Source organism: Mchenga conophoros, linkage group LG23 (assembly GCF_057382185.1).
Source record: "Mchenga conophoros isolate Kocher_MC1m ecotype Shallow Benthic linkage group LG23, M_conophoros_male_GT1.1, whole genome shotgun sequence".
In the NCBI taxonomy this organism is placed as follows: Eukaryota; Metazoa; Chordata; class Actinopteri; order Cichliformes; family Cichlidae; genus Mchenga; species Mchenga conophoros.
Window position 1 is genome coordinate 51,747,735 of NC_140547.1, and position 139,987 is coordinate 51,887,721.

The 139,987-nt window shown below is 40.9% G+C and overlaps 10 protein-coding genes, 1 long non-coding RNA gene, 14 other non-coding genes and 1 pseudogene across 29 annotated transcripts in view; 14 read left to right on the plus strand and 12 right to left on the minus strand.

Annotated features, from left to right (window-relative positions):
- Positions 1-532: 532 nt before the first annotated feature.
- On the plus strand, positions 533-8,302 carry aamp (angio-associated, migratory cell protein). Its single transcript, XM_085265455.1, has 11 exons — positions 533-851; positions 955-1,098; positions 1,201-1,320; positions 2,101-2,240; positions 2,311-2,455; positions 2,684-2,767; positions 4,984-5,099; positions 5,188-5,282; positions 5,371-5,461; positions 5,804-5,958; positions 7,720-8,302. The coding sequence occupies exons 1-11, from the start codon at positions 761-763 to the stop codon at positions 7,793-7,795; spliced, it is 1,257 nt and encodes a 418-aa protein (XP_085121581.1). The 5' UTR covers positions 533-760; the 3' UTR covers positions 7,796-8,302.
- Positions 8,303-15,952: 7,650 nt separating this feature from the next.
- LOC146548301 (G protein-coupled bile acid receptor 1-like) lies at positions 15,953-19,280 on the plus strand. The gene is made up of 2 exons (XM_085265264.1): positions 15,953-16,200; positions 17,840-19,280. Exon 2 carries the CDS (start codon positions 18,170-18,172, stop codon positions 19,193-19,195), a length of 1,026 nt encoding a protein of 341 aa, XP_085121390.1. The 5' UTR covers positions 15,953-16,200; positions 17,840-18,169; the 3' UTR covers positions 19,196-19,280.
- Positions 19,281-24,881: 5,601 nt separating this feature from the next.
- LOC146548302 (intermediate filament protein ON3-like) lies at positions 24,882-29,268 on the minus strand. 2 transcript variants are annotated; one of them, XM_085265380.1, is made up of 9 exons: positions 28,862-29,268; positions 27,928-28,136; positions 27,763-27,823; positions 27,586-27,681; positions 27,276-27,440; positions 27,069-27,194; positions 26,747-26,967; positions 26,611-26,636; positions 24,882-25,918 (listed from the first exon to the last, which is right to left on the minus strand). In XM_085265380.1, the coding sequence occupies exons 1-9, from the start codon at positions 29,018-29,020 to the stop codon at positions 25,707-25,709; spliced, it is 1,275 nt and encodes a 424-aa protein (XP_085121506.1). In that variant the 5' UTR covers positions 29,021-29,268; the 3' UTR covers positions 24,882-25,706. The 2 variants fall into 2 exon arrangements, with proteins under 2 accessions (XP_085121506.1, XP_085121505.1); XM_085265379.1 differs by having other exon boundaries at positions 25,822-25,964.
- A 37-nt stretch (positions 29,269-29,305) lies between these two features.
- Positions 29,306-33,602, plus strand: LOC146548303 (keratin, type I cytoskeletal 18-like). Its single transcript, XM_085265378.1, has 8 exons — positions 29,306-29,763; positions 29,884-29,966; positions 30,083-30,239; positions 30,322-30,483; positions 30,566-30,691; positions 30,861-31,090; positions 31,644-31,678; positions 33,067-33,602. The coding sequence occupies exons 1-8, from the start codon at positions 29,380-29,382 to the stop codon at positions 33,435-33,437; spliced, it is 1,548 nt and encodes a 515-aa protein (XP_085121504.1). The 5' UTR covers positions 29,306-29,379; the 3' UTR covers positions 33,438-33,602.
- Positions 33,603-37,176: 3,574 nt separating this feature from the next.
- Positions 37,177-48,114, minus strand: arpc2 (actin related protein 2/3 complex, subunit 2). The gene is made up of 10 exons (XM_085265065.1): positions 47,891-48,114; positions 46,119-46,153; positions 45,250-45,362; positions 40,879-40,924; positions 40,578-40,764; positions 40,326-40,419; positions 39,615-39,741; positions 39,420-39,520; positions 38,531-38,631; positions 37,177-37,488 (listed from the first exon to the last, which is right to left on the minus strand). Exons 1-10 carry the CDS (start codon positions 47,962-47,964, stop codon positions 37,467-37,469), a joined length of 900 nt encoding a protein of 299 aa, XP_085121191.1. The 5' UTR covers positions 47,965-48,114; the 3' UTR covers positions 37,177-37,466.
- A 10,323-nt stretch (positions 48,115-58,437) lies between these two features.
- On the plus strand, positions 58,438-61,155 carry LOC146548305 (C-X-C chemokine receptor type 2-like). Its single transcript, XM_085264355.1, has 2 exons — positions 58,438-58,454; positions 59,130-61,155. Exon 2 carries the CDS (start codon positions 59,132-59,134, stop codon positions 60,203-60,205), a length of 1,074 nt encoding a protein of 357 aa, XP_085120481.1. The 5' UTR covers positions 58,438-58,454; positions 59,130-59,131; the 3' UTR covers positions 60,206-61,155.
- Positions 61,156-65,288: 4,133 nt separating this feature from the next.
- Positions 65,289-80,184, plus strand: slc19a1 (solute carrier family 19 member 1). 4 transcript variants are annotated; one of them, XM_085264852.1, is made up of 7 exons: positions 65,289-65,431; positions 66,248-66,369; positions 67,578-68,165; positions 72,180-72,960; positions 75,870-76,062; positions 76,679-76,820; positions 78,499-80,184. In XM_085264852.1, exons 3-7 carry the CDS (start codon positions 67,881-67,883, stop codon positions 78,688-78,690), a joined length of 1,593 nt encoding a protein of 530 aa, XP_085120978.1. In that variant the 5' UTR covers positions 65,289-65,431; positions 66,248-66,369; positions 67,578-67,880; the 3' UTR covers positions 78,691-80,184. The 4 variants fall into 4 exon arrangements, with proteins under 4 accessions (XP_085120978.1, XP_085120979.1, XP_085120976.1 ...); XM_085264853.1 differs by lacking the exon at positions 66,248-66,369; XM_085264850.1 differs by lacking the exon at positions 65,289-65,431 and having other exon boundaries at positions 65,456-66,369.
- A 5,195-nt stretch (positions 80,185-85,379) lies between these two features.
- LOC146548307 (lymphocyte function-associated antigen 3-like) lies at positions 85,380-93,593 on the minus strand. The gene is made up of 11 exons (XM_085265432.1): positions 93,139-93,593; positions 92,436-92,597; positions 92,228-92,353; positions 91,943-92,103; positions 91,753-91,861; positions 91,558-91,656; positions 89,204-89,224; positions 88,601-88,621; positions 88,413-88,439; positions 88,259-88,315; positions 85,380-87,859 (listed from the first exon to the last, which is right to left on the minus strand). Exons 1-11 carry the CDS (start codon positions 93,215-93,217, stop codon positions 87,834-87,836), a joined length of 888 nt encoding a protein of 295 aa, XP_085121558.1. The 5' UTR covers positions 93,218-93,593; the 3' UTR covers positions 85,380-87,833.
- A 1,288-nt stretch (positions 93,594-94,881) lies between these two features.
- On the plus strand, positions 94,882-98,197 carry LOC146548308 (uncharacterized). The gene is made up of 4 exons (XM_085265958.1): positions 94,882-95,241; positions 95,345-95,410; positions 95,543-95,623; positions 96,048-98,197. Exons 1-4 carry the CDS (start codon positions 94,912-94,914, stop codon positions 96,408-96,410), a joined length of 840 nt encoding a protein of 279 aa, XP_085122084.1. The 5' UTR covers positions 94,882-94,911; the 3' UTR covers positions 96,411-98,197.
- Positions 98,198-98,207: 10 nt separating this feature from the next.
- On the minus strand, positions 98,208-98,326 carry LOC146548309 (5S ribosomal RNA). Its single transcript, XR_014890995.1, has one exon. It is a non-coding gene; the product is annotated as a 5S ribosomal RNA (ribosomal RNA).
- A 360-nt stretch (positions 98,327-98,686) lies between these two features.
- Positions 98,687-98,805, plus strand: LOC146548310 (5S ribosomal RNA). Its single transcript, XR_014890952.1, has one exon. It is a non-coding gene; the product is annotated as a 5S ribosomal RNA (ribosomal RNA).
- Positions 98,806-99,655: 850 nt separating this feature from the next.
- LOC146548311 (5S ribosomal RNA) lies at positions 99,656-99,774 on the minus strand. Its single transcript, XR_014890996.1, has one exon. It is a non-coding gene; the product is annotated as a 5S ribosomal RNA (ribosomal RNA).
- A 360-nt stretch (positions 99,775-100,134) lies between these two features.
- LOC146548312 (5S ribosomal RNA) lies at positions 100,135-100,253 on the plus strand. The gene has a single exon (XR_014890953.1). It is a non-coding gene; the product is annotated as a 5S ribosomal RNA (ribosomal RNA).
- Positions 100,254-101,100: 847 nt separating this feature from the next.
- On the minus strand, positions 101,101-101,219 carry LOC146548313 (5S ribosomal RNA). Its single transcript, XR_014890997.1, has one exon. It is a non-coding gene; the product is annotated as a 5S ribosomal RNA (ribosomal RNA).
- A 349-nt stretch (positions 101,220-101,568) lies between these two features.
- On the plus strand, positions 101,569-101,687 carry LOC146548314 (5S ribosomal RNA). Its single transcript, XR_014890957.1, has one exon. It is a non-coding gene; the product is annotated as a 5S ribosomal RNA (ribosomal RNA).
- Positions 101,688-102,537: 850 nt separating this feature from the next.
- On the minus strand, positions 102,538-102,656 carry LOC146548315 (5S ribosomal RNA). Its single transcript, XR_014890998.1, has one exon. It is a non-coding gene; the product is annotated as a 5S ribosomal RNA (ribosomal RNA).
- Positions 102,657-103,005: 349 nt separating this feature from the next.
- On the plus strand, positions 103,006-103,124 carry LOC146548316 (5S ribosomal RNA). Its single transcript, XR_014890954.1, has one exon. It is a non-coding gene; the product is annotated as a 5S ribosomal RNA (ribosomal RNA).
- An 846-nt stretch (positions 103,125-103,970) lies between these two features.
- On the minus strand, positions 103,971-104,089 carry LOC146548317 (5S ribosomal RNA). The gene has a single exon (XR_014890999.1). It is a non-coding gene; the product is annotated as a 5S ribosomal RNA (ribosomal RNA).
- A 360-nt stretch (positions 104,090-104,449) lies between these two features.
- Positions 104,450-104,568, plus strand: LOC146548318 (5S ribosomal RNA). The gene has a single exon (XR_014890955.1). It is a non-coding gene; the product is annotated as a 5S ribosomal RNA (ribosomal RNA).
- Positions 104,569-105,394: 826 nt separating this feature from the next.
- On the minus strand, positions 105,395-105,513 carry LOC146548319 (5S ribosomal RNA). The gene has a single exon (XR_014891000.1). It is a non-coding gene; the product is annotated as a 5S ribosomal RNA (ribosomal RNA).
- Positions 105,514-105,873: 360 nt separating this feature from the next.
- LOC146548320 (5S ribosomal RNA) lies at positions 105,874-105,992 on the plus strand (annotated as a pseudogene).
- An 826-nt stretch (positions 105,993-106,818) lies between these two features.
- On the minus strand, positions 106,819-106,937 carry LOC146548321 (5S ribosomal RNA). Its single transcript, XR_014890958.1, has one exon. It is a non-coding gene; the product is annotated as a 5S ribosomal RNA (ribosomal RNA).
- Positions 106,938-119,756: 12,819 nt separating this feature from the next.
- LOC146548322 (5S ribosomal RNA) lies at positions 119,757-119,875 on the plus strand. The gene has a single exon (XR_014890959.1). It is a non-coding gene; the product is annotated as a 5S ribosomal RNA (ribosomal RNA).
- A 2,532-nt stretch (positions 119,876-122,407) lies between these two features.
- LOC146548323 (uncharacterized) lies at positions 122,408-125,258 on the minus strand. Its single transcript, XM_085265312.1, has one exon. It carries the CDS (start codon positions 125,163-125,165, stop codon positions 122,829-122,831), a length of 2,337 nt encoding a protein of 778 aa, XP_085121438.1. The 5' UTR covers positions 125,166-125,258; the 3' UTR covers positions 122,408-122,828.
- A 2,650-nt stretch (positions 125,259-127,908) lies between these two features.
- LOC146548324 (uncharacterized) lies at positions 127,909-130,206 on the plus strand. Its single transcript, XR_014890598.1, has 2 exons — positions 127,909-127,984; positions 130,147-130,206. It is a non-coding gene; the product is annotated as an uncharacterized LOC146548324 (long non-coding RNA).
- A 9,741-nt stretch (positions 130,207-139,947) lies between these two features.
- The window catches only part of LOC146548325 (5S ribosomal RNA), a 119-nt gene continuing 79 nt past the window's right edge, over positions 139,948-139,987 (minus strand). Inside the window, exon 1 of the ribosomal RNA XR_014891001.1 lies at positions 139,948-139,987. This exon is cut by the window's right edge and continues 79 nt beyond it. This is a non-coding gene — a ribosomal RNA (5S ribosomal RNA).

Below are 139,987 nucleotides of genomic sequence, written 5' to 3' on the forward strand. Positions count from 1 at the left end.
TTTTTTCTTTGAAACTGACGAATCATGAGTAGTCCTTCAAATGTGGTTCAAATTATTATAAGACCTAAGAATGATTGCGTTGTATTACAGCTACTACTTACACTGATGCGACTACCACTAGAGATATTTTAAATAAAATCCTTCTGAGAATTTTAAAACAGTAAACTAGGTAGAGATACGAAATTAACTGACCTAATTTTGGATCTACAGACGTTTTAATCATTTATTTTCCAAAAAACTTCTATTAATACAGTGTGTTGTGTCCCCATGACCATTAAAATGATTTTATTTTATCATTTCATCCATAGAAAATTAAGTAAAAACTAAACTTAACTTAATATAACTGTACAAATAAGTGTTCTCAGACAAGATGCCCACGGGGACTTTACTATACAATTACTTGTATTAAATTATTAATTTTAATTTTGCTAATCCTGCCGGTCAGCCAATATTTTCCCGCCACGTTGTGTAACTTTGCCAATGGCGCCATCTTGCGGATTACATCGTGAATGACGCTTTATGCGAGCGACTCCCCTACGTCATAAGTATGCGCCAGTCTCTCTAATCTCGACAACGTGAAGAAAACATGGGAGTCAGTTTTCCTTCTGACAGGTAGTTTCTTCTTTCTGAGGTCCTCGCGTCACTTAAACCGACGTTAGAGAGTCAGAGTGTCATTTTGAAGCTTACTGGGAGCCGCAGAGCGCGAGGCCGTTCAAAAGTCACGTGAACCGAGCTTTTTTGCGGCTGTTTTGCTAGCAGCATGGACAACTCCGAGGAAAGTGCCATTGAGCTCCACGGAGATGAGGAAATTATTGAAGTCATCGACCTGAACGACACGGAGCCTGGCCCAGGTGGGTCTCGGCAGCACCTGTCCCGTCTCCTCTCCCGTGACAGGCGGGACAAGAGCAGATATAGATCAGGTGACCGTCGTGTGCTGTGCTTTTTCTCTCGTAGATGATTTGGCTGATGACTTGGAGGACGTCGACTTCGATGACGCTGGAAACGCAGGTGATGACAATGACGGCTGGGAGACTGAGGACGAGATGGAGGCTGAGGCAGAGCAGGACGACAGCGATCTCACCTTCAACAAACACACCGGTGAAAACCTCCCTCGTGTCTCTGCTGCTGCTCTCTGATTGCTCCTGGCTGCTTAAGGTTTAAAAAGGTCTGACCCTTTTTCTTTCTTTCTTTTCTGTCCAGGCTCGGTGTTCTGTGTGAGTTTGGACCCAGCGACCAACAGCTTGGCTGTGAGCGGAGGGGAGGATGATAAGGCCTATGTTTGGAGGGTGAGCGATGGGGAAGTTCTGCTGGAGTGCACAGGTGAGTGTAGAGCTCAGAGGGTTGGATGATTTAGGGAAATCACTGTAGTGAGCTGGAACTAAAGACAAAGGCGTTTGTTTATGCAGGGGGTAGATTGGGGGTGATCACATAAAGCTTTCTACCATGGCAATTAAAACATAAGCACCAGCACAGCATGGTTAAAATCACAAAATGTTTAGTTACAGTGTGGTTTGGCTTCATTTGTGGACGCAGGTGAGGAGCAAACATGGGAGTCTTTACAAAAACTCTTCCTGCTTTTCCAGACTTAAACACAATCCTGGTATTCTCAGATAAAGCAAAAACAAAAGAAAATGACAAAAAACAGGGTAATTAGCATTTCCAATTACTCTGGGAAATAGGCATCTGCAGATGCCAACAAGGGTTGCATCAATTTGGGGCTGGCTGTGGCTCAGAAGGGTGAACAGGTTCTGGTCCAAGCTGCCTTGGTCAAGATACTGAACCCAAAGCTGCTGCTGGTGCATCCATCAGAGTGTGAGTGAAAGAAAATCCTCAAAGGCACAGACTGAAGCTCTGTATGAATGTGTGAGAATGGCTCAATGTGGCTTTGTGTGCTCTTCTAAAGTAGAAACGCACTAGTGCATTTATTTGCATAGCGTGAGCGCTGTGTTGACATCAACCATGTGTGAAATGTGTCCACGCAAGCATTTTCAGATTGTTTACATAAAGATGTGGACACACTGTGATGTCCCAGATGGGCAGGACAATGGCCAAAACAGGAAAAAAAAATCATCATGCTCTTTGCCCTCTGTGCCTACACAGGTCACAAGGACTCAGTGACGTGTGCCATGTTCAGCCATGACTCCTCCCTGGTGGCATCCGGAGACATGAGCGGCTTGATTAAAGTCTGGAAAGTAGAAACTAAAGAGGAGATCTGGTCCTTTGAAGTGGGAGATCTGGAGGTAAGAGTGTGTGTGCGTGTGTGTGTCTGTGTGTGCGTGTGTGTGTAATAGCTGTTGCTTTCTATCTCAGTGGCTGGAGTGGCATCCCTGTGCTCCAGTGCTGCTAGCGGGAACGAATGATGGCAACGTGTGGATGTGGAAGATCCCCGCAGGAGACTGTAAAACCTTCCAGAGTTCGGCCTGTCAGGCCACCAGCGGCAAAGTCCTCCCCGATGGTGAGAGATGGGATACAAAAAGTCACCCCACACAGTACCCCCAAAAACCTGCCCACTTTTAACCACAGTTAGAAAACTCTGTGTGAAAGCAGCTCTTGCCGTTATTTTGTATGCTATAATTTTATGGATGTGGTTTTAAATGGATGAAACTGTCATTTTGTGCACTGTTTTACCTTTAATGCCCCTCAGTCCTCAAAAGTCTTGTAATTTATATATTTTCTCCTCCAGGTAAACGAGCTGTGGTGGGTTATGAGGATGGAACAGTACGCGTGTGGGACTTGAAGCAGGGAAATGCTATCCACGTCATTAAAGGTGGGTCTCACACATGCTTTCTTTTTATTATTAAGGTGATTTGTGAGTTTAATAAATCAGAAAACATATTAAGTTATATCTTGATTATAGGAAATTGATGGCCAGATGACGGAGGTGTGTTTATGAAAGAAGGTGTGTTATTGTTAGGGATGGGTATCGTTTAGGTTTTATCTGATACAGTACCAAACCGGTGCTTAAAGAATGGAGAACACAAACTTTGTCCAAAAACCTCTCATGTTCAGCTGTTTTCCACTTTTTCTTTGGTCATTTTAGCCTTTTTGGCCAGGGTGAAGGGAGTATCTGCCATCAAACAAGAAGACAGCCACATGTAGCTATGATGATGTTTGCTAGTTCACCTTACATGCATTAATGTAATAACGTGGTTAGCCTACTCAACGTAAATTACACACGAACAACATTAAACTACTCACGCAGAGAAGAACGGCTGCTGCTGCATCATCATCCTCATCATTTCTGCTACACTGGCAGGGCTAGGGGCCAGGACTCTCCTCTTCGGGTTCTTGGGGGATGTTGCTAACTCCGGGTCCAATAACAGGCAACCCGCAGTAGATGTGCTCGGTGTGAGGTCTCGCAGCAAGCTGTCAAATACGGCGCATTTCTCGGCTTTTAAAACAACGCTATGCGTCGCCAGGTGTTTCATCGGATTCGAGGAGTTACCTCCTTTGACAGTATCACAGTATCAGCTTAAAGCACTTGTTGCTGCTGAGTTTGCATCTTTTGCTGTGAAGTACAGCCAGACTTTGACCGCTTTTTTAATCTGTAGCTCTGCTCTAACAGAACGTACGTACCTGGGCCCACCTACTACGCTCGCAAAGGTAAAACGATTGGCTAGAATCCAAAGTGTATGACATCTCAGGAAAAAAAAGCACCGAAATGTGCGCTGCTTTTCGGTCTGGTTACTATCGTTTATGTCAGAATCGGTACCCATCCCTAGTTATTGTGCATGTCATGTGCTGTTATGACTCCAGGGGGAGATGCAGCTGGCTTTAGTTTAATAGTGTAGATTCTGGATGAAAGGAGTCTCGGTGCTCTTTCCCACATTAAAGTTACATATAAACAGATGAAAAGCAATAAAAGTAGCAGAGCATATTACAGATTTGTTGAGTTATGGCTCAATAAAAAGAAACAGAAAAACTAAGGTCTTCTGTAAATAAATTTGTAGCTCGTATTTGGAGAAAGTTGTTTAACATGTGTAAACAGTTGTAAACAACGAGGATGAGCAGCAGCAGTAAATGTTGATCATAATTCTTGGTTTAAAACAACAGTACTGTGTGAAAGTCTTTTGTCTTCTTTCAAGCAGCCACACTTTCTTGTCATTTGTCTTGAGCAATAGTTTTTCTTTGGACATTTTTTTCCTCACTCATTTTCAGTCCAGTCTTTGTCCCTGTCAAGAAGAATTTTTCCAAGCCCCTCATCACCGAATGATTCAAACATTAAAAAAAAACACAGCTCACGCAAGGGATGAACCAGTTCTACACGTCCTTTATCTTTAGTCACTTTGTTACTAGCAGTGTCTCACAGAAAGGCATCAGTTGTTTTATATCTGTGCCAAAGATGATAAAGCTGGAGACAAACATAAAATAGTAGTTTTTGCGCCAACAAGGCAATTCCCAAAGAGCTATTAGGCGACTGTTTGGTACATCTCAGCATGGTGTGCAGTGTGTCCTATAAATTTAAGAAAACTTGCCAAGTGGAGGATGGAAGTGGCAGGCCAAAACAATCCTCTACAGCAGACAAGCAGCATGTGGAAGTCAAGAAAGTGAACGTGAGAGAAGTGGCAGGTCTTACAGAGTGAGGCATCCAAAAGGACATCAGGCCAAAGATGCAACAGTGAGTGTCTGCAGCCGTCTGTAAGACACGGTAGAGGCCGTCTCATGGTTTGGGCTGCATTTGCTTTTCTATCTTGAAAGCCTCTTTTTGCCAAGAACTTCATTTTCCAGCACGGCAGTGATCCAAACATGGCAGTGCAGTAAAACCATACCTGTGTAGAAAAACATAGTGGAATACTATCAGTCATGGATTGGCCTCCCCAGAGCCTGGACATCAACAGTATTGAAGCAGAGCGGCATCATGTTGACACAGAACAGATTGTTTTTACCGGTTTCGTTTTTCTTCTAGCAGAATATACAGAAGTGAGCGGTGCTTCAAGACGTTTACTGAGATGCATGTAGTTTATGCTGTTTGTCTCCTAACAGGTCAGGATGGACACCAGGGGGCGCTAACCTGCCTGGCTTGCAATAAGGACGGCTCTCTGATGCTGACAGGTTCAGTGGACGGCTGTGCAAAGCTCATCAACATCACCACGGGAAAGGTGGGTGCCACAGCCAACCAATACCAAGCAGGCAGGAAGTGTAGTGAAGCAGGTGCTTCCTGTGTCTGACCTACGTGTCTGTGTGAAGGTGGTCGGCGCGTTCTCTGTGGAGGGAGGCAAAGGAAAAGGCTCCAAAGATGAAGAGGAATCGAACTCTGTGGAATCTGTGGGATTCTGCAACATGTGAGTGGGCTGCACACTCGCAGTAATACAGAAGCATATCAGAGCCTCAGCTCCTCCTCAACAGTTTCACCTTTGTCGCCCTTTCCAGCCTGCCGCTCATCGCTGTCGCGTACTTGGACGGGACTCTGGCCATATATGATCTCTCCACGCAAGCCCTGAGGCACAGATGCCGTCACGAGGTGAGAAGCGGCAGACAGCGGCACAGTTTGTGCACGTTTAGTCTGGTCCCGCCTGTGTTCATACTGGTCTATGCTCTGTGTATTGTGGGGAGGCTTTGCAGTCATATCAGAAACCCTCCCAGGGTTAGGGAGGTTTGTTTGAAGGGATGTTGCTTGTGTGCAGATAATGTGACAGAGAACATTCAGTAAGGAAGTCGTTCTTTGACAGTTTACCGAAAAAGGAGCTAAAAACATCAACTCTCTTTCCTCCAGCCTGTAATAAGCATTTACTCTTTATGTTGCTTTAAAACTGGTGTTGGTGTCGCCTTTGCCTGTTTTTCATCGCGCTTTGTGTTCCTCCAGGCTGGCATCGTTCACCTGCAGTGGGAACAGTCTTCTTCTGTGGTGTCCACCTGCAGTTTAGACGGCGCGCTGCGCTTATGGGACGCTCGTTCAGGCAACATGGTGGCTGAGTACAAGGGCCACACCGCAGAGATCCTGGACTTCACCATGAACAGGTATGATTCCACAGCACACTGCCAGGACTGTGTGCCCTGCTCAAGGGCACTTAAGTGCATTAGAAATTAGGGATGTGCAGAAGTAGTCTTTCACTGGGAGGCACCAGCAAAGCTAGTTATTCTAATTTTGTGAATGCAGAACACAATTTCTGGCTGTGAGAAAGTCTTTCTCCTTCCTGATTTAGTTTTATTCTTTTCTCTTTTTTGCATATTTGTCACACTTGCATGTTTCAGATCATTAAAAATGTTGTTTATGAGTCAAAAATAACTCTGACAAAGTGCAGTAGGCTAAAATATCTCAAAGAAAAGCTACAATCCAGAGAAACAGCTGAGAAACAAAGTAATTTACCTCTCAGTCTGGAAAGGGTCTTACATTTCTAAGGCTTTGAGGCTCCACTGAAACACAACAAATGGAGAAAGCCTGGAACAGCAGTGAACCTTCCCAGGAAAGGCCGACCTGCCAAAGCTACTCCAAGAGCACATCAACGACTCAACCACGAGGTCACAGAAGAGCCCAGAACAACATCTAAAGAACTGCAGGCCTCACTTGTCACGATTGAGGTCAGTTCATGATTAAACAACAAGAAGAAGACTGGATAAAAATGGCTGCTTCACTGGTTTAGGACGACTTGCCGTAATTGATGCAACCATGAATTCTGCTCTCTACCAGAAAATCCTGAAGGATGAACTGGGCCAGTAGGTCATGCTCTGAAGCTCAAGTTTACTGAAGGATCGTTGTTGCACTCATGTTACGCAGCAGAACAATGTGAAGCACAGCAGCTCGTCTGCATCTGAATGGCTCAACGAAAAAGCCAGAATGAAGGTTTTGGAGTGGAATCGAAGTCTGGACTTAAATCAGATGCTTTGGCATGACCTTAACCGTTCGTGCTCGTAAACCCTGTAACTCAGCAACTCGGCAAAGACCTGGATGTCCAACAGTAATGGGTGATCACAGAATCATTTCCATGGTGGAAAGAAACCTCTTCACAACAGCCCACCAAGTGAACAACTCTCCAGGAGGCAGGCGTATCCAAGTCTACTGTAAAGAGAGAAGACTGCATGAAAGTAAATACACTGCAAGGTGCAACAGCTCATGATGCAAGAATAGAAGGCCTAGATTTGACTCCCCTATAAAGGCCAGCACAGTTTGGGAAAACCAAGAAAAGCTCTACCAGAATGATGGCAGTATGGAGAAGGTGTGGAACAGCTCATGATCCAAAGCACACCACATCATCTGTAAAACACAGCGCTGGGAATTTCCCACCCTCCCACTGCATGCTGATGTTTTTGATGCTGCTCTCCACTCTGGCTCTCCCTGTGGAAATCCAGAGGTGAAAAGAGCAGCAGTAAGACCCCACAGCGCACAGCTGACGTCATTGATGGCAGATTGTACTCAGCAGGAGGAGCAGATGAGGTGGTTTGTAAAGCTACTTGAAGATGCATATCAAATTACATCACAAGTCTCCCCCAGTATGAGGTTTTGCAGTTAAAAGCACTGAGATCAGCTCCAGGATTACACATGAGTGTGAGTTTGAGCTGCTTGAACGACTGCTGTCCAGGGACAGCAGTCGTTCCCGTGGTGACGAATAACTCGATGAACAAATGGCTGACGTTGCAACACAAAACTTTGTTAAATCACTGAACTATTTATAATAAAAATCCATGTGAACTCAGCCAACTGTGCGCAGGGTTCAAGTAAATATTTACTCTTTGTTTCCACTGTCTCTTAATCACATCCTGGCTGTCCTCGTGTCTCCGCAGGGAAGCCACTCTTGCTGTAACCGCTTCAGGAGACAACCAGGTGAAAGTCTTCTGCCTCCAAAGACCCGATCGGTAAAAGCCGAGACAAAAGACAAATCAAAGAGAAGAGAGAATATTTTAGGAGATGAGACTTTGTTCCCGTTCACTTTTATCCTCAGGATGTTAAAATGCTCTCGTGTGCTCCTGAATGATTCTAATCTGGTTTTTGTTGTAGGACCGTAGCAACCAAAAGATTATTGTTACTTTTTTGTTCTTTTGTCCTCATAGCACTTGATGTTTGCTTCATGGGCAGATGTTTAAGCCTCTTCAAGTAACTCTGAGATTCTTTAAAACACAATGTTTCTCACTATTTTTGTCCCAGAACACTTGTCAGTGATAAGAAAGTCAAAGCGTTGATGCATCATAGTGTCCTGCCTCTGACATCCGCTGTTATGTTCTGTCCTCCAAATGAATTTAGAGATCAAACGATACAGAAAAGAGGATGATGTGTGTGGTCTCAGCTCTCAAACACAGATTTTTTTTTTCTTTAATGTAAACTGAACTGTAAATACAAAAAATAAATAATATACTTTCTTCTTGGTAACACTTAGAACTTGTTTCTTGTGTTTGCTCCAAACTTAGTTCAAGTTTCTTACATTTATCAGTGATGACGAGCTGCATGATGAAGCATGAGGTCATTTTGATGGGAAAGCCTGCAACTTACTGGAACTTCTTTTAGTTCAAGTGGTCTCTAGTTGGTTCAGTTTCATCTTACATCTGTTTTATCTCGAAATCAGATTTTAAAAAGAGGAGGATGTGAGTCAGTCTGAACAAGTCACAGCGCCCAGTGAAAGCAGATTTCCCCAAAATGCAGCTTAGATTTAAAATAAAAGCAGGAAACTTGACTTTGAAAAGCCAAAATAATTAATTTGTTTGAGGTTTAAAAACAGATTGGATAAAGAAGTTTAATGTCACCTAGGAGCCTTAAAGCCTTCTGTCTGCAATGTCCGCAATTCATTTTGTAAATAAACGCAACTTTAACATTAACCATGTCTATTGAACACTAATCTACTACTGTGCAAAAGTCTCGATGAACAGCGCTGTATCTGAAAGTCATGACCTCAAGAAATGGGAAAAGAATCCAGCAAAGACCTGAAAGATGCATGAGGACCTTCAGCTCATGCATCTGCTGTTCACCAAAGCCTCATCAGCAATGGTCTCAGTGGAAGGGTGGCTGTCAAGAAGCCATCCTTAATGAAGGGAAACGGGAAGAAAAGACTGAGGTGTCCGTGGTGGAGTCGTGAATCCAAAGTTTACAGTTTTGGTTCAAATGGTGAACAAAGGTCAGGAGAGCAGGACAACAGTGAGTGTCTATAGCTGTGTGTAGGACACGGTGGAGGCTCCGTCATGGCTTGGGGCTGCACTTCAGCCAGTGGTGTTGGAGATCTTGTGAAAACTGATGAAATTATGAAGAAAAGTAATGTCAGATATTGATCAATCATACGATACCATCTGGAAGGTATCTTTTTTTTATGGTGAGTATGGATACATGCTCCTCTAAGATCCATAAAATGACATGTGGTGTGCCTCAAGGGTCGGTTCTAGGCCCTGTACTTTTTAATTTGTATATGTTGCCTCTCGGCAGTGTCATCAGTAGGCATGGAGTGAACTTCCACAGTTACGCTGATGACACGCAGCTGTACATCTCCGTGTCTCCTGATGACACCAGACCAATGGATGCCCTTTTTAACTGTATCTTGGATATAAGATCTTGGATGGCAGAAAACTTTTTACAGCTTAACCAGGACAAGACTGAAGTTTTAATTGTTGGTCCTGAGGCTCAGAGAGAGAAACTCTTGTCTAAATTAGAGGCATTTTCACTATGTCCTTCGCTACAAGTGAAAAACCTGGGTGTTATTTTTGACTCTGAGCTTGGTTTTATCCCACATGTTAAACATGTAACCAAAATTGGATTTTATCATCTAAAAAATATAGCCAGAGTCCGCCCTATTCTCTCTCGGGCCAACACGGAGATGCTGATGCATGCTTTTATTACCAGTCGCATTGATTACTGTAATGCCCTGCTCTCTGGTCTTCCTAAGAAGAATATTTCAACTTTACAACTCTTGCAAAACTCGGCAGCTCGTGTGCTGACGAAGACCGGTTTTAGAATCGCTGCACTGGCTCCCCGTGTGTTTCAGGATCGATTTTAAAGTTCTTTTATTGGTTTTTAAATGTCTTAATGGTCTTGGGCCTTCTTATCTCTCAGATCTGCTTTTACCATACGAACCCTCGCGGACGCTGAGGTCCTCTGGTACTGGCCTTTTGATTGTCCCTAAAGTCAGGACACATACTCACGGAGAGGCAGCGTTTCAGTGGTATGGTCCTCGTCTGTGGAACAGCCTGCCGGAGGAGCTCAGGGCCGCAGAGAACGTACATGTTTTTAAGAACAGGCTCAAGACCCACCTTTTTAATTTAGCTTTTACTTAGCGTTTATTTCTTTTTTATGCTTATTTATTCTATCCTGTTATTCTATTATTAATTTAGGCTTTACCTAATATTTTTTGATTTTATTCTTATTCATTTTTTAATCTTCTTACTCTATTTATATTTATATTTATATTGTATCCTGTTCTTATTTATTTTATCATTTTACCCTGTATATATCGTATTGCGTCATATCTCCAGTGTTTCCTCGGAGGGCGCTCTCTGCACCGGGGCTGTTATTGACCGTGGCTGCTGGGTCTCTGGGGTCCTCTCAGCCTGGTTGGGGGGCTCCTTTGCCTCCCTCCTGCTGTGTGCCCAGCCTGGAGGCTGCGGTCTGTGACCGGCTCCCGGTGCAGACGGCTCTCTGTTATAATGTTTCCTCACTTGGCTCATGCGAGCCCAGCCCAATTTTTACTCTTTAAGTGTGTGTGTATGTGTGTGTGGGTGGGGGTGGGGGGATATATGTGTATTGAGAGTGTGGGGAGTGAGTTGGAGGGTGGGGTGGGCTGCTTTTAACTATGTAAAGCACTTTGTGCTACATTTTTTCTGTATGAAAAGTGCTTTATAAATAAAGATTGATTGATTGATTTTGTTTTGGTACTGCAACGATCCCAAACACACTGCCAGTACATTAAAAGCATATCTGAATAGATAAAAACACAGTAAGTCAAGGATGGTCCTCCGCAGAGCTTGGACCTCAGTATTATGAGACAGTTTGGGATCATCTTGGCAGCTATTTGCGGTGGAAGACACAGCTGGATGACAACAACTGGCTAAGGTCCAGTGGGACTTTAAGCTGCAGTCAAGACAGACAAGCAGCTGCTGGCCACCATAAAGACATAATGGTGGTTACATTATGTAACACCAGGGGCTGAAGGAAAAACTTGAACAGATGTCGAAGGTCCAAAGGGGTTGCAGTGGTAAGAGAAGTCTCAGCAGTGTTGCATGAAAAAACAAAGAAAAGCTCAGTTTAGTTTATGTGAAAGTTCCTGTAATAATTAAATTTCACAGTGAAACAAGTGGCTGGTTTTCAGGCACTTTAGTAGCCTGAACCATATTTTTCACAATCAGGAAACACATTATTAGCTGACCGGCCTCTCTGTTGCTTCTGAAAATAGAAAGCCAGTTTGACCTTATGTGTTTACATTAGTGTGTGACAGAGGTCTGTTACACACAAAGGTCGTGAGGTTGTACTGCATTGTTGCAGTTAGAAAGTAGGGCTAAAGGACTCTGTGCAATCACGTATTCATGAGAAAAAGATTCAGGAGTGAGCACTGAGAAGACCGACTGGTTACCCAGACGTTAATATCTTACTGAATCACACTGGTTTTCTTCAGTTCTTCACATTCAGTTGTTCTGTTGTTCCTGCCCTCTGCTCCTCCTCTCCTCTCTCAGCCTTTCTTTAGGATGACGAAAACAAGCGTCAGCCAGTATCCTGTGCACAAGTGGTTCTTCCTTGTACCTCAGTCCTGCAGTGTTGTCTGTATCTGTGGTTGTACATGAATAACTCACCCTGACAGGCAGTCAAACAGTTGCACGCATGAACGTTTGTGCATTGTGGTACATTGTTTTGGCAGATATGATATTGGGATTTAAACCAATGGAAAAGTGCTTTCATTCTCTTTTATATTCAGGTTATAAAGTATGCAGTACAAACTGACCAGCAGATCATTTGTCACAACAGTGTATTTGGCCTTACAGGTGCAGGAGGCCAAATACAAAGGCTGGATGGATTTCCACCTTTAGACCTTGATGGGGCCACAGTTTGATATATTAAATTGCAGCTGGTATTCTGTGAGAAGTGCTGTGCTGACAACAGATGCCGAACAAATCGGCCGAGCAGAGAAAGGCAGGTGCTAATGCCAAGGTAAACATAAGTGGAGGAACAGGAGGCAAGTGACAAATCCATTAACAATACCACCTCACAAAGGCAGAGAGCAGTAACCACAGAAACAATCAGGGCCAGAAGAAGCTTCAGGAATCAGTTTATACAGGAGCTACATAACCTCAATGATTGTTTCTTCTTTTTACTAAGAAAGGTTAAAAGTTGGCATATAAAACTTTGTAGTTCTCAATTATGAGGGTAAGGGATGTGAAAGAAATCTAAAGCTACATCGTTTTTTTAGATCTACATGTAGCATTAAAATAAAAGTTATTAGAGCTCCACCCAATGTTTTTGTTACAGCTCCCCTAAATTAACAATATTGGTAATGCGTGCTGCACAATATCGTTTATTATTTAGTATCTACTGATATCTACTGCTAGCTAGTTTATTGTGATGGTGCTGTTTTTATTATGTTGTTTGCTTTCTCTTCTGTTTTTTTTCTCCATACAGGTGATCCAGGTGTTTTTTTTTTTTTGTTTGTTTTTCTTTCTTCCCCCCTTCTCACCGTCTCTTCTCCCCTTTGGTTTTCTTTCTCTCCCTCTCTTTCTTTCATTCTTTCCCCCTGTCCTATCCCACAGTCATGTCTGTCCCGTTTGTAGCAACTGAAAATAAAATAAATTCATAATTATAATAAAGGTCAATCAAATGGACCAATATGGCAAGGCCCTGATGATCCACTTGGTAAAATAAATCCGCTTGGCATCTTTCTTGGCCTTAAGACAACAATTCTGATGCTAAAGATCCAAACGGGACACAAAAAAGAGAAAAAAAAAAAGAAAAGAAAAAAAAACCCCAATATTGGTAATGAACAAAATCATTTTATCTTTTTGTAATTCACCAGTATACGCAAGCATTTTAATTTAAATGTTACAAGATATCATTCTTGTTGCTATCCATGAATTTTCAAATTTACCGTTTCATAAAAAAGAGGAAAAAATTATAAAGAAAATTATTATCTTTGATTAAGATGCCAAATTACAGTTATTTATTAGATTGGTGAACAGGAAGAATAATTTTAGTTGTGAACGTTATGCATGATTAAACCTGCTCAAATTTGGGTATTAAAATAAATATTCACGTTGTTATTTGACTTATAAGTAACGATGCATGTTTTAGTTTTAAGGTTTTAACAGATTTCTAAAGTATTTATGTAAATTATATACGTATAGGTCATTGATAAATTACGCATATTAAAATATGCAAATTCTTGGTATTCTATGACAGTTCACATACTTACCAAGCAAGGCTAGCTTTTAGCTAAGGTAGAGTAGTTAGCTTTGTTACTTTTATTTTAACAGTATCATTAATATGTAGGTGTTTCATGGTGTAACAAAGTGAGTTTCTATAGTGAAGAATTAAAATTGAGTTAAAAGTATTTTAAACATGAAAGTATTGAATGGTTTAGCCTGACCGTCACTCAGCTAGCTAAAGTGTCGCTGCACATTGTTATTATATCACGATTTACAATTTTGTTTGTTTGTTTGTGTGGTTCAGAGAATTAGACATATTTATGTAATATAATTTATGGTAATCCAAAAATGTATAGTAATTGCATTTTGGGTTTGTAATAGAACTCTTACAAAAAACTGACTCCATAAGAAGCAGAGCTTTTAAAATGTCAATAACATCCCTTTTTTGTATGTTGTTAAAAGAATTCTAAATAAATGTTAAGTGAAAAAAAATGATAGAAAGTGGAAGATGTGAAAAAAAAGTGACAAAACAAACAGAGAAGTTCCACAGAAGCCAGCTGGGCACTATTATCCCGACCACATTACATTCCTCCATTGTATATAATAATAAACCAGTAGATCATTGATTTAATGTTGAGTAGGATCTGGTTTTCCGAGAAATCCAGGATGCACCATCTTCTCATTTGTTATGTGAAGATGTTGTGCTGTCTTGTCCTCTCTGTGTAGTGTCTCTCCAGATGTCCCAGCCTCAGGAACGTTTATGTTTAAAACCCATTATCTGATTGGAGCTCGTCCATCAATACAACCGTAGGTCTGCACAAAAGTAGAAGGGAAGGAGGACTCTGTGTTTGGCTAATAAAGCAGGTCACTTCTGGCCTTCCATCCACCACTGTGTTTAAATATTGTACATGTGTGACAGCTGTTATGAATTCTGCTGTATACACTATTGTACATATAGGTCACATCATCTTATTTTACCTTTGACCTGCTTACAAGAACTGACGGCACTGCTAGGTACCATGACAGAAACGTGACAAAATGATCTGTTTATGTCGCTTTACAAAAGAAAGGAAACAGAAATGTAAAGAACACTTGTCTCTTGTTTTTGAGCAGCAATAAAAAAAACTTATATCAAATAAAAATAACTTCAACGTATGGTTCGTTATACTGAAAACAGTAGGAATATAGCTATTTCATACCATTAAAGTTAACACAATTCTCCTGTTGGTCAGTGCATCTGGCTGTTAGGACTGGCTGAAACTATATGTTTTTATTTACAAGGTGAATATGATTTTCACCACTGGCCACTTTGTTAGGTACATTAGTTCTGCTGCTCCTTAATACACATCCTTAATCAGCCAATCACATGGCAGCAAATCGATACATTTAAACATGTAGACATAATCAAGACCACCTGCAAAAGTTTAAACTTAGTGTCAGGAAGAAAGGTGATTTAGATAGCTTAAATGTGACATGGGTTGTTGGTGCCACATGGGCTGTTCTGAATATTTTACAAACTGCTGATATACTGGGATTTCAACACACAATCATCTCTAGCCTGAAAAGAGAAACTATAGAATAGCAACAGTTCTCGTGGGGAAAATGTGTTGCAGACGTCAGAAGTCAAAGGATAATGGTGTGACTGCTTTGAGCCGAAAAGAAGGTAACTCTAACCACTTGCTACAAGCAACGTTTGTAGAAGAGCATCTTTGAATGGACCACATTTCAAATCTTGAAACAGATGGGCTACAACAGCAAACAGTGGACCACACTACTTACCACTCCTGTCAGGTAAATGCAAGAATCTGATGATACAATTATACAATTATACAATTATACGCAGGCTCGTCAAAATTGGTCGACAGAGGACCAAAAAAACGATCCATGGGCTGATGAGGTTTTGCTGTGACATTCAGATTTGGTAAAAACATCTTCTAAGTATGACTCCATCCAGATAACTGCAGATGTAATGGTGCAGTGATATATTCCCTGCATGCTTGTGACCCATTAGTATCAACTGTGCCACAGCCCACCTGAGTAATACTGATGACCACAGTCTTAATGACTTCCACTGGATAACGTGCCATGTCTCAAAGCTCAGATGATCCCAAACTGGTTTCTTCAACATGAAAAAGATTTCAGTATAATCAAATGACCTCCACGATTACCAGATCTCAATCATATAGATAGAGCGTCTTTTTAAAGCACATAAATATTAAATAATAATAATATTAAAAAACAGATTTCTGTTATTCTGCTAACTGCAGGTTATTTAATTAAAGAGTATCACAAAGCACGAAGAGATAATCCAGGTGTATGTCAAAAAATAAAAGTGAGATGTATAAAGTTATACATTGATATATAAAAGAAACTGATTTAATTTCCTTATTTGCTTTAGCTGAAATGGAAAAATGGAGGTGGTTCACATGCCATGCCGGCTGATAGTAACCTGGAATGTTCTTATCTTTTTAAGGTTGCAGTGATAACAGTGTTATCCTCTTTCATTCATGAACAGTGGAGCAAAATATCTGGGCTGATTAATGTAAGGGCCAACAAAAAATTGAATTAGTTGGTCAACGGTTAGTGGGCTCTGGGGCCTCATCCTCAGCAGCTCCGCCTCAGGAAAAGACACTTTTAGCATAACTGCCGCCTCCTCCTTTTAGAGGGCACTTCCCCTTTAAAGTATCAGAGAGGAAGCCACACACTTGGCTGCTCACTCTGCCTCTTTTTTAGTTTGTGGTTAGGTTTTGCAAAGGCTGCTGGGGTCAGGTTCACTGAAGAGATCTTAAAGGGTAAAGAAAGTAGTTTATGGTGGATCTCGTTAGTGTTTATAGCTGCTGGGGATGATACGAAGGAGAAATAATAAGTTACCAGAAGAAGAGAGTGGACTTTTAAATTCTCCTCACAAACATACGTGACTGGACTATTCATCACAAAAAGGTAAAGGCTTTATTGATGCTTTTGTTTTTGTTGTTTCAGAAACATATTTTATGCACTGACATGTTATTTGCTGACAGTGCTGCTGTGATGTGATCTAATATTTTTCTCCATTAAAAATCTACAGTTTAAAACAACACAGTTTTATTTTGTGCATGACTGGCTTTGCTCCCGAGCACTTTTTAAAGCTCTGGAAAATGACTTGAAAAATAATTTCAAGAAGCCCTCAAAGCTTCTCAGAAAGCAACACATTAAGGCGATGTTGTTAAAAAAAATCAATGTGTTTTTGTGTATTCGCCTTTTAAGAGCTTTTAAAGACTGTTTGCTAAGACTGTAACAGGACTTTGATACCATTAAAGTCCCATCACCGAGTTTTTTACATGTATGTGAATGCTGGAAACATCCACGTGTCAGACATAAAGTGCACCACAGTGTAAAAAGTGTTGGACGGTTATAGAAAATGCTCCTGTTTTGAACGGCTATAAAACTTTTATTTTCAAAGGATTTAAACCAGGTGATATAAAACATGCGTGCAGCACATAGGCGTGGTTTATTGTAGGTCACTGTGAGAATCTGCACATTTCCCCCTGACTATAAACTAACTGTGACAGGATATGCATCACTCTGTGAATTATAATACACACAAAAGCTGTTGTAACTGCAGAGTCCCAGCTGATGAATTATTAAATGACATGTGCCTCGTATCCAGCGTTGCAGGCTACAGCTGTCGCCGTTTTTCTTGCTCATTTAACTTGCTGTGAGTGAGGTTTTTTTTGTCGGACTGCCCGTCTAACTCAGCTGCTCACTCATACGAGAGAAAAATGCGATCTCTAGATCTGAATATAAATAGCAAGCGCGCTGAATGTGCACAGCGTGTACTCACGCTAATTTCCTTTTCCACTTTGTCACTTTCTTGTCAACTTCATCTGATTGAAATGTGCTTAGATTTTCATTCAGTCTGTTTTAGCTCTGGAGGCGTTCCGACTTTTCCTTGGTCCTTAAGACCAAATTCCTCATCGGCCCTCCATAGAGGGAATAAATCAATTTCAATTTTACCTCATTATTTGCAGTAGGCCCGAGTTGCCTCTGGAGGTTTGTGGTGACCACGTAGGCTCAAATGACCTGGTTAAAAGCTTGAAATAACTTTTAGGTCTTACTTCAAAAGTTTAAGACACATAGTCTTGCTTTAAGGCACTAAAATTGTGTCCCTGTAAAACAAATGGGAAACTTTTAAATCATTTTTCTTACAATACACTGTTGTGCAAGACTAACAAGGCATGGCTGTTGTTTATTGTTATCATAGGTCAAATTCTGGTTAGTTTTGCTTTTGAACTTATTTTATGTTGTTTCTAGTAGGTCTTACACTTTTTTACAGTTAATCCTTATCTACTCAGTGCTCAGGCATCATTCTCTTCCTGTTCTGAAACCAGAAAAGGAACCAAATTGTTAATAATTGATCTTTATTCACCTGCATTTCTTTCCCTTTTCAAGCCTCCTTATGCTTCTCCACAAATAACAGACGCATGTACTCCAGACATCAGACTTAACTTACATCAGACATGTAACTCTCACGTCTAACCTTTTTTTTTCAGTTTTTGTGGTCTCCTCTGCTTATACTATCATTGTTTCTCATTCCTTATAGGGTACCTTGACAGGGTGGCTGCAGATGAGAGGAAGTTGAAGGAAGTCACCTACAATCGGTCAATCTGGGAACCGTTAGCTAGTTTGAGTAAACCTCATGGGGCAAACTCTCAGTGTGAATTAAGCTTAAAATGCTAACTTGCTGATATATGATAAGAGGTGGTTTTGACATTGGTCTCCTAGTGGACTGTTTAATTGAAAGCAATCCAGTCCTGCTTACACAAGACTGGTCAGTGATATTCAAACTACGAGCAGCTTATACCGAAAATCTTTTCCCCTGCTGACAGAGTCTGCATATTCATATGCAGATATCTGTTTATAAAGACTAACGATGGACTCTGACGACTCCTATGTTCTGCTCTCTGAAGAGCAACTCATCTACATCATCACCATTCCCCTGTCGACCTCCATCATCCTGGCCAACCTCGTCATCATCTTGGGCATCTCCTGGAACCGCCAACTCCACAACACGCCCAACTACTTCTTCCTCAGCCTGTTAGTAGCCGACTTGTGTACGGGCGTGGCACTGCCGTTCATACCGCTGATGGGTCTAAACAGGCATTTAAGTTTTAGCTCCTGTCTGGTGGCTCACGTGTTCCCAAATTTCCTCTTCTTGGCGTTCCTCTTCAACCTGGTAATGGTTCACTATGAGCGCTACATATGCATTATTGACCCCTTGCATTACAGTAACCTGTGGATGCATCGCAGTTTTCCCTTAACGCTGCTTGTGGTGTGGACTCCGGCACTTTTGTATGCATCTCTACCTGCCTTTGGCTGGAATAACTGGACAGGGTCAGATTTTAACAGTTGCTGCGAAAGTACCCAAAATTTAACGGCATTTTCAAACTGCTTAGCAAATACAACCAGCTGTTGCTCGTACAGGAGGGTGTTCCCCAATGCATTTATCTTCCTGGAGGTGTATGGACTTGTTTTACCTGCTATTCTGGCCATCGCCGCCATGACCGGCCATGTTTTGTGGATCACCCGAGGCCAGCTGAAGGACATATGCCGCCTCCATCGTTCGGTGGAGCGAGGAAGTCAGGCCTCTGACCAGGAGCAGAAGCTGAACCTGCGGTACACGCGCTGCGTGGTAGCAGTGTCGCTGACTTTTCTCGCCTGCTGGGTTCCCTACCTCATTTACATGCATGTCTCCATAGCACTGGTGGTCAGCGACCCCAAGCGGAGTTCTACCACTCACATTGTGCTGTCCTGCACTGGTATCGGAAGCATGGCTGTAGTGCCGATTGTGCTGGGCTTGGCCAACAGGCAATACACAGAACCTGCGTTAAAACTTCTCCAGAAACTCAGAGACAGGTGGAGGCCAAGGACACAGGCATCAGAGGAAGCCACAGTCTGAAATGATACTGGTTTATCTAAATATTTATCAATATATTCTACAGAAAGCTGAAAGAGAAATAAGAAATATGGCTCTACAGCAGAAAACCCCCCCACATCTACTAGAGGGCGATCGTGGCTCAAGAGTTGGGAGTTTGCCTTGCAATTGGAAGGTTGCCGGTTCGAGCTCCGGCTTGGACAGTCCTCAGGCAAGACACTTCACCCGTTGCCTACTGGTGGTGGTCAGAGGGCCAGGTGGCGCCAGTGTCCGGCAGCCTCGCCTCTGTCAGTGCGCCCCAGGGTGGCTGTGGCTACAATGTAGCTGCCATCACCAGTGTGTGAATGTGTGGATGACTGGATGTGTAAAGTGCTTTGGGGTCCTTAGGGACGAGTAAAGCGCTATATAAATACAGGCCGTTTACCATTTCACGTGGACACTTATTTATCAGTGTTTTATAAAATAAAAGTCCCCTAATGTTCTACCACTATTACTTCGAGGTTTTGAAGTGTCAGTTTCTTAAAGGTTACCATTGTTAGGCATATCCATATTAGCAAAGGTAACTAGAAAGATGAAGACTGGAACCAAATAAGAATAAAGAAGTATAAAAGTGAATAAAGTGCTCAGTTTTGCTATTCTGCAGATTAAGTTCTGGAAGGAATTTTAACCATCTTGAAAACAAAGGACCTAGTCTGTAATAGACATTTTGCAGGACTTTTTTTCTTTTTTTTAAAAGAGAAAACTGTCCTCATTTGATAACTTTTCACAGATTTTTCCACTGGTATTTAAATTGACTTATGTTAAATATTACAAATTGAGCTCACAAAGATGAAGAAGGTAACTTTTCACCCAGAAATACATCCGCTTTTTAGTATTTTATGCAGTTTAGAATGACACAGAAGTAAGGCACTACTAATATAAAGACAATGACTCTGTGTTTTTTATAGAAATCTTAGTTTTTGTGCATGTACAAATATGTTCTGCTTATGTAAATGAAACTATAGGTGAACCTCTTACGTTACCTCTTAGAACTTTAGAATAAACATTTCCTCTGAAAGCCTTTTACGTGCATTTTGGACAAACAGTTTTTGGTGTTCTGCTTGGACTTTCTAAATTGGTACAATTCCATTATATTCTTAAAGTATTCTGAATTTTCCTAACCTTAAGCGACTGGTGTCTTTCAGCATTAATAATAAAAAATCGCTAAAAGATGCACATTTTTCCATACAGAAGAAAACATTTTTGAGCGAGATTGTGGTTTGCTAGGTTATCAACTAAGGCTAGCAAATTTGGTAAGTAAGGTGAATCGTAGACTTTACAGGTCCAACACACAGATACATATATTCACTAAAATAAGTGCAACAAATTCACTCACCAAAACTCAAGAACAAACTTCTTGGATGGGGTGTTAGTACAGCAAATTATTTCTCAGATAGTTCCTTTTAAAAATGTTCCAACAGCATTGTGGTTCAGTTTTGTTATTCAAATTAGCTGTAGCCTAGCACACAGCTAGCATGTAGCTGCATGTAGCTGTTTGTCAAAATTGTCTCAACCTTGTAGTTGTCTCTCATGACATAATGAACTTATTGATCAGTCATCTGTCAAGTCGTCAGAAACATAGAATTTTCTAACTGGTTGCCAAGTGGTTCTTCAAGATTGCTAGCAATCACTAGGTAAAACTGGTAACAGAGGTAGAGCCATTGAGTAAGCTGTGTCAGAGAGGTTATGGTTAGAATTGTCATGTGATACAAGGAGACTTCAAATAGTTCCAGCTGTGCTTCGCAGCAAATTTAAATCAAGTGACAGGTCGTCGATTTTTACAGCATCTAAATCTCCTAATGTTTTGGTAGACCTACCAATATATTAGGCATGCATTGTATGGCACAAGTTAATTTTATCAGAGTGTACTGACAGCATGGAATTTTACTTTTAAACATCTTACCTTTAAAAAGTATATCCCAATCTTCTGTGCAGCTATATTTTGACGGTACGGCCAGCGTATGTTGCTAACCTCTGGCACTATTGTGAGGCTCCACGGTCCACTGTTGTTGTAAAAAATGGTCCATTGGAGTGAATGGAGATGACGCGACTCTTCCATTCAGGGTGCTGCACCACAAACCTTGTTACTTGTATGCAAAGCCTCACTAACTACTAGCCGAACAGTAGTGAAACTCAAAAAGGTTTAATGAAAACTGGAAACAGTAATCATTTGCTTTCAAAATAAATATTCTGCCTCAGTGCTGGAGCCCACATGAGGTGTAACTTTTAGTTGAATGCAAATAGTCTCCATTTCCCATTTGTCTTACTTTTTGCAATTCTACTAGTGCTCGGAGAGTACCTGGCAGGTGCTTTGCAGACAATTCGAATTTCTGGCGACCTATTAGTGACCAAAGTAATTGCAAGAAGGCTTTTGGTGCAGTACTGTATACTTCTTTGTGGCCAATTTCACACAGCAACAGCAAACAACATCTCACACATTTTTTGCATAGTGGCTTTAGCACTTGTCTTCAGATTTATTGCCAACAACCTCCAGACACCACTTGTCAACTGGCCATAAAATATAAATTCTCCCCTAGCAACCGGTGATTGCTTGATGGTCAGGACTAGCCCTAGACACACAGATGGTCAGGATTGTGTGTCTAGGCATATTCACTTGGCCTGACAGTGTCACGTGTCCATAATGCCTGCAAAATCTGATTTATTTATTTTTTTTCTGCTGGAGCTCTGGAAATTTTAACATGGGAGTCTATGGGGACTGACAGGTTTTTGCCATTGCAATTATTAGTTCTTCCTTATTGGCTCTATTTGTTAGCCCTGGAAAAAAATATAAATGGCTAACTTAAATCCCGTTGGCATGACTCAGAGGAGGATTTAAAATAGAGAATTATCACCATGTTGCAAGTCAAAGACCACCATCTCTTGTTGGTCTCAAGAAATTGCTGGCAACCTTAAAGCTAATTAGACACGACCACTTTGGTACAACTGCTAATGTCAGCTTACTAACACACTGATGTTTATCGAGTACGCTGTTTATTTGAATTGTATTACTGCAAACAGTGAGTGCCTGCAGAATATCACAGCTGGGTGTAAATCTTCTCTAACACAATCTAATTGCAGGTTTGTTGAAATGTCCTTGTGTCAGATGTACATTTCATAGCTCATTGTAATGCTCGCTCTGGACATCAAATTGTAGTTTTTTCCATCTGGCACCCCTCCCCCGTAATATTTGCTACTTCCCTCACCAGTATTTATCTATGTACTGGTATGCAAGCTCAAGAGGGGAGATGGGTCCGTAATACAGAAACACACAGGGGAGAGACACGTGGTGAAAATAATAAGAAAAAAATCATTATTACATAAAAATCCACAAAACTACAACATTCTGGTTTCTGTTTTATGAGACAAATCATTGCAAGTAGTGAATCCTTTTAAAAAGGTGGCACGAGAAACATCTGCTGCCTCTAGATCCATCCAGGGGAAACGAGCTTTGTATTTGAGGCTTGATTAAACAGAACACGCGGTGCTTGATTCCCCAGTCAATCAGAATGGGGTTTTAAATGTCTGCAAACAGTATGCGGGTGGAAAAGAGACTCAAATCAAATTAAGTGGAAGGTTGAACTGAACTGACATTTGTAAAGCCAGAGTCGAGGGAAGGTGCCTTGCTAAGCCATGTTCCAATGGATATTCCAGTGGTTATGTAGACTGGAATATCATGTACATATGAATCAGAAAGACAGAGGAGAACCGGGAGGGGAAGGAGGGAACAGGGACTGCTGGGCTCCAGCTAATCTGCTAAAGACTCACTTTTATCTTAATCAGCTGGAGACCTGCTGATATATTCGTCTAACATATGCACCGGGCTTTAAATGTGTCTAAATCAAGGGTGTCAAACATAAGGCCCGAGGGCCAGAATCAGAATTATCCTGGCAAAGACTTAAATCCAGCCCACTGGTCATCTTTGGAAAATGTAAACAAGGGCACACATTTTGGACTTTTACCTGTATGTTCAGTGTTTTTACAGCTTCTCCTGCTGATAAAGATCTCCTCCATAACCATTCATACTATACCAACGTTACAGAAAAACAATAAAACCGAGGTTTCTATAATAGTAATATTTTTTATTCTGATTTATTAAACATGAATTACTCTTCTGTAATTGTAATTGCAGGAGCGCCTGGTTAGTACGCTACCAGAACCTTTTCTGTAAGTTTACACATCTATTTATGTGTACTGATAGATTGTTTTCATTAACTACAGCAGCATTTCTTTATCATGTAGAAAAACCAAGACCTCCTGTTAAAATTGCAATTCTTTTTCTGATATTAAATTAGATTAAATGTGTAGTTAAACATCTTTACACTGCAGGAAAGGGAGTTTTGCTGGTCTGGCCCACTAAAGTGGAAAGTAGGCTGTGTATGATGTAAGATGAGTTTGACATCTCTGGTCTGGAGATTTTATAAATATAATGTCAAACTATTAATAAGTAGTTTGATATTATAGTAAACAACACATTTGCTGAGACCCTTATAAATTTTCTGTCATTGAAGAATGAGAGGACCCAGGTGCAGACTGAGCCCAGCGATATGCAGTGGTGTGAAAAAGTGTTTGCTGCTTTTCTGATCTCCTATTTTTGTATATTTGTTAAACCTAAATGTTTCACATGATCAGACAAACTTACATATTAGACGAAGGTAACACGAGTAAAGGTAAAATGTACTTGACGGCAGAGCAGATGATCCCACAGCAGGGAAACAAAAACCAGGAAGCAAAACCGAAACACGAGACGAGAAACCCGCAGTGTGAAACAGGAAGAAATGAAAAGATAATTGAAAAGTGAGGACTGAAGGCACTCTGATGCAGAAACTATAACAAGGACAGAAACGCAGAACAGAGAAGAGACACGAAATCACGAAATAAGGAAACTAGAAACCTGGAGTAGCAGAACAAAGACAACACAATGCCAGGGATGTGACATTATGTCTCATTAATGTGGCTCTGTGGGTCTGCTAATGCTCCAACGTGAATGTAGAGACCCTGTCGCAGCTTTCAAAAGATGTTTGTTCATAAGTTGGACATGATTCATTTTAAATAGCTCAGGCTGATGAATATCCACAGGAGTCAGAGGGCAAGGTGCCCCCCAAAAAAGGTAGTTGCCCCAGTGCCCCTACAGGATTGCCTGGTAGGCGTTACTGGTCACTTTTCTTCTGAACCGACTCATCAGGCAACAACTTTTTTCCACTGCTCCCAACGCCAATATTTATGTTCCCTAAACTGAAACCTTCTCATTGGCTTCACTGATAAGTGTTTTCTTAAGGCCGTACATTGCATGAAAATGTTCTTACATTCACTATTAAACCAAACTTTGAATTCTACTGTTGATTTCTTACAATTTGATTTAATCAAATCTCTGTCTCACAGATGATTCTTCACCATTATCCTTCCAGGTTTTATTACTGTGTTGAATAGCTGTTAGGCCAAACCGCAGATCAATTCATGTTTAAGCCACTCGCCTTTATCTACTACAAAACGCTGTCAAACCTAAAATGAGGACGTGGGCCCAGCTAGTAAACCACCTGTTGTCAGCTGAAACATATGAATCACTGCACTGATAATAGATCATTCCTTGGTTAATTCCAGAATTTGGGTTGGATATATGTTTATATAATTTTGTGCCTTAGTAAGTATGAAATTAAGACAGCAGACACATTAATCATTTTTGCTTCATGAATTATTTTATTGCTATTGCGCTGCACACATTCACCCAAATGATAGATGTCACTTTGGCATAAGCTGAGGTAAGAAGTCCCACACACATAAGAAAAAACATCCCTTTGCAGCATTGTGTAAAGATGCACAGCTTACAGCACCACTGAAATATTCTGATTTGTTTTTGCATGAAAAGCCATTCCAAGCCCTGTTGTCACTCTATGAAGAAACGTATGCATATATCTCCTCTCCACTCCTTTAATTGCACCTTTAAACCTCCAAGTTCCTTATTTTGCTGCTGATGTCGCTGAGAAACCTTTGCAGTGTTTTTACAGAGAGCTGCCCGATTCCTATTTCGCTCACAAATGTTTAAGAGAAATAGAAAAAACAAAAACTACAATGGAGCACCACAAGCCTTTACGAATGCGAACAAAGAAAAGAAAACATTTCCAGAAACACTGCTTGACACGAACACATTCACGCACAATTTTTAGGCAAACGTTCAACCTGCCGGGAAGCTGCTGTTACTGCTCACTCTTCCAGAAAGCACACAAACTAAAAAAGATTATTATATATAAAAAACAAATTTAAAAAAATCTGGATATTTAATTTAAATAAATTTAACTTCGTTTGAATTAGTTTCACATTTTTATTCACATTGATTCACAGTTTGCGGATATCGGCCTGTGATGGATTGGACCAGCTCAGGCACACTTCTTCTGGCACCATGTCAGCTGGGACAGGCTTAAAGCCCCATCGGTGACTCTGACTGATTGAGCTGACATACTCTAACGCTGTAGACAGAGGCATGACAGACAGTCCCAGTCAATCAGTCAGTGTACTGGTAACTTTCAGACACAAGTTTGCCTTCTTCCACTTCCAACCGGATCAACAGGCGCTTCTTGGTGGCAGGGGACACTGGTGGGACAATAGTGGTGTCCGGGGCAATGGTGGGCGTGGTGACGGCGATATCCCGGACAGGGGTGGGTTCGGTGGCTTTCGGTTTGGCTGGCACGTATCGCGTCGGCGGCAGGTGAACGTCTGCGTGCAAGTAAGGACTTGGATTGGTTGGTTTGTTTTTAGAAATCTGAGCAAAAAAGAGGTTTGATTTTAGTAGGATGAAAAAAATTAATCAAGCATGAGAATGCTGATATGTGTGAAATGGATGTTACTGGTTTGGCTCGCTTTTGATTGATTTTTCAATTTAGATTGATCTTTTTTTATGTGTTAACGTTTTGCTTTATTTAACTCTCTCTGTTGGTTTCTACTGACATCACTGGTTTACTGGATGACCAAAATTGAGGCCTTTTTGGACACGTGAAATAGTCACATTGATCAGCAGTAATGCATTATTGGATGACAAAGCTTTGTTAGTGGTTTATTAGAAAGAAATGAATCACTTTATATTCAGTGGTTTTGAAGCTAGAGCTCAGATCCCACACTGGGGCTTGGAGGACAATATTCTGCAAGTGTCAGAACTCCGTTTTTGCAATTTTAGCACCAACAATATTCACACTAAAAAAAAAGGACGAATAAAATCATCACTCATATTTTCACTCAACTATTCCTGAGTAAAGAACACGATAAGGGATCCTGAGCCACAACTATTGGGAACCACTGTCTTTAGAAGATATAGACTTTTGATTTTATTAAAGGGAAATTTGTACAGAATTAGTAAAATAAAGAATAAAAATGTATACACTTATGTGTCAGTAGACAACAAAGGTTCTCACCTGATTGGCGCATTAGGTAGCTCATTCTGGAGATAGAGCAGACACAGATATTAGTACAAGCACTACATTTAGATAATACGGTATTTTATTATTATTTTTTCTCTTTGGTTTTTCGATGCTCCCTCTGCTTACATACCTCTGCTCCTCGCCCTCCAGCAGCTTGCGGTAGGTGTTGATCTCGATGTCCATGGCCAGCTTGATGTTCAGCAGCTCTTGGTGATCACGGATCAGTGAAGCCAAGTCCTGCCTGGCCCGCTTCAAACAATCTTCCAGCAGAGCGATATTTTCCCGGGCCTTGTTGAGATTTTCCTCACCCTCTTTTCTAGCATCATCCAGGTCATTCATGAGGGCCTCTTCCTGATGGGAAAACAGAGATAAGATAACATCAGCAGTGAATAGATGGACAACGTGCGTGCTGACTAAATACTGTCCAAATAATGTATCTAAGGGGAACCAACCTTCCTTCTGAGACTCTCCAGGTCTGCTGTAAGCCTCTGGATGAGACGCAGCAAGTCTGAAATCTCCCTCTTTATGTCACGCACTTCTTGCTCGCGCTCTCCTACAGTTTGGACCAGAGATTCCATCTAAAGTGGGAACAGGGAGGTCAAATACTCAAAACATCTGCGGTAAGACTGAATGTCATATAAGCAATCATAGAAAAATACTTTTCTCTGGTTCCACTGCTCAGCCTCTTCCCTGGTGCGGGTAGCCATGGTAGCATATTGATTCTCAACGGCCTTGATGAACTGGTCCATGTCCAGAGAACGTCTGGTGTTGTCCTGTAGGACCACTGTTTTGTTCTGGATGCGTGACTCCAGCTCCTTGATCTCCTGCAGGGGCAGACATGGAGACAGTGAGTTATTGTGGAGACAAAGAAAAAGACCCACACACCAAATTTATTAGACCACCTGTCATTTGTAATTACCAATACTGTTAATTCAGTGTCACTAAGTGGATTTTCATCACTTTCATTACCTCATCAAATGCGAGCCTGAGGAAGGCCATTGTTCTCATCAGGTCCTCAAGATCCACAGCCAGAGCTACTGCCTCCAAGTGGCCTTCGTCTACTTCCTGTAACACACACATTAAATATACATACATGTGCCTCCAGTGACGACACAGTGATGAATAAAACTTTAAAGCTCACAGTACCTTTTTAGACACAATAAAGTCGTTCTCAAGGTCACCTCTCTGGCGCAACTGGTCTTCATACCTGAAACCAATTCCAAATAAAAAGGTGAAAAACTGATGAAGTTACAAGTTTTATTGCAACAATCAACATGTTCAGTAAAATCAGCCGCCCTGTGATTTGCTGACCTTTCCTTGGTATTGTCCACCTCGTCCTGGATCTCCTGCAGCTCAGGCTGCAGTTTGTTCTGGTCGGATTTCAAGCTTTCAATCTGCTGCTCCAGCTCGTTCTCCAGCTGCTTCACAAGATACTCAACCTTCCCGTTGTAGTCCTCCTGCTCCCTGAGGATCTTCAGCTTTGTCTCAAGTCTTCTCTTCTCATTCTCCAGGTTTTTCACCTACAAGACACAGACAGACAACATGGGTATGAATGCATCACAACAATGTGTCTCTGTGGAATCCTTAATCTCCATACTGCACGTGATAATGGCGACTCACTGCTGACCTTAGACGTTGACGTTTTCTCATTTTTCCACAAGGTGGCATCCTACGTGCAGGCCTATCTCTGATTATGTGCATATGAAGAAAATGAACTGCAGATAGACTTGTTTTTTGTGGCCTCCGGTAACATAATTGGTTTGAGCCGACAGGAAACACTATTCATGGGCCATTTGCACTTTTTCAAATCGCAGTAAAAGCACTTAAAAAGAAAAATAATTATAAGTGAAAAATCCAAAAATTAATGATAATTAAAATGTAAAAAACAAAGCGCGCAGACGCAGACTTGTAACATTTAAATATAACAAAAAACATAATCCTCGAAGACGGAGACGGAAGGACAAATAAACAGGATGTTTTTGTGTGTGCGCGTAATTTATTTATTCTGTCTCTGCTTATTCATCAGATTTGGATTTATTTACTTATTATTCAACTGTTGTTACCCAGTTAAGCATTTTTGGCATGTCATTATAAACCAAAAGGTTGCACTATGACAAATAAGAACAACAAGAAAGACAAAAACAACAACCCAATAACAACAACAACAACAACAATAATAACAACAATAATAATAATAATAATAATAATAATAATAATAATAATAATAATAATAATAATAATAAACCTTTTCAATGAGCGCGACGAACTTGTCATTGAGTCCAACCAATTCGTTCTTCTCCTTGGATTTTCCCGATGAATCGACTCTGTCGGTCGGGACGCTTCTGAGCGGCTTCTTGCTGCTGGGGGAGTAGGACTGGCTGCTGTAGTCTCTTGGTTTGGACATACTGAAGCTTGAAGCGAAGAGCTGGAGTGTGGCTGAACAGGTGAGGGGAGAAGGCGCCTGCAGCCCTGCAGATCACCTTCTTTATAGGTGGACAGGTACAACCCCTCACCTGCCCCAAACTCTGCGTGCGTCCAATCACGAGAGGACAAGTGCGATATTAAATGGAAGGGTCAACGTGAAATACTTGAATTTCGACTCTAAACCAGTCTGTCCAGGAGCACCGGGGCCAATGGCGTCTCTGGGGGGCGGATTCGTGCGAAAAAACAAGTATAAGAACTACCTGCATCCTCCATCAGGCGCCTTAGACGCTCGGTGTCAGTGTCTGCTCTCTCTCACTCTTTCATCCAGCAACGATCATCATGCCTTCAAACAGCGCTGCCAGCATGTTTGGTGGAGCCGGGGGAAGGGGTGCCAAGGCGTCCGTGTCGACCCTGGATGGGCTGCGCAAAGTGCTGGGCAACCAGACAGAAAAAGATTCGGCTCCCATCCAGAAAGCTGCTGCCAAGCCCGTAGCCTCCCAGGCTCCGAGCGCCCCGGAAACTCTCGTCGCTCCCGGTGACGACAAGCAGACACTGCGGACCCTGAACAATCGGCTGTCCGGCTACCTGAACAGAGTGAAGCAGCTTCAGGAGGAGAACAACGATCTGCAGAAAGAGATCGACGACATCCTGGCCAAGAGGAAAGTACCCGAGGGGCGTGATTGGGATGGAATCCTGAAACCCCTGGATAACCTCAAAAGGGAGGTGGGTCAGATTTCTTTCTTTCTTTCATTCTTGGAATTAACATGCAAATAAATTTCTGACTATACTTTCTTTAATGTAATCTTAAATTCTAACTATTAATGCATATCCTTATTTGATCAGCTCAAAGACATCACAGATGACAATGCAAAGCTGCTGCTGCAGATTGATAACAGCAGACTGGCAAATGAAGACTTCAAGAACAAGTGAGTGTGAATGCCGTCCAGGCAAGGGCTCAGAAAATAAACGACAAATTTGTAACAGCAACATAGCATTTGTAGCGTTTGTGAAGTTTGAAGCCAGGCTCCTTCTGTTGATGCAGGCTGGATGATGAGAATAAGGCATGCAAAGAATTAGAAAAGGACCTGGAGGATCTGAAGAGGGCCAAAGATGATACCAAACTGAGCTGCGACCAGACGAGGGAAGAGATCAAAATGGTTAATGATGAGCTTGAGCGTCTCAAGAGGGAACACAAGAAAGTAAGGAGGAAAACCAGCATGTTAAAAGTCACACGCTCAGTGCTATATTGTGTGAAACTTGTAACTTGTGTTTGTCTTGCAGGAGGTTGATTCTCTGCTTGAGAAGATCAAGGACTCAGATGTGACAGTGGAGATTAAGTCCCAGGACAACAACCTGAGTGACGTTGTCCAGAATGTCCGCAGACATTATGAGAAAGTGGCTGAGAAGAACCTGAAGGAGGCAGATGAATGGTACAAAGACAAGGTATGGAAGATTAAAGCTGGGAATGATGTGCTTCCTTGTCTCAGTTTCTCTCACTGTTTTCATCATATTATTTCTCCCCCAGTTTGAAACCATCAAGGTGGAAGAGGCCCAGAATACTGAGGCCTTGGAGTCTGGAAAGAATGAGCTCAAAGATCTCCAGAAACAGAAGCAAACTTTGGAAATTCAGATTCAGACCAAGAACAACAAGGTAAGCGCACAAGAGTGAATACAAGACTGTACAAATGCAGTACATTACAAAAGAAACACAATCTCAATATCAGGACAAGATTGACGTTTGTCTTTGGTTGACACAGAAACAGAAAACATGAACAAAATATCAATATCGAGTATTCTTAAGGTTTGTTTTTCATTGGTAGCTGCGCACTGTGGAGCAAACCCTGAAAAACATCAAAATGGAGTATGGTCATCGCCTGGAGCCATCCAACAAGATCATTCATAAGCTGCAGCAGGACCTCGGAGACGTGAGGGAACAGGTGGAGCTGCAGCTAGACGCCAACAAAAACCTGCTGTCTGTCAAGATGAAGCTGGAGAAGGAACTCGAACAGTACCAAGAACTTCTTTCTCGCTTATTTGATGATGTTGAAAAGTAAGGATGATGGCAGGTGCATCCTGTTTACTTTTAAACCTGTTGTGGGTATAAAACAGGTTTGCCTGCTGGCAGAACAGAGTGTCTGTTTAGTCATGTGGTGCTTTACCTCCATACATAATAAGTAAAACACAGCACTTTTACCCAAAGGACTGACATCTTATATGAAACCAGATCTTTAGATCTGCTGTCATTTGTTTAATTTAATTCAGTTAGTTATAGAAAATGAAAATAAATCTTTAATAAATTTGATTATTTGTTAAAAGCATTTCTGGCGAGGGCAGTTGGTAACAAAATAGCTATAAAATAAGTAGTTCAGAATGAAAACAGAGGCACTATTCTCTTTATATTTCCTGTATTGTTGCTTTAAGGTGAAACCACGTTGTGTTTTAATGTCTGTAATTTCCTGGTAAGGGCTTTTTTTTAGCCTGCAAATCTTTACCTAATGTAGTTTTACGGTTCAACATTAAGGGAAAACACCATGTGAATGTTGGCACTGTGTGCTTATTTCCCACTTGGTGTGTTAGCTCTTTATGCTTTTCTTCCCTGACAGCGCAGAGTTTGCTTTAACGGATGCAATACCGCAAGGTAAGTTTGGGATCTGCCAAGAAAAAAAAAAGTTAAATCACAATGAACGTGTCTGTCACGCATCCACGTGCCGAGACCTGATCAGCAAGATTCATATCGCTAAACAAGACTTGGGTCAGTTACTGCCTATGATGCGTTCAGTTTGGTATGACTCCACTCCAACAGGAAACAAAGTAAAGATACCAGAATCTGACCCTTGTCTTCCCTTTAGGACTCTAAATGTGAACAAAAATAGGAAATTACAGAAAAATAGTAAATCAAAAATAAAAATCTAAATGCTACCTTCGCATCACTGCGGGCTGAGTTAACAGTTTTGGGAAGTATGCTTACTGACTTTCTTGCCAAGAATTAGATGAGAAGGTAGTTACAAGTCTTACTTTAGTCCCTTAAGTATAACTAGCAGACAGTTAGCTTAACTTAGCTTAGCAAAAAGAAAATAATGAATCACCTACTTAGATACATTCATACATATACATACATATATATATACATATATGTGTGTGTGTATATATGTGTGTGTGTGTGTGTGTGTACAAATAGCTGTGTACTATGGAAGCTGATTTCTGCTACTATAAAAAAGTCCTCCACAAAATTTGGATTAATGTCCAGTTGGCCAATTCAAAATTTCAAGTTATTAATTTGAAATTTCAAGATACATAACTTCAAATTTTGAGGCATTATCTCAAAAATGTTGAGATAGCTAACTTGAAATTTTGAGTCATCAAAATTTCAAAATGTGAATATTAAGTCAGATTTTTTTGAGATATTAACCAAAATTCTGAGTTGAATTGATTTTGTACCTGAAAATTTGAAATTTTAGTTATTTACTTGAAATTTCAACATACCTAATTTAAAATTTCAAGTTTAGTCAAAGTTTTGGGATGCATAACTCAAAGTTTGAGTAAAGTTGAAATTTGAAATTTTGAGTTATTTATTTTAAAAAAAATTGAGACTCTAATCTGAAAATTTGAATGGTCAAAATTTCAAAATACTGAGTCATTAAGTAAAACTTTGGAGATATTAACCAAAAGTCTTCACCTTTTTTCTTTTTTAGTAGCATAAAAAAGCTTTCATAGTGTCACCCACTGATACTTTTGGTGCCAACACTAACTAGCATTAGGCATCAGCAAGGAAGAAAATAAGCACATTTCCCAACATTTCTAAACTACCTCTTTAAAGCTAGCCGCATCACTAAAATGCACTAGACCATTGCAATAACACCATATTTTAACTCTACATCTTAATCCAATTAATAATTATTTTCAAAAGCTAATCAATCACCATTAAACCAAATATTTTTGATTCTCAGCAAACTCATAAACAGGTAACAGGAACTAACAGACTAAAGGCATATTTGTAACCTCTAAAATATGTCTTTTTGTTTACAGGGCAACAAACTAAAGAAGATGACGTTCTGGAACAGGGTGAAATAATAAAACAAGAAGTAGTTGCAAAACAAGAAAGCGCTCCCTCTAATCAATCAGCCCCCCCAGAAGCTCCTGAAGTGGAGGAGGAACCCCCCATCCAGGCTGACTCAAATGCTAGTAGCAGGGAAGAGGCTGCAGTCAGCAGCTCTGCTAAAAAGAAGAAATCTAAAAAGTCCAAGAAGTCCAAAACTAAGAAGGATTCCTCCTCCTCCTCTTCTTCCTCCTCCTCCTCTTCTTCTTCCTCCTCCTCCTCCTCCTCCTCTTCTTCCTCCTCTGATTCCGAAAAGGAAGAAGAAAAGCCCGTAACTGAGGGTGAAGTGGTGACAGCTTGATCTTAAATGCTTTCTTTTTTTTCAGTTTGGTTATTTTCTTTTTCTGCTGTTCAGCAAATTAAAACTGCCTTCTGTACTGGTGCTGTCAAACCTGTAAAGTTACTCTGAGGTGCTGTTGTGGTTTATGTTCTCAGCTGTGCATGAAATAAAAAGATGTGGTTTTGAAAGACAAATGCTCAGCAGCGTCTTATTGATTTATTCTTTCATACATGAATTACTTGGCAGTTACTGCAGTGATAGTGCAGTCACTCAGAAAAAGAGGATCACAAATTGGAATAAGTTTGATCTTCACAGACTAAAGTTCATTTTTGGTGCCTTAAAACTCTTAATGTTCAGATATGCCCAGTCACTATAGCTTTAGCAACAAGAAACATCCTCAAATGTCTTTTAGAAAGTCCACCAATGCTTCAACCCAAAGCTTATACAGTTTGCCATAAGGTAGGACAGAAAAAGAGCAAAATATTCACATTTAAGAGCCATTTGCCATCAAATGTTTGCTTAACAAGTATCCCTCTATCTCATCTGTGAAATTAGATGAACAAATAGTAAAAACAGATGTGACAAAAATAGATGGTTGAAAGAAATTCATCAAAAACAGTGTTATGAATACAAATTCAAACAAACTCACTTATATGTGCGTCTGTATCCGTTTTCATTTATTTACTATCATGTAAACTGATATTGTAAAAGAGCAGTCATTTAGTCTTTTTATTACCAAGAGCTTTGATACAATTTATGTTTAAGTTTGCATTTAAACATCATAATAAACCAAAAGTTTCATGAAAGGCAGAGATTTCTATGCTTTATTAGGTACACCTTGCAAGTACTGGGTTGGACCCCTTTCGTGTCTTCAGAACATCCTCAGTTATTCGTGGCACAGATTGAACAAGGTGCTGGAAAAAATCGTCAGACATTCTGGTCCAGCATCTTACGGTTTGTCTGCTGCACGTCCATGATGTGAATTTCCTGTTCCACCGCATCCCAAAGATGTTTTCTTGGCTTTGAAGTGAAGTCATTATGTTGAAGAAAGCAGTTTGAGTTGACTGATGGAAGCAGTGATCAGGAGATGGGTGCACTGTGGTCATAAAGAATGGACAATATTTCTCAGGTAGGTCGTGGTGTTTAAAGGATGTTCAGTTGGAGCTAAGAGCTCAGAAGTGCAAAGGTACCAAGCACCATTATCCATCCCCAGCAGCTTGAATGGACCCAAGCTTTAATGTTGTTTACACCAACCTACTATTTGAAGGTTTGAAACTAAATCTAGACTTATCAGACCAGACATACTCCAGTTTTGGGGAGCCTGTGTAACTCATGTTTTTAGCTAACAGGAGTGGAACCCAGTGTGGTCTTCTGCTGCAGCCCACCCATTAGTTGTGATTTTCTCCACATCCAGAGATGCTTTTCTGCATACCTTGGTTGTAACAAGTGGTTATTTGAATTACTGCTGCCTTCATTTCAGCTCAAAGCAGTCTGGCTGTTCTCCTCTGGCAGCAACATTTTGCAGCTCACTGTGTTTATTTTCTGTTGTTCAGACCATCCTCTGTAAACTCCAGAGTTGGTTGTCTGGGAAAAATGTCAGTAGATTAGCAATTTCTAAAATACTCACCAACAAGTGGTTTGTATCATATCTATCTAATAGACTCCAGTTTGTGCATGTAAATGGAGAGTCCTCTTCACACACTGAGGTTAATTATGGAGTTCCACAGGGTTCAGTGCTAGGACCAATTCTGTTTACACTATACATGCTTCCCTTAGGCAGCATCATTAGAAGACATAGCATACATTTACACTGCTATGCAGATGACACCCAGCTCTATCTGTCCATGAAGCCAGATAACACACACCAATGAGTTAAACTGCAGGAATGTCTTAAAGACATAAAGACCTGGATGGCCGCTAACTTTCTGCTTCTTCATTCAGATAAAACTGAGGTTATTGTACTCGGCCCTGAAAAGCTTAGAAATATGGTATCTAACCAGATTCTTACTCTGGATGGCATTACCTTGGCCTCCAGTAACGCTGTGAGGAACCTTGGAGTCATTTTTGACCAGGACATGTCCTTCAACGCTCATATTAAACTAATATGTAAGACTGCTTTCTTCCATTTGTGCAACATCTCTAAAGTTAGAAATATCCTGTCTCAGAGTGACGCTGAAAAACTAGTTCATGCATTTATTACTTCCAGGCTGGACGACTGTAATTCATTATTATCAGGATGTCCAAAACACTCGCTGAAAAGCCTTCAGCTGATCCAAAATGCTGCAGCAAGAGTCCTGACAGGGACTAGAAAGAGAGAGCAGATTTCTCCTGTTTTGGCTTCCCTACATTGGCTTCCCGTTAAATCCAGAAGTGAATTCAAAATCCTGCTCCTCACATACAAGGTCTTAAATAATCAGGCCCCATCTTATCTTAATGACCTTGTAGTACCATATCACCCTATTAGAGCACTTCGCTCTCGCTCTGCAGGCCTACTTGTTGTTCCTAGAGTATTTAAAAGTAGAATGGGAGGCAGAGCCTTCAGTTTTCAGGCCCCTCTTCTGTGGAACCAGCTTCCAGTTTGGATTCAGGAGACAGACACTATCTCTACTTTCAAGATTAGGCTTCAAACTTTCCTTTTTGCTAAAGCATATAGTTAGGGCTGGACCAGGTGACCCTGAATCCTCCCTTAGTTATGCTACAATAGGTGTGGACTGCTGGGGATTCCCATGATGCATTGAGTTTTTCCTTTCCAGTCACCTTTCTCACTCACTATGTATTAACAGACCTCTCTCTGTTATTAACCTCTGTCTCTCTTCCACAGCATGTCTTTATCCTGTCTTCCTTCTCTCACCCCAACCGGTCGCAGCAGATGGCCCCGCCCCTCCCTGAGCCTGGTTCTGCCGGAGGTTTCTTCCTGTTAAAAGGGAGTTTTTCCTTCCCACTGTCACCAAAGTGCTGCTCATAGGGGGTCATATGATTGTTGGGTTTTTCTCTGTATCTATGAAGCGCCTTGAGGCGACTTTTGTTGTGATTTGGCGCTATATAAATAAAATTGAATTGAACAACAATCCCACATTCAAAGTCACCTTAGTCGCCTTTGTTCCCTATTTCTCCAGGACCAGGTAATCCTTGAAAACTGAAGAACCTCAACTAAATAAACACACAACAAACCCATCCATCAATCTCCTTCTGCTTATCTGGGGCTGGGTTGCAGGGTAGCAGCCTAAGCAGAGAAGCCCAGACCTCCCTCTCCCTGGCCACCTCCTCCAGCTTATCCAGGGGAACACCAAGGAGTTCCCAGGCCAACCGAGCGATACAATCTCTCCGGCGTGTCCTGAGTCTTCCCTGGGACATGCCTGGAACACCTCACCCAGGAGGCGCCCAAGAGGCATCCTCGTCAGATGCCTGAACCACCTCAACTGGCTCCACACAACAAACTTCCTTTTAGTTGTGTGTCCCCAAACACACTGCAAAAGAGTTCAGTTTTTTCACTCTTGGCTATCCTCTATCAGGACAGTAAGCAAACAGTTCACTTGATAAAATTTTATCAAGTGAAAAAAAGTGAACAAAAAGATGCTTTTTTTAAAGCGTGATTTATTTCTCTTTTTTTCATGACAACGGTACAGAAGACATGAAAGTACAGAGGGGACTGAAATCATCCATCATGACTGTGAGGGCAAGCAAGAGTACCAAATGGAGTAAAAGATATCGTATCAAAAATTTCAGTTTTATCATATATATATTTATATAGGACTAATAATTCTTCTTTTCTTTTTAACTATGCAAAGCAAGGAATGCCCTTTTTCCATTTATTGTGAGGGTTTCCTCAGGTACGGACAGCATTATTATTCAACCAAATAAGAATAAAAAAAAACAAACAAAAACAAAACAAAAGTCTGGACATGAGAGGCTGGGAGGGCGGGCGGGGAATTAGAGGCTTCCTGAAGTCCGGTCCGATGTGGCGTTAAGTCTCATTGTGGCGCGTCTGGGCATGCCCACAGGAGGTGGGGGGGCGGGGGTGGATTGTACTTTTTCAGGTTAGGGTCGGCCTCAGCGGGAGAAGGTCTTTCCACTGAAAACGTAAAGACAAAACAGTTTTTTGTCAGATGAGAACATGAACATCGGTCACATGTTATGATAAAAATGAAGACAGAACCAGTGAACAGTGAGCGAGCCCGACTCTCTCCTGCCCTGGTAGGTACCTTAAAAAACAAGCTAAACACAACATTTCCCCTTATTTGTGTCACACATGCTGACTGCTGCCTCCAGCTTTGGATGTAAACAAGTTTCCAAGAAACGGAGTCAAGTAAAAAAAAAACAGTTCAACAAAAAGGACTGCACGTTGTAATCCTCAGCAATTTAAAAAAAGGACATATTTACAGGTTGTTGTTGGTGCATTTCCTGTTTGTATCGTGTTTTGGCAGGCCCTCTGAGAGCTACTGAAAGATTCCATTCATCTTTGTGCATACCTGAACATCAAAAACGATAGTGCTACACAAGTAACCCTATCATCACATCTAATCAGCCAATCATAGAAGGGAATCTGTCGCATGCTTTCGTGTCATTGCGTGACATTAAAGGTGACTGACACTTGGATTTCAGTTTTGTGTTCACATCAACATTTTTTCCCCGTCAGTCGTCAACCTGAGATTCAACAGAAATGTTTATCAACTAACTGCCGAAGCAGCGAGTGGCACTCGTCCAGTCTTCCAATCGAATCGTTCCTATTTCGGTTACACATTAGCCTCGGTGCAAAGCCTCTCTGAGCTCACGCTGTATGTATGCGCACCTTTCAAACAGCAGAAAACTATGCAGGCAAACATGCTGCACACCTCAAAAACACACAGACTGAAAGATGAAAAAGGCGCTTTTATCTGGTAAAAACAGGAGTGCCGAGATAGTATCCCCAGCCTGAATCCGCCGCTTGTTTTGCCTTTTTTATAAGTTATCACGAACAAAGATGCTTCTGATTCCCGAACACATCCTTGTGCAAGATCTGAAATGCGCTAAAGCTGAAGATGAAGCCTTAAAGTGCAGGTGAGGTTGTGTTAAGTCAAATATAATCAGTTGAACTCCATTTGACAGAAACAGGGAGGAGAGCAGAGGCTACTTACGAGATGGTCTTCATCTCCTTCTTCTCTGCGTCGGGTCGAGCGCGGTTCAGCACCTTGAGGAAGTCTGACGTCTTGGCTCTCATACGTGTGTGAATGTAGGCCTGCGGAAGAGACGGGACATGTGATTCAATGCCAATCGCAACCTTATGATGTTAAGTGTTTAGTCTCCAGGGTTGGCACATTTCCCCTGGTCGCAAGGCTGCAGGGCAGAGGAGGGGGATGCATGCTTTGCTCTGTGCTAATCGCTCGAGCCAAACTGCTCATGCTCGGAAAAAACAGCGGTTGTTTGTTTTCTAAGTTTACATCATCGCATTTCTAACATTTAAGCCTATAAATACATCTGCCTCGTCAGCTCACTGTCTGAGACAAAGACAACCAACGTCCACATCTCTGAAATGTCAGTCATACAAAACATGCACCGATTAGGGGTTACAGGAAGCACGTTCGAGCAATCGTGCTTAAGCAAGTCTTGTTTCGTGGGTCGTCGCATCTACACAAACGCCCTCTTGGGGGTAGTCAGACGAGATCTCACCGACAGCGGGACTTTGTATTGTAGAGAAAGAAAAAGAGAGAAAAACCGCACTATCGCGGTGGAGGATTGTTTGTGGTTTTTAGCTTTCAGCTTTGGCAGGTGTGTTTACTGACTTGAGTTCACCTGTCAGGGCCCTTCAAACACAACCAAACAGCTCAGAAATAACACTGCAACGAACAAAACAAGCATTTATTACTTGGGACAAAGATCGGGCTGGATCAAGGATTAAAGCAAAGAAAGTAAAAAAAACAAAAGAAAACAACAACTTTTGTTGTGTAAAATTATTTGAAACCCGGAAAACTGCCAAGTAAATAAAACCATCAAGTGTAGAGGAGTGACTGGCTGAGGTGAATTCACCTTGGAGCACTTTATGTGGTAGTGCAGGTAGTCCCTGAAGGTGTGGATGAGGTTGATGGTGTTGTCTCTGGCATTGGCATTGGTGTGACGCGGAAACAGGACTGAAAACACAAAGCAACAAATTAAAACCACTGCGTTAGCTGTGAAGTGACCAGCAAATGCGAGTCTTTGTTAAACTAAAAACAAAGCACCGACCGAAAGTGATGTATCCGATGTTGTCCCCGACGGCGGCGTCTGTGTCCTTCAGCTCCAGAGGAGGCTCCCTGTGGCTGAAGAGCACCTGGGGAGCTGTGTGGCTGGCTCTCCGACCCTCTTTGAACTCCTACACACAGGAAAAATATGTTTGCAGCACTTTTTTAAAGCTTCTTTAATTATCAAAATGAAAAAAGAAAAAGAGAGAGGGCAATACAGTTGGAGTCAGTGGTCGGAATGACAGGAATTACAGGAATATGTTACATGAAAGCGCTCCACTCTGGTCCAGTAGGAGGCGGTAATGCAAATTAAAGCCCCGTTTCCATTAGAACCTACTCGGATCGACTCGGCACAGTTCGCTACTGTTTTCAGGGTTTTCCATTCACTTGGAACCAGGTACTTTTAAAATATCTGCTCTGCAGAGGTTCCAAACAGGTACTAAAATGTGTCATCATCAGACCTCATGCCACTGATTGGCTGGTCAAAATTAAAACCGCCTTTTTTGAAACTCAGCAACAGAGGAAATGGGTATAAAAAAATAACGCAGTGATCCCTCAAGTCTGATAAATAGCCACAGACCAATCATAGAAGCACGTATATTCTTCCCTCGACGTCCATCCAAGTCGAGTCGTGGCGAGTCGATCCGAGTAGGTACGAATGGAAAAGGAGCTAAGCAAAGACAGTAGAAATCAGTAAATGTGGCCTCACACACACCTGCATGAAGACTTTGCCGATGATGACGTCGTCGTCGTCTTTGAACACTGTGCTGAACACCACCGTCACTCTGTCTTTCTTGGCCTCCAAATACCTGCAGCGACCACAAGTTATGTTGGCTTCCAGAGAAATGACAGGAACGAGGTCCGAAATACATCAATTTATTTTTGATATACTTTAAGACCTGTGCTGAAATGGCTAACAAATGTCTTTAACTCTTGCTTTCCTAAATGTTTCTCATGACACACTCACATGGACTCGTCCTCTCTGTAGTGGACCACGGCCCTCTTCTCGCCCTCTTTGCCTTCCTCCTGGAACTTGAAATATTTCTCAAACACTGAGGCAAAGCAGTTCCTCTTGAGCATGCCGGCCTGGTGGACAACCTCATCTTTGTTGGCTGGTAGAACGTCCAGGTCGTAGAGGAGGGACACGTTGTAGCCTGTAATATAATACATGTAGAGCTTTTATTTTTACAGTCGAGGAAAAAAAAATAGCATCACGGCTCAGCTGATTTCTGAAACTTGCAGAAAAAAAGAGCTCAAAAAGACCTTACCCGCCTCTGGTGAAACCAGGAAGTTCCCATAGACCCTCTTGAGCAACTGGAATTAAAAATATGAACTTTATTTGTAACACACATCCGTATTGTGGTTTTTCAAGAGCTGCACTGCACAGAACAAATGTAGCACAACAGCAAAAGACAGATTACTCAATGGGCCTAAAAAAAAAAAAAAAACACTGAATAATTACTCTGCTAATTGAAGAGTCTTGTTAGAGGCCCGACTCCAAAGGTGTGGCTTTAATAGCACAGAGGAGAAAAATTAAAAGTTGGAGGCTTTCTTTTAACCACTTTCAAAACAGATCTTTCATTTTCTTGGAAATCTTAGTAGTTTTCACATGTGGTGGGAATCCTGTGAGATCTAAGAGGACCTCTTCCAGCTCCATATTTTTAGACTTGATATCTAAGGTAGCTTTGCAAAAACAAAAAGAAACAAGAAGAAGAACTTTATTGGGATTTTGCAAAAACATGGCCTCTAACCATGTGGTGTGAACCTGTCCATCATTTTGGACGTTTGACAACCGTGGTGACAATGTAGGATCAAGTGAATAAGGTCCTGGTCACCCAGGCCTAGAGACTGGTCTGCAACCATCTGGCAACTACCCGCATAGTATTCTCTAACTGGTTTTAAGTGGTTTCTAGAAGTTGACGGGAGTTGGTGGGGAAAATAACTTTTAAAGACCCAATCAGGCAGGACTTCATGCTGGTCAATGATGCCTTGGCAACCGCCTGTCAATAGAAACGCTCAGTTCTTGACCGGTTAGCAAAAAACCTTCTTGTGACTGCCTTTGTCAGCTAGCGTACTGCTGTGGTCTGTATTTAAAGGGAAGTGATGGACTTTGAGCTGTAGTGATACTGTGAGCAGTGTGACGCTAACAGGAAATGGGAAAGGTCAACTTTCAGACTAAAAGTTGCACCTTCTGAAACATGTTGGCTGCAGTGCTGCAGCATAACTTTTACTTTAAAAAACAATGTTCTGTATTTCTAATTAGATTCAAGCTGTATCTTATCCACATCCTTTTCAATCTGAACTACCGCTGGGCCTGCAGTTAACAGATATTTGCAGACAAACATCAAAAACTACAGGCAACCAAAGCAATCGCTACATTTTTGATCCAGCGACAACAAGCAGCTTTAAAGAATCACTGCCAACCAGTGGGAGAACACACATTTTCCCCTAACAACTGGTGGCTCCATCACATAGAATATGGCATGTGCTAATGACGTCACATGAGAAACCTCAATATTAATATCTAAGAACACAACATAAATTCATTAATAGATTTATGAACTCTAATATAAATGAAAGAGTACTTTTGGCAGCTTCCTCATGTCCCAAGACTTCTCACCACAGTGGACGCATCTACATACTGATATCAGGACTCGAGACGAGTATCAGAAGGAAACTAGCTTTTGACACAGGAGCCTGGGTTTGTGTCTCAATCCAAAGGAGAAAAATGGCCACTGAAGCTTTACGATTACTGCCATTACTGCCGTAGAGTCAACGCTTGGATTGGTGTTTGGATGTTAAAATGTGATATAGCCACTTTTACTGACATCATACAGAGCTGAGAGTAGAAAACAAATGTTTGTAATAGAGTTTCTACCTCCTGGGAATTACTCATACATACACTGACTTGTTGAACATCCGGAATTTCATGTGTATAAGAGATAAGAGCGTGAGAGGTCTGTTTTAAGTATGTGGTTTACAACAGAGCAGAGAGGTGGCTAAACAAACTTGCCGCTCAATGAAAGACTTGTACTGTGACAGGAAGGAGGTGTGTGTGTTTCAAGGAGGTAATGAAAGGTCGGAGGCTCCTCTGTAATAGATGCCTGTCATTCAGGAATGAACAGAGCAATATGCAAATCAGACCAACGGCAAGAATCTAACACAAAAACGTCACAGTCTCCTCACAGGGGTCTGTTCTTTCTTCCTTGTACTTGCTCCCTTTAGGTCAAATTACTCGACATACCAACATCACATTTGATTTTGCTGCCATGTAGATGGTTTACAACTGTATTTACCCATGAAACAGCTATTCCATAAGAGGGCTAAGTTTCACATTGTTTGGTCCTCTAACAGAGCGGCTGATGGGTAACCTGGGCTTTTGAACTCCTTTTATTAAAACGCAGGTTAAGAACTTTAAGATAATCTTTGACAAATCAACGCAGCCAAGTCAAGAGAGCAGTTTGTTCCAAACTTTTTTGTGGTTATGCATGCCTTGTGTTCCACCCACAGACTGGACTGCTGTTTTGCGCTGCATACTGGAGTTGCTCAATCATATGCTGCGGCCAGATTACTGACTGGGACAAAACAAAACGTTTGCAGCCTGTGCTTGACAGAATCCAGAGTAAAGTGACACTGTTGGAGTTTAAAGCCTTAAATTATCTTGATAAGCTTCCTGATCACTTTTCACTATTAAGCAGTTGAAGCTTATTTCAAAGGGGGCTCGTGCCTTTGCTGTTATCACACCCAAACCCTGGGATCTCCTCACAAGTAATCTCAGACAAGCATCAACTGTGTCTTTAAATCTCAGCTGACGTTCTGCCAAGCTTTAGGAAACTGCAGTTTTCTGAAACTGTCATTGTGTTAATTCATGCAAACACTGAATGTGTGTAGCGCCTATTTAGTTTTTAGTGTGTGTGAGAATGAGCAAGTGGCTTAAAAAACAGCCCCTGCGCTGCTCATCCAAAAACTGTTTTCCAAACTGACTCGTCACAGGAAGAATAAAACGAATGTGCCACTATTCACACCGCTATTCCCAGCTTCAGGGAACGAGGAGGGGCGAAGTGGCTGGGCAGCAGCCAAGCCTTTCATACACAGTGGCTGCTGCTCGCAGTCAGCACTTCCTCGCCTGGGGTGAGTCACACACACACACTTCCTGTTTCTACTGAAAGCCTCAGCGGCTGCTTTCTTCCTTACATGGCAACAGAGCACTTGTGTAGGTTTGTGTGTGTTTGTGTGTGTGGAGGGAAATAATGACCTCATTCTACTTTTATTTTATATCTCAGATCAACTCACCATCATCAGGAATCAAATTCAGTAGCAGCCTTGCCTGAACCCATGGCTCTTTTTACAGTTTCACTTGCACTCAGGTTTATTATCACTGAAATCAAAGTGTGCAATGAAAGACACTTGCACGCACTGTCCCAGATTAACTCTCATGTACCAATCAGGGATCTGGTAGAAAAAAACTGAACAAAGCTAAGCATATTTCAATCAGATGCCACAAAAAACCAACCCAAAACCTCACGTTTGTTTTAGTGCTTTTCATTAAAATAATCATATATCGTGCTGAAGAACAAAGCAAAACTAAAGGTCCTTTATGTTCAAGCCTGGATGAACCTCGGGCACTTTTAGTGCGCTCAAGGATGAAACACCAACACAAAAAAATGCAAAACAAAGCAGCAGGTGCCTTGACCACCCGGATTTACCCCCTTTAAAAGGAAACCAAAACATATTTTGCTTGGTTGTGCAGTTTTCTCCCTTAATCTGCCTTTGATCAGCTTCTATTCACTGCTTAGAATAACAGAGCATAAATGGACCAATGCACAGCACTGAATAATGCTGCATGTGTGTATCAAACGCCAGCACAGACATAAAAGGACACAGGCCTCTGAGTGACACCGAAGCGTGGTACAGACAGCAGCCAGCAGTGTGGTGGACGTTTATACCAGATTCTACCCACGTTTGCAGCTCGACATGCAGGGCTGGTTTATTGTGACACCACAGCATGTTAGAAGAAGTTTAAAGTCACATTAAAACAATATCACAATAATTGACTCATATTAAGCATAGCCGTAAAAAGGCGACTGAATGGAAAGAAGGTAACCCCCTTGTGACTGTACTTAAGCCTCGGTTCACAACTGCTTTTTCCTACTCTTGTGCCGAGCTGACATCATCGTGGATCGCCTTATATGGTCATCATAGCCACAGCCAAAGTCGAGTTTATAAGAAGTAGGTTCTGTTTGTAAAAACCCACATGAGGGACAGCTAAGCAGAAAAAAGGGGCTTTTAGAGAGCGTGGCTTAAAGAGACAGGACCTACAGTGTGTGGGTTCAGATAAAGGGTGAACTGAGGAGCTGCAGAAAGGACAGCTATAAGATGACCAATCATACAAAGCAGCTTTAGTCCCTGATTTAAACTATAGATGTGATAATAATAACTCTTTTAAGGTTATCCTTAATTGCACTTTCTGTATAACGAGAATGTTCTTGTGTTGTAGAGGATGTGAAACCAGCTATAATCAAGACTCTGCAAAGGCCTCTGTGTCATACATGCTAAATAAAAAAATCATCTGATTCTTTGTATTCAGGTTTTGAGAAACATTTTCCAGCCTCTCGCTCTCTTTTGTGTGTGTGTTTTACCTCGTCAGCTCCATGATCCTGCAGCTCCTTGTAGAACTTCAGAGAGATGCTGATCATCACTTTGGTCTTGTCCCCATTGGGGTTGGAGATGTGGTACAAGACGCCATCGAAGTCTGCAGCACACAGGCACAGAGTTAATACCAGCGGGGGAGAAATGCTCAACTTTAAATGAATTATAAAACCCATTTAAAAACAACTCGTGTTGACCAAAGTGCTGTACAAACATAAAACAGAAGACATGTTAGTAGGCGCTAAACACATTCAGTCACAGCTGAAACAGGCACAGGAGACACGGTGAGCAACTCAGGAAAGACTCCAATGAACGCCTCGATCTTTTCATTCCTCACTTAGACAGACGAGACGTCTTAGTAATCTCAGTCCATGTTTTCAGATTCAACACTGATTACAGGAACATGTGCAATAAGCTGGCTGCATAATAGGAAACTGAAGACAACACCACCATCAGCACCACCCTTTAAATTTTGAAATAGGCGTGCACAAAAATGTGATTGTGTCTGATCAAATCCAAACATTACATTACAACCTTCTTCACAGCGGGTTACACAAAATACTGCACGACACAACACACACAGAAATCTATAAGCCATAATATGAACTACATTAAAGTCATTTAAAGAAATGTCATGCGACCCATCCAACACTGGCTCATATGATTTGGTTTCATTTAATTCGGAGAACAGCAAAAAGTTCCTTCCTTATCCAGACAGCAAAAAGGGCACACTGGTGATGACGACTCAACTCGGCTGAGAGAGCCACGTTATCGAAACTGTGTGTTAAAATCTAAACACTGATATTCAAATATAGTACAAACGGGGCAAAAATAGCACGCTGCTGCACGAGACACTCACCCGCAAACGTCACATCGACGGCCTCTGGTTTGGTTCTGTGAGGAGAAAAAGAAACAACATGAGGAGACCAGTTTGTTAAGCCCACAAAGCTGGAGTTCAATTTACCATCTTAAATAGCATCAAAACAAACAAAGAAACAATGAAGGTAGTGAGGAGGTTTAAGTAGACTTGATGGTTAAAAAGGGAACAAAAAGGGTCATCGCAGCATTCAAAGCCACGCACTGCAAACAAGCTAGCTAGCTATTGCTTTGTTTCCCGTTTGTTATAATTACTGCCACTAGATTCTTTATATTTGTATGATGAAAGATGATTAGAGCCCATCCAATGTAGGTTTTTAAGAATGATACTAATACCGATGTTTGGTGATTTAAAAAAAAAATGCAATAACATGGTTGAATTTGCAGACATTATTCTGCAAAAGGAGAAACAAAAAGAACTGCTAGTAGCAGTTGCAGCTGACCAAACTAAATCACTTCCTCTGATAAAACCATAAAAGCTCAACAGTATCTCTAGCTTTACAGCACGTGTAGAGTAGCTTAGTCAAGGGTGTTTTCACGGTAAGCTGGTTACCAGTTTGTGAAATACATGGATGGGGAGTTAATCAGAACTGACCCTCATTATTTCTTCTACATTATAATCTGAACAGGACCTGTTAGTTGCTGTTCAAGTTACAGTACTGTGCAATACTGGTATTACTCCAGCTGCCAGTCAAGGACTGGGACACAAATTAATTGCAAGATGAAGCCGTGCGCTTGCTAAAATGCAAAACATTTAAATGTTTTATGTAATGACGTCATGATGGAGTCACAGCTTTAATGAATCATCTCGACACGACAGCTTAAAAAACAAACAAAAAACAAACAAACAATATAAGCAATGCCTGGGGAATGCACAGTAGCAAATCAACAGTGTAAAGGTGGATGCTGCAGCGACTTGTCCACACGCTCATGCTCTGAGGAGCTGCAGCTGCTGGCTGTGCAGAGCAGACTTGACTCAGCCTGACTACAGGAATGCGGAAGCAGGAGAAAAAGCGAGAGAGATGGGCGATGGTTGGCTATCATTTAGCCACTAAAAGCTTTATGTACTGCCGCGGAAGGCAAATAAATGGTCTTTATTAAGTGAAAACACCGCGGGCATATAATCTGATCTGCCGTGGTGGAGTGACACCGGAAATGAGAAGATAGTTTGCCTTGACAAACCTGTTGTGTCCGAAAAAAAGAAATAAAGTCCTCACTTCATATAAAAATATATACTATATTTATAAAAAATAGTTTTTATAGGCGGTTTGTGATTTTACATATGATGTTATCAACCAGTGTGGAATAGCTTAATCATTTTTTAAAAAAAGCTTATAAATTAGCTTTATTCCCGCTAGCTCCCTTAAGGCTATGTAACCTTTTAAAAATATTTGCTTCGTATTTATTGGCAGCGCAGTGTAAATATAACCTAAGTATCTATTGTGTGCTTTGTTGTTTTATCTCCAAGGTATGTGGGAGAACCGCCAGGGGAGATTAAATTCAATGGGGTTACAATTTTTGGCACAACACCGCCCGTGCAGACACACCCCGGCTCGTCGAGGCAGAGCAACAAGCTAACTCTATGTGTATTTCTGCACTTTAAAAAAAAATCAATACTCTTTAGACCACATAGCTTAACTTTGTTGAACCTGCTGTACCCGATCTCCCCCGTTTCTTTAAATGAAGCCATCATCTTCTGTAAGAAGCTAAAGGGGAAGCTAGCGGTGCTAGCCAGGTGTAGCGATGATTTCTCACCCGTTGGATGCGCCGTCGAACTTGAGCGTCAGCGTCTCCTCGATAATGCGGTTATTAATTTCTAACAGGATCATCGCAGCGGACGCCGGTGTCGAGGAAAAGGGGGGATAAGCGGTGTTGTTTGGTGGGGTTCACCTCTTTGTGTCAAATTCTGCAAATTTTTTCCTGCCCTGACAGACCCGACCGCTTCCGTCGAGGCTACTTCCGCCCGCAACTTCCGCGTATTTTACTCGCAGGGCCCAAATAAGACTGGGGCGTCTAAAATAATGCCTGTAATAAATTCGTAATGACAGTACTGCGGCGGGTTCATAAGAAAGAAACAGGTGTCCGCGACTTAATAAGTGTAAATGGTACATCAATCACAATTTTAGGGCCACACAACTGCACTAATCAGGAAATACTTGTTCATACTTGTTATTTAAAAAAGGCTATTTATTTATTTAGAACAGACTGCTGTAAGAGAGAAAAGGAAGGTTTTCATGACGATAGTGAGACCTGCTGTGGTGCATGGTTTGAAGGTGTAACTTACAAAAAGACAGATATAGTTTGGAGACAAAGTTAGAGAGGCAAGACTGAGCTGGTTTGGATGTGTGCAGAGGAGGATGGTGGATATATTGGACAACGCAAAATGAATATGAGCTGGCAGGCAGAAGGAGAAGAGGAAACCACATAGATGGTTCATGGATGCTGTTGAGGAGGACAGTGGAGGATGCTGGGATAGGGTGAGGTGAGGCAGATGATCCACTGCGGCGACCTCTAAGGAATCAGCTAAAAGAAGTCGAAAAAAGAAAAGAAAACAAATAGACTACATTACTCTAAAGACTTATTTAAATAGGGAAACCTGATGTGAAAATTAAGTAACCTGAGATTAATTGAGTGTAGGGAAAGCACACAAATTACTTAGAAAAGGCCCTATACTCAGCAAGGCAATAATGCTTCTAAGTTGAATATGAACAATGTTTCTCAAAACACACGCACATATTATGTTACATGACCAGTCTGATAACCATTTACAAGCTTAGTTGGAAAAGGAAAAGAAGGTGTGGTTTCTTAAAAAGTCTGAAAACAAAGTGAGCCATTGTTTTCTGGTTTAGAGAAGCTGTGACTTCTCCATCCAACTACAAATGAAACATGCAGTATTGCACGTCTTGCGCCGCCCCTCATTTCTTTAAATTTTGTTAGGCAAATGTGAAACATGTGCAGCAGTCTTTTTTTTTAACATGCACACATAGATAAATACATAAATAGAAATGCGGTATGTAATGTAAAAACAAAGCTTGTAGAATTATAAGTATAACTCTGCAATGATACTAATAATAACAAGAAATCGTTAAATTGGTGTGATCATCTTTATTCTCCATCACAGCCTGAGTTCTCTTAGTCAAGCCTGTTTATTATTTCTTTAAGGACATGGCTTTCAGATTCAGTTCATCTGCTATAGATAGATTTTTTCTTTTGTCTACCACCTGCCCAGTTTCCTCAAATTTCTTAAGGACACACTGCGCATCATGTAGAGATGCCAAGTCAAGTCGTTGGCAAATAGCTATTTGGCAGCCACCTCTCTGCAAACAAACAGAAAGCTTTGCTCTGGAAATGATCAGGTACAATTATTCAAATTCAAATTTTTATTTGTCACGTACACAGTCATACACAGTACGATATGTAGTGAAATGCTTGGACAACTGCTCGTGACCTAAAGAAAACAAAAAAGGAAAAGGCTATGAATAAGATAGGAAATAAATATGAAAAATTAAAAAGGGTAAATTTAACTAGGAAGGAATAAAATATAAATTAAGGTTAAAAATGAAATAACTGTACAACACAAATTAGAATGAAGGGTAAATTTAACTGGGAAGAATAAGATAAAATATATAAATTAAAGTTGAAAATAAAATAACTGTACAACAAAATACACAATACATAGTATAGAAATATATACGAATGTATGAAGAAATATAAATAAATATATACACAATAACAGCAGCTGTACAAGTATTAACTGGAAATGAAGAATGTAGTGACCAGTGTTGTGCAATCCACATTATGTCTTGTGCAGTGCAAATATGCTTAAAGTGATTTAAGTGATGAAGTGAAAACAATGTCCAGAATGTCCAGTGTGTGTGTAAGAACTGTATGTGTGGGTCAGTACTGTGTGGTGGTGTGATTGAGAGACCGTATCGCCTGCGGGAAGAAGCAAAAATAATGTCAAAACACAAATATGTGTTACATGTTTCTGATGTGCTAAAAGTTTTGATATGAGCATGAATCCTCTGTTTGGAGATTATAAATCATCAGGTCATCAATATTCTCAACTGTTTATCCAAATCAGGGCTTTCGTTTAGTTCGACTTTTATGTAAATCAACATTATTAAATCTATCATCGGTATAAGAGAGGAAAACATTTTAGTACTGTAATAAAGCTCATACGTTAACAATGTTGTTATAAATACATTAAAAATACATTAAATATCTTATAACACCTTGTACCTGGCGGGATTACGAAGTTAACTTCCCCAACAATGTTAATCGCTCATACAGACACTGTTATTGGCAAAACAGTCTAAATTCCTGAATGCAACCCCTGCTGTTGTTGTTTATGCTGTTAGACATTTTCTGCTTAACTGGCAGCATGAACGGTATTCTGCGATTTCTTGTCAGGGTCTTGTCAGTGATCTGGTGTCTGCCACCATGATGCTGCTGGTACCCACTTCCCCCAGACCAACTGGTTTGGTCATGTCAAAGCATTTTCATTTTTCATTTTGGATTTTTTGTTAAATTTCCTCACAGAGGACTTTTGCTCGCATTGTTAGAGATCACACTCAACGGGATTACAAGGAAACTGGACTCTTCAGTCTGACCTCCATGTAAGTGAGTACAGTGCTGCTTTTCTTGGTTAAAGATGTAACTATGTACAATTCATTCTAAAGTTTGAATGTAATAATCAAATGTGCTTGGGTTGGGTGATCAAACCCCCCAAAACAAACAAAAACAACCCAAACACTTGATGTGTGGTTATTTTTATATTTTTGCTGATAAATAAAATGTACTCTCCAGCACAAACCTGTGTAGCCAGTCGTAAAGCAAACTTGGTGTTGGTGTAATTAAAAGATATGGTAAACGAACCATCAGTAGCTGCCAAGCCTGACATCTTTAGAGCAATACAATAGAACAATACAATTAATAAGAAAGAACCATGTAAAGATGAAAAGAAGCAAAACAGGAAACCTGGTATGTAGAAGCAGATAATGACTCCCTCTGACTAACCATATAGTTATACAGTATTCAGGGTTTTTGATTTTTGATTGGCACAGATTTTTATCCCGGCTCTCCCTCCTGACACAGTCTCCACAGGAATTTTCGAGCTTTTCCACAAATACCTACTCCTACCAGTCCCACCCTGGTCTTGAGTCGGGGCTTAACGTGCTAATTTACATATATTATCACTGAACTTGTATTAATCACGGAGCCACTTAATTACCAGACAAATCTTTCATCAAATAGTGAGATATCTTATGGAGTTATTTTCAGTGGGGTTTACACTATTATACATTTCATAAGACAAACCATAATTTGGGAGATATTTTACAATGAAAGATGTTGAGACTGGATTTTACTACATTGATGAGAAAATCCATAAAAATGCAATGAAATGCATGATTTTACAGTAAAACGTATTTAAACCATATTTGTGTTTTTACAGATTGATGAATCTGTATTTTCTAACCATTTACCTATTTATGTTCACATCTTTTTACATTTTTTATACAGTGTTAATACATTTTAAGATGATTAAACACCTGTAACTTAAAAAATAGTAAAGTTTCTGATCCGTCATAACTTAGTCTTTAAATATGTGCTGATAAATAAAATAAAAGCATATATGTAATAGTTAGCTATAGTTAAACCTTTACATAAGTACACAAATTATTGAAGAAAAAAAGGCAAACGTAAAAACAAACAAACAAAAAAAGACCTTCACTTTCAGATTTTCATTGTCATTTTTTTATATTTTATTGTTGCTCATATGATTTATTTTACATATAAAACTTCAGTTAAGTTTCTTGTGTTTTCTATAAGGTTTTATATATATTTATATTTTTATATAGATTTTTTCTGAATAACTTGTTTGGCTGCGCCAGTTCTCCTGAACAGAAACTGATAGGGTTAAAATGCATTAAAAAAATAGCGAGCGTGCCAGGTGTTATTTTCAGTGTGTCACTGAGGAAACAAGGCGCTGCTGAATTTGCATTAGCAGCGATCGGATCTTTGCATTAACGCTGTGCCTTTTGTGCATTTTGCTTCCTCGTTTTTTGCACAATTCGCTTTCTCTTTGCAGAATGAGCAGTCCCATCTTGGGGCAAACGTGTGCATCATCATTATGTGACAGACACATAAATCAAGCAGTGATCAAAGTTATAGTTAGACAAGAAATGATGGCCTCCTTCTTTACATGTTAGAAAAGGCAAAATCATTTTGAAAACAGTGTCTGTTTAATAGTTTTTCAGTATTATATTCTTAAACTAATGATACTGAAAATAGAAAAGCTTTGATTACATGAAAAACAGATAATTTACATGGAAAAGGGAAGTTATCACACTTTAAAATCCATAACATTAGAATTAGGGGTTTTAGAAATCAGACATCTGAGGTGTGATGGTTTCTTTGCTGTTCACGTGTTGAAACTATATCTTTTACTGAAACTTAATTACAGTGGAAGAGTACCAGTCACTTTTCTAAAGAAGATAGAAGTAAAAAAGTCGGGCATGCAGAGATAAGAGCGGTTTGCCCGGCCACAGTAACTGTAGAAATATTTGGCACAAACCCCAGGCAGCTTTCTGAAGAAACCCATGTCAGCTGTGAAGAATGTAGACCACAACAATGGCAAATTCAAAGCTGTAAAGATAACCACTCTGCAGTATTGTGGAGAAGGACCCTAGCAACCCACGCACGGCATGTTGTGATTAAATAGAACTGAAGGTGGTGACGTGGCCTTGTAAAGGAAAAAAAGTTATTTGAGTCTCTTTGACATTGAGTGGACGGATATAAAGATATAAAACAAGCTGTGCATGCAAGAAAACCTCATAACATCTAAAGTAATATTTCACAAAACCTCATGGAGGGAATTTTAGAGATTGGTGAACAGTTATGAAAAACACCCAAGAAGAACATGTTTCAGATAAAGGTTGCAATAGTACCTTCAGACTTTGTCCACATAGGAAAATGCATCTATTCATCTATTATTAAAAAACAGACTTTGCTGAATTGAGTCAAAGTCAATTTAAAGTGTTTAACTTCCTGACACATTAGCTCACTTTTAAAATCTCCTATTTGAGATGAGTTGGAATTTTCTTTTAGTATGCATTTTTAAAAAAGTAAGTATAAAAATTGGTATTTAAAAGATGTCCTCGTTTAAGGAAAACACAAAGTATGAAAGAGTTTACTGAGCACAAAATGCAAAGAAAGTCACTGTAAGGTCCCCCATATGAAAACACAGGACATACCCGACTTCAGAGGATACCTGGGTACACAAAAAGAGATGAACAGAAGTGAATTTGCTTTGTCTATGAAAGAAACTGCAATAACTAAAAAGAAGAAATAGTCTCTGAAATAAAAATTAGAGGAAGAACAATCTGTTGTCATTGTGGTGTTTCAAACATATCCTTTCCAAGGTGCATTCAGTGTTTTGTTGTCTGAAATACCACCAATTTCCCCGGCTTGTACAGACATTTTCACACAAAAACAAATACGCAAAAGCAAAAATCTGCTGTTGTGTCTGTAAGATAACCATCTGTCAGGGTTAACACATATATGCACATAGAGATGAATGGAATCCCTGAATCACCCAGATGAGACACACCCCCTTCAGTTGTTTTGTATGCTGGAATCAGGCTGTTTCTTTCACATGGTCTTGCACAAATCTCGTCTACTTGTAAAAATGCTTCTGACACAGTAAACAAAATTCCACACAGGTTCCTCAAAGACAGTAAAACTGAAACTGCGTTCGTTGGCTACAGTTGCAAATCAGGTATGAACAGAGAATGGATGGCTCCTAAAAATAGAAGGAAATTCATTCCTTATCTGAAGTTAATGACAATTTTTCCATTAACTTGCACGACAGAAACCATCTTAGAGGGGGAAAAGATGTTTTAACAAATAGATATCTGTTTTTATATTTTTAAAAATCTATAACTTTGCTTGTTGACTGGCTAATTTGGCATTAGGTCAAGTTAGTTAAGGCAGAACTTGGGAAACAGACACAAACGGCTCCTCACAAACCAACTCCACGTGGGCCTCGTTTTTCTTCATTTAAAAAAAAACAAAAAACAATGAATTAATTGCATGAACTGCTGCACACTTTCATTTTTTTTAAGATACTAGAAAAGGAGTAAGCAAGGGACAGAAGATGGTTGCAGTTATATTGTTATGTATTGTTATATCCCCCTGAAGGCAGGGGAATGCAGTTGGTTCCATTTGTTTGTCTGTTTGTTTGCAGTCTAGTGTCCACAGGTTTCAAAAACATTATTTTCACATTTTGTGTGGTGACAGATACCTATAACAGCAACAGCTAATTTAATTTTGGTGAAAATTGAGTCAATGTCAAAATCAAGTTCAAGGTCAGACCAAATGTAAAAGTTGGTAAAAAAAAAAAAAAGTTCACTCTAAATTTAAACTTTTATGCAAAATATTTTATGGATAATCTTCAAACATCATAACAAGGTACTAAAGTTGACCTTGAAAAATTTGTTCAATAAACCATATTGATTAATTCATCACAGGAAAGGGCATCGAGAGAGCTCTACAGCACACTTTTTAATTTTAATACATCGCTACAACGTCACTACGATGCGTCTTTTACTACAATGTCACAATGCCATAACAAGCCGATGTCATCACGCTGTAATTAAAACATCATAAAACATAACGTTTTTTTAAATAAAAAGGAATAAATAAAAACATTTTTTCAGCTGGACTCATTAAATAAAGGAGCATATAATATCACACTAATTCAGCATTACAAACAGCACAATCAGTTAAACATACAATATACAACATACACAATATAAAATAAAGTGCAGCTCGCACTCTTATACTCTTATGGTATTTTTGAGAATCATGAACATTTCTTTTTTCAGTTTTCAATCAATCATTCATCTTAGTTTTTGATATGATAATGATAATATCATAAAGAGCATAAAAAATAAATAAAAAAATTATAATGCAGAACAAAACTGACTGTCAGGAAGGTGAAAACAAACTGATGATTCAAAGTGAAAGCAATCCGCAGGGAAGTATAAAAAACATCAACAACCCCGTCCCAATCCAGACATTCACAATTTACATTCTAAATGTTTCTCTGTGCTAATTTAGAAACAAACTCATTATGAGAGGTACTTAAATCTATTGTCTGTAGCTGCCGGCATTAGCACTTGAAGGAATGTTGATGGCAGTCTGCTGAAAAGAAAATCTGACTTCGCTGGAAAAAGACAAAAAAGAACCGAGGTGTCAGTCAGGCATTTGGCAAAAACACCAAAGTCTTCCTGGGAACCTGCGTTCCCAAGAAGCCAGAGCTGTGTGTCAAATTTCACACTGATGTTTACGTCTTTTAATGTGTGTGTGAATGGGTGGATGACTAGTTGTGTAAAGCGCTTTGGGGTCCTTAGGGACTAGTAAAAGCTCTATACAAATACAGGCCATTTACCATTTTTATGAAAAGCAATGCAAATTGCAAAGTTCGACCTGTACAGGTGCGAGCAGTTGGCACAACAAACATGCTGAATGCAGACTTACAGGGCTAGTTGGACATTTTCAAATATCATTGTTACTATGTTTGACTGTCTATAAGTATAATATTATAGATACGTGAAATATGTGTTTTTAGCAGAGGAATTCAGTTCATTTTTACTGATTGTTTTTTTATCACAAGCTAAAGAAAGCAGAAGAATCTAAACTGAAAGTAAACTACAAAAGCATCTCCTTTTACCCTCATGTCTCTGTAGTCATTTAACCGTAACACTGCAAACACTTGATCAGTTGAACTCCAGGTGTGACGCACGCACACACACACACACACACACACACACACACACACACACACACACACACACACACACACACACACACACACACACACACACTGTTGACCCAAACTTTGTTTGCTAAACTAACATTAAATTAAAAACAGGCCATTCTAGTTAGGGGACAGTTGTGCTTCCTGGCACCGTGACGATAATGTAATTGAGTGAGGTTGAGCTTATGTTCTCAAACAGATGGAGCCTACCGGCTGGTTATTGTGTGCTTTCCCTCTGACAGCCTGAAATGATTCATGGAGCTGAAGAAGAGGAGTTTTTTATATATACTTGAGCATGACGGGCTGTCATGGAGGCACTTTGGTCCCCTATCGTTAGATGTATGATTTTCATTTTTCCTCTTCGTACTCATTGGTGTTTGACACAACATGTATAACAATGCTCGCCTAGAAGTTCTCGTGAAAATAGCTGAAATAGCGATGCATGTGCATAAACATGTAGCCCACCTGTCAACTACCATTACCTAACAGCAGCCACAGTGTGAGAAATGAGTGAAAGGAAAACAGGACTTTTGAAATAACATGTCAGTGTTTCATTTCCAGAAAGTGACACAGCTGATATCCTAACCCACTGATTTGTGAAACACCTTATAGCTGATTACCCAACGAATTCCTGTAGTCAGTATTAGTGTGACATAAAGATGTTTTAAGGACAGAAAGGAAAAAAAATCTTTCTTTGATAATTATCAGCAAGTTTACAAAATGTGAGTGTCTGATTGAGCATGTGAGCCTTTTTCCTTTTTCTTCACAGATACGATGGCATTAAAGATGGAGGAAATGAGCACGGTGGGATTTTTTTTCTTCAGCGATGTGGAAATGGAAAAAAGCCCCATCAATTTTCAAAATAAAGTTTTCCTGTAACACTTTGTATTTGGGTGACGGATGATTGGGCTCCAGAGAAGAAGAAAAAAAGAAGAAGAAACTAGCGTGAGACAAAAAACAGTAAATGACGCACAACAAAACACAACATGGAAAAAAGTCACAGAAGTAAACTGCTCTCAGTCATCACCCTTTGATTTAGTTGGATCATCTTATATTTATTTCATTCTTCTGCTTTTATTCTGTTGTTTTAACAGACAATCTTATGATCTACTGAATTGCTTTAATATGCACTCACCAACCACTTTATTAGGTACACCTTACTACTCATTTCTTCATGGTTCAGCGAGCTGCTGGAAATACTCCTCAGAGATTTTGGTCCATATCGTTGGGACAGACACAGCTGCTGCAGATTTGTCCATGACGTGACTCTCCTGTTCCACCACATAGTCTGCTTTGTTGGATTGACATCTGGTGACTGTGGAGGCCGTCTGAGTGAACTCGCTGTCATTTTCAAGAAACCAGTTTGAGATGATTTGAGCTTTTTCATGTGGTGTGTTATCCATCAGATGATGAGTACAGTGTGGTCATAAAGTAACACTATTACACCACCAGCAGCTTAAACCATTGATGCAAGTCAAGATGGATCCATGCTTCTATGTTGTTTACACCAAATGCTGACCTGATCATCTGAATGTCGCAGGAGAAATTAAGATCGACCAAGCAGTCGCCAAATTTTGATGAGCCCATACTAAATATAGTCTCAGTTCTGAGTTGTTCGCCATCGTTAGTGGTGCGCTGTGATCTTCTGCTGCTCAACGTGTCGTGTGCTCGGAGATGCTCTTCTGCATTCCTTGTTTGGAACGAGTGGTGGTTTAAGTCACCTTCCTCGCAGCAAGCTGCCTGCTCTCTTCTGAGCTTTGGCAAAAGCGATTCGTCTTCGCCCAGAGAACTGACGCTCACTGAATATTTTCTCTGTTCACTTATTCACTTATTCGGTAACCTCTGATTGGCTGATCTGATATTTGCTTTACCCATGTTAATGAGCAGTTGAACAGGTGTTCTTAATAATCTGAGTGTCATAGTTTGCTAATTAGAGCTTCTTTAATATATTTAACTGATTAATACATTTACATTATAATGGGATTATCAGTTAGCAGCTTATTCCTGTTTTTCATATAGCTCAACGACCAAACAGGTGAGCTTCACTTATGCCTGATACCTTGTGATTAAATGAACACAAATAAATTCATGAACTACCAGCCTGTCTCATGTGTGGTTTTTTTAACCAGTTCACCATCTTTTCAGACCGCAGTTCCCCTCTGGTACAAAGAGTGTGAAAAGTCACAGATGTTAATAATTACCTGAAGAGAGTTGTTGCTGCTGTAAACTGTCACCGTGAGCAATCACTGTGACACAAACTGGAGAATTCATTTTATATTTGCGTCTGTGCTCTAAGTATGTGTCGCAACGTCTTCATTTAAAGACATTTCAAAAACATGTGATGACACAAGCTGTATGCTGTGTGCTGTAACACATGGGGGAAGGAGACAGGACATTGGGTCAGTGCTGCGCAAAATCCCCAAATTGTATCATGTTTAAAGAGTTGCTCTTGAACATCAGACTCATTTGGGTGCCCAGCCTTTGTCATCTTTAGAGGTGAGTGTCTGATTTAATACATTCTTCTTATATAGATGGGTACACATGAAAAAATGAATAAAAGGGCAGAATTAAAGTGATAAACTGGGACTTTTTATATATAAAATTACATCATATATACCAAATATCATACCAGAAAAAATGACAAAAGACTTTTAAGCTATGAAACATATCTTAAGCCTTCCACTTAGGAGCTGATACAATAATCGTAGCTTATATTAAACAGATATTTCTCTGTAATCTAATTACTGAGTCACTGTATCAGTGTTTCCTAATTGTGCTGCATCTTATTTAACTTTGAGTCTTATTTTCATTGGACAGTCACGCTATGTACAATAGTACAACAAAATTGGAGTACTGAAAGCAAATTATAATAAATAAATACCACATCTAGAGAATAAAATATATATATATATGTGAAAAAATAAAACGAGTTAATCAGATCAGGTCAGGCACTTCTCTGGAGGTTATAATTTATTAAAGATGTTCTTTAAACTGTCACAGTGGTAGCTGTTTAGTTCAGCACAAGTTTGATTTAAAGCTACGAAAGGCAACTTTTGCAACCACAAATTATACCATTTTTACAAGTCAAAAAAAATTAACTTATGTCCATACACTTCCTGTGTTTGCATAGTGTTGGTAGTGCACTAATATCATTCTGTTTCCCATCTACAGCCATGTCATTTGTCTATGTCTTTGAAGACAGTTACTTTGAAAATGACTCCATTGTCAATGGGTCCAATGCATCCAGCACATACACTCCAGATCTAGATACCTTAAAATGTGGATACAAACCAATGGAACCTTCAGCAGCTATTATCCTATGTAAAATCCTCATAGGCATCTTCTTACTGGCTATACCAGGAAACATGCTGGTAGGATGGGTGATCAGGACCAGCCAACAAACTCTGACTCCATCAGATGTGTACCTGTTCCACCTGACCATAGCAGACGGACTGATGGCTCTGACGCTCCCGTTCTTTGCTGTAGCACTGATCCAAGGATGGATCTTTGGAGACTTCCTGTGTAAATTCCTCAACCTCGTCATGGATGCAAACTTCTACACCAGCATCATCTTCCTTGCCTGTATTAGCATCGATCGTTACCTTGTGATTGTGCACGCCAGGGAGACACTCAAGAGCCGTCAGAGGATGTGCAGCAAAATGCTCTGCACAGCGGTGTGGGCCCTCGGTTGTGCCCTCGCTCTTCCTGCTCTTTTTAATGATGTCAATAAGGAAGATGCCGAGAAGATGATTTGCTCTGTGAGCTTTGACATCGGCAGCTCCACCGTATGGCGGATCGCCACTCGGGGCTTCATTCATATTTTTGGCTTTTTGGTCCCTGCGATTGTCATGATCTCCTGCTACAGCATCACTGTTGCACGGCTGCTGCTCACTCGTGGTTTCCAGAAGCACCGAGCCATGCGGGTGATCATAACCGTGGTGATTGCATTTCTGCTTTGCTGGACACCATACCAAATAACCATCATGGTAGACATACTGCTGAGGGCTGATGTAGTACAGTTCAACTGCGCTATGAGGAGGTCGGTGAGCACAGCGGTGGTTGCAACCCACTGCCTGGCTCTGCTGCACAGCTGCATCAACCCTTTCCTCTACGCCTTCGTGGGAGAGAAGTTCAGGAAGAAGATGAAACTGCTTCTTCATAGAAAGCTCAGACAGGAAAGGATGTCAGGGTCAAGGTTCAGCAGGTCAACATCTCAGACCTCAGAGGGCATTGGAACAGTTCTCTGAGCACTGGGTGAATTTTTTTTATCTCAAGACTTCTAGAAAACAAACTGCTTTTAAATATATAAAAGAAGGAAATATTGGTCGTTTTAATTCGTCTAGTTGTCCAAAGTTTAGTTATTAGAGTAAATCCTCTCTGCACCATTTAATACATGTTAATGCCACCGAATTTGCACCAAAATCATGGACTGAATAGCAAACATGGCCACCAGTAGAATCTGTGCTCCATTAAAAAAATGCAAGAGCCATATTTTTTTTATTTGGCTCATGTAAACTATTTAAAGTCTTATGTAGGGGAATTTGGACCTGATGATGTCATCTTACAGCTGTAAATATCTTTTATTTCCATTTCCTGACTTATTTTTTTTTTTAGGTTTTTTTTTTATTGCTTCTGTTCTTTTTTATATTGAACTTAAAAAAAATCTTAACTTACCTTTAATGTATCTAGTCTTGTTTGCCCTCACAGTTTAGATTTTAGATTTGAATGACTTCCTGCTTTTGCTTGTTTGCCAAATCATGTTGGAAACTATTTGTTTTTAAAGGTGCTGTATGAATAAAACTGTTATTACTATCATGTGCGAGCAGCTGGAAAGAGACATATTCAAGAAATAAAATGCAGCTTTTTATGACAACTGGTTTTTAATTGACTAACATTTTTATCTATTAGCTACTATTGTTACGCACAAACAACTAAACCAACTGCGACTTATGGTAGATTACTTATAAGGGTTTAAAATAAGATGAAAAAGTCCAGGTCTCTTTTCTCTTGCTGCAGGGCAGTGTGGATATTGTGTATTATTTAAATGTCCTTGTCCAGATTTCATATTACGTTTACGTGCTGCATTGCTGCCATCTAATGGACTCACTTTGGTAATAAGGAATTTCCTCTACCTGGATCAAGTCCATGTTCATTTTTACACACAACTGAATTCTGTGTCATTCTGTTTCAAATCAAATTAAATCTACTTGTTACAACTTGTATAAACATTTTATGGTATAAAGTTTGAACATATATAAAAAGTTTTCAAGATATATATTTTTCAAAAAGGCCCATTAAAGCACGTTGAATGTGTATATACATGCATATATATACAGGGAGTGCAGAATTATTAGGCAAATGAGTATTTTGTCCACATCATCCTCTTCATGCATGTTGTCTTACTCCAAGCTGTATAGGCTCAAAAGCCTACTACCAATTAAGCATATTAGGTGATGTGCATCTCTGTAATGAGAAGGGGTGTGGTCTAATGACATCAACACCCTATATCAGGTGTGCATAATTATTAGGCAACGTCCTTTCCTTTGGCAAAATGGGTCAAAAGAAGGACTTGACAGGCTCAGAAAAGTCAAAAATAGTGAGATATCTTGCAGAGGGATGCAGCAGTCTCAAAATCGCAAAGCTTCTGAAGCGTGATCATCGAACAATCAAGCGTTTCATTCAAAATAGTCAACAGGGTCGCAAGAAGCGTGTGGAAAAACCAAGGCACAAAATAACTGCCCATGAACTGAGAAAAGTCAAGCGTGCAGCTGCCAAGATGCCACTTGCCACCAGTTTGGCCATATTTCAGAGCTGCAACATCACTGGAGTGCCCAAAAGCACAAGGTGTGCAATACTCAGAGACATGGCCAAGGTAAGAAAGGCTGAAAGACGACCACCACTGAACAAGACACACAAGCTGAAACGTCAAGACTGGGCCAAGAAATATCTCAAGACTGGTTTTTCTAAGGTTTTATGGACTGATGAAATGAGAGTGAGTCTTGATGGGCCAGATGGATGGGCCCGTGGCTGGATTGGTAAAGGGCAGAGAGCTCCAGTCCCACTCAGACGCCAGCAAGGTGGAGGTGGAGTACTGGTTTGGGCTGGTATCATCAAAGATGAGCTTGTGGGGCCTTTTCGGGTTGAGGATGGAGTCAAGCTCAACTCCCAGTCCTACTGCCAGTTTCTGGAAGACACCTTCTTCAAGCAGTGGTACAGGAAGAAGTCTGCATCCTTCAAGAAAAACATGATTTTATGTAGTCTGGAAGATGTGTGGTTGGTGGGGTGGGTGCAGTTTTCTCTGTGGTGGGGTTGGGTGGACTGTCCAGGGCTCTGTGGAGCCGGGGGGCGCTACTGCACTGGGCCCCGGTCTGATGGGCCTGGGCCCCCTTTCCCTGGCGGGTCGCGGAGGGTGGGAGTGCCTACTGGGGTCAGCGGGGGAGCTGGCCCCAGGGAGGGGTTACCTGCCCCTCCCTTCCTTCCCTCCCCATCTCCAGCTGCCTCCCTCTTCCCGCTCCTCCACAACCACCCACACATGCAGGGCCTTGGAGTGGGGGTATGTCACCAGGGTGCAGAGTAGGCTACCCCCCCCCCCCCCCCCCCGTCCCCTTCTGGCTGCCTCTGCCTCAATTTTATCCCACAACTTAGACATTCACATTATTCACACTCTCATTACACATACATATAGGATCTTGGGGGTGGGCACAATCACGGAGTCCAAATCACCATCAGGGTGTATACCTCACCCCTGACGTCGTTGCCCACCTCTCAATTTTAAATACACTTAGTCATTGAGGGTTAGCAGGAGGGACCATGCGCTTACCTGCTGCTCTCTGGCAGGTAGCTCCATGCCCTCCTGGGTTTTAATTACACCTTAGAACACACATGCATCAACACTACAATGAGCGGGTGGAGGGAGGTTTGGAGTCTTCTCCCACCCCCATTCTCTGTGGCCTGCTGGAGCGGGAGGGCTAGTAGGAGGAGTTGGCCGTCCGACTGCGGTCTGGAGTGTGGGGCCTCCCTGCTGCTGCGGAGTCGGGGCGGTCTGCCTCTCCCCACCGCAGGGAAAAGGGAAACACCACCTGGGTCTGGGTGCAATTCCCCCCTCCAGGGGCAAGGGTACCTAGACCCGGTTCGTAGAGTACGCTTGGGGAGTGTGATCGTGTGTACAGCGTCTCTTTATGTCTGTCTCCACGTTGGTTGAGTGTGGAGTGAGTGCATATGAGAGCATGAGGGTGGGAATGGATGTTTGTGTCTGTGTGTGCCTGTATGTCTGTGTCTATATGTCAGGTTGGGTATCAGACGCCACCTCTCTGGGGACACCTCAGGCCCTCCAAGGTTTGGAGGCCTATCTCCACCCACCACCACTTCCCCTGCCGGTGGCGGACTCCCTCAGGTGTCGGTGTGTTGGTGGTTCTTTGTGTCTGGGGGTGGGCGTCCGGGTACACACCGGCTCACTCCTTGGCGGCCGCTTGTCGGGGCCTGGGGCCTGGGGCTCGCTCGGGCCCCTTTGGAGGTGGGGTGCCCCCGGCCTCTCGGCCTAGGGCTCGGTCACTCAGGCGCAGCTGGGGGCCGGCGGAGCTCACGGGCGCGTCACTGCAACTCCCCCTGACTTCTGCTCCGCGGCTGCTGAGTGAGCCCTCATCTGGGACTCTCCTCAGCTCTTACTGGGACAGTGGCGCGGCTGCCCCTCTGTTGGTCTTCCTTGGTCTCTTGTGTTCTGGGGGCCTCTGGATGTCTGGAGTTTTGATCTCCTCCATACCCGCTTCACACCCTGGAGGACGGGGCTGTGGCCCCCCCACACTCCCTAGCAGATCATTACATGGAGAAACCTTTGGAATGCAAGCATGCTGATCCACACAGGTATGCACACATGGGTATTCACAGACGCGGACTAAAGCTTTCTTGGCTGCTACCTCAAAGCACACTGTGCGCTGTCTATCTTGCGTGCTGCACAATATCGTTTATTATTTAGTAAATACTGATATCTATGACTAGCTAGTTTATTGTGATGGTGCTTTGTTTTCTCTATTATTATGTTGCTCTTTGTTGTTTGCTGTCTCCTCTGTTTGTTTTTTTTTTTGTTTGTTTGTTTGTTTTTTTTTTTTTCTCCATACAGGTGACCCAGGAGTTCTTTTTTTTTTTTTCTCTCTCTTCCCCCCCCCCCTTCTCACCGTCTCTTCTCCTCTTTGGTTTTCTTTCTTTCTCTCCCCCTCTCTCTCTCATTCATTCCCCCTGTCCTATTTATTTAAAAAAAAAAAAAAAAAAAAAAAAAAAAATGACAAAGGATGAACTGAAGCTCTGCCATCACGTAATGTCGCATACTGCTGTTTCTGATGTCATTTAAAAAAAAAAAAAAAAAAAAGAAAAACATGATTTTCATGCAGGACAATGCTCCATCACACGCGTCCAAGTACTCCACAGCGTGGCTGGCAAGAAAGGGTATAAAAGAAGAAAAACTAATGACATGGCCTCCTTGTTCACCTGATCTGAACCCCATTGAAAACCTGTGGTCCATCATCAAATGTGAGATTTACAAGGAGGGAAAACAGTACACCTCTCTGAACAGTGTCTGGGAGGCTGTGGTTGCTGCTGCACGCAATGTTGATGGTGAACAGATCAAAACACTGACAGAATCCATGGATGGCAGGCTTTTGAGTGTCCTTGCAAAGAAAGGTGGCTATATTGGTCGCTGATTTGTTTTTGTTTTGTTTTTGAATGTCAGAAATGTATATTTGTGAATGTGGAGATGTTATATTGGTTTCACTGGTAAAAATAAATAATTGAAATGGGTATATATTTGTTTTTTGTTAAGTTGCCTAATAATTATGCACAGTAATAGTCACCTGCACACACAGATATCCCCCTAAAATAGCTAAAACTAAAAACTACCAAAAACATTCAGCTTTGATATTAATGAGTTTTTTGGGTTCATTGAGAACATGGTTGTTGTTCAATAATAAAATTATTCCTCAAAAATACAACTTGTAGTGTATAGTGTTTTTTTTTTTTCCCAAGAGACGTTTTACTGTATTTGGAATTCGGGGGTGACTACTTATGTAAACATGCCTGGTCCATGACTGGTACAGGCGTAACTGGGACATAATAATGCCTCACTGTACCACTGATCAGTGGGCCTTGATCAGTGGTTGTTGATCACTGATCGGCAGAAGCAACAACTTCACAGCAGATGGCGATGAAGGCAAAGGAAGTTCTGCTCTCTTGTCTCAAGGGTTACCGCAGCTTCACGCGGGATACCCTTCCTGGCGAATATGAGATATAAATAAAAATCAGAATTAGAAGAGACTCTTGTGCATGTATAGTACACAATCTACAATTTACGGGTTACTGTTGTATTAAAAATCCAACTCTATTGGCTTTAGTAAGCGACATGCTAGAGATCAAGGCTAAAACTACTTTTCCCAGAAGTCAGAGCGAAAGAAAGAAGGCGCTGCATCTCAAAAGGAACGCACAAGGTATGCCTTGTTCCTCTTCGTATTTACCAGGATTAGAGATATGTAAACTCCGCTTCATTAATGCAAAGTCTGTCTGATGGTGTGACACCAGATAGGTCAGCTAATAGCTTCAAACACTGTCATTTATTAGTGGCAGTGAAGGCGTCACGACGGCACTGTTTTTATGCCCATGTGCTATTAGCCAGTTGGCTAGCAGCCTCAGTTCGGGGTGATTGAGCTACAAACTGAAGTCGGCACGTCTCGGTCGTTGTTCCAGCAGCACAAACAAATCTCCTAAATACAGCCAGGTTTGGCAGCTAACGTAGGAATAAGTCGAGCTAATGTGAAACACTGACATGCTAACACACTTTGCTTCCCTGTGAAGTAGTTGTGTAACTTGTTGTTCCCTAAAATTTGGAAATGAGGCTGAAGTTCAGTCAGGAGAAAGCCAGATCACTCCTGGAGTTGTGCTGATGTATCACGCTAAAATAAATAAAGAGGTAAGAAAATTGTTTGGTAAATTTTGCCCAAAGTTTAGCAACATTAGCATATAAATGCACAATATTTGCGAGTTTTTTAGTAAGTCAGTAAACAAGATTAGGCTACCAGTCTAATTGAAGAAAAAAAAAAACTCAGATTATTTTCTTAAAAACTCATTTTTTCCACTTCGGTGAAGGAGCTGCCATTAAAAAGTCATGCTTCAAGTTACAACAACACATACTGGGGAAACGTTACATAGGTGAATACGGTTTTCCACGTCTCTGCGCATGCTCCGTTTAACCTCCGCCTAACCTGCCATGTGTCTGAATGTTTCTGCCGCTCATTTATATGGAGTAGGTAGCAACAGTAGCACCAGGTTACAACCAGCAAGATCCACGGTTTCCCTCGGAGTTACTCGAGTTCAGGAGCTTCTCCTTCTCAGTGAGCCTCACCTGGCGATTCTTCGAAAGAGCAACAGGGTTTGCAGCAGCACCAGACACACTTATCAACTAGAAACAGCATGCTTTTCTCATCTATCTATCTGTCTGTCTATCTACAGCCCTCCACTGAATAAGTGGAAGATATTTAGTGCATTAATTATAAAAAGCTTCACCGGTTGTGGTTATTTTTTTATCCCAATGTGATTGCTTATATAGAGCTTTTATATATAAAGCTTTTAATACTAGGCTGCAGTCAAACGAGGCCTTTTGTCTTAATATAACAAGGAGGCAGTTTCTGCCAGATAGCTAGCTGAGCCTGGATACTACTTCTAGTAGTGCACAGCTACATATAACAGTGCAGATACAGCCGTGTAGGGGCATGCAGGGTAATATCTACGCCAGTTAGAACAAGCACTGCGGCAACACCTTGGAATATAAGGGAGCATCTTAAATTACCCTTAGTGGTATCTGTGGCTGGATTATTAGTAGTGTGTTGAGGCCATGGCTTAGGTACGACATAACCATATAAACCAGGTGTGTAAAAGATAAGGCTTGGGGCCCAAAATCGGACAGCAAAGACTCCAGTCTGGCCAGCTGGATGTCTTTGGAAAATATAAAAAAGGGTGTACATTTTGGACTTTCACCTGTATTTTCATTAATTTTACAGTTTTGCCTACTGATTGTACCTGATATAAGCTATAGTTTCTGCTTGCCTACTCAGATGTGACACTGACACAGACTAAGAACTATAGTAGATTGTTTTTGTGGTAAGATGCCTCGTAAACACAGTGTATGGTTATCGCAAAGCACATGAATGAAAAACTTAAGTAGAAAATACAAAAATTAATTATAACTTGGATTTAAACATCGTGGAAGAACTGCTTGTTTTCTTTTTTGTTTTTTAAAAAAAGGCTTTCATGCCCCTCAGGCGTGCAAAAGTTGCACTGCCGTCACTGTTTTGGAAGGCGCAGCAGAGCAGTATTGATAAGAGTTATTGATAAGTATGGAGACACACAGGTCAGGTGGATTGCAGTTCTAGGAAGTGTTTTTCAATATCTTCCAATATTCATGGAAACGCACAGAAACATTTGGTTTACTGCAACACGTGAAGAAAACTGTCAAATCGGGGGTGGGGGGGCTTTGCATGAAAATCTTGTTTGTCACACAGATTAATAGTAAGAGTTAAAGCTAAGACCTGCTGTGTCAGAACAGACTGCGCAGCTCACATGATTGATTTTGTTTTTCAGGTGAACAATGACATTGGACTGAGCGGCTGGAAAGCTTTCTGTCTGACAATGTCAGAGAGAGGAATGGAGCAAAGGTCAACATTTTCTCTTACTCGCCAGCAGCAGCATGTAGCTTTTTAACCAGCTCGTCGGATGGTTCGTTCTCTCCAGTTCAGCCCTCTCTGACACAGAGAGGCAGAGGAGTTGAGTTTGTTTTCTTCATAAATTCCAGGTGGAAAGTCGGCAGCTTTTCTTATCGAAAAGAATCCTTGCATGCTGATTCGATAGCGTGAGGGGGGGAAGAAAAAGTTACACGCCTGTGCAATGGTAGCAGAGGACACAGCAGGAAGTGGGGACAGATCAGATGGGGAGAAAGAGATGGATCAGAAAGCATCTGAAGACGCCGAGCGGCAGGAAGACGGGGATGTAGTGATGGCCGCCACTGCCGCAGAGTCTCCCTCTGGAGAGGATGAAGCCAGAGATCCCAGAAAGTGGAAGTGGTCTGTGATTTTCTTGTGTTTCTACGGGTTTATGTCATCCATAAAACCCGGGGAGCCCTTCATCACGCCATATCTGCTGAGCCCTGAGAAGAACTTCACCAGAGAGCAGGTGAGTGATGCACATTTCTCTGCGTAATTTGATGAAAGTTTGTGTTGACTGGTAACCTTCCCATTAGGGCTGGGCCTAGAGCTGGGCGATATAAGATTTTTTCATATCACGATATGTTTTTTTCATTTCAGGCGATAACGATATCTATCACGATATAAGCCAAATAACTATATTTGTAAGATTTAAATGTGCCGTTGCTCACAAGTAAAATGTGAAATAATCAGCAGCTTGTTTTTATTTAAATATTTATTTCCCATAATAAGTTCAACAGGGTAGATGTACTTAAGGAACATGAGACTTTTTCAGATAAATAAAGGCAAATATTGCAAACTACACAAAAGGCAGCCGCTAAAGCGTTTAAGTTTCAAAATAGAACAAACGAAACAGACTAAATTGTCAATTCCACTTAGAAACAAAATATTAATTCTAAAAATAAATCTTAGTTTGTTTTACAGAAGAACAGACAAAACTGACTAACTTTTGTCAATATCAAATAAACTGAGAACTAAAAGGAAATTCTCAATCTCTCCTTGTTGTATAGCTTAGCTTTTCAAACAGTTTTAACAGTTACTTTAGTCTGACAAAAGCCGAATGACGAATTAGCGCTTCCAGTCAGAGACTGAGGCTATGTCCACACGTATTTTTGAAAACGGAGATTTTCCGTTTTCGTTTTAAAAAATAATCCCGTCCACACATAAAGGCAGAAATGAAGGAAAACGCTGCTATGAACATGCCAAAGCAGCAGGTGGCGCTAGATTCCTAACCGTGCAGAAATGTTGGCCAATCAGAAGTCTAGAAGCCTCGGTGGGAAAAAGTAAACAAAGCTGGGGCATAGAAGCAGAACCGAGTCGTATGTGTGGAGGGACAGTAACTGTGTGTATATGTAAGCATTTAAACACTGCAGAGAGTAGAATTAACAGTATTGTAGAAATTCATTTCACCGAAACAATAACGTGGCGCACAGTGTGACGTCAAAAAATGCGCACACCTTTTGACGCTGCGTTTTCTCCGTTTTTCTAGTCCACACGTAAATGCAAAAACGGAGTTTTCAAAAATCTTCGTTTTCAGTGACCAAAAACGCCGTTTACGTGTGGACGAAAGGTGCAAACGCATAGAAAAATCTGCGTTTTCAAAAATACCCGGGTACGTGTGGACGTAGCGCATGCACCAGTTTATTGTATTTCCAGACTTGCGTTCGGCACAATTTACAGTGCACGCTACTCTGTTTTTTGTCAGACTTGAAATAGCCGAAATACCTTCACACTACGGAACTTCTATGGCTCTTCCGTTCGACAATCTCTCCGGCGTTGGAACCATCATCTGTTTTCTCTTCGGTCACGCTCGGTTGATTTTTCTAGTCGGCACACTCATTTCCTCCATTACCCGCTGGCTGCTTCCCAAACAAACACACATGTGCGGCTTGGCACTTGTGCTGTACGTAACAAGTCACGTGACGTGACGCTGCAGCTGTGATTGGTTCGGCTCTGCGCTACTTAATTTGGATTGGCTGTTCTTTTTTTTTTTGCTTTTTTTTTAAGAGGACAAGAGCGGTGAGGTCTATCGCGATAGTTTAATTTTTCTATCGAGAAAAAGTTATATCGCGATACATATCGTTATCGTTCTATCGCCCAGCTCTAGCTGGGCCATATCCTATTGTTCACGGTAATACCGGTATAATGTTAGGCAATGATAAGAAAATGAAATATTGTGATAAAATATGGGTAAAATGCGCGCGCAGTGCCTTTGTTTTCATACGCGCATAGCGGAAAAAGCACGGCGGCAGCAGAGAATGAGAAGGGCGAAAGTGGATCGTTGGATGAACCAGATGAACCAGAATTGGTTTGTAAAAATGCTGCAACTTCAGTGGTGTGGAACTGGTTTAGCTTTCGTCCGTCAGATACACAACAAAGCACATTATTTGGTAGAGCATGCTAGCGGGCCGTCGTTATTACCGAACCGATTTTATGTACACGGCGCTCGAAAATCTGTCAAAAAATGGTTCAGTACGACTTTGCTAAGCTAAGAAGCCGCTTGGCTTGATGGATTGTCGGAGCATTACGGCTATCGTAGTCAGGAGCCTCGTGCAATAATACGTGCTGTGCTTCAACATAATGTTACCGTGTTGTGTGTGGATAACCTCTTTTTAAGTTTTGTGGATGTTATACATGGTTATGCTGAGGATATGTCGGCCAGTTTCCACTGGAAATGCCTTTTGGTTAAACTGTCAGCGAGGAGTTTGCATTTGCACTGTTAAATTTGTATATAACTTTAATGCACATAAAAAAACAGCTGCTTGTTTAAGTGAAAATACATTAATGGTTTTTTTTTTTTTTTTTTTTTTTGCACTAATAAAGTTGTGGAGTTGTACAATATTTTGCCTCACGTCAATTATATCGTCAGTTATATCGTCAGTTATATCGTCAGTTATATCGTCAGTTATATCGTTATTGCAAATTTTCTAATGTATATTGTGATAAATATTTTTGGCCATATTGCCCTGCCCTACTCCTCATCAACATTACGAGAGACAAGACCTTCCAGTTACAGTCCTGCTTACAGGAGTTTTGCAGAGTTGAAAGTCACGAGCAGTCCAAAAAGTTAACCTCTGAGACTCTAACAAGCTCTGCAGTTAAGCATGTATTGCACAATAGAATTAATGAGTTCCCTGTGGGGAGTTTACTGATCCATCTTACTGTGGTCAAAGTTCACATTCCTTCAGAGTGGGTCAGTGTAACTGCATATGTGGAGTTAGACTTGTTTGTAGAGTGGGATCACTGGAAAGTGATCACTGTTCTTGTTTTCCTATTGGCCTGGCCATAAGCACGAGGTGAGCTGCCAATGTGTCGACAGCTTGTGGAAAAACACTTCCAAAGACCAGAATAGCAGGTTTACAGCAGAGCTGAACTCCATGTAGAAATATCTGTTTACCTGTGAGGTTATTTAAGAGCTTTAGTCCATCGATTTTCCTGTTTTTGGGATTCCAGGGAACAAGCAGTTTATCTGTCATCAGTCCCAGTGAAGCTGGCATTTGTGAAACAAACATCAGTGCCAGACAGATGTCGATGCTTTAACCAGTTCCACTGTCATGAAGTCAGCTGTGATAGAAGTCAGTTAAACAGAAGGTGATTGGGGTGAATCTAGGGCTGGGCGATATGGCCTAAAATCCATATCGCGATATAATTTGAAGCACGTGCGGTAACGATATATATCTCGATATATTCTTTTCTTCTGTATAACGTGTTTTCCACACTATAAGGCGCACTTAAAATCCTTTAATTTTCCCAAAAATTGAGAGTGTGCCTTATGTATGAATCCTGGTTGTGCTTACTGACCTCGAACCGATTTTGGTGTGCAGAAATCTGTTAAAAATGTTTTAGTACAACTTTGGTAAGCCACTGCTCGATGGATGAAGAAACACAAAAGGTTTCTTTATTTTTTTCACATGACTGCACAAAGTCATGTGAAATTTCTCTTTTTCACCCCCACTGAAGCCACAGCTGTTATTCATCAGTAAAAAAACCCTCCCCTTTATCTTGTACACTGTTACGACTGTTACTGTGACCATAACAGTGTGCATAGTTAAGATAGTAGGCTGGTATTTGCAAAATACTAAAGTGATGCAGAATTATGTTTTGCATCGAAGCTCTTCAGCAACTACTCCGGCAAAAATGCAGAACATTTGCTTGATGAGGATGGTCAGGGGATTTTGAGTTATTGGTTGGCCAAAACAAGCAATATTTGCATTTGCATTCATGATCTTTGTCATATTTTAATTGTATGTTAGTTGTATCCTTACAGATGTGAAGAAGAATGCCAGCAATGTTGGTTTTTATTTACAGCTTCGTTGAACTTTCTTTAACCTTCTTTTAAAAGTAAATAAACTGTATATTTGAAGAAAATAAGTTGGCACTATTTAGGGTAGAAAGTGCACTGTCAGAAAGGTTCGTGTGAGACTCAAGCTTGATTTTGTTTGTTTTTTTCCCCCCACACCTTATTTGATTGATTTATTTCCAGGTGACCAATGAGATCACTCCAGTGCTGACGTATTCCTACATGGCTGTGCTGGTACCAGCCTTCCTGCTAACGGATCTTCTGCGTTATAAGCCGGTCCTGATTATTCAGGGCGTCAGTCAGGTGATCATCTGGATCATCCTGCTGCTTGGCGGTACGCTGCTTCAGATGCAGTTCATGGAGTTCTTCTACGGCATCACCATGGCCTGCCGTGTCGCCTACTCCTCCTACATCTTCTCCCTGGTCAACCCGGTCCTCTACCAGCGTGTGGCAGGCTACTCGCGCTCCTCAGTCCTCTTGGGGGTTTTCACCAGCTCTATCCTGGGCCAGCTGTGCATGTCCTTGGGAAACATCACCTTCTACACCCTCAACAGTATCTCTCTGGGGTTTGTCAGCTTTGGTTTGCTGCTCTCACTGTGCCTGCCCTGGCCTAAACGCTCCTTGTTTTTCAACCGGACGAATCAGGAGGAAAAGGAACTGGTAGAAGTAGCCACCAAATCTGAACTGGACAAAATGAACCCAAAAGATGGAGGGCCATCCTTTGCTGCCCCTCCATGTCCTGCGTCAACCTGGAAGGATTCTGTGTTTATGCAGATGCTTCTGGAGGTTAGAAATGTGCTGAAGAGGCCAAACCTGAGGCTCTGGTCCCTGTGGTGGGTGTTCAACTCCACAGGGTATTACCTGGTGCTCTTCTACGTCCACATCCTGTGGAACAAAGTCTACCCTGCCACTGAGAACAAGAACGTTTACAATGGGGGAGTGGAAGCAGCTTCTACATTGCTCAGTGAGACATTTCCAGACATTTTAAAAAATAGCTTTACACAAATAGTGTTATTGAAATTTAATTTGTTTTGTATCCAGCTCGGTGTTGCTGCAGCTTGCTACATTTAGATACAAAAAATGTAACAACTCGTGCAAAGTATAAACTAAATCTCAGCCATTGTCTAATTTAAAGGCTGGCAGGATGTATTTAGCTTTGCAGTGATGGCATCAAACAACTACTTAATGTAGGACACAATCTGCAGGACTTTTATTTTTTAGGAAGAAAAATCTATGCTAATGACTCTGATAGACCCCCATCTTCACGAGAGACTCGGATCGAAGCAAAAGTGTGATAGGAGATAATTGGGTGTCTTTTTTCCAGGAACCAATTTGAGAGGGTCAGGAAGCGCTGAAGAATGATGATATGTGTTGTTATTTAAGACTAAAGTAAGGACTTGTCCACACATATACAAAAGTAGCTTTTGGAGTTTTAGGCTTTTATTCAAAGCAAATTCACTTTCAGATAGCTGAAAAAGGATGGTTTGGGTCCAGGCTAGATATAAAAGATTGACATAGCCAATGTAATGACACCCAGGCTGGTGTTCTTGCTCACCACATCTAGTGTTTTTTGTAATCAGAGGGTCTAGCTGGGGAGTAGCTCACTAGCTTTGTTAGAAAGATGGTCACATCCTCAAACTTAATTACACTTGTGTATTGAGTCTGTTATGTTCTCTGTGCAAGTGGCCAGTGTTGTTACCAGCATACTGATGTGTGGGGTTCTTGGGTTGCTGTAGTTGGTGAAGTTTCTGTCTTTGAGTCGATCCCAAATGGAGGCAGCAGTAGCATCAGGGAATACTCAAAAGGAAACAATGGTACTGAATGGGCCAATCAATGTGACTGTGCCGTTACTAGGGCTGGGTATCGTCACTGATTTCTAGAATCAATTCGATTCCGATTCACAAGGTCCCGAATCGATTTGATCCACGATTCGATTTGAATCGTGGAAATTTAGCCTCAGTCAGAAATATTCTAATTCTGATCACGTATCAGGACATTTCCATATTTTTATATCTGTAAAAAGCAAGCTGACACTTGCGAGACTTTATCAAAGGTGTGAGCATCACAGCTGATGCCTTTGTGTCAAAGTAATTGAGGATAAAACAGAAAAACATGAAGGTGGTTTTCCTGGCCTGGGATTTTATGAAAATATTCTGCACTAGATCAAAAACGAAAGAAAACCGTTAATCAACATATGAACATTACATGATGCTGCTGAAGTCAAGCAGCATCATGTAGCCCCCCCAGTCATTACTAGGGCTGGGGCACATTATACCGTTCACGTCATAATGTCAGGCAATGATAAGAAAATGAAATATCGCAATAGAATCTGGGTAAAACGTGCATGCGCAATGCCTTTGTTTTCATACGCACATGGCAGAAAAAGCATGGCGGCGACAGAGAACGAGAAGGGCAAAAGCGGATCATTGAATGAAACCGATGAACCAGAATTGTTTTTTAAAAACGTGCTACTTCAGTGATGTGCAACTGGTTTCGTTTTTGTCCGTCAGATAGACACCAAAGCACTTTTTTTTGTAGAATATGCAAGCGGGCCGTCCTTACTACCGTATTTTTTGGACTATATAAGACAACCAAAAATGTGATGTCCACATATGTGGACGCCAGGTCCGAGGAGGTTAATGCACATAAAAAACAGCTGCTTGTTTAAGTGAAAATAAATTGATGGGTTTTTTGCACTAATAATGTTGTGGAGTATTTTGTCTCGCATCAGTTATATCGTTATCCCAAATTTTAAAATATATATCGTGATAAATATTTTTGGCCGTATTGCCCTGTCCTAGAATTACATTTCTGGGGTGATGCATCAGTCCTCCCCCAGAGCCATGTTCTGTTGGAAGGTTTTTCTCCTGTTAAAAGGGAGTTTTTCATCCGCAACACCTTAAAGGCCGGTCCGTGAAAATATTGTCGGGCATGAACCGGTCCGTGGCGCGAAAAAGGTTGGGGATCGCTGATATAAAGTGCCCTGAGGTGACTGTTGTTGGGATTTGGTGCTAATATAATAAATACAGTTGAATTGAGCTGTAACCACTTGAAAGCATGCTCTAAAGTTGGGCTTTTAAATATGGGAGTCTGTGGGGACAAACCTCAAGTTTTAAGACCATTAGAGGATCTGTAGTTCTTGGAAATTAGAAGGGTGACAATGAGCATTTGACTTAGGATATCATCTATCAGTGCTTTTGATTGGGTCATATTGTTGGTTGAAAATACTTGACAGTATTGAGTATTATTATTATTATTACAGGGAAACACAGATTCAAGTCTGCTTTCTTTTGAATCTTTTTTTTGGGCAAAATCAGATGAAATGAACTGTTGGATTTCTACCTATGATTCTGATGATTAGCTTTTTGAAATGATCTTTTAAATAATGTTTGTAAAAAAGGTATAGGCTCAAAATGGTTTTCTAAAAGTGTAGTCCTGAAACTGACGTGTGTGTTAACATAAACAGAAGAGCAACTGCAGTAAAGGGTGCGCTCAGCTGTTTGGGAGAAGCTTAATAATTGATTGGCCAGCCCTACTCTGTAAGGGGATGGCATCAGCTTTAGACGGCAATAATTGCACTTTAAACAGTTGTAAAGATTAAAGGTAGCAGCTTCGATAATCTGGATGTCATGTGTAAGTAATGAGGTTTGATGACAAAAGTCTGATAATTGAACAGTGATTAGGAGACTTCTGTGCTGCTGCTGATATTTTTATGACAAGAACAGACTAACTTATGTCCAATATGAATAACTTTCATTTTATTGGTGACAGTAGTGCTTAGCCGACTGCTTACTCAGTCCCTCTCTACAGATTACTTGCTCTGTGCTTTAACTTAATCAGTTTAAAGACTATAACCTGTTTATTTTTCTGTAGGTGCTATAGCGTCCTTTACAGCAGGCTTTGTCAAAATTCGGTGGAACATCTGGTCAGAGCTGGTCATTGGTATCATCACAGCGGTGCAGGCCGGTCTGCTGCTTCTTATGAGAACCACAGACGACATCTGGGTCTGCTATGTTTGTTATGTACTCTTCCGAAGCTTCTACCAGTTTCTGGTGCCTATTGCCACGTAAGTGCCAAAAACAATGTATTATTTAAGATGCATCTGCTTACGATGATCTTAGTTGTAACTATGCTGGATTAAAGTTAAGTGCTATAGGAATGTGGCCAAAACTGTGGTGCTTATTATTGGAAGATTTAGGCCAGAAATATTTGGGGGGAAAAGGATCAGAAGCTAAACCACAGCTGCCAATATCAACTGCCACGAGAAACTTCACTCTGAAACGACTTTTTTCTTCTTCTTTTTTTCAGTCTTTGCTCAAGCAGAATGAAGGATAACGATCTATTATAATGACATAAGCTGACATGTTTTGTGCTGTTGATCGTACAGAATAGGTCCTCTGGTGTACATTTTTTGTTGATGATTTATACCAAGTGATAACAGCATAATAATGAAGAAAATAAATGTAGCCCTCAGCTAAACTCGTAATGAAAACGTTAATGAGATAACACAGCGTTCGATCTGATAAGCCTCAGTACGTTGTGTCTGTCTACACTAGTATTTTATTGCTTTAACTTCATGTAATTTCAAATAACCTAAATACATCTACAGCGAGTAAGAACATACAGCGTATCATACATTTATACAAGACAGTTGCTCATGCTGGATGTTATTGTCTTGCCAGTTTCCAGATTGCATCGTCACTCACCAAGGAGCTCTGCGCTCTTGTGTTTGGTATCAACACCTTCTTTGGGACAGTGCTGAAGACCATTATCAGCCTGATCTTTACTGATAAGAGGGGCCTGGCCTTGGACGTGCACTCTCAGGTAAAACAGTCAAACAGCAGGGATGTTTCACACCAGTTGGATTTGAGAGTCCACATGCAGTAGTATAACTGGAGTTACAGTTGTCAGAAGTTTCGTGCTAATGGTGAATGTATGTAAAGTCCTGATAATTTTGGTCTGTTAATATTTTTTTTAACTTAATGACTTGAAAAAAACAAGAATTGGGTGCACACGTTGGAATTTATTTTAAATTTTTTCTAATCCACAAAGGATGAAAAGTGTACGTACAGATTTCAGAAATATACATACACCCCCAATAATATTAGATTAAGTTTTAAATGTCTCTCAGTAAGTTGCACCTTGACCACAGGTAGCTTTCAGTAAGCTGATCGCTCTTCTTGGCAGACTTGATATAGTTCAGTTAAAGTAGTTGGTTTCCTGGAATGGGCGCAGCTTTTAAGTATAGTCCACAGATTTCTTTTCAGTAAGGTCGAGGTCGGGGCTTTGGGATCGTCATTCCAGGAGCTTAATGTTAGGCTGCTTTATCCATTCCAAAACCAGTTTTAATGTGTTTGGGATCATTGTTCTGGTAGAACACCCAACACTGACCAAGTTTCAACCACCTAGCTGTTGATCTGAGGTGAAGTTGAAGAGTTTGGAAGTAGTCCTTCATTATTCCATCCAATTTGTGCAATGTTCCAGTGCCACCGACAGCAAAACAGCCCCAGAGCATAATGCTACCACTACCATGCTTGACAGCTCATACACTGCTCTTAGGTTTTGAAGCCTCGCCTTTACTCCTCCAAACATACCTCTTGCCATTGTGGTCAAAGACCTTTGCAAAGTGGTGAAAAATTAGAATAATTCGTGGTTACATGCAGTTGGAATCTGCAGTTGTTTAGAAATGACTCCAAGAGACCTCCCCAAATTGTGTAACTTGACAATTCTCCCAAGTTGTTTACTGAGTTCATTGTCAAACAAATGCTGCTTATGCTGCATAGATAAACTCCCAGTTATAGTAAATCATGATCATTAATGAGAAGTTGGTAGGTAGCCATGTGAAATTAAGACATTGTAGAAACTTCAACACTTTATTAAAATATTCAAGTGAGGGTATGTCTATATCTGAGTCCGTATGTATAATTTCGACCCTCTGTGGGTTAGAGAAAGTCTAACATAAATTCAAACGTGTTTTCTGAAGATGTATGCTGCACAATCACTCCACCCTGGAAAAGGTTCAATGAAAAGCTCAAAATTATCATGACATTCATGCTCATGATGAGTTTTTGTAAACTTCTTACCACAACTGTATCCCTAATGTGGTCTATTGGTGTAGTTTTATGTTGTGCATCAGGGCTGTCAAACTCAAATACACAGTGGGCCAAAATTCAAAACTGGATCAAAGTCGCGGGCTAACGTTAATATTCACTGAAAAAATCTTCCTCCAAATATAACAAGGAATCTTTTCTTATGGACTCAAACAGTATGGAACAAGCAAAGCGTAATACTAAACAATATATTTAACTTATATAAATGTATATATAACTTAATATTGCACACATGCAAAATCAAAGTTCTTTACTTCATTATCGTATTCAAATGAGAATAGTGTTGTTGTTTTTTTGCCAGTTTAGTGGAAATTGGATTAAAATTTTGTTTGGGCTGGGATCTCATGAGGTGCAGGATAAAAAGCCTCATCCATTGCACATCTCTCTTACAGTTTCTGGTGTACTTCTTTTACTTCACTCTTCTTACTGTCGTCTACTTTGCCTGCGCTGCTGTGGTCATCTGCCGTCACTACCGAAACGAGCGGAGGGGAGGAGTAACCAGGGACCAGCCCACGCCCACGGAGCTCAGCCCTGTGGTGACAAACAAGGAGCTAGAAACTTTGTCTAATGGCAAAAGTGCCTAACCCTAAACACAAGAGGAGAAACGTGTAGTTCCATAACATTGTTAGACCAGTTTTACTAATAAGCTCGTGAGAGTCACTGAGATCAGTGTTTTAGCCCCTTCATACACTCAGGTGGGTTCAGTGATGCCTCTGAGCCTTAATCAGAAGTGCCTCATGTGCAGCGACTCCAAGAGTGCAGCAGCTTGTGTCTGAGGAGAGATTTTCTAGAGTAATTTGCTTTTAAAAAAGTCACTTTGGTGTTTTTAGACATTGCTAAAGCAGCCTGGGACCTTTAATATCACAACCAAGATTTCTTAGAAAACACGAAACAACCTTGTGACATGCTGGAGTGATTCTTTTCTATAGTCAAGGCTCACGAGACACGACCACACTTGTTTTTAACAAAACACTCCTATTGTACTTTGTTACAATTACTGTGTTAGTGGCATTTTTAAAGAACATGTGAGTATGAATGCACCTTAGTTATTGATGATGATTATCACAGTCTGACATCAGTGTTATGGGATCGGTAAGATCTTCACTGCCGATCATTTCAAGCAGCACACTGCAGATTTTGTGCAGTGTACTCTGCTCAATGCAATGTCGTCTGGTGTCTGTTTGTATTGCAGGAGCAGCACCACAGACGATTGCAATAATCTTCATTTGATACAATCATTTCTTTTTTCTTTTTTTAGGACTAATTAACATTTATACACATCTTTACAGAAAATTAAAACCTGTTCTCAATTTCAGTACCTCAGTCAACTGGAGCTGCTCGTGAGTTTGTCGATAAGTTCAGTAAACAACAAACCAAGTAAAATTTGTAAAACCTGATTTTATTTATTTTTGGTCAATGAATGGCTGTTTTTCTTTCTTTGCTTGTGTTTAACATTTAAACATGCTGGGTCAGTGCTGTAGAGCAGTGGCTCTCAAAGCTGGGTCTGTGATTCTTTGGAAAAGCAACATGTCAAGCTTTTTACTTCCACACTTAGTAACTTTGGCTCAATAGAAGAGCGTGTTACATATCAGAAGATTTAAACATTAATAGGAAACTTAATGAGGGGATTCCTTTGAAAGGCTCTCCCCTCTAAATGGCCACTGACCCCAGAGAATTTCAGAGCCCCTGCTCCGGAGAACACTAGAGGCAACAGGAAGTGCAGCGGAAATGTTAAGTAGGTTTTAAAATGACTTTGCTTGATCACTTAAACAGAAGATTGAGTTATTTCTTACAGCAGATGCAATGGTAGTTTGTGTTTACTGCATTGAGTATTCAGTGGGATGATACATTTACTGTATAGATTTGTTCTCTAGCTTCAGTTCAGTGTTAAGTGCATTTTCACTTGTGTTGTAAAATCAGGAGTATCTGCACTGCCATTGTGTCGTTTTAGTGTTTGAAGGCAGAATTTTGTGATTGACATCATTGCTGAAAAATGACTATGAACATGTCTGAGTGCTGTAACAAGGAAATGAGATGTTTGTTTTTTATTCACAAATAAATTACTGAGTGGATAAAAACATGCTGCCTCTGTCTTTTTTTGAGTGCAGTAAACCACATTTACAATTTGACACCATGTGATAGAGCTTTAGTGTCTTTAGTGTTTTTTTAAAACCTCTTGTTTTATTGTCACAACAATCGCTTGCTCGGATCAGCTGGGGGTAAGTTTGGGCTTTCAAAGCTGTTGCCAACAAGCAAGATGCAGCATTTCCTCTGCTGGACAAACTTTACAACGTCAACACTGACTATGATTGAAAGGCATTTCTCCTCTTTCTACTTTAAAAACGTTCATTCATCTGACATTGTAAATGCTGATACCGATATCATTAAATACAATAGCCAATATATCAGTCTGACTCTAATTTATAACTTTTTGGAGCTAAGATTCGGTTGAGACCGAGCCACTCGGTGGGCAGGAAAGTTGATGGGAAAGCCGAGGGATGCATTTATCAAACGGGGCATTATCTCTGTGACACTATCCTCCTGTGTACGTCTGCAGCAAAAATATAAAATGTAGATGTAACTCAAAAAAATCTCTGTACTGATATGAGTTGATATTTTGTTGATTTTAGGCATTTAAATAGCCGATATTCTTGTAACCAAATTTGCAGATATGAATACAGTCGAGTGTTCAGTTTTAGTTGCTTCTAGTTACACTGTGTTAAATGACCAGATATACAGATGTTTGCTCAGCTGCAGTTGCTGCTCACAGCGTGATCACACAGAGCTCTTTGATTCTTATTTATTTTTTGTACATTTCTTAGCAGGAGGCCACTTATTAACTGGACTGTTTGTACAGCTGGTGTGATGATCCTCCCGTGTGATGAATGTTTAGCCTGAGAATCTGCACATCACCTGGTTTCTGCTTCTCTAAAAGTACAAAATAAATTCTGAAATAAATAATGTTGAAAAGTACACACTGAATCCCCCTTTTTCAAGTGATTATAACACAGTGGATTGTTACTGTAATATGAGTAAACAGGCCCAGATTCACATTTTTTGTGTTACCTTTATACTAAATTCATTGTCATTGTAGAGGCTAAGCCTACGCTTGAAGCCACTGAGGTGGTCGTTAACGGGGGTGACGCGATGTCACTGGTATGCATGAATTAAGTTCACAGTCCAATAACTCCAGCAGTATGTATCTTGTCCTTTTTGGTCTTTATTCCGTATCGACTTAGCATAACAGCGCAACGGTCACAAACTGTTTGCCTTCTCAATGACACACCTGACGCCGATTACGTGCGTCTACCTTAAATACCTTTACATTACATAATCAAAACAGAAAAAGGTGACCTCTAGTGACCACATAAGGTATTAACCCAAGAATGGCTCCTACAGTCATGTTGATGTTTAAAGGAAAGACTGATATTGTAAAAACACCTGGGGACAGATCATGGTCTCGGTAAATCTGCTTTAAGGAGTAAAACATAATCTGGAGCCTCGGGTGATGTTTCTTGGCCTGCTCGCAAAGAAAAATCCTTCTTTTGGAACTATGTATTCATGCGCCATAGTTTTCACATTTCTTTTACATAGTTACCTTATGTGACACATTTGTGGTTAATTGGGTGAGTAGTTTTCATAGTCTTCGTGTGCTTTTCTTATCTGGTTCATTTATTGTGTCTATGGCCACTACGTTATACACTACGGAGAGTTTACACTGTACAGCACCGTGCTTCAGATGTGCTGTATTAGTAAAATATGGAGATCGAAGGCACCCTGACTTCAATCATTGGGTGAAAATCTTCTCTCAAAAAAGTTTGTGGATTTATTTATGTTTATTTATTGATGGCCGGATCATGATTCCTCATAACTAAATGAAGTGGTTTCCACATGTAACCGGCTGCTGTTTTCCATTAAATAAAAGCTTAATCAGAAGCTACAAGATGAATTATGTTCCTGTATTAATGAGACCATGTACGTTATTCTCTTGCATTTTTAACAAGGCATCCTGGTTATTCTACAAAGAAACTAGCAAACCGCTGTCATCGGTCAGACTGCACTGATTTGCTGCCCTCAAGTGATGTGTTTTTTTTTAGCAACACAAATTTTGAATTATTACCTTTACCAATAAACTCAGTGATTACTCTGTTTGTGTGTCTGTACAATTACAACAAAAGCTTATGGATAGCTTTGCGTGAGCAGCAGTGGAAGATGGAGACATTTGCACGTTTCACAAATAATCATCAAAGACAAAAAAATAGAATCATTACCTTGTTACTATGAAGAAAATACAAAGTGATCTACATCCACGTGTCCTTTTGGATCCAGTGATTGCATCGTATAGAGGAAATAATCAGTATTGTGTACAGACTGTTTTTGTTAAAGTGAAAACTGGTAAAAAAAAAAGGTTTTTATTAAACATAGCTCATAAAGACACATATATGTTTACATTATTTGCATCCTCACACACTGCAGCTTATACTTGACTTCCAGTTAGTTTGTGCCTGACAAAAGTCTGACAGTACAGCTACAGTACATCCTCCGCACACACAGTAGGTTTGAATGAGACAAAACATTGTTACAAACAGAATTAAAGTTCAGTGAAACACAGAAGATGAGCTAAATAAGATCCACGGTCAAAGAAGGATTAATAGAAATAATAAGACATGTAAATAGAAAACCTGCAACTTCATCCAGGCTTCAATTTTATTAGTAGCGCACACACATGCACGAACTGTACAAAGCACTGACTGTTGTTTGACCCTGCGGCCCAAACCAAACAATGGCGTTCCTTTCCCCTCCACACACACTGTCAGTTTAAGGTCCTCCTCACCTCGAATCACAGATCATCCCCCAGCGTTCCTCTTTAACGTGGTTGATGTGTCATTTGGTGTCAGGTATGCAGTCAATCACAGGAAATGGCACTTTGCTGAGTTTCCTACTATTGTTTAAATCTTTACCTCTTTGGAAACTCCTGGAACGAACCTCATGAAGATGTGAGATCTGCTTCAAGCCTGAAAACCTTTATGACTCCTGTTATATCTCATGTATGTGTTATTGTAGGGTCTGCTTTACAATACAACGCCACTTAAGGTGACTGTTGTTGTGATTTGGTGCTGTATAAACAAAGTTAAATTGAATTTTTAAGCTTTTTGGGGCAAGTTAAGTTTTTACATCTAACTACATCTATAGTGTTTTAAAGTAAAAGGAAAAGAAAGAGTTTATCTTCACTGCAACGATGCAGTGCAGAAGATGACCAAAGCTGATTCTTGATCAATATCCGATTATGGTTTCTGTTCAGTTCTTTGCATCAAAAACAATCAGAAAACAGCTTTAACTTCTTACAGTAGCCAAGGTCACATGACTTGTTTGCTTAGGTTTCTGCACAGATACAAACTGTTTAAGTGCATTTGTGTTATTTGGATCCCACTGCTGCTCAACTTCCACGCCACGTCTGCACTTCCTGATTTTCTGAATCTAATTTTAGAAATCTTTCAGGTCATCTCAGTTCCCACCTGGCTGATATGATATGATAATTGTCTCCTCTTGCAGAACAACAGCAATTTTCTGTAACATGTACATTATTTATAAATAGTTTAACAGCGGTAAAGTATTTATATGATAAAAAATGTTGTTTTTTTACTGTACAATCAAAAATACTTCTACTCTTAAAGGTTTTCAAAAAAAACAGAGCTGGAAATAGGCTGAATGCTGTATGTCCTTGTTAACATTTTCTCTCAGATAGATTTACTGCTGTCAGTGGACAGAAGCTTAACTAGTTTGAAAGCGTCTCACCTTGAGCCTTTTTATGCTTTTGACGAGCAGAGGCGCCGTTATCCCCACAAGCTTCTCCTGTTGTTTCAATGACAGCTTTTTGATACCATGAAAAAACAGGAAAAAAAAGTAAGAATCCCAACGTGGCTGAAATCAAAGAATGATGAGATTAACAGAAAACACCGCACAGTACTGTGGACATTGTGAGACCCCTTCAGATGCTGTAAAAGATGACAGCAGCAGTAAGTGGCTTTTCAGAGTTGATGACGTGCAGCATCAAGGAGTTTGAAACGAATGCTTTGAAAGGAATGTACAGTTTCCACATCATTGATGCTGCCCCAATCCATTTGTCAATCTCATGCTCCACTCTCCCCATATTCGTGAAAAAGACCCCAAAATACTTGAACTACACCATCTGGGGTAGTGACTTGTCCTGGACCCGGACTGGGTACGTCAACCTTTTCCGGCTGAGAATCATGGTCTTGGCCTTGGATGTCCTTTCATTCCCGCCGCTTCACATTGGCGAACAGTGCACTGCTTCAGTGCAAGTAGGAGCCCACCACTCGATGAAGCCAACAGAAACACTGCAAAAAGCAAAGATAAAATCCTAAGGCCACCAAAGTGGAAACCATCCACCACCGGGACACGCCTGTTCTGTACAAAAAAACCCAACCAAACTGTACAGAATAGGCCTTTTCCGATTATTGTCTTCTCAAAGTCCACAAAACAAGTAGACTGCTTGTGCAAACTCCCATGCACTCTGGAATATCCTTGCGGGGATAAAGAGCTGATCCAGTGTTGAAAACAGCATTGTTGCTCCTGTGTCTAAGATTCGGATGGGCTCTGCTCTCTGGCAGACTTTCCTGAAGACGCTGATGAGTGCGATCCCCTTATAGTTCTAGAATACCCTCTGGTCCCCCTTCTTAAACCAGGAAACGCCAATCCAGCCTGCAAGTTAAGGGACACCGCCCCGGAGCTCCTCACAACGTTGCACAGATACGTCAACTAGCACACCCTACAACATTCAGAGCCTTAAGGAACAAATATCCACCCCAGGGACCGTCCACCATCTTGTTCTGGGATTACCGCCACAAGAAGAACAAGTGACTAGTTCCATTATGTCCCAAACATCCAGAACTGGGTCGACCCAAAACAATCAACTCACTGAACTCAGTTTTCTTCTTTTTGTCTGTAGGAATGATTAGTAAAAAAAAAAACAAAATGTATAAATGTTTTGCATAAACAGGTTGTGCTTAGAACAATTTTGGAGACATTCCTAACCACTGGAAGATGGAGGCATCTGCGCATTTCACAAATGAACATCAAAGACAAAAAGCTCCCTGAATCACAATCACGTTAATGCTGTGAAGAACATATAAACTAACCCAGATCCACATCACCTTTTGGATTCAGAGATTCATTTCTTGCATGGTATAGAGGAAATGATCAGAACTGCCAGAAGTGTACAGAGTGATGCATACATGTAAACACTGCAACCTGCATTTTTGTAGGTTTTATTAAACATAGTTCATAAAAACAACACATATATATTTACATTATTTGAGTCCTCAGACACTGAACCACAATAAATACAAATCCAAGGGAATAAAAACAAATATTAGTGCTTGTTGTATGAAGCAATGTGGAAACTTTAGTGTATCTGGAGATTGCTAAAGACCGATGGCAGCAGCACTGCAGCTCATACCTGACTTTCAGCTCGCTACTTGTGCCTGACAAAAGTCTAACGCTACAGCTACAGAACATCCTCTGCACACACAGTAGGTTTGAATGAGACAAAAAAAAAAAAACTGTAACAAAAATAATTCACTGTAACAGAGAAGACAAGCCAAATAAGATCTATGTTCGAAGATGAATTAATAGAAATAATAAGACACGTAAATAAAAAACCTGCAACTTTGTCCAAGCTTCAATTTTCCCAGAAGCGCACACATATGCATTAACTGTACAAAGCATTGACTGTTGTTTGACCCTGCGGCCCAAACCAAACAATGGCGTCCCTTTTGCCGCCAGAAGCTGCCAGTTTAACATCCTCCCCTCCACACTGCGAGGCTGCACCACACCTGGCTCTTATTATAAATCATCCCCCAGCGTACCTCTTTAACGTGGTCGACGTGCCATTCGGTGTCAGGTATGCAGTCAATCACAGGAAATGGCACTTTGCTGAGTTTCCTGCTATTGTTTAAAAAATTTTTTGCCTCTATGGAAAATCTTGGAGATCTGCTTTAAGCTTGACTCCTGTCACATCTCATTCAAGTTACCTTTTTACATCTAACTACATCTGTAGTGTTTTTAATAGTAAAAGCTAGTAGTTAAAATACTTCAGCAGCTTTAAGCAGGACAGAAAACAAAACAATACTTTCATGTCAGATTAGACATCGGATTAAAGTGAACATGAAACACTACATTTATAAAGGCTGATTTACACTGCGGAGCCCTACTCTAATCTGTCATCCTGAAACGTCAGATCAGCCCCACCAACTGTGACTTAACAATCCAAGATGGCGGAAGTGAATGTAAACAGCAGTAAAAACGTAAAACTTATAATCTGGACTGCCACTGCTGTGATTTCACAGATGAATCCTATAATCATACTCACAGCACTGAACAGGCTCTATCCACGAAGGGGCGACAGCTGTGTTCTTAATAAGCACCCCCCCCCGCGAATGGTTGCATCCTGCTAAGAATCAAAATGAACCCGGTTTCTCTGGTTTTCCCAAATTTCCTACTGGAATGCAAGATTGCTGAGGTAACTGGAAAATGGCTTTAGTATATGTGAACTACTGAGTGACAGAACTGTTTTACAACAACAGTTACAAATATAACTATTTTTCTTACCAATGCACATGGAAATCCTGACGTCCATCAGCATGTCCACAGAGGAAAAAGTCTCCATGTTACGCTCTCCTTCACTTATATTAGGGTTTTGATTTTCCCCACTTCTAGTATGAAGTAATGCACTGACATCATCATCATCTCACTCACTCCAACGAGTGCAGCAACTTTCCCTCTGATGTTCCTGTTCTACACATCACTCTGTTCCCCCTGCAGAATCTCAGGATTCCTGATGTGTTTGAGATGGGCATGTAGTAACTTATGTTGTAAACTGGTTGGGCGTGTTTGAGGAAAGAAAGACTGTTTTACTGCATAAAACAACGCTGATCACATCCTCTGAACATCTGCTCTGCCAGCTGATTGTGTCTGCATCCAACCAAAGGAGGAAAAATCAAAGACAACGGGGACAGTGTCAGACTGAAGCTTCTCGTCCTTGTAAATCACTAGTCCACCTAACTCCAACAAGCTCTGCTCATTTATAAAGTGCTCTACAAACCCGAACAATACGGCTAACTGGTGGAGTCCCATATTTCAGTGCAGCTAGCCAATAATGAACGACCACTTCGTGCTGAAGAGACAGAGAGTGAAAGGGGACAATACATCCTTGGTACTTTAACATAAAACTCACTACAACATAAACTAATGTAAGTCTATTAGCACCAACCAACCACATAACATCACATTCCATACTGGCACAAGATGGCACTAAAAACCTTATACACATATTATTATTAAATCCAGCTTCATAGCCATTTTTTAAAAGTGGGACTCGATGCTGTAAATCAGCCTTTATACATGTAGCACTTCCTGTCCGCTTTAAATGTGTTCACAGTAACAATGCAGGGCACACGAAGAACAAAGCGGAGTCTTCTTCTGATGGAAAGGACTTCAAAATATTACATGATTCATTCATTTCAAGTCTCTAGACAAATTAAAACAACAACCAAGTAAAACTCGTTTTACTGGTGTGTGGTTTGGAGCCTCCCCCGGCGAACGTCCATTGTACGTCTGCACTTCTTGACATTCTTAAACATTTTCAGTTTCTGTTTGGATCTTTCAGATCATCTCAGTTTCCGCCTGACCCGTCCTTACTTGATGTTTAGCCGTTGGTCATTGGCGTCTCCTCTGACAGATTTCAAAAAGAAGACAAAGAAGAAAAAAGTTACACACAGCTGTTAAAAACCTGAAGGCCTTATAAATATGGCCAAAGTTTTAAATTAAATTAAACGCCGATTCAGGTGCCCGCAACTCTCAGCTCTGTATCATGTGACTAAACCATACATTTGTGAGAGGAGGACGAAAAGATGAAAGGTGGCTCACATGGAGCAGAAAAGGAAGTGAGAAAGGAAATGAACTGAGGGACAGTATATGATGAATAAGTATTTTTAAAGCTGTGAGTCAGTCGAAGCAGCTTCCACAGAGTCCAAGATCAAACCACAGAGCTGGAGATATGCTAAACACGTCCTTTATAAACTCTATACCAGAGCGATTTACTGCTGTTTAAGTCGTTTGAGACAGTTTTACCTTCAGTTTGTTCATCGTTTCGTTGTTGAGCAGTGGTGCCGTTAGCTGCAGGAGCTCCTGTTATTTTAATGACAGAAATATACACATCAGCTTTTTAATCCCACACAAAGCCCCACTGTGAACATAAAAAATACAATTTTGGGCTGAAACTTACTCTGATGTTCATCACTCCTCCAGAAATCTGAAGTGGATGAAAAACCCCAAAAACAAAACATAAAGAACAATGACATTAACAAGAAACAGCACACAGAAGAACCACGGGTGTTTCTGAGTTCTACTTTCTAATAGACACTGATTTAAAAAAAAAAAAAAAAAAAGGGCTATAATTGATTTGTTACTGACCTCCTTCCCACGGCATGGACTCTGCAGAGAGAATTACAGCAAAGGACAGTTAAAGACACCAGTTTTTGTTTTATTGTTCGTGGTCATCACTGAGCTGCCAACACTTTGATATTTATATCATAAAAAAGGACAATATTTTCTTTACGATGCTGTTATTATGCTGCATTTCACTGCCTGATCAGAGAATCTGATTTTGAACTAAAAATACATCCACGTTCACTAAAACGCTGCAGCATTTCTTGAAGCCAGTCAGTTCTGTTAAAGCTTCAGCTGTGATGGTTTCAACATTAGAGCTGAAACTGAAGAGAAATGCTCCTTCAGTCACGTTCTGAGATCATTTATGTACAACACAAACTGTTTGCACGTCTCTCCATGTTGTTCGTGTTACCAAGATCCACCACGGGCACGTGGTTTGTAAAACTAACGCTCCAGTCTAAAGATGAATCACATGTCATGTATTCTTAAACTGACTGAAAATATCAGATAGCATTCACAACTAATTCACCATTTTAAAATAGAGAGTAACTGACAAAGCAAATCAAGTAAATGTTTACTTTTCAGCTTCAGATTTGTTTAGGAAGCACTTTGTTTTAGACTTCTTACCTTTTTCAAAAAACCACATTCCTGGAAGAAATCAAAAGAAAATTACAACATTAGATTAGCGATCCACCAGAAATGAAACTCAAATACAACCTCAAATAGACTTAAACGAAAAACCCTTATTCTGAAAGTTCTGGGACAAACCCTACACTCACTAGCGACTTAATTTGTTACTCGCTAATATCGGGTTGAATCCCCTTTTGCCAAATGCACTAATTAATCAATCACCAGCAAATGTGAGCCCCTCTTTAAAATCAGAGGTTTTGACGGTGTGTCGGTCTGGAGCATTCAGGTGTCTTCCACCTGAACAAATTCACTCCAGTCAGACGTGAAATTCCAAAAAACCCAAGAGCTACATCTCAGACTCTACTGGTCTCAATTAGCAAAACACTGAACGCGTGTGTGTTGTTTGTATGAAAGTGTCTTCATTCTAAATGAACATGGCAGCGGGGATTAGGTTTGTAAAACTGCATCTGAATAAACCACAAGACATCAGAAAAACATACTTTGGATGGTTGGACTGAAGTGGACATGTTCGGCCATTAAGCACAGCACCACATTTGGTGAAAATTAAGCAAAGCAGATCAGCACACAAACCTCAACTGTCATCACAATAGTGGAAGAGTGACGGTTTGAGGTGGTTTTGTAGCCACATGATCTGGGTACCTTGTGGTTATCGAGTCGACAATGAACTCCTCTGTATACCAAAGTATTCTAGAGTCAAATGTGAGGCCATCTGTTGCCTTCAAAACTGTCTGAAAATTTTAATGGCACAAATTCAACAAGTTGCTGGAAACATTCAAGCATAATTTGGTTGTGAGAGGTTATTTGACTTGCTGTTATCTTCAGCTGGAAGCAGTCTGAGCACTGACAACAATGAGACATTTAGACACATAGAGCTCTGAAAACTTGAAAATCCAAGTAGATTACCAGCTTGTGAAATACTCATCTGGCACCAATAACCACATCAAAGTCACTTTAGTCACCTTTCTTTCTCATTCAGCAGCCACCTTTGCCATATGTGTATATATAACGAGCAGCTGAGGAGGTGAACATGTGTATATGCTTTGTTTAAGCTCGATGCCAGCAATGCGTTTAAATAAATTACTACAGAGCATCTTTCCTAACATGTTGCATTAGCTTGTCTTTTAACAGCAAGCTGTAAGCATTAGCAAGCTGAGGAGACTGTTGTAGTTTTGAATTACATTGAGGTTCATTTCATGGTCAAGGTCATTTTTTAAAATATTCTGCTGGAATCTGAGTAGGGATGGGTACCGGTATCTGGTGCCATTATGGCATAAATGGTAGTAACCAGACCGAAAAGCAGCGCACATTTTGGTGCTTTATTTCTGTGCTTTTTTCCCCCCTGAGCTGTGATACACTTCAGATTCTAGCCAATCGTTTTACGTTTCCGAGGATAGTAGGCGGGGCCAGGTACGTACGTTCTTTTAGAGCAGAGCTACAGATTAAAAATGTCCAAGGCGAAGCGGTCAAAAGTCTGGCTGTACTTCACAGCAAAAGATGCAAACTCAGCAGCAACAAGTGCTTTAAGCTGATACTGTGATACTGTCAAAGGAGGTAACACCAAGAATCTGATGAAACACCTGGCGACGCATAGCGGTTTTTTTAAAAGCCGAGAAATGCGCCGTATTTGATAGCTTGCTGCGAGACCTCACATCGAGCACATCTACTGCGGGTGTGGTGCCTGTTATCGGACCCGGAGTTAGCAACATCCCCCAAAAACCCGAAGAGGAGAGTCCTGGCCCCTAGCCCTGCCAGTGTAGCAGAAATGATGAGGATGATGATGCAGCAGCAGCCGTTCTTCTCTGCGTGAGTAGCTTCATGTTGTTCGTGTGTAATTTACGTTGAGTAGGCTAACCACGTTATTACATTAATGCATGTAAGGTGAACTAGCAAACATCATCATAGCTACATGCGGCTGTCTTCTTGTTTGATGGCAGATGCTCCCTTCACCCTGGCCAAAAAGGCTAAAATGACCAAAGAAAAAGTGGAAAACAGCTGAACATGAGAGGTTTTTGGACAAAGTTTGTGTTTTTTCCATTGTTTAAGCTTCCAGCCAAGAGTGATACCATATATGCCCCATAGCTGCAGAAAAGGCTAACATTGTTATCTTTTTACAAAAAAAAACCAGCTGAACATGAGAGGTTTTTGGACAAAGTTTGTGTTCTCCATTCTTTAAGCACCGGCACCGTTTCAAAAGTACTGGTTTGGTACTGGTATCGGATAAAACCTAAACACTACCCACCCCTACATCTGAGCCTATGAGTTTGGGGGACAGGGGGAATCACAATACTGAATATCAATATGCTGATAAAAGACTGTATTTATTTTGTCACCTGTTTTCCATTTATGAAAGACAACCAGCAGTGTGACGACAACCAGCAGCACGATGAGCACTGTAAGTCCCATGTAAATGTTTGGACCTCCTCCAGGTGCTGTAAAATAATGACAGCAGCAGTAAGTGGCTTTTCAACGTTGATGACCTGTAGCATTAATAAGTTTGAAAGGAGTGTTTTACAGAAATAACTCACGAGATATCACAGAGAATGAGTCTGAAGAGATGGTGATCGGTTCACTTCTCTCCCGGCTGATTGGGTTTTCTATCTCACAGCTCAACTCATAACTGATTGAACTGTTCACCTGGAAATGCAGTGAAATTGTTAATATAATTGAAACCACAGAGAAGAAGTCTTCGCACCTTCTAAAGTCTACTTAAAATACCTTATGAACAGTATATTGTTTCCCAGATGAAACATGCTTCCCAGTATCATCTGACATCCACGTGTAGCTGACTGGAGTGGCTCTGGCTGTGGTTCCTTCACAGATCAACTCACATTTGCTCTCATCACAGGATTTGTTAACACTGGGTACAGGGACGGGAGCTGTTGTTAGAAAAGGAAACAGGAAAATTCATCATGTGATTCACTTTCATTAGTTTTGATGTAACATACTAAACACTTTCAGTTTTACTTGATAAGCTGAACACAGTTTGATTTATCCACTTACAGAGGACGACGAGGCTAACTGGAGTGAGTCGCCTGTTGTTGATCTCGGGTGTGTAGCTGTTGCTGTCATTATGTAACAGACCGCTGATCGTCATCACACCAGTGGAAGTGTCCAGGTGGCCACGATCTTCAAACATATATGATACTGTTACCTTTAACTCATCACTGATAATCAAAGATGGGACCACTGCACCACTAACACAGCTTACCACGAAACTGACGATAGCCTGTTGCATTCGTATCTCCTGTCTCCCACTCCATGGCTTTGTTAGAACCTTCTTTCCATGAGATTTGTGTGATGGGGCCAGACACAGAGTTGGCAGGTGGTTTTAGGACAGCTTCTCCTCCCACTTTTCCATAGACTGTAGTATCTGCCCAGATAAATGATCAGATTAAAAACTTTAAAGTTTCTATTAGTGACTGGTCACATATTCAATAATGAAGATCAAACTGTTCTTTAGGAAAAAGTGACTAATTCTTTAAAGTAGTGTGAAAGTTTCATTCTGAATAAAGCTAAACTGCACACATACAACACGTTTCTATAAAAGTGCTTTGGCATTTCAAACATGCATCGTGCTGCTGTCTGTCTCATTGTATGCTAACTAATCCTGACTTATTTATCACCTGTTGTTTGACACATGCTGTTACAGCTGTAGCTTCCAGTTCACCTCCTCTATTCTGGAGTCCATAAGGACTCAGTCCTGGTGTGCTAGCTTTTGTTGACTGTAAGAAACTGGCTGAAAACACTATGTGAACGCCGGTTTGCACTGGGTGGGGTCACAAACAGGGAAAATCACTAAACTACGATTCAGCTTTCATAAAAACACCCACCCACTCCGCAAAAACACAATTTTCACTATGTGCTACAAAACGAGCTGCTTTAAGGATCCTTCAAGAGGACAGCAGACTTACCCGCATGTACTGAAGGAGACACGGCAGCTAGGACACACAAACAGCCGAGCGACACGATTAGCGTCTCTGAATGCCACATCTTCGTCACTTAAACGGTCATAAACAACGAAAACTCCAGGCTGGAAGTACCGAGAAACATGCCAGATAAACTCAAAGTCAAAAACTAAACGCACAGTAGTTCAGACGAGCTAGCATAAACACCGAACAGCGCAGGGCGGAATGAAATGAAAGCAGGGTGGGAGTCCCCACCGGAACCCGGACATGCCTCTGTAACTAACACCCAAACGTGGTTATATTGTTGGATAATCACCATAAAGCGTTTGATACCAATAAAACTAACTTTAAACGAGGTTAAGCAAAGTTAAAGTACTTTTTAGAAAGTAAATGGAAAGTTAAAAAAAACAAAAAAACAAACGTAGTTTTTCTCCCCCTGGCGACAATAATGTGTTACTGCAACCTAAGAAAAAGCTCCCCTCAATCTTATTTACGTCTTCAGAGATATGCATCCTGTGGTTATGAGATAAAAACTCATATTGCAGCACACTTACTAGTGACCAACATTTCTCATACCCACTCCAGTCAACTCTGATAAAGAGGAGTAATGCTTCCCTTTGCTGTACTACAGGTATTTGTTTTTTAATCTCAGGTCTTATTAAATTCAGAAAAGTGCTTTATTTAAATTACAGCATTCACTTTATTTACTTTGACTGTTGATTGTACAATATAAATGCTCTTTTGTGTCCCAGTAACCACTGAAATTAAAGTTAAAATAACTTCCCAAATAAATGGCAAAAGACATTTCATTTCATATAGGTAAAGAAGAATTAACAGTGAACCGAAAGACAAAAAGTAAATCTTAAAAATGCTGTCAAAAGTCAAATGAAAATATAACCAAGTAGATTGCACCCAAAAGAGTTTTCAAATAGTTTTTTCTTTCAATGTTTTAGGTTCTAGTGGTTATCACAAACACAATGAAATCCCTATGTGGTTCCTACCTGTTTTAATGAATCCTGGTGATAAAGAAAGGAGCTTTTCAAAAGGATGAAAATGAAACAGACTACACACGTTTCCTGAAAGAGTGGACACTGTAGTAATTATTTTAATCCTTTTGAAATATAACAGAGGGACTAGGGTGAAAATCAATATTTAACCACATTTCAGTGGTTGAGCTGTCAGTTTGTCCATTATTAGCAGTGTAAACTTGTCACACACACTGACTGGGAGCCCCTGTCAGAGAAAAGTGAAGGTATCACAAAGCTTCCTGCAGTATTTCCATCTGATCCTTAACCTCCTAAGACCCGAACTCTTCCATGGCATGTATTTTTAATTTGTCTTTGATATTTGGGCTGATTGGGACCTCATGAATGTAAAAACAAAGAATCACCAGTTTTTTTTTTACCCGATATTTGTTTCTAAGAAAAATACCGTAAGAGCCACATATGAAGACATTCATTTTAAATTTTGATAAAACAGAAGCAGTATAATGTCCTCGCAAGGGGATATCAGGCCCTTGTGGAGCTAAATTTAATATTTTGGTCTAGACAACCCAAAATGTGATTTATTTTAATAAATTAAAATACTTTAAACAAAACACAATCACATAATAATAATAATAATAATAATAATAATAATAATAATAATAATAATAATAATAATAATTTAAAAAAAACAGCGCGTATCGATGTTGATGACGCTAGACGTAGATCGAATGCTGATTGGTTGAAACACTGAGTTGACCCGGGAAAGAGAAAAGCTTCACGGAAGTGGACAAAAATGCAGGCGCTCGAAAGTTTCGAGGAACAGTTAGCTGAACAAATTGCGTTACACCACAACCTTTATGACCCTGGACACAAGTATTACAAGAACCCGCACGTTAGCATCAAGTCGTGGCAAGAAATAGCAGCCGCCCTCCAGACAGAGCCGGACAAATGCCGCGAGAAGTGGAAGCAACTTCGGGACAGGTATGTTCGGGCCAAGAAAAAGTTCAACAGCAAAAGCAGCCAGCCAGCGAGACCAGCGAGAACCCCTCCGCTGCTGAAGTCCCTGTCGTGGCTGGACGGGTACGTGAAACACAGGAATGCCGTGACGAGGTACACAATAGAGGTACGAGACGCAATAACTTCCAGCTGTGCAGAAAAATAAATAAATAAAAATAAACAAACTATAAGAAGGTTTGGGTTTTTTACAGTTCATGTGTCCTTAATAGAGTCCCGAAGACTTCTCATCCTCCCCCGCAGCGCCGGCCCAGGTGCTGGAAGACATGGCTAACCCTGTAAGTGTTCCTGTTTGTGTGTGATGTTTTGATGCCCTTCACCTGTATGTTTAGCTATGTACAGTCATAGCGGAAGTGTTTGGTGGTGTTACTGAATCTCAGTATTTTTACACTGGTGCTTTTTTCCTTTAGTATCCCGATAAATCCCAGAGTTCAGCTGCAGCATCCCCTGGACCGTCACCACACAACAGCAGCCAGGGAGGCGAAATACAAGTAAGAGCTTTTACAGGACTAGCCTGACTGGCACAGACATGTGTGGTTCATCTATTATGCTATTTTAAATATATTTGTTATAGCACTGTGTATAATCAGATGACAAAAACTTGGTTGCTTATAAACACTTAACAGAACCATATTTACATATGGAAAAAATGGGAATATACACATACACAAATGGAGAATGTAACATTACATTGACAAGGTGATGATGAAATAAACATAATATATGTGGAAATTAAAAGAATTATTTTTTGGAAAAAGTTATTAATAATTGCCTCATGTCAGATATGTTTCTGCAAATTCATCTTCACCCACTGAGGAGGAGATGTGGTCCATACAATGCAGTCATTATGGTAAGGTTAATAACTGCTTGATGATGCTTCCTTGACTAGTAATTTCCCATTCTGTTTCGTTGCAGTTGATGGAGTCGACTCTGCCGAGCCCCTCCAGGTCCGAGGGCAGCCCGACGCGGCGCTGCATCACCCCGACCCCACAAAGCCGGCCTAATAAAAGGAAGGAACACGATGAGGACCACGCCACCACCTCCATAAAAGACCTGCTAACGGACTGCTCCAAAATGGCAGCATTACGTGACATGTGTGCTGTGCAAGGGGATGAGCTGGACGAATCGCACTACTTTGGAATCGTGGTCGCAAAGGGGCTGCGGACATTGCCGGACAAAATGCGGGCAGATGCCATGGCACAGGTGATGGCGCTGTTGAGCAACTTCCGTCAACAAGCTTTCGAGCTGCAAACAACAAATGACAACAAGAAAACCTGATGACACGTCTTTGTTGTTCTTTTTTTTCATCCATTCTTACGCGTTGTTCTTAATATCATAAAATCTTTGCTTCCATCTTCTGCTTTTGTCTGTGAGGCTCGTAGAGAGAAGCTGAGAGTTTCTCTGACAGCATGCTGTGAAGTGTGCGCTCGCTACACTGTTGCTGACAGTTTCAGGACATTTTTATAGTTGTCAAGTGTTTAGTTTATACGTGTGCACATACATCCGCCAAGTCCCACAATAGCCTTATTACAAAAATACAGGAATTAGTATAGCACAAATGTATATATTATATGTTTATATTAAATATGTAGTGTATATTTATAAAATCTTTGAACTTTTATTTATAATTATGTGCTTTGTTTGTCTGGTACACTAGAAGACTGACTTTGATTTAGGAACTAATACTGTGACGATGATGAGAAGCAAGACAAGAGTTACCAGGATGTCGCAGCTCTTTGTAGTTTGCATAGACAACGGGAAAGAGCACTGTTACTACACTGTACACACCATAACACTGGCAAGTGTATCTTGATCATGGTCACTGGTGTTTTTCCACAGCGCCAGTCCGATAATAGCTGACTGCTCTGGCCCAACAAGTCGTCTTTAATGTCGAGACTTTGTTGAATGTACGTTTAAAGCCTAATGAAAATCAGGGTAGTATTGCTCGTATAAAGAAATTAGCTTCCCACTTTTCCTTTCAAGAAACTACAGAAAACAATTTGTTTACTGCAAAATTTTTAAATTTGAAACAGCCCGATTTCTTAGTAATTAGAGCAGTAATTTAACATGTGCACATCTCTGTGAAATTGCTAATGATTTATGTCTCATAATGTGAGAGCTAGCAGACAGCTGTTAGAAAAAGGAGAACAATGCACAGCTTATTTCTTTCTTTTTTTTTAAATCTGAAAAAGCAACAGGAACAGTTCAATTCCATTCATAAACCTATTGTTAATAGTGTGATTACATATCCTAAATTAATAGCAAAATACTGTTCTGCCTTTTACAATGAACTGTTCAAATCCAGCCAGTCATCTACATATAATGTAATGAATATTAAGATTTGTAGGAATCACTCAGCTGAATGGAAGAGTAGATGTGATGCTTTTCTCACTCTGGGAGAAACAAGAATAGCCATTTTGAAACTGAAGTCCCTAAAACTTCTTGTTTTAAAGTCTCGAATTATTACAGTTATTAGATATCGGTGTCGTTTCTGGATTCTGTTGTTTGAGACTACAAAGTCAAGTTTGCAGTTAAAACCCATGAGGCCTGCTGTTAAAATAGCTTTATTAAGCTGGTTTTGGTCTTGCAGTAGTCTGGATAGTAGCGTCACGGCCATACCAGCCTGTTCTCATCTGATCTCTGAAGCTGAGCAGGGGCGGTCCTGCATAGTAGCGTCACCTTCACCTTGCTCCGTGTTAGAAACTCCATGATATCGTGTTCCCTGCTCAGGGTAGCACACTGATGCGCATTTATTCAGTGCTCTTCGGGACCGCAGTCGGCAGCCAATAAGAGTTCAAACTGGTTGCACATGGGTGTCAGGTTGACACTGCGCCCGCTGCACACTACAAGGTTAACAAGTTCCTCTTGACTGAGGCCAGACGGACTAGCCACAGAGATTTTGTACATTTACAGAATAAATAAGTTTGTGTATTTCCTAAATATTTTGTTGTTGTTGTTTTTTTGTTTTGCACAAAAGCGAAATGCAATGAGGAGCGTTGTCATGAAGCTTTTCCTGAAGCTGCCTCCACTGAGTGAGCAGCGGCGCCCTCTGCAGTTTGTGTGTGGAAGTGCAAAAGCTTACAGCACCTGGTATTCCCAGGCGGTCTCCCATCCAAGTACTGACCAGGCCCGACCCTGCTTAGCTTCCGAGATCAGACGAGATCGGGCGTGTTCAGGGTGGTATGGCCGTAAGCGAGAGAAGCCGGCTATAAAAGACCTTTTATACTTGGCAAATGTCACGCACTTTAAAATATAGTATTGTGCTAAGCTTCACATGTTACAGGGAAAACATGCAAACCTTTTTTGCGAACTGCAGCTTCAACGCTGAGCTGCAAAAATGCTTTTCCCGCGGTAACGTCACCATAATAACACATGTTCCTTTCTCACAGCACAGTGTTAAAGTGACACAGAGCACACAGTGTGTTAGGACCATTTGGAAGTGCAACATTTTTGTGCTTTGGACAATTCAACTTATATACAGGACATTAAAAAAACGTAAGCATGACTGTGTCATCACAGCATGTATAAAGAGGCTGTTTGTGAAGCAGTCCCTCGCTTACGGCCACGCCACCCTGAACACGCCCGATCTCGTCTGATCTCGGAAGCCAAGCTGGGTCGGGCCTGGTCAGTACTTGGATGGGAGACCGCCTGGGAATACCAGGTGCCGTAAGCTTTTGCACTTCAACACACAAATGACAGTTTAAATGTTGAAACGGATGTGAGGCACTCTTTAAGCTCATTTTCCAATAGGATGGTTAGTGAGTCTTGCGCAAAGAGCTCTTCCGCTCATGTAGTAATGTCAAATTCTTCAAGCGTTACATCAATATCACTGTACATGCACAGAGCACCTGTAGATGTTTTTGTGCAAAGACTCACAATTGTTTATGACGTGAATATTGCAGCATTAAGTATGCATTATAACTGTGTTGTCATGTGCAGCTATTAAAAATAAAAGTAGAAACTAATCAATATCCTTCACTCTAAATTGTTTTTTAAATCCCAATAAATGGGTTACAGTATCTACATGACCCCCGTTGTCGAGGAAGCCTCTCATTTATGGCCATACCAGCCTGTTCTCATCTGATCTCTGAAGCTGAGCAGGGGCGGTCCTGCATAGTAGCGTCACCTTCACCTTGCTCCGTGTTAGAAACTCCATGATATCGTGTTCCCTGCTCAGGGTAGCACACTGATGCGCATTTATTCAGTACTCTTCGGGACCGCAGTCGGCAGCCAATAAGAGTTCAAACTGGTTGCACATGGGTGTCAGGTTGACACTGCGCCCGCTGCAAACTACAAGGTTAACAAGTTCCTCTCGACTGAGGCCAGACGGACTAGCCACAGAGATTTTGTACATTTACAGAATAAATAAGTTTGTGTATTTCCTAAATATTTGGTTGTTGTTGTTTTTTTTGTTTTGCACAAAAGCGAAATGCAATGAGGAGCGTTGTCATGAAGCTTTTCCTGAAGCTGCCTCCACTGAGTGAGCAGCGGCGCCCTCTGCAGTTTGTGTGTGGAAGTGCAAAAGCTTACAGCACCTGGTATTCCCAGGCGGTCTCCCATCCAAGTACTGACCAGGCCCGACCCTGCTTAGCTTCCGAGATCAGACGAGATCGGGCGTGTTCAGGGTGGTATGGCCGTAAGCGAGAGAAGCCCGCTATAAAAGACCTTTTATACTTGGCAAATGTCACGCACTTTAAAATATAGTATTGTGCTAAGCTTCACATGTTACAGGGAAAACATGCAAACCTTTTTTGCGAACTGCAGCTTCAACGCTGAGCTGCAAAAATGCTTTTCCCGCGGTAACGTCACCATAATAACACATGTTCGTTTCTCACAGCACAGTGTTAAAGTGACACAGAGCACACAGTGTGTTAGGACCATTTGGAAGTGCAACATTTTTGTGCTTTGGACAATTCAACTTATATACAGGACATTAAAAAAACGTAAGCATGACTGTGTCATCACAGCATGTATAAAGAGGCTGTTTGTGAAGCAGTCCCTCGCTTACGGCCACGCCACCCTGAACACGCCCGATCTCGTCTGATCTCGGAAGCCAAGCTGGGTCGGGCCTGGTCAGTACTTGGATGGGAGACCGCCTGGGAATACCAGGTGCCGTAAGCTTTTGCACTTCAACACACAAATGACAGTTTAAATGTTGAAACGGATGTGAGGCACTCTTTAAGCTCATTTTCCAATAGGATGGTTAGTGAGTCTTGCGCAAAGAGCTCTTCCGCTCATGTAGTAATGTCAAATTCTTCAAGCGTTACATCAATATCACTGTACATGCACAGAGCACCTGTAGATGTTTTTGTGCAAAGACTCACAATTGTTTATGACGTGAATATTGCAGCATTAAGTATGCATTATAACTGTGTTGTCATGTGCAGCTATTAAAAAAAGTAGAAACTAATCAATATCCTTCACTCTAAATTGTTTTTTAAATCCCAATAAATGGGTTACAGTATCTACATGACCCCCGTTGTCGAGGAAGCCTCTCACTTATGGCCATACCAGCCTGTTCTCATCTGATCTCTGAAGCTGAGCAGGGGCGGTCCTGCATAGTAGCGTCACCTTCACCTTGCTCCGTGTTAGAAACTCCATGATATCGTGTTCCCTGCTCAGGGTAGCACACTGATGCGCATTTATTCAGTACTCTTCGGGACCGCAGTCGGCAGCCAATAAGAGTTCAAACTGGTTGCACATGGGTGTCAGGTTGACACTGCGCCCGCTGCACACTACAAGGTTAACAAGTTCCTCTCGACTGAGGCCAGACGGACTAGCCACAGAGATTTTGTACATTTACAGAATAAATAAGTTTGTGTATTTCCTAAATATTTGGTTGTTGTTGTTTTTTTTGTTTTGCACAAAAGCGAAATGCAATGAGGAGCGTTGTCATGAAGCTTTTCCTGAAGCTGCCTCCACTGAGTGAGCAGCGGCGCCCTCTGCAGTTTGTGTGTGGAAGTGCAAAAGCTTACAGCACCTGGTATTCCCAGGCGGTCTCCCATCCAAGTACTGACCAGGCCCGACCCTGCTTAGCTTCCGAGATCAGACGAGATCGGGCGTGTTCAGGGTGGTATGGCCGTAAGCGAGAGAAGCCGGCTATAAAAGACCTTTTATACTTGGCAAATGTCACGCACTTTAAAATATAGTATTGTGCTAAGCTTCACATGTTACAGGGAAAACATGCAAACCTTTTTTGCGAACTGCAGCTTCAACGCTGAGCTGCAAAAATGCTTTTCCCGCGGTAATAACACATGTTCGTTTCTCACAGCACAGTGTTAAAGTGACACAGAGCACACAGTGTGTTAGGACCATTTGGAAGTGCAACATTTTTGTGCTTTGGACAATTCAACTTATATACAGGACATTAAAAAAACGTAAGCATGACTGTGTCATCACAGCATGTATAAAGAGGCTGTTTGTGAAGCAGTCCCTCGCTTACGGCCACGCCACCCTGAACACGCCCGATCTCGTCTGATCTCGGAAGCCAAGCTGGGTCGGGCCTGGTCAGTACTTGGATGGGAGACCGCCTGGGAATACCAGGTGCCGTAAGTTTTTGCACTTCAACACACAAATGACAGTTTAAATGTTGAAACGGATGTGAGGCACTCTTTAAGCTCATTTTCCAATAGGATGGTTAGTGAGTCTTGCGCAAAGAGCTCTTCCGCTCATGTAGTAATGTCAAATTCTTCAAGCGTTACATCAATATCACTGTACATGCACAGAGCACCTGTAGATGTTTTTGTGCAAAGACTCACAATTGTTTATGACGTGAATATTACAGCATTAAGTATGCATTATAACTGTGTTGTCATGTGCAGCTATTAAAAATAAAAGTAGAAACTAATCAATATCCTTCACTCTAAATTGTTTTTTAAATCCCAATAAATGGGTTACAGTATCTACATGACCCCCGTTGTCGAGGAAGCCTCTCACTTATGGCCATACCAGCCTGTTCTCATCTGATCTCTGAAGCTGAGCAGGGGCGGTCCTGCATAGTAGCGTCACCTTCACCTTGCTCCGTGTTAGAAACTCCATGATATCGTGTTCCCTGCTCAGGGTAGCACACTGATGCGCATTTATTCAGTACTCTTCGGGACCGCAGTCGGCAGCCAATAAGAGTTCAAACTGGTTGCACATGGGTGTCAGGTTGACACTGCGCCCGCTGCACACTACAAGGTTAACAAGTTCCTCTCGACTGAGGCCAGACGGACTAGCCACAGAGATTTTGTACATTTACAGAATAAATAAGTTTGTGTATTTCCTAAATATTTGGTTGTTGTTGTTTTTTTTGTTTTGCACAAAAGCGAAATGCAATGAGGAGCGTTGTCATGAAGCTTTTCCTGAAGCTGCCTCCACTGAGTGAGCAGCGGCGCCCTCTGCAGTTTGTGTGTGTAAGTGCAAAAGCTTACAGCACCTGGTATTCCCAGGCGGTCTCCCATCCAAGTACTGACCAGGCCCGACCCTGCTTAGCTTCCGAGATCAGACGAGATCGGGCGTGTTCAGGGTGGTATGGCCGTAAGCGAGAGAAGCCCGCTATAAAAGACCTTTTATACTTGGCAAATGTCACGCACTTTAAAATATAGTATTGTGCTAAGCTTCACATGTTACAGGGAAAACATGCAAACCTTTTTTGCGAACTGCAGCTTCAACGCTGAGCTGCAAAAATGCTTTTCCCGCGGTAATAACACATGTTCGTTTCTCACAGCACAGTGTTAAAGTGACACAGAGCACACAGTGTGTTAGGACCATTTGGAAGTGCAACATTTTTGTGCTTTGGACAATTCAACTTATATACAGGACATTAAAAAAACGTAAGCATGACTGTGTCATCACAGCATGTATAAAGAGGCTGTTTGTGAAGCAGTCCCTCGCTTACGGCCACGCCACCCTGAACACGCCCGATCTCGTCTGATCTCGGAAGCCAAGCTGGGTCGGGCCTGGTCAGTACTTGGATGGGAGACCGCCTGGGAATACCAGGTGCCGTAAGCTTTTGCACTTCAACACACAAATGACAGTTTAAATGTTGAAACGGATGTGAGGCACTCTTTAAGCTCATTTTCCAATAGGATGGTTAGTGAGTCTTGCGCAAAGAGCTCTTCCGCTCATGTAGTAATGTCAAATTCTTCAAGCGTTACATCAATATCACTGTACATGCACAGAGCACCTGTAGATGTTTTTGTGCAAAGACTCACAATTGTTTATGACGTGAATATTGCAGCATTAAGTATGCATTATAACTGTGTTGTCATGTGCAGCTATTAAAAAAAGTAGAAACTAATCAATATCCTTCACTCTAAATTGTTTTTTAAATCCCAATAAATGGGTTACAGTATCTACATGACCCCCGTTGTCGAGGAAGCCTCTCACTTACGGCCATACCAGCCTGTTCTCATCTGATCTCTGAAGCTGAGCAGGGGCGGTCCTGCATAGTAGCGTCACCTTCACCTTGCTCCGTGTTAGAAACTCCATGATATCGTGTTCCCTGCTCAGGGTAGCACACTGATGCGCATTTATTCAGTACTCTTCGGGACCGCAGTCGGCAGCCAATAAGAGTTCAAACTGGTTGCACATGGGTGTCAGGCTGACACTGCGCCCGCTGCAAACTACAAGGTTAACAAGTTCCTCTGGACTGAGGCCAGACGGACTAGCCACAGAGATTTTGTACATTTACAGAATAAATAAGTTTGTGTATTTCCTAAATATTTTGTTGTTGTTGTTTTTTTGTTTTGCACAAAAGCGAAATGCAATGAGGAGCGTTGTCATGAAGCTTTTCCTGAAGCTGCCTCCACTGAGTGAGCAGCGGCGCCCTCTGCAGTTTGTGTGTGGAAGTGCAAAAGCTTACAGCACCTGGTATTCCCAGGCGGTCTCCCATCCAAGTACTGACCAGGCCCGACCCTGCTTAGCTTCCGAGATCAGACGAGATCGGGCGTGTTCAGGGTGGTATGGCCGTAAGCGAGAGAAGCCGGCTATAAAAGACCTTTTATACTTGGCAAATGTCACGCACTTTAAAATATAGTATTGTGCTAAGCTTCACATGTTACAGGGAAAACATGCAAACCTTTTTTGCGAACTGCAGCTTCAACGCTGAGCTGCAAAAATGCTTTTCCCGCGGTAACGTCACCATAATAACACATGTTCCTTTCTCACAGCACAGTGTTAAAGTGACACAGAGCACACAGTGTGTTAGGACCATTTGGAAGTGCAACATTTTTGTGCTTTGGACAATTCAACTTATATACAGGACATTAAAAAAACGTAAGCATGACTGTGTCATCACAGCATGTATAAAGAGGCTGTTTGTGAAGCAGTCCCTCGCTTACGGCCACGCCACCCTGAACACGCCCGATCTCGTCTGATCTCGGAAGCCAAGCTGGGTCGGGCCTGGTCAGTACTTGGATGGGAGACCGCCTGGGAATACCAGGTGCCGTAAGCTTTTGCACTTCAACACACAAATGACAGTTTAAATGTTGAAACGGATGTGAGGCACTCTTTAAGCTCATTTTCCAATAGGATGGTTAGTGAGTCTTGCGCAAAGAGCTCTTCCGCTCATGTAGTAATGTCAAATTCTTCAAGCGTTACATCAATATCACTGTACATGCACAGAGCACCTGTAGATGTTTTTGTGCAAAGACTCACAATTGTTTATGACGTGAATATTGCAGCATTAAGTATGCATTATAACTGTGTTGTCATGTGCAGCTATTAAAAAAAGTAGAAACTAATCAATATCCTTCACTCTAAATTGTTTTTTAAATCCCAATAAATGGGTTACAGTATCTACATGACCCCCGTTGTCGAGGAAGCCTCTCACTTACGGCCATACCAGCCTGTTCTCATCTGATCTCTGAAGCTGAGCAGGGGCGGTCCTGCATAGTAGCGTCACCTTCACCTTGCTCCGTGTTAGAAACTCCATGATATCGTGTTCCCTGCTCAGGGTAGCACACTGATGCGCATTTATTCAGTACTCCAATAAGAGTTCAAACTGGTTGCACATGGGTGTCAGGTTGACACTGCGCCCGCTGCAAACTACAAGGTTAACAAGTTCGTCTCGACTGAGGCCAGACGGACTAGCCACAGAGATTTTGTACATTTACAGAATAAATAAGTTTGTGTATTTCCTAAATATTTGGTTGTTGTTGTTTTTTTTGTTTTGCACAAAAGCGAAATGCAATGAGGAGCGTTGTCATGAAGCTTTTCCTGAAGCTGCCTCCACTGAGTGAGCAGCGGCGCCCTCTGCAGTTTGTGTGTGGAAGTGCAAAAGCTTACAGCACCTGGTATTCCCAGGCGGTCTCCCATCCAAGTACTGACCAGGCCCGACCCTGCTTAGCTTCCGAGATCAGACGAGATCGGGCGTGTTCAGGGTGGTATGGCCGTAAGCGAGAGAAGCCGGCTATAAAAGACCTTTTATACTTGGCAAATGTCACACACTTCAAAATATAGTATTGTGCTAAGCTTCACATGTTACAGGGAAAACATGCAAACCTTTTTTGCGAACTGCAGCTTCAACGCTGAGCTGCAAAAATGCTTTTCCCGCGGTAACGTCACCATAATAACACATGTTCGTTTCTCACAGCACAGTGTTAAAGTGACACAGAGCACACAGTGTGTTAGGACCATTTGGAAGTGCAACATTTTTGTGCTTTGGACAATTCAACTTATATACAGGACATTAAAAAAACGTAAGCATGACTGTGTCATCACAGCATGTATAAAGAGGCTGTTTGTGAAGCAGTCCCTCGCTTACGGCCACGCCACCCTGAACACTCCCGAACTCGTCTGATCTCGGAAGCCAAGCTGGGTCGGGCCTGGTCAGTACTTGGATGGCAGACCGCCTGGGAATACCAGGTGCCGTAAGCTTTTGCACTTCAACACACAAATGACAGTTTAAATGTTGAAACGGATGTGAGGCACTCTTTAAGCTCATTTTCCAATAGGATGGTTAGTGAGTCTTGCGCAAAGAGCTCTTCCGCTCATGTAGTAATGTCAAATTCTTCAAGCGTTACATCAATATCTCTGTACATGCACAGAGCACCTGTAGATGTTTTTGTGCAAAGACTCACAATTGTTTATGACGTGAATATTGCAGCATTAAGTATGCATTATAACTGTGTTGTCATGTGCAGCTATTAAAAAAAGTAGAAACTAATCAATATCCTTCACTCTAAATTGTTTTTTAAATCCCAATAAATGGGTTACAGTATCTACATGACCCCCGTTGTCGAGGAAGCCTCTCACTTACGGCCATACCAGCCTGTTCTCATCTGATCTCTGAAGCTGAGCAGGGGCGGTCCTGCATAGTAGCGTCACCTTCACCTTGCTCCGTGTTAGAAACTCCATGATATCGTGTTCCCTGCTCAGGGTAGCACACTGATGCGCATTTATTCAGTACTCCAATAAGAGTTCAAACTGGTTGCACATGGGTGTCAGGTTGACACTGCGCCCGCTGCAAACTACAAGGTTAACAAGTTCGTCTCGACTGAGGCCAGACGGACTAGCCACAGAGATTTTGTACATTTACAGAATAAATAAGTTTGTGTATTTCCTAAATATTTGGTTGTTGTTGTTTTTTTTGTTTTGCACAAAAGCGAAATGCAATGAGGAGCGTTGTCATGAAGCTTTTCCTGAAGCTGCCTCCACTGAGTGAGCAGCGGCGCCCTCTGCAGTTTGTGTGTGGAAGTGCAAAAGCTTACAGCACCTGGTATTCTCAGGCGGTCTCGCATCCAAGTACTGACCAGGCCCGACCCTGCTTAGCTTCTGAGATCAGACGAGATCGGGCGTGTTCAGGGTGGTATGGCCGTAAGCGAGAGAAGCCCGCTATAAAAGACCTTTTATACTTGGCAAATGTCACACACTTCAAAATATAGTATTGTGCTAAGCTTCACATGTTACAGGGAAAACATGCAAACCTTTTTTGCGAACTGCAGCTTCAACGCTGAGCTGCAAAAATGCTTTTCCCGCGGTAACGTCACCATAATAACACATGTTCGTTTCTCACAGCACAGTGTTAAAGTGACACAGAGCACACAGTGTGTTAGGACCATTTGGAAGTGCAACATTTTTGTGCTTTGGACAATTCAACTTATATACAGGACATTAAAAAAACGTAAGCATGACTGTGTCATCACAGCATGTATAAAGAGGCTGTTTCCCAGCCAACATTTATATGTGGGGCCCATATGGTTTGGAAATGGGCTGAAAAATGGGCCCCATATAGGATTGTCCGGGGGTTCCGTAATGGCCCCATATTAAATGCCCATATAGGTGTTATGTTAGGAAAATCTGGGAACTAAATGGGCCCCAACTGGGAAAAGTACACAGAAACCCACCTAGGCCCCATCTTTCAAGTTTTTGTGGGTACCATGTAGGCACCACATAGGCTAAAAAGTGGGTTTTAAGTGGGATTGTCCGCAGGTTCCATAATGGCCCCATTTTATAAGCCCATCTCGGTGTTATATTGGTAAAATCTGGGAACTAAATGTGCCCCAACTGGGCAAAGTACACAGAAACCCACCTGGGCCCCATCTTTCAAGTTTTTTGTGGGTACCATGTGGGCACCACATAGGCTAAAAAGTGGGTTTTAAGTGGGATTGTCCGCGGGTTCCATAATGGCCCCATTTAATAAGCCCATCTCGGTATTATATTGGTAAAATCTGGGAACTAGATGGACCCCAACTGGGCAAAGTACACAGAAACCCACCTAGGCCCCATCTTTCAAGTTTTTGTGGGTACCATGTGGGCACCACATAGGCTAAAAAGTGGGTTTTAAGTGGGATTGTCCGCGGGTTCCATAATGGCCCCATTTTATAAGCCCATCTCGGTGTTATATAGGTAAAATCTGGGAACTAAATGGACCCCAACTGGGCAAAGTACACTGAAACCCACCTAGGCCCCATTTTTCAAGTTCTTAGTGGGTACAACATGAGGAAAACATGAGCTAAAAAGTTGGAATGGCATTAGCAGTGGGTTCTGTATTTGCATCTTATTTCTAGTTTGAATTGACTAAGTTCTGGCACTGAGTGGGCCCCATGTAGTAAAACAGTCACAAAATCAATTTTTCAGACGGCTAATACGGGTTCTGTGACACAAAGACACCAAATATATTAAAGCTGACCGCAAACAAAATCTAGTTTGTAAATAAAACCATTTCAAAAATCACGAGGGTACACAAAACAACATTTTTCACATTTATTTTGTCCAACAACTGTGATTTTACGTAACTGTATTCCAAAGTGCGTAAACGTTTAAAAACTAGAAATGTCAAACTACAGCAAAATTCCTTAGATATTTGGAACTGTAGCAACATGGGGAAAAAGTCAGATGGAAAACTCAAAAGCTTATCTTGAATCAGCAGGGTTTGTTTTTTTACAGAGCCGTAAGTCTATTTTGAACCCTTGCAGCCCTCGGTCCTCCTCTGTCTTTAGCTCCACTGAACCACTTGGACAGAGCCTTCTCTGCTTCTTGCAAGTTGACTTTTGATGTTAAATAATTCTTCAGTGCCTCTGCAAATGAAGAAGAAGAAAAACGGGCAAGCCAAAGTAAAGTTAATCTTAGCTTACTTCATTTGGTGATGATTTTCAAAGAACAATGTTTATTTCACTTTATTGCCTCAAAAAATATATACAAATTGCATGATAACCAATCTCAGTTACACTTTCAAACACTTTATTAAAAAAGTTTAGTTTTCTAAAGTTCAAATGTCTCAAGTGAAACTAACTTACCATACACAACATTAAAAAGACGCAAATCTCTGAACTTTTTTTCCCCATGTCGGCCAAGCATGTTGTACTCCACAGCCAGCTCAGGTGATATGAGGAATTTCATCATCCTTCTTGTGGCATCGTCTACACTTGTTTCTCCTGTATCTGCTACCATGGCAACCTGAGGGGAACATACAAAAAGGACAGATTAGATACTGGCATCTGGTTAGGATGCCTCCCTGGTGAGGTGTTTTGGGCACGTCCCACCAGGAAGAGACCCAGAACACCCAGGACATGCTGGAGGGACTATGTTTTTCGGCTGGCCTGGGAATGCCTTGGGATTCCCCCGGAAGAGCTGGGCCAAGTGCCTGGAGAGAGCGAAGTCTGGGCCTCTCTACTTAGTACCGGATTGGGTCGAGGGGCAGCAGCCTAAGCTTAAGATAATGGACCGGAATGGAGGATAAATGGACACTTTACATATTACTTAATGTTTACTGTGTGGTGATAAAAAAAAAAATGGTAGTAAACACAAGCTAAACTAAAAAAATTAATTGCGCTTCCTTAACCCTTTATCCCCAATAATGTTACGCAGGATAACTGGTAGGTCTGGTAGGTTTTTTCCTCTACTGTATACTATATGAATGTAATCAAGGATTAATAACAGAAAGAAAAAAGAAATTGAAATTTTGCCATTTTTACTAAAGGCAATCAAAATGTACATGAATAAAATATTTAAATTAGTCAATTCAAATTAATAACTCTAAAACACTGAACAAAATTAAGTATTTGACCCTGTGGTTTATTTTCGGACATCTCTTTTCTTCTAAAAGTCCAGGCGTGTTGGGCCCCTGGCAGAGCTCAGGTTTGACGAGACAGGTTTGGAAAAACCTGTCGCTGGCGACTTTTTGGGGGCTAAAGGGTTAAAATAAATAGGAATTGGCCAAAATTTGTATAAACTATGAAATAGCAGAACAAAAGTAAAAAAAAAAAATCTTTATCTGTTATCAGAATCAAATATTTGAATAGAATAAAAAAATTTAACTTTCTGGAAGATTTCTCATTACATCTGTCATAAAAGTAACAACATCTCAGAAAAGAAACATGATAGCAACAGAAAAATATGATAGCAGTGTGATGTGATGGTCCCTGGCCAGATTTTTACACATATTATAAGCCCTGTGACACAAAAACCACAGAACTCTGACACGCACAGACTGTTTTCCTTCGTGCTAATGAAGAAAAATGCTGGTCTGGTATGTAAAAGGGAAGGTAGGTTACTATGCTGATAAATTATTAAAATGAAACTAATGTACACTTACTCTATACTTCTAAAAGGGAATTTATTCTTCCAGGACCTGAAGCTCCGTAATGCAGCCCTCCAACAGCCAAACCTATCTGTTCTCTGATTGTCTTGATGCATGCTCAATCATCCAGGTAAGTAAATCTCCAAAAGTTGATTCTGTTCATCTGGACGTAGCGCTTGCAGCATTTTCTCCCACTGAAAATGCTACGTCCAGATGAACAGAATCAACTTCTGGAGATGTTCTCTGATTGGATTGTTTAATTGGTGATTGACATGAAATTGACCAATCAGCTGAAAGGAAGAAAAATAGGGTCAAAATTTGGATGTGTAAGTATAAATCCACACACAGCCAGGAAAGCCGAGCGCAGAGTTGTTTGTAGCACCAATTCAGCCAGAGTGGAGCCAGATGGATTTTCCATCCATCCACACTGTAAAGTCTATAGACCAGCAAGTGATAAATTAACAGTGTTGTTGGTATTTTCTAAAACAGTTGTATGCAATAGGAATTGCTGTTTATAGTCCTCCTGTATATCTGCATGTTCCCTCCCAATTAAAACCTGTGATAATGGAGATTCAAATTCATGTCATACCTATACCAACAGTTATCAAGTATCCAGATCGACCTTTACTGATGTGCTCTGTCAGTGCGCCCCAGGGCAGCTGTGGCTACAATGTAGCTTGCCATCGCCAGTGTGTGATTGTGTGTGTGAATGGGTGAATGACTGAATGTAGTGTGAAGCGCTTTGGGGTCCTTAGGGACTAGAAAAGCGCTATAAAAATGCAGGCCATTTACCATTTAAAGGAAAATTGTTATTTCCATGTATTTTCCTGTTCTGCCTTCAACTTTGAGGACTTCCCCCCACATTTCTAGTTGTGACAGTGCACCTACAACAAAAAAAATCTGCTGTGATTTACATTTGTTGAAAGAGCAATTTTGTAAAATAGTCTATTTTTGTATGCACAGTTTACAAATCTGTCCTGTACAGCATGGACTGATTGCATGCTAAAAAGTTGTTGCTTAAAAATAAAACAATAAATTTTTAATTAATAACATCAGCAGAAAGCCTTGTTATTAATTAGATGTACAATTTCTATAGAATACGAAACAACTCAGTTCATTTTTGATCATATCAATACCAGCATATTACACAACTAGTGATGGGATTTTCGTCTCTTTTTAGAAAGCCGGCTCTTTCGGCTCCCAACCGGCTCTTCAGGTTGTTTTGTTGCTTTAATTAATTTATTATTAACAACAATATAAAATTATGAACAAAAGGAATTACTAATGTAAAAAAAGAAACGTGGTTTTATTTATATATGTTTATATATAAATATATATGGTGGCCCCTAGAGACAAAGCATGTACAAACTCCAAAACCCATTTCTAGCGTCAACTGAACTTCCAAAACAGAGCTATCTAGATCACTTAATTTACACAATTGAAATCATATGTGTATTTTTTGTGTATTTATACACAAGCACTCATATATATTCATAAAAAATTCCAAAAGCTGTTCATTTACCTGTTACTACCACACACCAAATCCGGTCGTTGGTACTTCCTGGCTTGTGTAGCCACTAGGTAACAAAATCTCAACACTGTGCCTAGCATCCTGGAGCACTTCTGTTGTGTTTTGTACGTGCTTTGGAGTTTGTACGTGCTATGGAGTTTTTACGTGTTTTGGGGTTTGTACGTGCTTTGTCTCTAGCAGCCACCGTAAATATACTTTTATTTATTCTCTCCACATAAAATGTAATAAATAAATCATATAATACAAAAAAAACAACTATTTACATTTCAACTTTTAACTATTTAAATTTTCAGCTTTTTCCTTTTAAACAAATTTAAAGTGAAACAACACAAAACACTGCAAACCACAACACAATTAAATATAAATTATAATATGAAAACAAACAGAAGATGCACATTCTCTGTCATATGGACCTGCATGAATAAACTTTCTGAATCCTTTATCATCCGCAATTGAAAATAGTTGTGGATGATTACTATACCTTTCTAATGTGACGTTGTTGTCCCTGGCTCTTTCTCTCTCCCTCCTGCTCTGTTACTGTGCTACTGCGTGTGTAACAACCGCCCCTCCCCCCTCTTCCCAGCGCAAAGCACAAGGCTCGCGTGCAGAGTGAAGCGGAAAAAAAGTGCGAGAGAGAGAAAAAACACGCTTGTGTCGTTCACTTCAAAGAGCCGTTTCGTTTTGACCAACACATCACTAACAACCATGATGAAAAACGCTCATCTGCTTCCATCACCATCAGCTGATTAACATTGAGCTGCTGCAGTCAACACCATCAAACTAATTTACTGTTTAATGTTATGTTATTGAATGCTTTTATTTTTAAATCTTTACCAGCGCTTAAAGACTGTAGATGTTCACACCTGGTGTTAGAAAACCGAGCTCACTGCAGTATTTTTTTTTATAACAGGAAATTTAAATTTTTATTGGTTACCGTGTTTATTACCACTTTTATCAGTAATGTACTTCCTATAAAATATGGATTTGATAAGTTACCGGTTTATTGAAATCAGCTAGTGAACACATCGATCACTTTATTGAACTACACGCCTTACACTCTTGTGAGCTCTGGTTACTAACAGCAGGTGTGAATGTTTGGAGTCCAAAACGCAGATAAAGATTAGAATAACAAGGCAATGTAAAATCAGTTTAATGCAGTTGACAGTAGCAGCTCAGATGGAAATCAGCCAATTGTGAGGAGAGCAGAGGACCAAAACTGTCAGAGTTGTGGGTCAAGTGAAGAGAACACTGTTGGCATTATTGTTAGCATAAAAGATGAAAATTAAATAAATGTTAAATTTTAAAATAGATCATTGCCTCCTGTGCCTAAATAAATATATATACTTAATACCAATAAAAAAAAAAAGGATGCCCCAAAGACCATCACTTTTCAAAAATAATAATAATAATAATAATAAGTAATACAAATAATATGAAAGTTACTTACATGTCAAAGATGGTGCTTGTGATCTTGAAGAATCTAAACGTGATAAGGAAATGAAAGAAAGTGCATGAGAAAATACAAACATTTTTGTTTTTTCCCAGGATAATTCAATATAAAAGATTCTCTTACTAATGCACAAAATGAACAGTGTAATTAAAAGTTTGAAAGGCACTGCATGTGTTTATATGATAAACTGACTAATTCAAGCAGCAAACACTAGCAGTGCAAAAATGTATCTAACTAGCTGACAGACTTTAAAGTCACAGGAAGATTTATCAAAATGGTGACTTATGCCAGAACAAATGACTTGACAGACATAAATCCTAAATTCCTTTAAGTAAAAAAGGAATTACTTTTTTATAAGTGGTCCCTAGTGGTTTTCAAATTATTACATGGCTTGTTAATTTTTTATTAAATTATTAAGAAGCCAGATGAGTTCAAAACATTTACAAATTACTATAAAGCACTATCCAAACTTCAAATCAAGTGGCAAAATCTCCAAATTAAAAGTACTCGCAAACTATAAAAATTTGATTATACTTAAAAATATGCAAAAACTAATTTAGTGGAATTTTTACCTGCTCAAGAATACATTGAACATGCAATATTTAATTGAAAAGAACAAAATTTGTGTACTTTTAGAAAGGATTATTAAATATTTGGGGATACTAGACATAAAGAGGGTCTCGTACATTTACGGGCATCTAATTTCCTGGATTTAATGGTTTAAAAGTTTAATAGGTCTTTGAAGTTGATAATAAAATTGAGTCCATTATTAGCAAAAAGAATTAAAAAAAAAAAGAGCAAAAAAATGCTTAATATATAATAATTGTTTTAAACTTAAGCTTTGTAATTGTAGCAGATTTCATTATGTCTGTAATTTTTTATTTAGCCCCACAGTAGTAAAAGCCATAAATGGGAGTTAGATTTATTACTAGTATTTTGCACAGCATTCAGCTATAATAACATGTTCTGCATTTTCCTACTTCACCATCTGATCTGAACAGTTGCACTCTCTTAATTAATTAATGACCTAACATTTCTCAGTAACCAATAACTAGATGGAACAGCACAGTATCTAAGAGAGTGATCAGACAGTGTTTGAGCTAAAGACGCTGTGTGTTTCTTTTGGGGGCTTTTTACACACTGATCCACCACCGTTTTCCCATAGTACAATGCAGAGGTGGGACCAAGTCATTGTTTTGCAAGTCTCAAGTAAGTCTCAAGTCTTTATCCTCAAGTCTCAAGTCAAGTCTCAAGTAATGTCAGGCAAGTCAGAGTCGAGTCTCAAGTCACTGGTGTAAAAGTCCGAGTCAAGTCACAAGTCTGAAACTTTGAATTTCAAGTCCTTTCGAGTCTTTAAAAAAAAAAACAACGAAAAAATAATGTTGCAGTTATGCTAAATGTAAATATTAGACCATGTAATTTTAAATCTGTGTTTTTCTCAACACATGACAAAAGTGAACGTAGAAAATATACACAAATTGTGAAATTGCACCTCTTTAAAATGCAGCTCAATTAAACCTAGCTCCAAGAATAATTTTCACCGACAGTTCTGAGATAAGCTGCATGTTATTCTTGGATGCGCTTGTAGGACCGGCTTTAAAATCGCATGACAAAAATATCATACACATTAAAAAAAACTGTATCACCAACGTAGCCTTGAAAACATTTGCTAGTTAGATGAAGTCAGCTATCTCATCGTAGCATATTTATATGCATATTTATAATTATACGGTTCTTGGAGTGAGTGCATACACTCATGAAGTTTAGTAACTTCAGGTCACTGCAACAAGCCCAGGTACAGTTTACCGACGGATGGGTGCAGGACCTTGAAATGCACCGTGTAGAACGAAAGACCATCGTACGTATCATAAGTTTACCAGTCTCACAAATCGTCGTCATAAATACACATTCATTAACCGTTTATTAATAGGACCTTTGAGCTCAATGGTAATTAATTAGCAGTGGAAATAATTTCTGGTTCATTACAGAAATGTAGCAGTGACAATAATACTGTATGCTGTAATCGTACTGGGCAATTAGTGATACAAAAAACCTGTTTTATCCTGTGAATAAAAGTATATGTTTTTGTCAATGTACCATAATAACAGAAGCGAAACGCAATATTGTGTCAGGACAATTCACTATTTATGCACAATAAATAAAGGAGCATAGCGCGACAATTTCTGTTCAGCGCCAGACTTGCTTGTAACCTATATCACCAATTATGTTATGAAAAATGACGTATTAACTGCTACAAAACACTGACCTTCGTGTAAATGCTTGGAGCAGACTAACCTGTGAGCTGGAGGGTTCTGGGACGTTATATTTGGTCTTAGAATGGCTGCAATCCAGTCGCATCTTTGTTACTTCGGAAACATGGCTCGAACAATTTCTCTTCAACGACGTAATCCGATAACAACCGATCTCTTTACCCGTCGGCTTCCCGTGGCTGTCATGCGACCGGCTATTGCAGTTAATAATACAACAGCTTCTTGCCATTTTTGTGTTTCTTTTTATCGCTGTGTAACTGATTTTAATTGAAAGCCTGCGTGCGCTAGTACCGCTTGCCACGAGTTCCCAGAATCCTTTGCGGTTCTACCCATGAATGACGTCACATTTTCAATCTCTATATAATATGCATGTTAAATTTTATATTTGGGGTAAAATATCAAGTCTTTTCAAGTAAACCGGTTCAAGTCCAATTCAAGTCCCAAGTCATTGGTGTAAAAGTCCAAGTCAAGTCACAAGTCTTAGAACATTTTTTCAAGTCAAGTCTAAAGTCATAAAATTAATGACTCGAGTCTGACTCGAGTCCAAGTCATGTGACTCGAGTCCACACCTCTGGTACAATGCATATCTGGTAACATTACCGTATTCAGATCAGAAAACCGTTTCAGCTGCAGGCATCTACTCCTGTAATTTAAACAATCACCTTGCTACACTGCACATGAATATTACGTAACATGGTATGACTAGCTCATGTTCAGACATTTAAGATACTGTTCAGCCATTTTGTTTACTGGGTAGTGCATAATGGCCGAGTTAGCTGAGCAGGAATCCACTAAAGCCAAAAAAATTATATAAATTTTTTAAATTAATTACAAAAACCTTATAGGAAAACCCAAGAAACAGTTGCAGAAGCACAGAAAAAAACTGCCGTGTACGTTATAGTGTGTAAATTCAAAAACTGTATAGAGAGAATGGTGCAATGAAAACAGAATAAGATAAGATGAACTTTATTGAGTAGAATATAGGCAGTAAGAGTTTTTTAATTAACTTTAAATTATGTTTGCCAAAGACAATGCAGCAAATTAACCCAGTTCTACCTGCTAGCTAAAGATGTTATGCTTCTCCCCCTTATACCGTTTAGGACGACTATAGAAAGTTACTAAAATAACCATTGATGAAAACGTATCAAACTTTAAGTATTTACCTTTGTCATAGTTTTCGATTCTTTGGTATCCTTTTGTCCTCCACGTTCTTAAACACCAGGGAGAGAAAAGGCGCAACAGACGAAAGACCGCGAAGACTAGACGCTAGGCGGTACAATCTGCTCCCTCTTTTTAAACGAGCCAATAGGAGCTGCTCACATTAAAAACAACTTTATTTAAAAAGTCGTTTTACACCTGATACAAAAATTTTAAAAGTCAAACAATGCACAAGTTTAAAAGAACAATTTTATTTTTAAAAGTTTTTTAAGCATAGGGATGGTTAATATGTTTTAAAAAGTAATATATAATATTTATCAAAAAGTGTCACCCAAATCAACATCATAATAAAAATATAATTAATAAAAATATAATAATGATAAGAAGAAGAATAACAGTTTACCTAAAAGCTCTTCTAACATTAGACTGGTTTTGAAAAGTTTCAATAGTGTCAATACACCATAAGGACAAGGGAGTTTCACAGTTGAAGTGTGACTGCTTGAAAGACCCCATTCCCTCTCCTTTCCACTAGTTCAAAGAAAATATAAATTATTTCTGGTTATATAATTTGAGGGCACAAGTTTGAAGAGTAACATTTTAACAGATCGGTAATATGCTTCAGGAGCTTTACTGGATCTGATTAACCAAAACTTCCATCTTCCATGTAACTAACTGTCTTTTCTCTAATACAGTAGAGTGTGTCTGATCTACTAAAAATCCTCAACTGCATGTTTGCTCAAGTAAATAGTCTTAATTGTTTGAACAACCAGTAATCCTTAATTTGCAAATGCCAAATCTGGATTTTGTCTGTGTAATTCACTTTTATCTTAGGTTTTTTATTCGTATTTTTTGCTTTTCTTTTTTTCTACTCTTGTGTCCGTTTTAATCACTTATTATTGCTGCTGTGACAAGTGAATTTACCTAAGAAGAATCATGAAGTCCTTATTTTATCTTATCTGAGCCTCACCATGCAGCCTACCATGCAGAGTTCACATTAAGTACATAAAATGAAATCTAAAATTAAAAAGTAACCAGTTTCAAACCAGTTATTTGGAATAGTGTGCAGAGTGTTTTGAGTAACATTGAATGTTCAAAAACACCAAAGTTCCTATAGTCTCACTTGACAGCTGGGTTGTAGTGTCTGATAACACATAACATCTTGAGGTCTCAATGTGGACTTTGAGTACATTTGCTAGCCAAGGCTAAATACTGAGAGGGTCAAAAATGAAGGGTCAAGAACATCTGACTGTACGTAAGGGTAGCAAAAGTGATAGACTGAGGTTGTGCCAAATATGTTAAAGTTAGGGTGATTTCTTAGAGAATGGTACCACATGGGTGCCGTCTGCAGGTTATAAAAGAGAGTTATGTTCATACTTTCTTTTGAGATTATTTTTACAATTTGACTTTCAGAACTCCCTGGGTTGTGCGCAATCTGTGATGGGCTTGTTTGGAATAAATCCTCCTTTATTCAAATAACACTTTCTCAGGCTCTTCACAGAAGAAGAATCCTCACATAAGCATGTGCTACCATTTTGAACCTATGTACACATTTACCATCACTAACCCAACTAGGACCTACATTGGATGCCCACCCATATGGATTTGATGTTAGAAACGCAAGTGGGTCCCATATATACTAAACAATCTTGAGCCCATGTAAAATATATGCCCATATTAATTTAACACAACCCATTTGGGGCCCACATAGACATGTTTTCAGGGTCTGACTTGCATTTTCCCATGTGTGACACATATAGTTTGACCAGGTGGGCCCCACCTATGTCATCAGTACCAAAAAATATATACCGATTACCTCACTTTGCCCCACCTGGGGCACACAGCAAATGCTTTTCTTTAAATGACTGTGTTTGCCCATGTCTAACCCAGGTGAAAAACCCAAGTGGGCCCTACGTGTGTTTCCCATTTTGAAACAAGTGAAGTGTTTCCCATGTTTGACCCAGCCAGGACCTACTATATGTTTCCACTCGGTTTTGCCCATATGGCTTTAATGTGAGAAACCTAAGTGGGTCCCATATATACTAAACAATCTTGAGCCCACATAAAATATATGCCCATATTAACTTAACATAACCCATATGGGGCCCACATAGACATGTTTTCAGGGTCTGACTTGCATTTGCCCATGTGTGACCCATATAGTTTGGCCAGGTAGGCCCCACCTGTGTCATCAGTACTAAAAAGTATATACTGATTACCTAACTTTGCCCCACCTGGGGCACACAGCAAACGCTTTTCTTTAAATGACTGTGTTTGCCCATGTCTAACCCAGGTGAAAAACCCAAGTGGGTCCTACGTGTGTTTCCCATTTTGAAACAAGTGAAGTGTTTCCCATGTTTGACCCAGCCAGGACCTACTATATGTTCCCACTTGGTTTTGCCCATATGGCTTTCATGTGAGAAACCCAAGTGGGTCCCATATATACTAAACAATCTTGAGCCCACATAAAATATATGCCCATATTAACTTAACATAACCCATATGGGGCCTACATAGACATGTTTTCAGGGTCTAACTTGCATTTGCCCATGTGTGACCCATATAGTTTGACCAGGTGGGCCCCACCTATGTCATCAGTGCTAAAAAAATATATTGATTACCTAACTTTGCCCCACCTGGGGCCCACATAGACATGTTTCAGGGTCTGACTTGCATTTGCCCATGTGCGACCCATATAGTTTGACCAGGTGGGCCCCACCTATGTCATCAGTGCTAAAAAAATATATTGATTACCTCACTTTGCCCCACCTGGGGCCCACATGGACATGTTTCAGGGTCTGACTTGCATTTGCCCATGTGCGACCCATATAGTTTGACCAGGTGGGGCCCACCTGTGTCATCGATACTAAAACATATATTGATTACCTAACTTTGCCCCACCTGGGGCACACAACAACAGCCTATCCTTAAATGACTGTGTTTGCCCATGTCTATCCCAGGTGGAAAACCCAAGTGGGTCCTACATGTGTTTCCCATTTTGGACCAAGTTAAGTGTTTCCCATGTTTGACCCAGCTAGGACCTACTAAAAGTGCTCACTTGGGATGGCCCATATGGGTTTAATGTGAAGAACCCAAGTAGGCCCCATACAAAAAGCCCAGTTTGAGCCCATGCCCACATGGTACCCATCCAGCCCGAGCAAAAACCAGGTGGGGCCCATATATACATGTTGGCTGGGTTGTGAAGCAGTCCCTCACTTACGGCCACGCCACCCTGAACACGCCCGATCTCGTCTGATCTCGGAAGCCAAGCTGGGTCGGGCCTGGTCAGTACTTGGATGGGAGACCGCCTGGGAATACCAGGTGCCGTAAGCTTTTGCACTTCAACACACAAATGACAGTTTAAATGTTGAAACGGATGTGAGGCACTCTTTAAGCTCATTTTCTAATACAGTGGGGCAAAAAAGTATTTAGTCAGCCACCGATTGTGCAATTTCCCCCACTTAAAATGATGACAGAGGTCAGTAATTTGCACCAGAGGTACACTTCAACTGTGAGAGACAGAATGTGAAAGAAAAATCCATGAATTCACATGGTAGGATTTGTAAAGAATTTATTCGTAAATCAGGGTGGAAAATAAGTATTTGGTCACCTCAAACATGGAAAATCTCTGGCTCTCACAGACCTGTAACGTCTTCTGTAAGAAGCTTTTCTGTCCCCCACTCGTTACCTGTATGAATGGCACCTGTTTGAACTCATCATCTGTATAAAAGACACCTGTCCACAGCCTCAAACAGTCAGACTCCAAACTCCGCCATGGCCAAGACCAAAGAGCTTTCGAAGGACACCAGGAAAAGTATTGTAGACCTGCACCAGACTGGGAAGAGTGAATCTACAATAGGCAAGCAGCTTGGTGTGAAAAAATCAACTGTGGGAGCAATCATCAGAAAATGGAAGACATACAAGACCACTGATAATCTCCCTCGATCTGGGGCTCCACGCAAGATCTCATCCCGTGGGGTCAAAATGATCATGAGAACGGTGAGCAAAGATCCCAGAACCACACGGGGGGACCTGGTGAATGACCTGCAGAGAGCTGGGACCAAAGTAACAAAGGTCACCATCAGTAACACACTACAACGGCAGGGAATCAAATCCCGCAGTGCCAGACGTGTTCCGCTGCTGAAGCCAGTGCATGTCCAGGCCCGTCTGAAGTTTGCCAGAGAGCACATGGATGATACAGCAGAGGATTGGGAGAATGTCATGTGGTCAGATGAAACCAAAGTAGAACTTTTTGGTATAAACTCAACTCGTCGTGTTTGGAGGACGAAGAATACTGAGTTGCATCCCAAGAACACCATACCTACTGTGAAGCATGGGGGTGGAAACATCATGCTATGGGGCTGTTTTTCTGCCAAGGGGACAGGACGACTGATCCGTGTTAAGGACGGATTGTGCAGTTTGTGTGTGGAAGTGCAAAAGCTTTCAGCACCGTTACCGCGGGAAAAGCATTTTTGCAGCTCAATTTGAAGCTGCAGTTAACAACAAAGGTTTGCATGTTGTCGCTGTAACATATGAAGTTTAGCACAATAACATATATCAAACTGTGTGACATTTGCCACCAATAAAAGGTCTTTTTCTTTTTCAGTACTTGGATGGGAGACTGCCTGGGAATACCAGGTGCTCTAAGCTTTTGCACTTCCACACACAAACTGCAGAGGGCACTTCGGCTCCTTCTTGTGCTTAGAGGCATGAGAAGTTAATATTTATGGGTGACAAAATCCTTTTTCTATATTTTTTACATGAGAATATCAGTTTTCCATCTTGTGTTCCAGAGTAATCGGACAAAAGACAAACGTAGAACAAGGAAAAAAGAGGCCAAGTGTCTCACCTATACAACAAAATTACTGTTTTCTGAATAGTCTCACACAGATAAACATTTGCAGGGAATACCTTTTCCTTCAAAACAAACGTCAGAGACTGTGTTTTTCTTTACTGATTGTATTTGAGTAGAAACTCAGATTAAAATGGCATGAGTGCTCATAAAATGATTTAACTGTAAAAGTAGGTGTAGTGGATCACTTTGCATAGATGTAGATAAAAGTGCAGTAAGCAAAGACTACAGTGGTCATTGAGCAGCTGTTCCTATAATGTGAATCTGGGATAAAGGCACAGATTATTTGTTTGCCTTTGTTTCCTGGTTCTTTCTTTCTTATCCAAATGGAAAAAGAGAGCATAAAAGTACTGTTTACAAGCAGCTTATCTATCTCATTGTGCCCACTATCATAAAATCTTGGTTGACTTAGCACTGAGCCATCTACCACTCGAAATTGAACCTGTGTGGGACAACAACAAAGTCCAGTATACTAAGTTTCAGTAATGTGCAGTTTTTTCTGTGGAAGATGTAAATCTAAATAGATGTCCTATTGTATGCATAATATACCACTGAAATTTATAAAACAACTTCTAAAAACAAATTTCGATTTATTTTAGATTTTCTCAAATCCAAACAGTGCTAAAAGCATACACACAGTCAAATATTTTTCATACGAGGTGCTGAAGGTTCTGCAATGTTCTGTCAGTGCGCCCCAGGGCAGCTGTGGCTACAATGTAGCTGCCATTACCAGTGTGTGAATGTGTGTGTGAATGGGTGAATGACTGAATGTAGTGTAAAGCTCTTTGGGGTCCTTGGGGACTAAGTAAAGCGCTGTACAAATACAGGCCATTTACTGTGCGTGTGTTTATGCTCAAGTGTATGAATAAATTAGTCAGTTTTAAACAGTTGCAATTTAAACAGTAGAAGAGTGGCACTATATTTATATATTTATAAAGAATTTCAAACAACAATTAATTGATGCTCAAAGCAGGTTTATTTAATTAATATCCAGATTTCCAATTAGTTCCGAATTGATTCAGCAGCAAATCACATCACCAGTCACTTCAAGGCTGTATGTATTATTGTAAGGTAGACCCTACAATAATACATACAGAGAACCCAACAATCATATGACCCCCTATGAGCAAGCACTTTGGCGACAGTGGGAAGGAAAAACTCCCTTTTTACAGGAAGAAACCTCCGGCAGAACCAGGCTCAGGTCGGGGCGGCCATCTGCTGCGACCGGTTGGGGTGAGAGACTGAAGACGTTTGTTGTAGGTCTGATTGAAGGACTGATGTGATGGTAAGTTGTCTGCTGCTCCGCTTTGAATATTGAGAAATTAGTTGATGGATTTCAAGCCAAATTGTGCCCAAGTTTAAGACCACATTCATTGCTTTTTTTTGTTGATGTTATTGTTTTGGGCTTTTTTTCCACAAGAATTTCTAGCTCCCCTAGAATTCTGGCCACCCAAACGATGATTGCTGCTGAGAGAACACAAGGTTTTGTCCCCCTGTACTATTCATGTCAGTGCAGGGGGTTCTCCTTGAGAGGCCAGGGTCGAAAAAGGGATGCTTCAGAACCTCCGAGGGTGTTATGCGCTGATTTGCATCCAAGGCCAACATTTCTTTGATTAGCCTTACAAATAATGTTTGGCCATTTTCCGGTCCTCGCCTAACTTTCAGCAGTTTTTCGAGGTCATCGAGACACTTAAGTTTTATATATCGAGTTTCCTTGGATCGATAATGTGTCTCGTATTGAAATTGTTCTGGGGTCTTAAATGTCCAGCGCTGTTTGTTGTAGTTATCCTCGATGAAGTAGCAGTCAGTGTACAAGCCAGACTCTAGGAGATGATCTGGTAGCTGACCCTGGGTTTCAATTATGAATTTTAAAACATCATAATCGTCTTCCCCAGGATAGAGAGGCACCCCTGTAGCAAGCTCCACAGCTACCAGCCCCAGAGACCACATGTCGATTGCTTCGTCGTATGGAATGCCAAGCATAACCTCAGGTGCACAATAACCAATTGTCCCCACACGGTCACCAGGAATCACTGCAGAAGCAGGACATGCGAGGCCAAAGTCTATGAGTTTGACTTTGACGGGAGACTCACTGCGGTTCACAACCATGATGTTTCCAGGTTTGAGGTCAGCATGCACTATTCCCACAGAACCCAGGTGGAACAGAGCATTTGCGAGCTGATGCAAAATTGGCCTGAGTTCTCTCATTGGGAGACCTCGGTTATTCCGGTCCCCAATGTAGTCCCACAGGCTTTGGTCGAGCAATTCGAAATTCAAGCAAATGCGCTGTCCATCGAGGAAATAGTCGTTCCATTCCACAATGTTGCACCTGTCTGGATCCAAGCGTCGTAGCTGCTCCAGGATGAAAATTTCCAGTTTTGCCTGGAGCAGAATTTCAGGGTCGCTCTTGTTGACTTTAATAGCAACGGTTTTGTTGTTTTTTGTATCGCGACATCTGGTTACCAAACCAAAGCCTCCTTCTCCAAGGAAAGCCTCTACCACGTGGTGATCTCCTAAAATGGTCCCTTCCGTTATTTGAAGATCATCTTCAGAGGCAGATGGGTTGGCTGAGGTGTTGATGTCTCCTTTTTGAGGAAATTCAACTGAGTTTTGGAAACTGCAGCTGAATTTTTGCAATCCATGACTTTTCCAGCTTGAAGGCTGCTGAGAGAGCACAAGGAGTTCTCCCCCTGTACTATTCATGTCAGTGCAGGGGGTTCTCCTTGAGAGGCCAGGGTGGAAAAAGGGATGCTTCAGAACCTCTGAGGGTGTTATGCGCTGATTTGCATCCAAGGCCAACATTTCTTTGATTAGCCTTACAAATAATGATTGGCCATTTTCCGGTCCTCGCCTAACTTTCAGCAGTTGTTCGAGGTCATCGAGACACTTAAGTTTTATCGATCGAGTTTCCTTGGATCGATAATCTGTCTCGTATTGAAATTGTTCTGGGGTCTTAAATGTCCAGCGCTGTTCCTTGTGGTTATCCTCGATGAAATAGCTGTCAGTGTACAAGCCAGACTCTAGGAGATGATCTGGTAGCTGACCCTGGGTTTCAATTATGAATTTCAAAACGTCATAATCGTCTTCCCCAGGATAGAGAGGCACCCCTGTAGCAAGCTCCACAGCTACCAGCCCTAGAGACCACATGTCAATTGCTTCATCATATGGAATGCCAAGCATAATCTCAGGTGCACAATAACCAATTGTCCCCACACAGTCACCAGGAATCACTGCAGAGGTGTTACATGCGAGGCCAAAGTCTATAAGTTTGACTCTGACTTGAGACTCACTGCGGTTCACAACCATGATGTTGACAGGTTTGAGGTCAGCATGCACTATTCCCACAGAACCCAGGTGGAATAGAGCATTTGCGAGCTGATTCAAAATTGGCCTGATTTCTCTCATTGGGAGACCTCGGTTATTCCGGTCCCCTATGTAGTCTGACAGGCTTTGGTCGAGGAGTTCAAAATTCAGGCAAATGCGCTCTCCATCGAGGAAATAGCCGTTCCATTCGACGATGTTGCACCTGTCTGGATCCAAGCGTCGTAGCTGCTCCAGGATGAAAATTTCCAGTTTTGCCTGGAGCAGAATTTCAGGGTCGCTCTTGTTGACTTTAACAGCAACAGTTTTGTTGTTTTTTGTATCGCGACATCTGGTTACAACACCAAAGCTTCCTTCTCCAAGGAAAGCCTCCACCATGTGGTGATCTCCCAAAATGGTCCCTTTAGATATTCCAAGCTCATCTGAGCCAAAGGATGGGTTGGCTGACATGGTGTAAAGTTTGCGCTGTGAATTGGTGAGAAACAAAACTGAACTTGTTTTGGTTTCTCTCGTAAATTGCTCTCAAATCTTCTCAAAAGGGTTTTAGTTGCTGCAGGTCAACGTCCGTTAAGCATAAAGTAACAGGTGAGCGCTCCTATTTATAGGTTTTCGGATCAAAGCAAAGTTATGACGTCAGAAAGGATCAAAGCAAAGTTACCACGTCACAAGCGATCGAAGCGATTCTAATATGTGCGCATGCGCACACGTGCTTGCTTGTGTAATATTGTTCACAGTAAACTTGACCCTAATCAATTTAATATCAGTCAATCAAAGAAAATGTTAGTTTTGGAAAATTTTAAAATGACATAACTGACAGTTAAAACATTTTTTGTTCATGTATTTGTATTGTCTTCGGGTTTTTTTTTTTTGCATACCATGTCAAGCTTTTCTGTATATAGTCATGTCGTAGATTTCGGAGCAAACAAGAAATTGAATTGGATTTTAATATTGCAGTGCTTGGATTTCGGATTTGGTGCTTAAAACTTCTTGAAACTGTAACCGTATTTCATTCACCACAAAGAACTATCTGATTGAATAGTTTTCTTATCAGATAGAGAAATAAAACGAGTCGCAAAGTCTAAAAGCAACATTTGTCTGCCTGGGCTGTACCTCTGCACGTTAGTCTGTTTCAGTGTGTGACCCCCCACCCCCTCCCTGATCAGTCGGGGGTGAGTGCGCTAATGTGCCTGGAGGCCGTTTTAATGAGTGTTTGCTGGAAAACGAAAAATACAAGAAGGATTTGTACGTTTTCACAACGGGGGAGTTTGCGTAAGTACTAGTAAATAATTTTCTCGAGTGTGTACGTTACACATGTTATTTGTTTAAAATTGGTATTATTATTTTGCTAGCTAGCAAACTCGCGGGACAAAGGATTGAAGTGCACTCAGTGCGATACAATACGGTGGCGCTATTCTAACAGTTAGTTATTGCAGGGTAACTTGTAGAATATGCTGTGAATTGAACCAAGATTACACAGCAGTAGCAGTAATACGAGTTACTTCCCTCAAGTGAAAGAGTTAAACGTTAGCCCGATGCTTAACTAGCCAACGTCAGGCTTTCTGATTGAAGGCTAAAAGCGACGTTGTCACCAAGTAAACAGAATATTGATGATATTTTTGTGTATCGCTGCAGCCTTTTCAAGTATTAACCTGGTGTCTTTGGGAACAGCTTAGGGGGAAATGACGGTAATATGACTGAACCGTATGGGAAGAAAGAATAGGCACTTTTTGTGCTACCGAAGTTTCCTCGCTTTCATTCAAAATCTGTTTCTCATTAAACAATTGAAACATAATGGCTTCGAGCTGACATTGAGGCCTGTGGGGCACTATCAGCCACTGAGACAGTAGACAAGTGACTATTTCACACTTTAAGGCTGCCTGTTTATTTAAGGGAGATGAACAGTACATTCTAACTGTACATAATAATATCAATGATGATAGATTAAATAAATGGGTTTTTGAAAGACGCTTGTGCATTTTTAAAGTCTAAAGTGTTGAATTGATCTGAGTATGTCATGTGTTCAAAGCCTCTCCCAGTCAGTGCTGTTCTCTATGCCTGTCTTACTCTACATGATGTTATTAGCACAAACACTTTAAAGGTGATAATTAGGTCTACAACAATAACACAGACTGCAATGTAGTTAAGCGTCTTACAGTTAGTTTTGAATGAATGAACTTAAAAAACAACACAAGCAAAGATCTGTCTCCTCCTGTTTTTTGTGTCACATAAGAAAGAAGCATCAATATCTGATGAGAAGACTTATTAATTTGGCCTTTCACGTGGTCTTACTCAGGTGATGCGAAGTGAAATATGCATCCTTTTTATGGTAATGTGCTGGAAAATGTTGAAAATGGACATTAAACGTGCTTACAAAGTGCTTGAATTTGACCCTGAAAGGTGTATGAAGCCAGAAAAAGTCACACTTGGAGTAAAAACCTCTCATAGCAAGTTAATCATATTCAATTGATTTGATGCTTTCAGCACAAAATTTAGCCACACAGTCAGGACAGCGTCTGATTTACCTTCATCGGTAAACGTGTTTATGCAGTACATAGTAACAGTGTGGCTGAGTCCTCTGGTTCAAATCAGTTCCAGTACATTTGGAGATGTAAGTCTTAACCTTTCACATGCATCGGGAAGGAAAAAACATTTAATCTGCACAGTACTGCCGAAGTGCAGCGATACATTGTGAAGTGCACATTTGCATTTGTCATACAGTACCGAGCAAAAGTCTTGAACCACCCCCTTATTTTTTCGTGTTTTGCCAGGTCAGTCTGTGTTAACGGTGTTATTAACTGCATTCTTCAACTAAAGAAGTGAGAACAAATGATGTGGGCTTTTGTTTTTTTGCAATAGGCTGCAAGTAAATGTGTACAGATACAATTTAAAATTGGTTCTTTGTTAAGTTTTCTGGTCCTTTCCGTGACTTAGGTGTCTGTTTATGTTTGAATGTTTCAGAGATTAGTGTGAAGGGTCTTAACAGACAAAAAGTGGTCAAATACAAGCCCTGGATTAAAAATCAGAAACACTTTAAAAAGCCTGGAGAGCTATTCCTTAATACCACTTTAAAGATTACAGGGAAGTCCGGATCCCTGGAAGCAAATGAGGGATGGCTCAAGACTTTTGCACAGTGCTGTACATGTCATGTTCCCTGTTTTATAGCTCAGCTCAAACTGACACATTCTCACTAACTGCTTCTCATTTTCTCCACAGTAAACTTTGACCACTTCCAGATACTGCGGGCCATCGGGAAAGGAAGCTTTGGAAAGGTAATGCAGCCTCCATTTTTCACGCCACTTGTATATTGTTTGCCCTTAATTACCCACCACGGTCGTCATCTCTAAAGAATCAGTGCAAGCGAAGCGAAATGTGCTGGGATTACACTTTAGTTCTCGTGTGCTGCTGTTATTTAATAACAGTTATAAATGCAGCTTCTGTAATTATTTCTATAAAGTCAGTTAGAGGAGAGCCGATTTCTATTTCATCTCACTCAATCTAGGTGGGAATTTTGACCCCACGTCTCAATTTAATTACACAGCAGCAAAATTCTGCAGCTCTATTTGTCATCGCGCTCAACGGTTGGGCTGAAGGCAGGAGGAGAACTTAGTGTGTGTGAGATACACAATTGGGGCTGCAGAGATTGGAATAGTTTACCTTCATTTGAAATATCACTGCCCTGTGCACATTGTCAGCTTTAAAATTCAAACTTAAAGAGTTTGTAAGTAAACTGGCTGAGATGAGACAGACGATGCACCGGGTCCTCGTCTGAGTGCTGGCTTTCAGTTGTGCTGTTTCTCTTGCCCAGCCATGCACACACAGACACTGTGCTACACTTACACAGTGAGACAGATGCTCACAGAGACGTCCAGATACATTTTGTCCTTGCTGGAGGTCACCTTGTGTTTTTTGGCCCACTGTGGCCTCACACCGAGCTCCTGCTGTTTTTTGAACACTTTAACAGCTAACAACTTTTAGCTTCCTGTTGAACACACTTAAGTGGGGGAGGTGTTATTATTAGTGGTAAATGATTTGTGTATTTGTTGGATGCACCTCAGAGCAACAGGAAACATGACACGACACGCTCCAGTAACCTGCAGTCTTTACAGTGAGGACACACAAACATTAACCCTCTGCTCCTTACAGAAACTCTCTAAATCCTGTAAGTTTCTTGACTGCCACTTGGAAAGTTGAAACTTCAGCTCCCTCCACAGATTTTCTACAGTACTGATGTCTGGAGGGTTTTAAAAAAACTGCAGTTTTGATTTTAGTGAAAGACACCGTCTCATGACTCATTGAGTGCCGCGACTGACAAGCCAATCCGTGGCCTGCAGTCTGACGATGTCACATTTCCTGACTGCTTGGAACCCCGACTAAGTCGTCCTGTAGCCCACATCATAATGTTTCCATCTCTCTGCTTGACTGCGGGGATGCTATTTTTTGCATCACACTCCTATTTCAAAAGGTCAGTTAAAGCCACATAATTTCGTTTCATCTCCCCACAGCACTTTCTCCAAAGTCTTCCCTGAATCATTTAGATGTTCACTGGCACTTGAGATGGGCCTATACATGTTTCTCCTTGAACAGGTAGCTACCCTATGTTAGCCTAGCTTTCTATCACTGATGCTCTGTGTGTATGCTGCTGCCTCTCGTCTCGTGTTACTTAAAAAATTAACCCCACAGCTTCAATAACCGTATCTAAAAATCTCTCAGTGAAAGTTACGGTTGAAGGTTTGGAAACATTTTGGGGTAGCCAGTGTTAAATAGAGACAGTGCCACATTCTTTATCTAGTCATTGTAATGAAAGAAGCACATTAAAAACTATATGAGAGTTTGCTTTTAACAAGCATGTAATGACTCTACTTAGTTTAGGTAGTCTTAGGGAGTCAAACTGAAGGTAGCATTTTGTGGATGTTTTCCCTGCTGCCCAATCCCATCAGTCTCTTAAAGCATCATTTTTTTATGCGCCCTGGTGTGACAGAGGTTTCATGGCGCTACAGGTTACCTGAGCACATCAGGTATATTACGGTTGAAAACGAGTGCCCGGCCTTCCAGTGGGTGTTCGACCCCTCGTGCACAGCTCAGGAGTCTAAACGACCCAGCAGTTATGGACATGTGTGTTTTTGGTGTGCTGTCCCTCGTTCTCCCTGCTTGCAGGTATATCTGTGTTTGTGTGTGGATGCCGGAGTTTCTGAGAGCACCTGTTTACAGGCACCTTCAGGCCTGGTGGGTGTGGCCCTGCCAGGTGGTTGGCCACACCTGAAGACCATCACACAGCTGATCAAGCCTTGTCGGAGGAGCTACTTAAGAATGCGGTGGCGCTCTCTCTGATGCTGGATCATTGCGTGACTTCACGTTAGTCTCTCGGCCAGTCAGTACGGATAGTCTGCCGCATTGTATGTGTCTTACAGCTGCCTGTTTGTTATCTCCCCAGGAGAAGCGTGGAGACGAGAGGGCAGCGAGCACGGGGTGCTCAGACACTGAGGAGCGGAGACAAGGAACATTAGCACTGGGAAGAGGACATTTCATGGGAGTCGGGAACGCACTGCGGATTTATTGTTATTTTCCATTCACTGTAAATAAACGCACTGCTTGCATTCAGAGCTCCGTGCCTGGCTCCTCCTTCCTCACATCCCCACGGTTGACGCTGGCCAACCGTGACAAATACCTTTTCTTAGATTCATTATTAGTTCAACATTGACAAATGGTAGTTGACTAATATCAGGAGCCAAAAAGAAAAAACAAACTAAATAAATATTTCAGACGCTGAAAATAAATTATTACGGTTGTTTAAATTTGCTGTCCGCAAGTTAGGTCTAATACATGTAGTCAATCTAATGAATCAATATTACATGTAAAAAGTACAGAACTGAAAATAAAACTAAACTATAACGGTAAATGAACTGGTTTTTGTATAAAACCTTTCTACTCTCTACAACTTGCCTCATTCATGCACTCACTTTTTTCTATGCTTTTTCTCTGTAAGTGCTTTCTATCTAACATTAATACGCATTCATCCTCCCGATGGATGCATCGGAGAGCAACTTGGGGTTAGCATCTTGCCCAAGGATATTTGGCATGCAGGCGGGGATTGAACCAGCAACTTTCTGATTAGTAGGTTTCCTGCTCTACCTGAGCTACAGACACCCCAATTTGTGGTGCTCTGGAAACAACACGTTCTCATCCCAACAGGTAACGATGCTATGTGACAAATCATCGGTATGTGTAAATGTGTTTTTTGTTCTAATCATGAATTGCTTTGTAAAACAAGACCTGATAGGGTTAAAGTTATGGTTAGAGTTAATGTTAGGGATAGGGCTGGAATGGACGGCTGGAGCCTCTCCTCCAAGTGTGTGTTACTGCCGCGAACCGCATTCTGTTGTATTCTGTTGTATGCTTTTCTCTGTAAGCGCTTCGAGCCTGTACTTTTTTGCTTTAGCTGAGTAATGAAGTTGAATCAGTACTTTAAGTTTCACTGGAACAATAGTATTTTTACTTCTACTTAAGAATGTCTGATCTTTTGCCAACTCTGGCTGTCTCTCAGTCTTGGAATACCCACTTGTTGTCCAGCGGTGTCCTGCGAATATGGGAACTAGACAGACTGGGGAAACAATGGGAGGAGACACAAAGATGGAATCACTTTTACCATCTTTTATGTATTTGCTGGTCGTCTTATTTCTTCTATTTTGCAAGCACAGTGTTGCAATCATTGTCTTTGTGGTACAATGACACAGGTAGAATGCAGGTGTTTTCATGTAACACGATGCCAGAAAGATGAGTAATGTGTTTTGAAGAGAAGATAAAACATCATGTTTGAACAAAGATAAGCAGCAGACACGTCTGTGTGTGAGTTATTCAGGTTCAGTAAGAAGGTAATATGTCTGCAGAATTTGTAATTCTTATGAAGATATTGCTTGTACAATAAATAAAATCCCTTTAACTTCTTCTTCTGGAGAGTGTCTTTATATATTTAGTCATTTTGGGGCGATCCTTTATTTAGTAGTAACTCTAGTCGGGGATATATATCAGAGTTTACTTTCAGATATGAGCATTGTGTTTCCTGTGGATGAATGAATGAATTATTTATTTATGTAATTTTTGAAAGACTGGCTCATGTAAAATATCTGAAAGTATGATAAAGCTCTCCTGTTACACTTTATGGACACCTGAGCTTCACCATGAGGGCCTGTCTTTATTCACTGAAATCCACTTTTATAATGAATTCACAGTAATCGCTGACACCTTCAGAGCATTACATTCATTAAAGACGTCTTCTACACCTACTCTTCCAGACGACCGACACATACTTCAACCACTGCAGGTTAACCAGCCACTCATCAGTAAAGCAAAAACTAAATGTAAATGTCCTCATGTGGAAAAGACTGAAACACAACTCCCACATATCACTAATGTAACAGATCCATTTAGGGAGAGTGAGAACACTAGGCTGGATGTGTTTTAATGCAGGAACATTCATCATGTCTTGAGTTCAACAAATCATTTACATTGAATATGTGAGCTGGATGGTTACACGATACAATGTGATTGTCAACAATAACTACAATGAACGCTGGTTTGAGGGCGGAGTCAAGGAGGCCATTTACGTGAAAAGGGAAAGACCCTCTCTGAATCAAGGAGGGGGCCTAAGGGTACATCTGTCACCATCTTACAATGCTGTGATTGCAGCCATTCTCCAACTCTCTGTGAATGGTACTCAAGACCATTGATCAGTGGTTGTTGATCAATGGTCATGAGAATTTGCATAATCATGATTAAGGAACTGACCTCCCAGCCCATTGTTCCTTCAGTCGGCTGGTTTCTCTGACTGAAAACGCTACGTCCAGAAGAACAGAATCAGCTTTTGGAGATTTACTTCCCTGGATGATTGAGCACGCATCAAGACCTTTTAATCAGGCCAACAAATATCTTGTACTCAATTTTAGCAGCAGCCATTGTGACACTGATGATAAAACTTGTGTAAAAGTGCGAAGCTGTAAAAAAGTAATTATAAAAAAGCATTTTTGTAGCTGAATGTTACTGGATAGCCGTTTCATGTGTAACACATCAAAATAACCTGCTAAGGTTTAATAGGCTATAAGGAACACACTCACTTCCTGAGCCCTGGGCAATAAGAGACGTTTTGTGTTTTATAATTTATTGATATGTTTGATCCTTTCTGACCTGCGTTAATGAAGCAGTCATTAGAGCACCATGTCCGCTATAATAGTTCTGTAGTTTGATGCTTGAGTCGTTGCAGACTTGTTGAAACTCCCTCACCCGTCAAAGCAGCGTCTTTGTTATTCGAGTCCAGCAGATGGCAGTGTTTCACTGTCTGACGGCTGTCTGAAGCTTCAGCTGGATTATTCGTTTGCTATGTTTGCCATGTTACAGTGGGGAGGAAAAACTCCCTTTTAACAGGAATATCTAGACATGAGTGATTACTGCAGTGGGGCACTATCTGTGCTATCTATAAGAAATGTTAGCAACAATAAAACTCTGAGTGTTGCGGCTCTTCCAACCAATGGCCGCGGCAGGCTAAACATGAGGACACCGATGATGCGCAACAATTAACGCACAAAATACACTTCTGTATCATTTGCTTCTTTATTTCCGCATGCAACTGTCCGAACCACAAATCAGCATATGGGATTAACTGTCAAACAAACTCACAGACTGCACAAACAAATAACTGCAACTTACGAATAACTGCACTAGCTACTATGTCAAAATTACAAACTGGTCTATGGTCTATTAGTGCACAAATATACAAACACCATCAAGTTACAGTCCAAATATATCACAATCATTCAAGCTGCTATCAATTGCGATCACGTTGTGTTCAATTTGCATTCATATTGCGATAATATTACGATCATGTTGCGGTATGTTGCGGTCAACAGAAAGTTTTGCCTCGTGCTCACCCTACCTTCTGCTCATCACATCAGGTGCTGTGAACAAGTGAGTGCAACCACATTTATCTTATACCACACCCATGCGACACGACCCACACCCATGCACCAATACAGTGAGTCCATTTAAACCAACCCACTTAGTCAGATGGAAACAACTCATATGGCTCCTACATACCGGCCCCTAATTATTTTAGAGCAATAATTACATCATACTTACCAGGTAGGAGACATATTGATAAACATGGTCTATCCTTTATCAAACATTCAAAGATACAATTTCAATTCATAATAAACAAATATACATTAATGCAAATAGATATTTGAAAAAAGTCAATTTTCATGACTCTTCTGCTTCCTGTAGAAGACACACTTTAGTGATCGGCCTGTCCAAATAACCAGTCTTTGTTTTAACACGAACCCGACGTACAAGTCCTTTACTGTCAGAAATTGCTTCCACAATCCTTCCAGTCACCCAAGAGTTACGAGGCGCAAAACCATCGACAACGATAACCACATCCCCAGGAATGAAGTTCCGTCCGATTCTCTGCCACTTCTGACGCTCTTGAAGCTGGGGCAGGTACTCCTTAACCCAGCGCTTCCAGAACAGGTCCGACATGTACTGTACTTGCCTTACTTCCATCGACGTCGTCCATACACGTCCCCCTTCTGAAACACTCCTGGTGGTATCAATGGCTTGGTCTTAAGCAGCAACAGATGGTTAGGAGTCAAGGCCTCCAAATCATTAGGATCAGTAGAGGCTTTAGTTATTGGTCTACTGTTCACAATAGCCTCTGCCTCACAAAGAACTGTACAAAGGCCTTCTTCGTCCAAATTCTGCACTTTCAAAATGGAATTTAACACCTTCCTGACAGACCTTATGAGACGTTCCCAAACACCGCCATGATGGGAACCAGCAGGAGGATTAAAGATCCACTTTATGCCCTTTTGCAGCAGCATCTCATGAATCTGTGCCTGATTCCATCCTTCCACTGCCTCTTTCAACTCACGTTCACCACCCACAAAGTTTGTACCATTATCCGATCGTATCTCCAATACCTGACCTCGCCTTGATATAAATCGACGAAGTGCATTAATAAAATAATCTGTGCTCAAAGATGGCAACACCTCCAAATGCACAGCTCTCACAGCCAGGCATGTAAAGATAATTCCATATCTCTTTACTTCACACCTTCCATGCTTAACTTGAAAAGGTCCGAAACAATCCACTCCAACCCAAGAAAATGGAGGTTCATCGGGTGAGATGCGATCTTGTGGAAGGTCTGTCATCATCTGATATCCTGATGCTGCATGAAGTCTGCGACACACTATGCATTTAGCCAAAATCCTCCTTATGGCAATGCTTGCACCTGGAACCCAATACCTTTGCCGCAATTCGCACAGCATGTGGTTACGTCCACCATGCCCTATTTTCTGATGTACATGTTGAAGTATTAGGTCAGAAATATGCAGATCCCTGGCTATAATTGCGGGATGCCTTGCATCTTCAGGCTCTACTAAGCCTACCTCCCACTCTCAACACACCATTCTCAAGCTTAGGATTAAGTCTATAGAGCTCGCTACTCTTCACCCTTTCACCCCTCTGCAATCTACTGATCTCATCGGCATATCTCCTCCGTTGGCAAAAGCAAAGAACTACATTCTCAGCCCTGTTAAGTTCTTTTACCGAGAGAAATCCTTTAGCAGCATGGTCCTTGACAGTTTGCAACTCTCTTTTAAGCTTTTCCTCAAGATTTCCCTTAGTAACGCTAGACGCAAAGCTCTCTTCCAGCTGTTTCCTCCTTTTACTAAGTTCCTGCAACAAATCTTTGAATCTAAGAACCCATGCAACCATCCTTTTTAGACGAGTCCACGAAGAAAAATAAGTAATGAACTTCATCGCACCATTCTTGCATTCATTTGCATCAACAGCATTGACTAAAACTGTCATTTTAATCTCTGGATCATTTATGGAGATCTTTCCAAAATCAAGGTTCACTGGCCAATTAATTTCTGGTTCAGCAAGAAACTTTGGCCCTGGCAACCAAGAATCATCCTTCAAAAAGGTTTGCACCTTAACTCCCCTAGAGGCTAGATCAGCAGGATTACATGATGTATTAACATATTTCCACTGAGAAGGTTTGGACACTTTAAGTATCTCGGTCACTCGGTTTGCTACAAACACCTTAAACCTTGAGGTTTCATTGCTGATATACCTTAACACAGAGGTACTATCAGTCCAGAATCCTGACTCCTGCAAATGCATTTGCAGCTCTTTTTTCCACATCTTATCCATTCTACTCACAACTAAGGCAGCTGTCAATTCCATGTGAGGAATGGAAGTTTGTTTCAATGGAGCCACTCTTGCTTTACCCATTATAAATGCACAATGCACTTGATTCTGGGTGCTGCGCAACAGCAGATAAGTGACTGTGCCATAACCCTCCTCGCTTGCATCTGCGAAGTGATGTAACTGAGCAGAAGCAACGTCTCCAAAATCAGAAGGTTTAAGGCACCGGTCAACCTTAAAATCTGCAAGAAGGCAAAGATCATTTAGCCAAACTGTCCATTCTTGTTCAACAGTAACTGGCAACACATCATCCCAACCCCAATGACTTCTGCACAGTTTCTGAAGGATCAACTTAGCAGGCAGCACCACAGGTGCCAAAAACCCTAATGGATCGTAGATCGAGCTCACAAGGGACAATATCCCTCTCCTTGTGGGAGGTTTGTTTTTCAGTGTGATCTTAAACTTAAATGCATCTGATTGGATACACCACTGTACACCCAGTACTCTCTCTACCGGTAACACATCACTATGCAAATCCAAATCCTTAACCTCCTTGGATCGTTCCTGTTGAGGTATGGCAGCAAGTACTGCTCTTCTGTTGCTAACCCATTTTGTGAGCTTAAAGCCTCCTTTAGCACAAAGAGCAACAAGTTCCTGATAGAGCCGCACTGCCTCCTCTTCAGAACCAACAGAGATAAGGCAATCATCCACATAGAAACTATGTAAAACATTGTTGACAACCTCTAGTCTAAAATGATCTCTGTTGTTCTCTGCACATTTCCTCAAGGCAAAATTCGCACAACTTGGGGATGAAGTAGCTCCGAAGAGGTGTACTTTCATTCTATATTCCACCAGATCCTGACTATGATCTCCGTCTGGCCACCACAGAAACCTTAACAGATCTGAGTCATCTCTTTGTACTCTGACCTGATAAAACATGGATTCAATGTCTGCCATGAGCACCACATGTTCTTTTCGGAATCTGGTTATGACCCCAACTAGCAAGCTAGTGAGAACTGGGCCTTCCAGAAGTTGTCCATTCAGAGACACTCCCTGAAACGAAGCACCACAATCAAAGACAACTCGCAACTTCTTCTTCTGTGGGTGATACACCCCATGAGTGGAATATACCACAATCCTTCATCACAGCGATCGAATTCTTCAACAGGCACCTTCTCTGCATACCCTTTAGAAATGATTTCAGTCATAAAACTGGTGTAATCGTCGTGAAATGAACCATTCCTAATAAACTTTCGTTTAAGGCTCAGAGCTCGCTGTTCTACAGCCTTCCTATTATTTGGCATGTTTACCTGATTGCACCTAAAAGGTAAACCAATGGTGTAATGACCATCAACCAACTTAGCAGAATCCATCACTGACTTCATAAACTGCTGGTCTTCTCTAGACAAAGCCAACTGCTCATCCTGAATACATTCTGGAAAGTCAGTCTTCATTTGACGTTCCCACAGTTCATCCAATCTTGCCACGGAAATCCTATTAACACTCACATCAAAAATGTCAGTATTACAATCCTCTCTGAGAGGACCATTCACCGTCCAACCCAGCATAGTTTTTACTGCATAGGGACCTCCATCTTGACTTCTAACAACCTCCCATGGCTCTAAAGCCTTGGGCACATTGGTCCCGATCAACAGGTCTACCCCGGAATTTATCTCCAGTATGTTAATATGGCGCAAATGTGGCCATCTGTCGAGATCTTCCTGTCGGGGAATATTACGTTGATGAACAGTCATGCTTTTCTGAGTAAATAAGTCAGGCAAGTCACAGTAGTGATCTAAATCCAAACCAGCTACTTCCAAATCTGAAACCACATAGCTACTGACCATTTTCTCCTGACCCATTGTCCGCAAAAGAATGCCAGTTTTCCTTCCTGAAAGATTCAGTCTATTCATGAGCGCTTCCGTACAAAATGAAGCTGAGCTCCCAGGATCTAGAAAAGCATAGGTTATCAGTGACTGATTACCTTTCTTGTCCTCTAACTGGTATTATGGACAGAGCACTATTTTGCTCACCGGCCCCAGTAACACCACTGCTTTGCACCGCACATGAAGGACCTTCATCTGGTGGTTCTCTCCCTCCTTGGCCACAGTAGTAGCAAAACTACTCCGCTTAGCCTTAGGGTAAAACTGAGACTTACTATTCCTCGCCTCTTTTCTGATGGCTGTCGGAGGATCTTGTATATCTCCAAACAATGGATCCCTTGCAATCTTAACTTGCCTTTCAACAAACTCAACAACATCGCAAAAAACCACCTTACGTTGAAACCTCCCCTGCAGATCGCAGACGACATGCCTCCACTTATCCCTGAGCTTATAAGGCAACTTCTTTATAACTGCTTGCATATTAGCAGAGACATCCAACTCATGCAAGGACTCCACGTCTCCCATTGCATTACAACATTGCCTTAGTAAAAATCCATATTCCTGCAAAGCCTTCACATCATCAGATTTTATAGATGGCCATTTACTGACCCTTTCAATGTAGGCAGCAGCAATTTTCAGCGAATTGCCAAAGTTCTCCTGGAGCAAAGATTTAGCTTTAGCATATCCATACTCAACAGGCATATACTGACAGCTTCGGACCATTTCTCTGGGATGGCCTCTAGTGTATTGCTCGAGAAAATATAAACAATCCTTAGCACTGTGAGCTTGACTCTCCACCATGTGCTCAAAAGCTCTCATAAATGTTTGATATTGCAAAGGATCGCCATCAAATAACTGAATGTCACGTCTTGGTAACAAAAACAGAGACGGCTGCTCAGCTAATAAAGTTGTAATTTCATTCTGTTTCTTCAAAACTGTGACTAGATGATCATGACCCTCACCACCTTGCACTGTATGTGTAAGAGGTTTTAATTGTGTGTGAGACTGCGACATCATTTGAGTAGTTGAAACTGCACCTGGAAATACTTGATGTAACTTCGTCTCTGACTTTTCCAAGGAAATGACCTTAGGCTGAAAAGTATTTTTAACCTTGGGCCTAACATCCAATACCTGCGCTTGATGATCACCTGCATCAACACCCTGATATGGTTGCTCTGGTAACACAGGTTTGAACGTCGGAGCATTAGGATTTAAAACGCCTAAACGCCCCTGCTCTTGTTCTAAATACGAATTCATTCCATCTGATTTAACATTAACAGCACTTGAGACTCGGGACATTTCAGAAGTTTTTAAAACATTCACCTTTGCTGCTGAGGCTGCTATTTCAGTTTCTAAGTCAAGCAGCTCCTTTCTTTTCTTAAGCTGTATTTCTTGTTCTTCCAAAGCATGCTTCTCTTTCAACAACCTCTGTCGAACAAGAAGGGCAGCCATGTCAGCTTCTGCCATTATGCGTGCTGACAAGGCAGATGAAACCATTGAGCAACTGAGTGATGATTTGCTTTTCCTACAACTTTTGTTTCCAACATTAGAGATGCTATCACTTGGATTAACATCATCTATCGCAGCACCTTTACTAACGGTGTGCCTAGAAACACCAGAACCATTTCCAGCAGGTAATGGATCAGAGGAATCAACACCAGGTGGATTTAAATGTGGCAAATCAAGCTCAGACACCTGATTTTTTCACTCTGAGGGTTTCCCTTTGCAACATGAAGCCATTTCTTTATCTCTTCCATAAACTCAGTATTATGTGCTCGCACACTTATAAACCAAGCAGTTTGTTTTTCTTGCTCTTCTTGAGGAAGCAAAGGAAGCAAGGTTTCCTGCAGATGAGTCGCCTCATTAAGCAACACAGACAAATTCTCTAACTGAGCCTGAACAGTGGAAACAATATCCTCAGATTGCTTTAATTCTTTAATAATCTTTATGACCTTTTTAATGTTATTAATCTTAGTGTGACGTTCTGTCTGAACACCCATGCACCAATACAGTGAGTCCATTTAAACCAACCCACTTAGTCAGACGGAAACAACTCATATGGCTCCTACAAGCGTTGTCATGAAGCTTTTCCTGAAGCTGCCTCCACTGAGTGAGCAGCGGCGCCCTCTGCAGTTTGTGTGTGGAAGTGCAAAAGCTTACAGCACCTGGTATTCCCAGGCGGTCTCCCATCCA

What these genes read in the sequence shown, in the direction of transcription:
- aamp (XM_085265455.1), top strand. Translation starts at nt 761, where the DNA reads ATGGACAACTCCGAGGAAAGTGCCATTGAGCTCCACGGAGATGAGGAA. An exon ending in TTGAAGTGGGAGATCTGGAG is followed by an intron (nt 2,241 to 2,310) that starts GTAAGAGTGTGT and finishes TTTCTATCTCAG; the next exon opens with TGGCTGGAGTGGCATCCCTG. An exon ending in CGGCAAAGTCCTCCCCGATG is followed by an intron (nt 2,456 to 2,683) that starts GTGAGAGATGGG and finishes TTTCTCCTCCAG; the next exon opens with GTAAACGAGCTGTGGTGGGT.
- LOC146548301 (XM_085265264.1), top strand. Translation starts at nt 18,170, where the DNA reads ATGGACTCTGACGACTCCTATGTTCTGCTCTCTGAAGAGCAACTCATC.
- LOC146548302 (XM_085265380.1), bottom strand. Translation starts at nt 29,020, where the DNA reads ATGTCCAAACCAAGAGACTACAGCAGCCAGTCCTACTCCCCCAGCAGC. An exon ending in ACTTTATTGTGTCTAAAAAG is followed by an intron (nt 27,682 to 27,762) that starts GTACTGTGAGCT and finishes TGTGTGTTACAG; the next exon opens with GAAGTAGACGAAGGCCACTT. An exon ending in CTGGAGGGCGAGGAGCAGAG is followed by an intron (nt 26,637 to 26,746) that starts GTATGTAAGCAG and finishes CTCTATCTCCAG; the next exon opens with AATGAGCTACCTAATGCGCC.
- LOC146548303 (XM_085265378.1), top strand. Translation starts at nt 29,380, where the DNA reads ATGCCTTCAAACAGCGCTGCCAGCATGTTTGGTGGAGCCGGGGGAAGG. An exon ending in TCAAGAGGGAACACAAGAAA is followed by an intron (nt 30,240 to 30,321) that starts GTAAGGAGGAAA and finishes TTTGTCTTGCAG; the next exon opens with GAGGTTGATTCTCTGCTTGA. An exon ending in AACGGATGCAATACCGCAAG is followed by an intron (nt 31,679 to 33,066) that starts GTAAGTTTGGGA and finishes TTTTGTTTACAG; the next exon opens with GGCAACAAACTAAAGAAGAT.
- arpc2 (XM_085265065.1), bottom strand. Translation starts at nt 47,964, where the DNA reads ATGATCCTGTTAGAAATTAATAACCGCATTATCGAGGAGACGCTGACG. An exon ending in TCGGCAAAGTCTTCATGCAG is followed by an intron (nt 39,742 to 40,325) that starts GTGTGTGTGAGG and finishes TCCTGTGTGTAG; the next exon opens with GAGTTCAAAGAGGGTCGGAG. An exon ending in AAGGAGATGAAGACCATCTC is followed by an intron (nt 37,489 to 38,530) that starts GTAAGTAGCCTC and finishes TTACGTTTTCAG; the next exon opens with TGGAAAGACCTTCTCCCGCT.
- LOC146548305 (XM_085264355.1), top strand. Translation starts at nt 59,132, where the DNA reads ATGTCATTTGTCTATGTCTTTGAAGACAGTTACTTTGAAAATGACTCC.
- slc19a1 (XM_085264852.1), top strand. Translation starts at nt 67,881, where the DNA reads ATGGTAGCAGAGGACACAGCAGGAAGTGGGGACAGATCAGATGGGGAG. An exon ending in AGAACTTCACCAGAGAGCAG is followed by an intron (nt 68,166 to 72,179) that starts GTGAGTGATGCA and finishes ATTTATTTCCAG; the next exon opens with GTGACCAATGAGATCACTCC. An exon ending in TTTCTGGTGCCTATTGCCAC is followed by an intron (nt 76,063 to 76,678) that starts GTAAGTGCCAAA and finishes TTGTCTTGCCAG; the next exon opens with TTTCCAGATTGCATCGTCAC.
- LOC146548307 (XM_085265432.1), bottom strand. Translation starts at nt 93,217, where the DNA reads ATGTGGCATTCAGAGACGCTAATCGTGTCGCTCGGCTGTTTGTGTGTC. An exon ending in GTCCATGCCGTGGGAAGGAG is followed by an intron (nt 88,440 to 88,600) that starts GTCAGTAACAAA and finishes CATCCACTTCAG; the next exon opens with ATTTCTGGAGGAGTGATGAA. An exon ending in AAACGATGAACAAACTGAAG is followed by an intron (nt 87,860 to 88,258) that starts GTAAAACTGTCT and finishes GAAATCTGTCAG; the next exon opens with AGGAGACGCCAATGACCAAC.
- LOC146548308 (XM_085265958.1), top strand. Translation starts at nt 94,912, where the DNA reads ATGCAGGCGCTCGAAAGTTTCGAGGAACAGTTAGCTGAACAAATTGCG. An exon ending in TGGAAGACATGGCTAACCCT is followed by an intron (nt 95,411 to 95,542) that starts GTAAGTGTTCCT and finishes TTTTTCCTTTAG; the next exon opens with TATCCCGATAAATCCCAGAG. An exon ending in GCCAGGGAGGCGAAATACAA is followed by an intron (nt 95,624 to 96,047) that starts GTAAGAGCTTTT and finishes GTTTCGTTGCAG; the next exon opens with TTGATGGAGTCGACTCTGCC.
- LOC146548323 (XM_085265312.1), bottom strand. Translation starts at nt 125,165, where the DNA reads ATGTCAGCCAACCCATCCTTTGGCTCAGATGAGCTTGGAATATCTAAA.